The following is a 143,283-nucleotide window of genomic DNA, read 5'->3' on the forward strand; positions in this document are numbered from 1 at the left end:
TCTTGAAGTCTTTATTTCCTGAGACTCCAAAAAAAAAAAAAAAAAAAAAAAAAAAAAGACTTGTTTTTATTTAATTTTAGTAGAGGGGAAGGAGTGCAGTGCCCTCAGAGGCCAGAAGAGGACACAAGATCTCCTAGGCAGGCATTTGTGAGCCACATGATGATAAAACCTGGGATCCAAACTCTGATAAAGCAATAAGCCCCTTCTGCTAAGCCGTCTCTTCAGCCCCCTGAAGCAATTTCTATGGATAGATTTTCTTTTTTATTTTAACTCTAGCTTAGATTGGCCTGGAATTTACTCTGTAGCCCATGCCAGCATCAAACTTGTGGTGCTCCTCCTGCCTCAGCTTCCCCAAGGCTGTGATTATAGGCATGTATTATGATGTCTGGTCTATAGAACAAAGGTGCTGGTATTTTGTGTGTGTGTGTGTGTGTGTGTGTGTGTGTGGATAAAAACCCTCATGTATAGGAAATTAACTGAGAAACAATCAGAACTAATGAAATGAGGTTGACATAGTTGCAGAACACAAAATCAAGATATAAAAGTCAGTCAGGCATAGTGGAACACATCTTTAATCCTAGCACTCAGGAGGCAGAGGCAGGAGAATCTCTGTGAGTTCCAGGCCAGCCTGGTCTACAAGGTGATTTCCAGGACAGCTAAGATTTTTACACAGAGGTATCCTGTCTCAAACGGAAGGGTTTAAACTTTCCCAATTTTACAACTCAGTTCTCCCAGAGGGACAAACAGGTATCTCTCCCAACAAAGGGTCATTTATCAAATTACATTCAAGGATGAGGAGAGGGCAGGAACAAGGCCTGAGTGTTAGCCCTACAGTGTCTCAAGGACAGTTCCTGCAACCCCCTTGAAACTTACCCAAGTATGTTCAGACATAAAACCTCAGCCAATTAAAAGTATACTAATGTAACTGCTGCTTGCTTATCCAGTTACGTTTGAGATGACCTAACCGTCCCTGAAATTCCCCAGTTGTGCATAAAAGAAACCTGCACACTCCTCTTGGGGTCGTTGACATTTTATACAGGTGAACAACTGCATGGATGTTGGTATAATAAACATACTATCTGAGTCTGGGGTCTTCCTCCAGCATTTCCTTGAACCACTACAGCACACACACACACACACACACACACACACGAGGTTATTTCCTTATTAACACACTGAAAAATGATATTAAGAAAACTGTATTTAAAGTAACATCCAAAAGAAAAATGAAAAAAAAAAAACCAAAAAGTGCAAAAATTATAATCTCCAAACCACCAAATTTTGTTTTTAAAAGTTAAGAAAGGCTGGATAGGGTGCACACACATCAATCTCAGCTCTTAGGAGGCAGAGGCAGGAGGCTCAATGTAAGATGGAGACCTAGTCTATATGGTGAGTTCTGAGCCAGCAAATGCAACATAGCAAGAGTTCCTGTAAAAATAAAATAAAAAATAAATACAAACAAAAGGAAAACCTAACTAAAAGCTAGGTGTGGTGGTTTATGTGTGTAGTCCCCGTACTTGGGAAGCTAAGGCAGGAGGATTGCTGCAAATTCAAAGCCATCCTGGACAGAGTGAGTTCTATGTCTACCTCCCCAAGAAAAAGGAAAACAAACAAATGGAAAGGTGTGCAAAACTTCAACACTGAATTATCTGTGACTTGATAATTTCACTCTAAGGTACAGATCCAAAAGAAAGCAGGAATTCAGACAGAGAGTTGAACACCTGCATTTTAGAGGCATTTAAAAAATAATAATCAGAAGTAATAACACAAGGAGCCATCAGACAGATGAATGATCAATAAATAGGTAAACTGCTATTCCAAACATTTAAGTCACTGTAGTTCAGTCATGAAAAATGCTGAGCTGGGAAAGGTAGCACACACCTCCATCCCCAGCACTGGAGGCAAGGAGGGCCTGCTCCACTTCAAGGCTGCCTCGAACTAAATAGTGCATTCCAGGCTAGCCTGAGCTATGTAGTAAGATCCTATCGCAAACAGATAGAAATTCTATGTTCCATCATGTGTCTGAACCTTGAACATATGTAAGTGAAGTGAGCCAAGCGAAAATGTTCCCATGCTATGCTTTGGAGCACATTCCCCATGGAGGGATACTCCCTTAACCTAGAGGAAGGAAAGAGGGCCTAGTCCCTACTCCAAATGACTTGACAGATTTAGATGACCCCTCCAGGAAGGCACCACCCTACATGTAGAGTGGGGAGGGGATGGGATGGGAGGGTGGGGAAGGCATGGGAGGGAGGGAGAGAGGGAGGGAGAGGGAACAAGGATCAATATGTAAAATAAGAAAAATAAATAAAAATAAAAAAAGAATAACTTAAAAAGAATATACCAAAAAATTACAGGTTAATTTAAGTTATAAGAATTAGATAGGAACAAGCCTAAGCTAAGGCCAAACTTTTATAATTAATACTGGTCTCCGTGTTGTTATTTGTGGGCAGGTGACCCAAAGAAAAATCCGACTGCATGGGTGTTACCATGCATGTGATTTAATATGTTGGGACATGTATCTATACACATGCAGAGGATGACACCATGTGCCTTTCTCTATCTTTTTCTTTTAATTAAAAACTGTTTGGTCAATGGCTTAGGCTTCTTACTGGCTAGTTCTCTCTCATTAACCCATAACTATTAATCTATGTATTTCTACATGGCCTTATCTTACCGGAGAATGCCCAGAGCTGTCACTCCTTCAGCAGCTACATGGTGTCTCTCTCTCTCTTCCTATTCCTTTAAAACAGGGTACCTCACTAAACCAGAAGCTAGGCTAGCTGGCCAGCAAGCTCTTGGGATCTGCCTATCCCCCACCCCAAAATGCTGGGTTACAAGGATATGCAGCCACACCTGGCTTGATAATGGATGCTGGGATTCAGACTCAGGGCCTCGTCGTCACTGTGCAGCTCCTGAGCCCCCACATCATCCTTCCTAAATCCTCTATGCTAAGCCCATTACACGTCCACCTCACTTCAGTGTGCTCCTTGGAGGGAGAGTACTGAGCCAGCTACTTCACGATGAAAATACAGTCTGCTGTTAAAGCCCCAGTACAATCATGTAGATTAAGAAACAAAAAGCAGCCATTGTGTCATCTTAAAATTCAGAGCTTTTAACATCGAGTAAGGAAGTTCTTCAGAAAACCTTGACACAGCTGTTTCATGATCATGAAGCAAAGGGATGATTTCAGGTCAGAGAGGACAAGGCTGGGCTCTATGTGCTTCCCTGGTCTGCTTTCATTTCTCCCTTCCTTTCTGTCTCCTGTGCATTCTGGGAGCTTTTCCTCATCCACAGGGTGCCAGTGTTCTAGCGGCCTGTCTTTTCATCACTCCAGATAGATAAATCAGCGTGGCGTGTCAGGCGTGTACCACTCTAGGGGAGATCTAGTGTACAAAATCCAGTTTGCTGCAGTTCCCAAGTGCTGGGATCACAGCTTTGTGCTGTCATAACCACTTCAGATCTTGTATTATCTAAGTACACTGGGAGGATTAAGTGATGGTATGTGACACAGTATGGGGTGAAGTCCTAACTTTGAGCTACAATTTGAAGGTTCACAATGCCGCAGAGGAGGAAAGGTAAAGCCTGAAGAGGTTTCCTGCAAGTTATTGACGTGGACTTTCCAGATGGAGACCAAGGAATGGAGGAAGCCACTCTTGACAAGAAGGAGCAAGAATGGCTGGGCAAGGTGGGGCATGGCTACAGCGAAGATGGGGTTTACGGGAAAGTCTGCTCAACATTGAGTAAGATGCTCAAGAATGGGCATTTTGTGGGGGAAGAGCCTTAAAACAGAAAAACATTTGCTACCCAAACATGAAGACCTGAGTTCAAATCATCAGTCATCTCCCTCATGGAAACCCAGGCTGGGAATGTAACCCCAGAACAATCGGCAGAGACAGACCGATTGCTGGGGTTCACTGGCTCTGCCCAGCTCCTGGCTCAGTGAGAGACCCTGTCTTAAAAAAGTAAGGTGGACTTTATGTCCTCCTTTGGCCTCCATAGGCACCACACACACACACACACACACACACCATACACACACACACACACACACACACACACACACACACAAATAGATTTAAGTCATGCATGGTGTATTGTAATCTCAATACTTGAATGGCTGCCACAGGAAGCCCAGGCTGGGCTATAGACAGAATGACACCCTGTCTCCAATAAGTAACAAATAAAAAAAGTTTCCTGCTAGTGCTGGAAAGGGCTTGATGTACAAGTCCTCGGGTCAGAGATTAGAACCCAGTACCCATGTGACGAAGTGGCCGTAAAAGCCCATTCCTTCAGCTCTAAGGGACCCCATGCCTTCTCCAGGCTTTCACACAAGCACAGGTGTGCTCAGCTCGACCCAAAACACATTCAAATAAGGAAAAGAATTTGGTCATGAGGAAAGTATGCTCGAAACACTGTATGAAATTTTTTCCCCAATTTCTTTCTGTTCTTTCATCAGCTTTGTCAGAAGCCTCATGCACCCAAGCTGGTCCTGAACTAACAGCTCAAGACAAAGAATGATCTTGAATTCCTAATCTTCCTGCCTCCACCTTCTAAGAGGTAAAATTATAGATGGGTCTCACCAAACCCTATTTTACATTTTTTTATCTTGGTAATTTCTATTTTGTTTTTTGTTTGTTTGCTTGTTTTGTTTGTTTGTTTGCTTGTTTGAGACAGGGTTTCTCTGTGTAGCCCTGGCTGTCCTGGAACTCACTCTGTAGACCAGGGTGGGCTCAAACTCACAGAGCTCCTCCTGCCCCTGGGATTAAAGGAGTGTGCCACCACCACTCAACAGAAATGATTTTTTAAGCCTTGTCTTGCTTAATATTTTGTCAGCTTGACACAGGCTAGAGTCATTCTGAAAGAGGAAACCTCACTTGAGAAATTCCTCCACCAGATTGACCTGTAGTTCATTTTGTTGATGGATGATTGATGTGGGAGGATATAGCCCACTGTGGGCAGGGTCACCCTGGGCTGGTGGTCCTGAGAACTGTAAGGAGGCAGGCTAAGTAAGCCAGGAGGCAGTATTCCACCATAGCCTTGCATCAGCTCCTGCTTCCTGGCTCCTCCAGGGCTCCTCAGTGATGGCCTGTGCTATGGTACTACTGTAAGTGCAATAAGCCCTCCCCTCCCAAGCTGATTTTGCTCATAGTGTTTTAACAATAGGAACTCTAGGGCAATGCTCATTTCCCACTGAGGAAACTGAGCCATGTATGTTTGGGGGTACAAATACATATAGAGGGAATAAAAGCTAAAGCACCACCACCATAAAAAGGGTGAAGTCAGATATGTAGGGTCAGGTGGTGAGGTGCTTACCTTACAAGCATTAGGAACTGGGATGGATCCACAGAAGCCACGTACAGAGTCCAGGCATGATAGCATGCCCCCAGAAGCCAGGTGCTGGGGACGGAGACAGCAATATTCCAGCCTTATTAGTGTGACAAGCCAATGGGAGACTAACTCAGAGGACAGTGTGTCTATGGATGGCACTGGAGGTTGTCCTTAGGCCTCTATGCACACACTCACACGTGCCCTCCTGCACACGCATGACCACACACACATTAGAGCACAACAATCAGACATATAGCAGAAGAACAGAGAAGGCAGGGATCTGCGGTTACTGTGGATTTCACAACTATTTTCTAATCACACTTCCTGTTTGTAGCCCGAGAGCAGCGATTTCCCAGCCTGCCTCTGATGCCCAGCTGATGTTAACACTCCTGTGGGTATCGTTACTGCATCTAACTATTTGGGTACTACAGTTTCTTTAAAAATTGCAGTATGGGGGCCAGAGAGACGTCTCAGCAATTGAGAGAGCCCTGATTACTCTTCTAGAGAATCCAGGTTTGATTCCCAGTATCCACATGGCAGCTCACAACTGTCTGTTACTCCAGTTCTAGGAGGTCTGGTGTCCTCTTCTGGCCTCTTTGGGCATTGCACACACATGGTTCACATACCTATGTGATTGTGGACAAAATACCCATATGCATAAAATAAAAATAAATAAAGCTTTATTTTTAAAAATTGCAGAAGGCTTCCAGAATCTTTGAGAGTCCAGAGTCAATCAACCATAGAGAATATTATGAACTGTAAACTTGTTATCCAGACCACACAGGGAAAGCTGCTGCTCAAGCCATGATACGGACAAGAACACTAATTTGCACAGTGGGCACAAGGAGTCAACACCAGAACAGTTGCGGATGTGCATGATGTGCGGATGTGCGGATGCTGCAGTCCTCGCCACAGAGGGATTCTGTGGCTCTAGTTTCTCACAGGTTCATTCAGAAAATGAAGTCTTTTTACAGGACAAATCCTACGCCGCACAAATGAGCCTGAACAGCAGTGGAGCCTTAAACATAAGTTCTGACCTCAAAAATGGAAGAGTAAAATTTGTTAACGTGGGAAATTCTCCAGACGGAGGCAGGAGGATCAGGAATTCATGACCACACTGCTGCATGGCAGGGCCAAGAAGAGTCTGGGCTAAGGAGACCTTGTTTTCAAGGGGCAGGAAAGATAGCAGTTACAAGAGCATGCACAGCTCCTTTTCAGGGTCTAGTGTTAGTTTCCAGAACCCATATCAGGGAGATAATAGCCACCTATAACGTCAACTCCAGGGACCTGACACCCCCTTCTGGTCTCCAAGGACACCTGACTCATGTGAACACAACACAAAGATACCCACATATCCAAAAGTAAAATAAGTCTTTAAACAAGAAAAACATATTCACATTTAAATGTGACGGTCAATTCAGATGTCATCATAGGTTGTGCTTGTATTTCTTTAGCATATGTCTTTCAGAAATGTACACATGTCTGCCTGATGGCTTAGCAGGCAAAGGCACTTGTCACCAAGCCTAAATTCAGTCCCTAGGACACACGGTTAAAGGAGAGGATGGTTAAGTTGTCCTCTGACTTCCACATTCACACTAACACACACACACACACACACACACACACACACACACAAAGGTTAAACACTGAATCATTTCATAGTACAAAGGAAAGAAACTATGACATCCCCGAATCATTTCAAAATAATCTGGGTAAAGAGTACAAACGAAACAACTTGGTCAGTTACTGACAATCGTTGAAACAAAATTATAGTTTCAGAGAGACTTTCCTGTTTTACATCTTGTGGACAAGTTTTCATGTAACCCAGGCTGGGCTGAAACTGGCCAAGCAGTAAAGGCTTATCTTCTTGTCTCTGCCTTCAAAATGCTGGAATTATAGGCATGTCACACCATCTATGGCTGCCTCTCTACTTTTACATATTTGCATCTTTTTAGATTAAAGAAATTGTTTGTGTTAGGCTGTCCCAAAATGCACTATACAGCCCAGGCTGCCCTCTGTCAGTCTTGTGACAGCCCTATTGCTGAGGCTCCTGTGAGCCTCCACACACATGGTTTGTTTTCAGATTTCCTTTGTTAAAATCCTATGTGTATGTGTGAGTACCTGAATGAATGTGTGTATACCAGGTACATACCGGAAGAGGGCATTGGATCACCTGGAACTGGAATTACAGATGGTTATAAGTCACCCTGTGGGTGCTTGGAACCAAACCTGGGTCCTCTGTCAAATCAGCCAGTTCTCTTAACCACTGAGCCCTCTCTTCAGCCTGTTTGTTTTGAAACCATCTCTTGTGGCTTGAGTTGGCTTTGAGCTCCCAATCTTCCTGCCTCCAATTCTAGAATTATGGACATAGGCCACTATACCAGGCATGAATAAATATTCTGTTTAAACATTTTAATTTTTCAAATAGAAAAAAAAATATATCAGATAAGCAAAGTTCAAAGACCAGTTAAAGACTGTGAGAATGTGGGATGAGTAGACAGCCCTGTCAGGGATCACTAGCCAGAACCCAGTAAATACAATCCCTGCAGATCACCAAGAAAGGAGCTGAGATTTGAGGAGCCCAACCCGAAAGTCTTTACAATGAAACTGTTCCATTAAGTGGATCCTGAAAATGATGCAGGGTTAAAGGATAACCTTGCCCTACTCTCCACTGAGGTCATCCTATTGATGGTCTCCACCGGGGGTTCCTCTTGGCAGCTCACGTGGTTCTAAGGTGAGAAGGCGTGGGCTGGAGGCAGCTCTTCACGTCAGGGTTTATGTGAAACCGAAATGAAAGTTCACTTCCTCATTGTGGATGCTTCATGTGACAAGCTCCAAGTCCTTTTGAAAGTCAGTTCAACCAGTTTCTGCTGCCTGGGACATCTTCAGAGTGAGGGCCACGATCCAGGGTGACCACTCCTGCCCACACTACCATGTATGTACTGTCTGCTTTTTGATTTGTTTTGTTCATATATTTGGTCTAAACCATTCTTTATCTTTTCATCAGCCAGGTAGCCAGGTTTTTAAATCTTTGCTTTCAGGAAGTAAGCTAAAAACAAAAATCATGTCGCTCAGTTGGCCTCTTGTTTTTCTGATTAAGCAGTGTCTATGTAAGAGGTCCCCGAGACCTGGGTTTCTGTGGAGCATGAACTAAAGGTGCACCCAGTTAAAACCCCAGGTGTTCTGAATTAAAAAGATCCAGTTCCAGGCAAATATTGAATTTCTGTCAAACATAGAAACAGTGGGTGTTGGGTGTGCTGTTGTTTACAGACGGTCTCACCTCTCAGAGCTGGCTGCCGTGGAACTTGATATGATATGGCCTCAACTGTGAGGCGTTCCCTGCCTCCCTCTGCCTCCACAGCACAGGGGATCACAAGTGTAGCCTCTATTCCTACTGAGAAAAGGATGTTTGGGGGTACTTCCTTAGAAACAGATATTTGATTTGTTGAGGAGAAAAGTGAAAAAGTGTACCCAAGGGTGTACAATCTAAAACCTGAGCTGTCTTCTAGCTATCTGTAAAGGTGTCTGAACATTTATTTTATACTGAAAGCTTATCTGTTGGGTTGTTTGTATTTACTTTGATGTTTAGGGTCAGGCTGGTGGGGGGGGGCTCACACCATCACTGGGCAAGTGCAGTAAGATAGTGCAGTAAGATAGTGCTGTAAGTTAGAGCACTGTTGATCGATTTTGGAGATTTGATCTATGTTGACCAAACAGGCCTTGAACACCCTTTTTCAAGCAATCCTCCTGCCTCAGCTTCTTCAGAAGCTGCCTGCCATTGCACCTGGCTTGTTTTCGAAACTAAATATTAGTGAGGTACTAAGTGGTATTGCACACACTAGGTTGTGGTGATTTAAATATTTCAATGGCTAATCAAGATAGAGGCATGTCCTCATAAGGAAGGTTTCTATGTTTTGTTTTTCAAGACAGGGTTTCTCTGTGCAGTCCTGGCTATCCTGGAACTCACTTTGTAGACCAGGTTGGCTTTGAACTCACAGAGATCTGACTCTGCCTCCCGAGTGCTGGGAATAAAGGCAGATGTCTCTGCCTCCCCAGCTAAGGAAGTTTTCTTTAAGAAAGGAGAAAGGAGCCAGGTGGTGGTAGCACACATCTGTAAATCCAACATTCTGAAGGCAGAGGCAGCTGGATCTCTGAGTTCCAGGCCAGCCTAGTCTACAGAGGGAGTTCCAGGACAATCAGGCCCACACAGAGAAACCCTGTGCCAAAAAAACAAACAAAAGAAGGAGAAGGAGGAAAGAAAGGAGGAATTTCCTTGACTAGATTTGTTGGAAAATCCTTCAAAGTCTTTGCTCTTAACTCTCTAAGTATGTTTGGGGGGAGTTATTTTTGTTTGTTTGTTTTTAGTTTTATTTTATTTTACGTGTGTGGGTATTTTGTCTGCATGTATGTTATGTGCACCAAGTGCATGCAGTTCCCTTGGAGACCAGAAGCTTGGAACTAGAGTCACAGAAGGCTGATTGCTGTGGCATGGGTGAAGGGAAGCAAACCCTGGTCCTCTGGAAGAGTGGCCTCTTAACCACACAGCACCTCTCTAGCCCTGCTTGAGAGGTTTCTGAAGATATTTCCTTTTCTTTTTCAGACAGAGTCTATCTACATAGCTCTGGGTGTACGGAAACTCACCATGTGGACCAGGCTGGCCCTTGAACTCCCAGAGATCCTCCTGCCTCTGATTCCTGAGTCCTGGGGTTAAAGTCATATGTCACTTCTGAAAGTATTGGTATAGTATTAAAAGTATTCAGAATAGTATATTGGGCACAATTCCTTCCTCCTCCTGAACATTCCAGGAAGTTCCTTGTAGTATCCTAATTTACAGGAGTGTGTTCCTTTGATAGATGTTGCATTGTTACTTTCTGTTTTGAGACCACATTGCCACATCCATGGTGGTGCATACCTGTACCTGTAATCCCAGCCCTTGGCAGGGAGAGTCAGGCAGATTGTTAACAAGTTCAAGAGTAGCCCAGGCTGTGTGGTGAGCAACCTATCTTGTTTATTTATAAACACACAAACAAAAGGAAATTGTATGATCAAAATACATGCAGCTAACAGCTGTGCTTCCTCTGCTCCTTTTCCTTAAACAGAATGAGGTGGCTGTTCTGGATGCCCATGGTGTGCTGCCTGGCAGGCGCGCAACTGCAGAAAGACCCGACCCTGGACCACCACTGGGACCTCTGGAAGAAATTCCATGGCAAACAGTACCAGGAGAAGGTAGATAGGGTTGCTGCTCGAGCAGTGCCCTTCTGCACTGTTGATTTCTCCATCCCAAATGACCTTTGGACAGGCATTTTTCTAGAAGTGCGGTACGCATATTTCCAGCAAGATGCTACTCGAGCAGAAACACAGCACACTCTTGTTGCTATGCAGATCATGTTACAGTGTGAGAAACAGTCAGTAAGCCGACATGGTGTCGATGGTGACAGACCAGGAGAGGACATGTAAAGAAAGGCAGGGAAAACAGAGGGATGCAGGGGGTACACGGTGACATTTGAGCAGAGGGCTGGTAGAAACAGGGCAACAGACAAAATCGGTGGGAGTCAGGGAAGGTGCTGAGCCAGGGGAACGAGCACAGGATTCTGAGGAAAGCCCACATTTGGCACATTTGAGGAACAGAAAGTCCTGGGTGTGGAGACAGCTCAGTGGGTAAAGTACTTGTCATGCATATGAGGAACTGAGTTCAGACCTCTAGAGTCCAGGAAAGACTGGGCACAGTGTGTCCTCCTAACTTGAGGCAGAGAAATAGCTTATGAGCCGTCAACCTGGCATATGCAGGGTCAAAAAAGAGACCCATCTCATAGAGTAGAAAGGGAAAACCTCTGACCTCTACACGAACACTGCGGCCTATATGCACTCACGTGCACACGCGCGTGCGCGCGCACATACACACACACACCACAGAGATAAAAATAAGCATTTAAAAATGTATGCGAATGAGTGTTTTGCTACATATATGTCTGTGCACCATGTGTGTAGTACCTTCAAAGGACAGAAGAGGGCACCAGATCCCCTGACAGTTGAAATGAAAAGGGTGCTGGGAATCAAACTGGATCCTCTGTAAGAGCAGCCAGCGCTCTTAACTTCTGAGCTATTCCTCCAGCCCCATTTTTTTTTCTGATTTACTAATTTTATTTTATGTGTATGAGTGTTTTGCCTGAATGTATTTATATGCACTACATGCACACCTGGAGGCCAGAAGAGGGCACCAGATCCCCTAGGACTGAGGTCCGGTAGCTGCTGTGTGGCTGTTGGGAACCAGCCCTGGGTTCTCTGCAGGGGCAGCAAGTGCTTTTAGCCACGAAGAGTCAGCTCCCTTCCCCAGCTATTTATTTTTAGGTATCTGTCAGTTTGTCTGTCTGTGCATGTGAGTGTAGGTGCTGGGAGCCCAAGGCATTGGGTCCCCAGGAGCTGGAGTTACAGATGTTTGTGAGCTGACTGATTTGGGAGCTGGGCCCAAACTCGTGACCTCTGGAAGAACAGCAAGTACTCTTAATCACTGATCCATCTCTCCATTTCCATAAAGTAATGTTTTTAAAACTCTTCCTTATAGTAGCTGGCCCACATAAGTGCTTCAAGATAGAATTATTATTATTTTTCTTCTTATTATTATTTTAGACAGGGTCTTAACACAGCCCCACTGTCCTGTAACAGGCTATGTAGATCATCTTGGTCTTGAGCTCAGGGAGAATTGCCTCTGCCTTCCTAGGGCTGGGATTTAAGGCACATACCACCATGCTCCTGAATCTCAATTCTCACTCTGGTATTTTTGTTTTTTGTTTTGCTGTTATTTCAGAGGATACTTATTCACTATCCTTAAAATGTTAACCATAACTTCAAATAAGTAGGTCCTGTAACTACAGAAAGTCTTTTGCAAATCAGCAAACTAAATCAAGATATACAATAGTTTGTTAGTATTCTAACTACCAGCTGTACAATAGGCAGGCCACAACAGCTGACTCCTCCCACCCGAGAGTCCATGCCCTGGGATTGTCATCTATCAATCACCCTTCCTGCAGCAGAGGCTACCCATCATGCTACTCTCTACTCCTATGAGTTTGGCTTTTCATTTTGTTGTTTTATCTAATCATTTATTGGTGCTGTGGGTGGAGTCTAGGTCCTCAAGCATGCAAGGCAAGTGTCCTATCTGTAAGCTACACTCTGGGTGACTTAGGTGTGTGCAAATCCCACGTATCAGTGAGATCTTGTGGTTAAGTGTTCTTCTGTGCCTGGCTTATATAGCATAATGTGCTCATATTCACCCATCTTGTTGTGTACGACAGGGTCCCTCCTTTTAAAAGGTAAAGAGCATTAGATTGTGTATATATATTCTACATTCCCTTCATCTGTGGGAAGGCTTGTAGGTTGATTCTGTATCTCAGCCATTGTGCTGTAGTAAACACAGGAGAGCAGATCTCCCTGATGTTGTCTCCTGTAGATGTATATCCTGAATTGGGTTACTAGGATACCAGTCTCTTTAGTGTTTATTATTTGTGTGTGTTTGTTTCTAGCATTAAGCCATTCCTCCCGCCCTTTATGTTTTAAATTGTTTTCTTCTTATATACTTTCTAAAGTTGTATTTGTGATGTGTGTGTGTGTGTGTGTGTGTTTGTGCACGTGCGCGCGCACAGGTGCATGTCAGTAGCAGAAGAAGCCACGAGAAGGGTGTTGCATCCCCTGCAGCTGGATTATAACTAGCTGTCAGTGCCCGGTGACACTGGGAACTGAACTGGGGTCCTTTGCAAGAGCAGTACGTGTTCTTAACTGCTGAGCCACTCCTTAAGCTCAGCTTGGAAAATTGCTTTCTTCTTCAAAAATTTGTTTTAACTTTGGTTTGTTTGTTTATTTTCTTGGTGTTTGTAACACAGTGTCTGTTTACGTAGCCCTTGATGTCCTGGAACTCTCTATGTAGACCAGACTGGCCTAGAACTCAGAGATCCATCTGCCTTCAAGTGCTGGGATTAAAGGCCTGTGCCATCACACCTGGCTTCCTTTTACATTTTTATTGATTTATTTTCTGTGTGTTCTCACATACAGATGTGTTATAGCTCCTGTGAGACACGCAGAAGACAACCTGGGGGAGTTCTCACCTTCTACCATGTGGGCTCTGGGTCGTCCCGCCTGGCTGCAGGTGGCTTTGCCCACTAAGCCATCTCACCAGTCCTGTTTTTCATTCTTTATCAGTTGTGAATGATTCTTGTGCACCAGGTTAGGGCCCAGTTTCATACTTCTGCCTGTGGATCGAGATTCCCACACGGTTAGAGCAATGAAGTTGTCCTATCCCTTTCTACGCTTTCTGCATCTTTGCTAAAGATCGGCTAGCCATAAATGCATCTGTTTGTTTCTGGGCTCTCTGCGGGGCACACTCTCAGCCTGTGTGTGTTTTGTTCACTGTGGCTTGTGCCTTTTGAGATCAGGAAGCGTGCATAACTCCTCCACTTCCTTTTATTTTGCTCAAGACTTGAATGTGTACAAGTTTTATAATAATCCTGGAGATAGACATAATGAGCACACATGATGAACACATCCCAAACGCTAGAGGAAAAAAATTGGAGTAAGTAAGAATAAATCTAAAAAGTGTAGGAAAGAAAAAAAGAATAAGTTAATTTAGGGATTATATATTAAGGTAAGCTACCCACAAATGTGTCCATGAGATGGGCAGATGGCTCACCAGTAAAATGCTTGTGCTGTATATAAAGCCAGGCCCTCATGATTCAGGATTATTATAAAACTTGTACACAGGAAGAGGGACCGTGTCCAGACTGAAACAGAACAGACATTTCTGAGTGTTTCTCACTGAGGCTGAGAAGAGCTTTGTTGATCTGGAAGGGTTTCAGCTATCAAAGGAGGCGCTGTTGTGGAATATTATTTTAACTACGCAAAGATGTGTTACGTTTGTTTATGCTGCTTTTGTTTAATGAAGTAAGGATGTGAGTTTAATTATATAAAGATGTATTTCTTTACATAAGGCACTTGATTGGTCTAATAAAAAGATGAATGGCTAGGCAGGAGAAAGAATAAATAGAAGGAGAAATCTAGGGTCGAGAGGAGCCAGAGAAGAGAGAATGGGGGGAGAAAGGGGAACATGCCCAGGGCAAGAAGCCAGGCAGCCTCCAGTCAGACATGGAAGGCAGTGAAAGTAAAGTAGGAAGGGAGGGAGGGAGGGAGGGAGGTAGATGAAGAGAAGCAGGTTAATTTAAGCTAAAAGAGCTATCCAGAAGTGAGCCTAAGCAAGGCTGAGCTTTCAAAACTAATAAAGCATGGTACAAGGCCCTCTGCACATTGTGTAAATGTGTCTCTAGGAGGAGAAGAAAAATCAACAGTTAACATCATAATTGACTCTAGATATATTAAAATAGTAGAACCCAAATGACTGTTCTCATCAGGCATTGTAGCACACACTGTAATCCTAGCACTTGGGAGGTAGAGGCAGAGGAACAAGGGGACCAGCCCAGCAATGTGAAACCTTGCCTTAAAAAACAAAAAACAAAAACTATAACAATACAGAAAGAAAAAGCAACCATACTAATGTAAACTAAAACAAATTAGAATTAGCCAAAAAGGTCATTGAATCAATATTTTTAAGTGTGTGTGTGTGTGTGTGTGTGTGTGCATGCACACGTGTGTTTGTGCTGGAGAATGTTGCACTATGTGCATTCAGGAGCTTCAGAAGGTCAGAAGAGGCACTGGACCCCAGAAACTAGAATTACAAATGGCTGTGAGCTACCTTGTGGGCAAGAGAGCCAAACCCAGGTCCTTTACAAGAATAGTAGGTGTTCTTACCACTAAGTTGTCTCTCCAGCCCCAAATCAATAATTTTTTTTTTAAGACAGTTTGGTTTTTTTTTTTAATTTTTAGTTTTTAAAAAAATGATTTAATTTAGAAACAATCTTATTTTATATATCAATCCCAGTTCCCTCTCCCTCCCACAGCTCCCTGTGAGCCACCCATCCACCTACCCACTCCCCAGGGAGGGTGAGGCCTTCCATGAGGGATCATCAAAGTCTGTCACATCATTTGGAGGAGGGCGTAGGCCCTCCTTTGTGTATCTGGGCTGAAAGAGTATCTCTCCATAGGGATAAATACTGGTTCCATTGTCAGAGGTGCCCTCACCTTCCCAGACCTCCTAACTGGCACCCTCATTCGGAGGACTTGATTCAGTCCATTGCTGGTTCCCCAGCTTTATGACTGGGGTCCATGTGCTCTCACTTGTTCAGGTCAGCTGGTTCTGTGTGTTTCTCCAGCATGCTCTTGACTCCTTTGCTCATCCGTCCTCCCTCTCTACAACGGGATTCCAGGAGTATAGCTCAGTGCTTAGCGGTGGATGCCTGCTTCTGCTTCCCCTATGCCAGATTTCTCTTTAAGCCTATACTGGCTCCCTCTATTATGGTATCTCTTTTCTTGCTCTTTTCTATTTCTCCCCTGACTCAGTCCCTCATGTTCTCCTCCCCACGCCTCTTCTCCCTTGATCTTTATCCTGCCTCCCTTGCTTCCTCTTCTTCTTCCCCCCTGGTCTCACTATGCTCAGGAGTTCTTGGCCCTTTTCCCTTCTCCGGGGGACCATGTATGTCTCTCTTAGGGTCCTCCTTGTTTCCTAGTTTCTCTGGTGGTATGGATTGTAGGCTGGTAGTCCTTTGCTCTTTGTCTAATATCCATATATGAGTGAGTACATACCATGTTTGTCTTCCTGTGGTTGGGGTACCTCACTCAGGATGGTTTCTTCCAGTTCTATTCATTTGCCTGTGAATTTCAAGATTCCATTGTTCTTTTTCCCCCTGAGTAATATTCCATTGTGTAAATGTAGCACATTTTTTCCATCCATTCTTCTTCGATTGAGGGGCAACTAGGTTGCTTCTAGGTTCTGGCTATTACAAACAATGCTGATATGAGTACAGTTGAACATGTGTCCTTGATGTATGAATGTGCATCCTTTGGTGTGTGCCCAAGAGTGGAACTGGCTGGGTCTTGAGGTATACTGATTCCCATTTTCCTGAGAAATTGCCATACTGATTTCCAAAGTGACTGCACAAGCTTGCACTTCCACCAGCAATGGAGGAGTGTTCCCCTTTCTCCACATCCTCTTCAGCATAGACTGTCATTTGTTTTTTGTTTGTTTGTTTTATTTTAGCCATTCTGGTAGGTGTAAGATAGTATCTCAAAGTTGTTTTGATTTGCATTTCCCTGATGGTTAAGGATGTTGAACAATATTTCTTAAGTGTCTTTCAGCCATTAGATTCCTCTATTGATAATTCTCTATTTAGTTCTGTACCCCACTTTTTCATTGGATTGTTTAGTGTTTTGTTGACTAGCTTCTTGAGTTCTTTGTATATTTTGGAAATCAGCCCTCTGTCAAATATGGGGTTGGTGAAGATCTTTTCCCAGTTTGTGGGCTGCCGTTCAGTCTTGCCCACTGTGTCTTTTGCCTTACCAAAGCTTCTCAATTTGAGAATAAAAATTAATTGTCAATCTCAGTGTCTGTGCTACTGGAGTTATGTTCAGGAAGCGGTCTCCTGTACCAATTCGTTCAAGGGTACCTCCTACTTTCTCTTCTAAGAGGTTCAGTGTGGCTGGATTTATGTTGAGGTCTTTGATCCATTTAGACTTAAGTTTTGTGCATGGCGATGGATAAGGATCTATCTGTAATCTACATGTCAGCATCTAGTTATGCCAGCACCATTTGTTGAAAATGCTTTTTTTCTATTGTATAACTTTAGCTTCTTTGTCAAAAATTAGGTGTTCATAGGTATGTGAATCAATATCAGGGTTTCCAATTTGATTCCATTGGTCTACCTGTCTGTTTGTTTGGTTTTTTTTTTTCCAATACCAGGCTGTTTTCATTACTATAGATCTATAGTATATCTTGAAGTTAGGGATGGTGATGCCTCCAGAAGTTCCTTTATTGTACAGGGTTGTTTTGACTATACTGGGATTTTTTTCCATATAAAGTTGAATATTGTTCTTTCAAGGTCTGTGAAGAATTGTGCAGGGATTTTGATGGGGATTTCACTGAATATGTAGATTGCTTTTGGTAAGGTTGACATTTTACTATGTATATCCTGCCTATCATGAGCATGGGAGATCTTTCCATTTTCTGTTGTCTTTTTAAATTTCTTTCTTGACAGACTCAAACTTCTTGCTACACAGGTATTTCACCTGTTTGATTAGAGTTACCCCAAGATATTTTCTTTTGTTTATGGCTATTGTGAAGGGTGATGTTTCTCGGATTTCTTGCTCAGCCCATTTATTGACTGTATATAGCAGGGCTACTGATTTTTCTTTTTAGTTAATTTCGTATCCTGCTACTTTGCTGAAAGTATTTATTCCCTGGTAGAATTCTTCAGGTCATTTATGTAAACTATCATATCATCTGCAAATAGTGAAAGTTTAACTTCTTCCTTTCCAATTTATATCCCCTTGATCTCCTTTTGTTGTCTTACTGCTATAGCTAGAACTTCAAGTACGATATTGAAGAGATATGGAGAGAGTGGACAGCCTTATCTTGTTCCTGATTTTAGAGGAAATCACATCGAGTTTCTCTCCTTTTAGTTTGATGTTGAATGTTGGCTTACTAAATATTGCCTTCATCATGTTTAGGTATATTCCTTTTATCCCTGATCTCTCCAAGACCTTTATCATGAAGGGGTGTTGGACTTTGTCAAAGGCTTTTTCAGCATCTAGTGAGATGATCATGTGGTTTTTCTTTTTCAATTTGTTTATATGGTAGATTACATTGATGGATTTTCATATGTTGAACCATCCCTGCATTCCTGGGATGAAGTCTACTTGATCATAATGGATGATTTTTCTGATGTATTCTTGGATTCCATTTGCCAGTATTTTAACATTAATGTTCTTGAGAGAGATTGGTCTGTAGTTCTCTTTCATAGTTGTGTCTTTGTGTGGCTTGGGTACCAACGTAATTGTAGCCTCGTAAAAAGAATTTGGCAATGATCCTCCTGCTTCTATTGTGTGGAACACTTTGAGGAGTATTGGTATTAGCTGTTCTTTGAATTTCTGGTAGAATTCTGCACTGAAGCCATCTGGCCCTGGGCTTTTTTTGGTTGGGAGACTTTTGATGACTGCTTCTATTTCATTAGGGGTTATAAGTCTATTTAAATTACTTATCTGTTCTTGATTTAGTTTTGGTAAGTGATATTTATCCAGAAAATTATTCGTTTTCTTTAAATTTTCAAATTTTGTGAGTACAGTTTTTCTTTTCTTTTTTTTTTATAACCAAGTCCATTTAAATGAAAACAAACATTTATAGACAATATTTGAGTGTCATTCTTTCCAAACTACTTCCTGCTGGTAAGAGGCGCTATCATGGTGGATTCTAAGATGATGCAGAAATCCTGATGAGTACAGTTTTTCAAAGTATGATCTGATGATTCTCTGTATTTCCTGTGTTCATTGTTATGTTCCCCTTTTCATTTCTGAATGATCTCTCTCTGCCTTGTCTATCTTGTTGATTTTTCTCAAAGAACCAACTTTTTGTTTCATTAATTCTTTGTATTGTTTTCTTTGTTTCTACTTCATTAATTTCAGCCCTCAATTTGATGATTTCCTGCAGTTTATTCCTCCTGGGTGAGTTTGCTTCTTTTTGTGTTACAAGTAGTTTCCTGCTAGCCTGGTCCCAGGGCTGTATCAGCCCCAAAATAACACACAGAGACTCTATTAGTTATAAAGCTGTTGGCCATTGGCTAGAGCTTCTTATTGGATAGCTCTGTCTTAAATATTAACCAATTTTTATCAATCTAACTGTTTCCATGTGGTGTTATCTTACTGGAGAGAGGGTTCGGACCTCTTCTCTCAGGACCTGCATCTTAACTCCTCTCTACTACATCTCCCAGAATCCTCCTTGTCACCTAGTCCCACCTATCTTGCTTTCCTATTTGCCAACAGTGCTTTATTCATTAACCAAAAAGAGAAACATATTTACAGAGTGATATCTCCCATCATTTTTGTTCTAGAACTTTCAGGTGTGCTGTTAATTCTCTAGTGTGACTATTCTCCATTTTCTTCATGTGGGCACTTGCAATGAACTTTGCTCTAGCAAAGTTGGTTATGTTTGTCTTCGTTCTCATTGAATTCTAGGAAGTCTTTAATTTCTTTCTTTATTTTTTCTTTGACCCAAGAGTGATGCAATTTCAGAACTGTTCAATTTTCATGAGTTTGTAGATTTTCTGCAATTTGTTAAATTCTAGCTTTAAGACATGGTGATCTGATAAGATACAGGGGGCTATTTCATTTTTTTTTTTTTTTTTTTTTTTTTGTATCTGTCAAGGTTTGCTTTGTTGCTGAATATGTGGTTGATTTTAGAGAATGTTCTGTGTGATGCTGAGAAGAAGGTCTATTCTTTTGTGTTATAGATGTCTGTTAAACCCAATTGGGTCATGACTTCTATTATTTCCTTTGTTTCTTTGCTAAGTTTCTGTCTGGTAGTCCTATCCAGTGGTGAGAGTGGGGTGTTGAAGTCTCCTAGTATAACTGTATGGGGTTTTATGTGTGATTTGAGTTTTAGTAATGTTTCTTTTATGAATGTGCATTTGTGTTAGGCACATAGATGTTCAGGATTGAGACTTCATCTTGATAGACTTTTCCTATGATGAATATGAAATTCCCTTCCTCATCTCTTTTGATTAATTTTAGTTTGAAGTCTAATTTGTTAGATATTAGGATAGCTGTACCAGCTTGTTTCTTAGGTCCATTTGATTAGAATATCTTTTCCCAGCCCTTTACTCTGAGGAAGCATCTGTCTTTGAAGTTGAGGTTTGTTTCTTGTATGCAGCAAAAGGATGGTTTCTGTCTTTGTATTCTTTTTGTTAGCTTATATCCTTTTTATACGTGAGTTAAGACCATTGATATTGAGAGATATTACTGATCATTGTCTGTTAATTCTTGTTTGTTTTGGATTTGCTAGTGGTGATTTTGTGTGTGGGTTTTTCCCCCTTTTTTCCTTATTGGTTTTTCAAGACAGGGTTTGTGTGTGTAGCTTTGTAGACCCAGGTTGGACTCAAACTCACAGAGATCCGCCTGCCTCTGTCTCTGAGTGCTGGGACTAAAGGTGTGGGCCACCACACAGCCCAAATCAATAATCTTGAAAATAGTTCTGAGACATCCACGCATAAAGCACCATACAGAAGTAAAATGGAGCAGAGTCCATTTACAAAAGCAGGAGACATGAGAGTTTATGAGTCTCCTGAGTGCACTTAAGAGTCAAACAGAATGGTGGATAAATGATGCATGAAATATGCTGTTCAGAATTTTCAGCTATAAAAATAATCCAGAGTCATCAAACCAAGCTTAAGAGGAAAACATGTAAAACTCCACAACCGGACACATATAAACAATCACAAAACTTTTAAGAAAAAAAAACTACAGAAGCAAATGAGCCCAGTTAGAACAGTGGTACTGGAGCCAGGTGTGATGACACACTTGCACAACTTCAGAACCCAGTAGGTAGGCATAGCACAGTATTGAGAGTAGCCAGCATGGGCTACACAGGAAGTCTTTGGTCAGCCTAGACAAGAGTAAGTAGAATAGTCAGGGCTACATAACAATAACAAGACCATGTCCTTTTTTTTTTTTTTTTTTTTTTTTTTTTGTAAGAAAGAAAGAAAGAAAGAAAAATGTTTGCCTAAGTCATGAGTGTGGTCCCTCCCCACACCTCACCCCCAGAGACCACCAAGAGTCCAAGTTCATATGCAAAAGCAAAGAGCCTTTATTGCAAGCTCCAGCTTGGACCCTCCATCCATTCCAATGCAGCCTGTGGAACAGAGAGCCCTTAGCTCAGTTGTGGCAGGGTTTTTAAGGAGTAAATGATGTGGGGAGTAGGGGAATTCTGGGTTCAAATGGGGGTTGAATTCCTGGTTGGGCAGGACTAGAGCAACAGGAGGCCTATCAAATAGGGATTGGTGTTGGCATTGCTGCAAGGAAATTGGCAACCTGTATATAAGTTATATCAGTTATCTTTAACGTTCTGGAACATCTGGAACTTGTTTGTCTCTATTCTGATTGGTCCCTTGGAGCCATTGTAAGGGTGAGACCTAGCCCTGTATTGCTAGCCTGCAGCCTATCATGGTTGCACTAATGTTAAGTTAGGCCTCCTCAAATATCTAGAAGGATTAGATAGAGCATGTTACCTGTAAGGGACACATATCAAACAAGTTTATAAGGTTTAGAGTGTTAAGAAGCAACTTCACAATAAGTAAAGGAGGAAATTTATTATGCATATCATATATAAATAAGCACAAAGAAATTAAGAGCAAGAATTTAAATTAAAATGTGATTTTAGCAATTGTTTTGGATGTATTCATTTGTTTATATGCTTCTAGATATGTCTACATTTAGTAGAATACTATCTGGGACACTGTAAAGATGACTCAGCAGTTTAGAGCACTTGATGCTCTTGCAGAGGACCCACGTTTAGTTCCCAGCACCCACTTTGGGGGCTCACAACCACCTGAAACTTTAGTCACAGAATCTGATGCCCTCTTATGGCCTCTGTGGATACCTGAATTTACACACACTTGCGCACTGTACACACACACACACACACACACACACACGAGTGAGACAGAGAGAAACATGTGCACAGAGATAATATTTAAGTTAATAAAAAAATTCCACTTGCATTCATTTTCCTTCTGTTTCAGAATGAAGAAGAAGCACGGCGCCTCATCTGGGAAAAGAATCTGAAATTTGTGATGCTTCACAATCTAGAACATTCTTTGGAAATGCATTCATATAGCCTGGGCATGAACCATATGGGAGACATGGTAGGTAAATCACAAACAGTTCGTACTTTATGACTGGGCGTGTGATCTCTGTATCACCAGGACTAAGGAAGGTACACTGGAATGACAACACCAGAGGAGACTGTATAGCCAGGCCCGCGGTGTGGCTCAGTGGCAGAGTACACTTCTCCCCTGCGTTCAAAGCCCTGGGTTTCATTCCTAGGGCCACCATAAAGAGAGGAGAACAGGAAGTTGGTGGCACATACCTTTAATCCAAGCCCTAGGGGCAGAAGCAGGTGGATCTCTGAGTTAGAGACCAGCCTGGTCTACAGAGCGAGTTCCAGGACAGCCAGAGATGTTACACAGAGAAACCCTGTCTTGAAAAAACCAACCAACCAAACAAACAAACAAACAAAAAAAAAAAAACAGCAACAAAAAGATTCCTTTTAATCAAAAATCTGTAACTTCTAGTTTCTCCTTCTCTCTGTTTACATTGTGTCACTAATGAAAAGAGCAAGATTAAAGAAAAGTACTTACATTGTCATCTTCCATAGACAGTTCTCCCCACAGTTTGTCTCACAACAACTCATTCTCTTAGTTTTAAAATATAATCTTGTTACAATTCTTAGGATTAAAAAAAAAAAGAAAAAGATAGGAGCCAGCATCACCAGGTAGAGGCACTTGTCCCCTGACTTCCCATGTGAGCCATGGCACACATGTCCCAGCCCCCACAAACGCATGCACAAGAAAAGAGGCTCTAAGGGAAATGTACTCTTTCCTCGCTTTGCAGACCAGTGAAGAGGTCCTTTGTCAGATGAACTCCCTGAGACTTCCCAGCCAGCGGCAGAGAAACAGCACCTACAAGTCAACCCCTAATCAGAAGCTGCCTGATTCTATGGACTGGCGAGAGAAGGGGTGTGTCACGGAAGTGAAATACCAGGTGAGTGTCACAGCTGAACCCTGGCCCTGGCACTCCTACCTCTCCCTACACATCCCTGTAGTGATCCCCACTGCCTCTTGGCTACTACTTTCTGCTCATTTTTATTATCCCGTCTTTCCAACTAAATTTTGTTTTGTTTTGTTTTGTTTTTTTGAGACGGGGTTTCTCTGTGTAGCTTTAGAGCCTCTCCTGGTACTCACTCTGCAAGCCAGGCTGGCCTCAAACTCATGACAATCCATGCGCCTCTGCCTCCCAAATGCTGGGATTAAAGGTGTTCACCACCACCACCCTGGTTTCCAACTAAATCTAAGGGGTTTTGTTGTTTGGCTTGGCTTTACTTATGTCTTTATTTTGGCTTATATACACAGCCCAAGCTGGCCTCAAACTCACAACAATGAAACTAAGCTCCCTCCATATTTTGGATCTTAACCCCTTATCAAATATATAATTTGCATGCTAAGCCAGCACAATATTTTTGATAAAAATTTATTTTTATTATTATTATTATTATTATTATTGGTTTTTCAAGACAGGGTTTTTCTGTATAGACCTGGCTGTCCAGGAAATTTCTCTGTAGACCAGGCTGGCCTCAAACTCACAGAGATCCACCTGCCTCTGAGTGTTGCATTAAAAGTGTGAGCCATCACTGCTCAGGTGATCAAAAACTTCTAAGCACAGAAACTAGAAAGTTGGTCCAGCAGTTGAGAACACTGACTGCTCTCCCAGAGGACTTATGTTTGGTTCCAATACCTACAACCAGCAACCCACGTTGTAATATTGGACTCAAGAGATCCAGTGCCCTCTTCTGGCCTCTGAGGGCATCTGCACATACACAAACATATACATACTAAAACAATTTTTTAGACTCTATGATAATAATGTTTGAAAACAGTTACTGTAGAGTTAAATCCCTTTTGTGTGAGGCATCATTTTGTGACAGAACACTGGAGTTCAAGAACGCCTAACATCACAAATATCAATGATCAGAAATAGGGACTGAATCTTTAAACAAACTTTAAATTTATTTAATGTGTGCACATTTTGTCTGTCTGTGTGTGTGTGTGTGTGTGAGAGAGAGAGAGAGAGAGAGAGAGAGTGTGTGTGTGTGTGTGTGTGTGTATGTGTACCACATGCATGCAATGACTGCAGAGATCAGAAGAAGGCATCAGATCCTTTGGAACTGGAGTTACTGAAAGTGGTGAGCTACCATGTGGATACGGGGCACCAAAACCTGGTCCTCTGCAAGAGAAGCCATGCCTCCAGTCCCAGGAGCTGAATCTTTAGGCTGCATTTTATTATGAGAATTAGTGGCCTGAGAAGGTAGCAGGTGAACATTCTGGAAATCTGCCTTACATCACTACTCTGGCAGCTGGCTTTATAGGGAATGGAGGTGAAGGCAGGCAGTCATTCCAAAGCTGAGCCTTAGCCTCTGCTCAAGTGGTCTGTGACACTTTGGTATTAGTGCCCCCTCCCTACCACCTCCTGAACAGGTCTCATTGCCGCCTCTCTGGGTAGCTGGCTTGCCCGCTTCTCAGGCCGCTGAGCCTTGCTGTCCTTGTATGGTGTCACCTGGGTTAGAGCACGGACTGAACAGTCAGCCATTCACTGTATGTCCTAGCCTCAGTTTGCAATGTGCAATGGAGGCTCCTTTCTACTATGTGAGGTGCACAGAATACAAACGTGTGTTGTTTCAACTTCGGCACAGTGGCTGCGCCTTAATCCAGTGCCACCTCAGCCAGCAGTGACAGCTCCACAGTTACCAGCCTGCTTCTCTGGCAGTGTCCTGGCTGCGTGGGCCACAGCCTGGTGGGAATTCTGTTCCATCAAGGCCGAGTCGCAAACAGCTGACCTTCTTTACTTGCTGGAGTCTCCGAAAGACCCGTGCTTCTCCTTCGCTAAACCAGAAAAAGATGTGTTACTCCAAATCCCTCCCTACTGCTTCCTGTGTGTCTCTCCTGCATGCCCCCTCATTCTCTATGATTACTTTCTGTCAACAGTTGCTAATGCAGCCTCCTGATCCAAGGTTAGTCTTATTTAATTAATGCTAATGCAAACTGGGGGTTCACAGTGCGATCAAATATCCCCCAACTGAAGACCTCTCTCCCTGTGTCCCTCCTGTGCTGTTCAGTTGGCCCCGAGTCATGCTGTCTCCTCTCAAAATCACTTTCCCATTGAATGGAAAAAAAGAATTGAAAAAGGAAGAGCGTGGGTGCTCCTAGGTATGGAGGAGGAGAAGGTTTATTGTAGACGTGAGGGAGAACACAGGCAGAGGCAGGGACATCTGGAGAGGCCAGAGTGAACATGACCCTGAGCAGGACCATGGGAGGATGGTGGGGAGGGGAGAGGGGAGTAAAGGGTTAAACTGAAAGGGCCGGGTAACCAAAGTAGCTGAGTTACATAAGAAAAGACAGCTGGGGGAAGGGCAGCCCAACCCCTGAGCTGGAGAAATTTACAGTAGGGGATGGGGTATGCCAGCCATGCTCTGTAACAGGTAGGCGCTGAGGGATGCTGGGAGAACCTGTGACCAGGTCTGCTTTGATGTGTTAAACAGGCACGTCAGCCACTTGTCCTGGGTTTAAGACCTGAAACCCGTTGCATCCCTTTCCTTAGAGGAGAAGATAGTTGGGACTTTGAACATGCTTGGTTGTACTGCCAGTGCATTCCAAGTGCCTGCTGTAATCTAACTCTCTCCACCAGGACAGGGCCTTGCCTGGACAATGCAGGAGGCAGAGCTGGAGCCACCCTTTGCGCTACGGAAACTCTCCTTACTGATTCTGAGACCGACTTCTGTGTTTCAGGGTTCTTGTGGGTCCTGTTGGGCTTTCAGTGCCGTGGGGGCCCTGGAAGCGCAGCTGAAGCTGAAGACAGGGAAGCTGGTGTCTCTCAGCGCACAGAACCTGGTGGACTGTTCAACAGAAGAAAAATACGGGAATAAAGGCTGTGGGGGTGGCTACATGACGCAGGCCTTTCAGTACATCATCGATAATGGCGGCATCGACTCAGATGCTTCCTATCCCTACAAAGCCATGGTACGTGACTTCCTTCCCACCCCTGCCACACCAGCTTGACCCCTTCTAGAAGCCCCTCAGCAGCTCTTCAGTAGCAAGAGTTCTCTTTGACACGCAGTGACCTTCGTCATCTACCCGTGGGGTTTTGATCCTTGGTTGTTACAGGGACTTATGTTGCGGTCCAGTCTGGTCTCCAATTCACTTCCCTTCATAGCTGCAGAGGTTCTGAATCTCTGTACCCTCTGCTTATGCCTCTCAAGTGTTGGGTTATAGGGGTTTGCCGCCAAGCTCTAAGAAGAAACTATTTTCAAACAAGAAGGTAGCATTCATACTTAAATACAGGCTTAAAGAAAAATTTGTGGGGATTTTGGTTTTATTTTATTTATTTATTTTGGTTGTTGTTGTTTTTCAAGACAGGGTTTCTCTGCAGCTTTGGAGCCTGTCCTGGAACTCACTCTGTAGACCAGGCTGGCCTCGAACTCCCAGAGATAATCCTGCCTCTGCCTCTGAGTGCTGTGATTAAAGGTGTGCACTACCAACACTCAGCAAAAAAAAAAAAAAAAAAAAAAAAAAAAAAAACACTTTTAAAAGCCTTCTGTTGTGTATTATCTGATATTTAACTTTTTAGTTCTGCAACCTTCAATGCTTAATGATATTCTCAGGGCATCAGCAAGCTCGGTCTCCCACTTAGAAGGCTTAATAATGTTATCCTCCTTGCTGCAAGATTTTTATTTTGTTTTCTTATAAATTTTGTTGAATAATATAACAAAAAAAAGAAAGAAAGAAAGAAAAGAAAAGAAAAGAAAAATTATCCCTCCAGGGCTGGTAAGATGGCTCATTAGGTGAAGGCACCTAGGCCAAGTCTGACAACCTGAGTGTGATCACTGGTCCCACATGATAGGAGAGAGCCAAGTCCTGTAAGTCATCCTTTGACCTCACACTCGCATAAATAAATGCAATGAAAAAAATCACATTTTAGGGGCTAAAGAGGTTGTTACGATACAATGCAAGGGGAACCTTGGGGGATTCCATGACAGGTAAGTTTGACCGAGGCAGAGGGACACACACATCAAGCAGACAGAGCTTAAGTGAGAAGTTTTATTAGAAAGGGGAGGGAGTGGGGAGGAAAGAGGTAAAGAGACACAGAGAGGGCTGAAGAGAAGATGGAGCCAGGAAAAGTCCTGTTGCCTCAGGGGAACAGCAGGAAAGAGAGAATATAAGGGGGGCTGTCTCTGTCTGTTAAAGGGGTCCTTTGCACCTGCATGTATACTAGTAGTCATGGAACCCTGGGCTGGCCAGGGAACTGCCCTGCCTGAGTGCATTCTGCCAGGTGACTGGGGCAGGCCAACATAATGCCTAGAGCCTTACAGAGGTGGCTCAGGGGTTAAGAGCACTGGCTGCTCTTCCAGAGACCTGGGTTCAATTCCCAGCACCCACATGGCAGCTCACAACCATCTGTAACTCCAGCTCCAGGGCATCTGGCACCATCACACAGATAAAAAATAAAATTAGATTTTTTTTAAAAAATCACATTTTAGCCAAGCAGTGGTGCCTTTAATCCCAGTCCTTGGGAGGCAGAGGTGGGCAGATCTCTGAATTTGAGGCCAGCCTGGTCCACAGAGCTAGTTCTAGGACAGCCAGGACTATACAGAAATACCCTGTCTCAAAAACAAAACAAAACAAAATCACATTTAAAAAAATTATCACTTGAAAACTTTCTACCTTAGGCACTATTACTTTGGTTTGTTTCTTTCAGTCACTTTTTCTGTTAGGATTTTAAGGAGAAACACAATCATATATTTAACCAACATACGTTTGCAGCCTCCTGGTTTTTTGTTTTTTTGCTTTTAAGACAGTCTCACTATATAGCTCTGGCTGTCCTGGAACTCACTCTGTAGACCAGTCTGGCCTTGAACTCATAGAGATCCACCTGCCTCTGCTTCTGAAGTGCTGTCTCTGGGGGTTATAGCTCCAGCTGGCCCAGAACCTGGCTTATAAGCCTGTGCTACCTTATCCAGTTTGACACAGTGTTTAAACAAACAAACAGTAGAAAAACCCAGAGCAAAACAATAAAGAGGGGGTGGAGAGAGGGGGGAAAGAGGGAGGGAGGATCTTAGCCTGTTGAAAGGGGTAAAGTAGGGGGATCGGGAGGAATCATGTTTGAAATCCAGAAAGTTGAAGCAGACTTTATGCTTGTTTATTTCTAGGATGAAAAATGTCACTATGACTCAAAAAGTCGAGCTGCCACATGTTCAAGGTATATGGAGCTCCCCTTTGGTGATGAAGAGGCTCTTAAAGAAGCTGTGGCTAATAAAGGACCTGTGTCTGTGGCCATTGATGCCAGCCATCCTTCCTTCTTCCTCTACAAAAGTGGTAAAAATGAAGGCACTGGCCTCTTGTTTTCCGCTATGTTTGGTGTAGCTGAGCACCACATACCTCCTTCTGACTGATGAATCCCACTGGTGAAAGCTTGTTAGTACCACTTCACTAAGTTCTTCATGTAGCTTATTCCATCCACTCAGTAACCCTAATTTACACACTTGGCAATGCTAATCTGCCTTGGGGCTGAAGAATTGGCTCAGTGGTTAAGAGCACTTCTTGTTGCAAAGGACCCAGAATCAATTCCCACCTCCTCAGGCACCAAGCAGGCATGTGGTGCATATCCAGGCAAAACACTCATACACATAAAATAATAAACAATAAATCTTTAAAGAAAAAAGTGTTGGCCTGACTAAGCCACTCAGCCTGAAAATGGTGGTGCTAGGATTAAAATGTATGCAATCAAAAACCATGAGACATACTATACAATCCATACATGAAAATGAGTTGTGGCTAGGTGTGGTGAGCATGTCTGTCTGTAATCTTAGCATTTGGGAGGCAGAGGTAGAGGGATGACAAGATTGAGGCTTGGGCTACACAGTGAGACTCTATGAAAAAGCAAAAACAAAGCAAACAAATGGTTTTTTTTTTTTTTTAAATCCACCAAGAGTACATTGTATGAACTAAGAAATCAAAAACTGACTTCCACTTACAACGGGTGGTGGGAGGGGGGCTAATAATAATATATGTATCCAGAGAGCAGAAGACGCTATAGTGAGACTCCAAAGGATGCACCCAGAGGCAAAAGCCACATCTCTGTTTATGGAATGGAGTCACATATCAATCAAATTCTTCACAAAATTAAATAGAATAATCCTAAAGAGTGTGTGAAACCATGAAAACCCTCAATAGCCAAAGCCGTTTTAACAAAGGGAACAAAGCAAGAGACTACATTCCCGAGTTGCAGCAACCAAAAGGCATGGTGTCAGCATAAAAACAGACCCCAGACCAACAAAACAGAACAGCAAGACCCTGTCTCAAAAACACAGCCAGGGATGGTGGCACATGCTTGTTATTCTAGCCCTTGGGAGTCAGAGGCAGGAGGATTGCCTCGAGTTTGAAGCCAGCCTGGGCGGCCTTGTTAGGCTTCTATTGTTGTGTTAAAACTCTGACCAAAAACAATTTGGGAAGGAAAGTTTATTTGCCTTACAATTCAAAGTCCATCTTCAAGGGAATCCAAAGCAGGAGCTGACGCTGAGACCCTGGAAGACATTGCTTACTGACTTGCTCCCTCCCATGGCTTCTTCTGTTTTCTCATTCCACCCAGGAGTACCTACCCAGGGTGGCTCCACCCCCAGTAGGCTGGACCCTCCCACACCAATCTTTTTTTTTTTTTTTTTTTTTTTTTTTTCTTTCAAGGAAATGACCTGTAGACTTGCCTTCAAGCCAATCTGAGGGATGCTGGGAGCCATCCTCAGTGGTGGACAGGCCCCAGCAGAGGGTAAAGAGTTGGCGAGGGAAGGAAGTGAGCCAGGCCATGGTGGTTGGGAGAATCTTGCAGTCTGACTGACTAGCAGCCTGAGTGCTTCTTTATTTATACAGAATTCAGTAAGCAGGGACACATTCATGTTGTTCCAAAACATAAGTCATATAATTTTTGTTTTGGAACATGTGTTTAACATTTTCTCTTATTCATCTTTTAGTCATCATTAATAAACCATGACAGAACAGTATTATCATATCCAATCATTTTTCTTCAAGTTTTGACATCATTGATAAAGTTACCTTAAATAACTATTTTTACTCATCAACCCCATAACCCAATTTTTAAGAATCTAAAAGGCAATGGTCGATAGTGGCGCACATCTTTAATCACGGCACTTGGGAGGCAGAGGCAGGCAGATCTCTATAAGTTCAAAACCAGCCTGGAATACAAAGCGAGTTCCAGGACAGGGTCCAAAACTACAGAAAAACCCTGTCTCAGAAAACAAAAACAAACAAAAAAACAAAAACTAGAGGCATAGGACAACCTGTTTTCAGGCTGGTAGCTTTTGTGGGTACAAGGACACTAGACCAAAATAATCTTCAAGCCATCCCAGGCATGCTACCATGTCCCAAGTGTGCACAATTAATTCTTAATGGTCAGAGTGCCCACAAAATATCCTCAGGCCAAAGCTGCTGCAGTTATTATTCAAATTTTGACATATTACAATGCTTACATTTTGTGGAATGTGTTTACCATCTTTCTACATCATTCTTTGCCCATCAGTATAAGTCTATGTAGGACAGAGGTAACTTCAGCTAATCTAATTTCATTGTATATGCCATGTAATCACCTGAATATATAGTGGGAATCTGAACTGTGGCCAACTCCTCTAGCCCACCGAATCTTGCTGTCCTTTTTGAGTTTACTTTGTTTTGGAAATCTTGTTCCTGTGTAAGGACAGGGGCAGATGTCTCAAGAGTGTCTCGTAGCCTCTGGCTTCTTTATGTGTGTCACAGCCTCCAAGGCTTAATAAGGAAGACCTTCAAGTAGATAAGGAGATCTCCCTAAAAGCGGCAGGGGTAGAGTGTTCAGGACTGTCCTGGGAAGCTCAGAAGCAGAATTCCTGGGAGAAGGCATGAATGATCAATAAGAAATTTCCCATCAATCCAATATTTCTAAATTGTACAAATATTAAAAGGCTCAGCCAAGAAGTGGTTTTGCACACCTTTAATCCCAGCATTCAGGAGGCAGAAGTAGGCGGATCTCTGTGAGTTCGAGACCAGCCTGGTCTACAAGAACGAGTTCCAGGACAGCCTCCAAAGCCACAGAGAGACCCTGTCTCAAAAAAACCAAAAAAAAAAAAAACAAAAACAAACAAACAAACAAACAAAAAACCAGTCCCCAAGTCCCAAGTCTGCAATAGGTGGAAACAGACGCCATCATGTGGCTCAGCTTTGTTGGATTTTGTCAAACAGCTATGCTGGCCTTATGACTTTTGCTGTCCCCATCAATATGGCTGTGCCAGATGGAGGCAGATGGAGGCATTTTCTCAACTGAGGTTCCTTTCCCCCAAATAATTTAGTTGACTTGTGTAAAGTCTATAGAGTGAGACTATAGAGTGAGAATTCCCAACCAGCCAGGACTACATATCAAGACATGTCTCAAACAAACATATAAATAAAAGATAACCTAATTTTGGTGACATGAAGAAAAGGGAACCTTTGCACTCTGATCATAAGAATATAAATTCTTATTTAGAATATATAGAAATTACCCCAAGAGATAAAAAACAGAACTATCATTTGACCCAGCAATTCCACTGCCAGGAATACATCCCAAAGAAATTAAATCAGTATAATGAAAAGACATCTCTCAAGTTCAGTGCAGTATAACTTCAGCAACCTAAGTGACCATCAACTGATGAGTGGATAAAGAAATGGTGGCGCACATACAACGTGGAATACTATTTGTTGATTAGAAAAAGAATTTGGGAATGGGAATGTGGCTCAGGTAGTAAAATGTTTGCTCACTATACGTGAAGCCTCAGGTTCAATCCCCAGCACAAATATAGATCGGGAACAGTGCTACAAGCCTGTCATCTCAACTCTTGGGAAATGCAGGCGGGGGGCGGGGGACCAAAAGTTCAAAGTCACTTTGACTACTTATCAAGTTTGAGGCCAGTTAGGGGGCCTATGTGCCACCCTGGCCTCAATCACTACGGAAACTTAAAGGAGGGCACATAACACTTCTCTAAGGTTGACACTTAGAACTATATATGCCATCACACGAAGCTTAATAACACAATCCCTGAGAGTCCACTAAATACAGAACTCTATATTATACACAATAGGAAACTACAATATGCACTGAGGAGAATTTAATTTAGAAAAGGCTCAAAGCGGACAAAACAAGTTGTGGACTTATACAAAAAAATACAACTGATTGCACATAAATTAGGAGAATTAGAAAAATGTGCTTGGGGGATGGAGAGATGGCTCAGAGGTTAAGAGCACTGGCTGTTCTACCAGAGGTCCTGAGTTCAATTCCCAGCAACCACATGGTGGCTCACAACCATCTATAATGAGATCTGGTGCCTTCTTCTGGTGTGCAGCCATCCATGGAGGCAGAATGTTGTATTCATAATAAATAAATGAATATTGAGAAGAAAAATGTGCTGAATGAAATAATACAATAAATTTTCTGAGGGAGCTATGGATCGGTCTCAGACTTGTCAGGGAAATGGATAGTATCAATGTCAAACAACTGTGATGTCTAAATCACTTTGTCATATCTCCAAGATCCTTATAAAAAGCAGTCAAGTGTCCAAGTATGTTGTGTTATCCTGTAGCACTTGCCTCTTTCCTGTCTGTGTTTTATTCACAGGTATCTATGATGACCCCTCCTGTACTGAGAACGTAAATCATGGTGTACTAGTGGTTGGCTATGGGAGCCTTGATGGGAAAGACTACTGGCTTGTGAAAAACAGGTAATACATGTGCACACAAGTGTCAGCTCCATCGTCACTGTCGCGGGGAGGGGATGGGAGGGGGCTCTCGCAGTTAGGATGCTGGTCACCATAGCAACAAGGATGAGCATTCATAGCCTGAGGAATTACTCACTGCCCCACATATAATTAATTAATTAAAATAGGTAAGTGTTTTAGGGGAAGCAAAGAGATAAAAATTATTGATAATACTGTTTTATTATGTGAATTTATAATTTTGTGTTCTTTCTCTTTTTATAGCTGGGGCCTTCACTTTGGTGATCAAGGATATATTCGGATGTCAAGAAATAATAAAAATCATTGTGGGATTGCTAGCTATTGCTCTTACCCAGAAATCTAAACAATGTCTTCTTTTCTAACAAGCCATGAAGATGAAATACACTTTAACTTAATTTCACCTGCTCTGTCCTGAAGAAACCAATGTGTCGTGATCAATGTGTATTTAATGCTCTAACTAGGACTCTCTGAAGTTTGTAAACAAGAGTACCCTATAGATGGAACTGTCAGAGTCCATCCCCAGGATACTCTGGTTTGTTCTTTCTGCACCTTATACCTTGCCATCTTCATGTGTTCTAATAACATTTGTAACATAATATCTCTAAAGTGCTTAATAAATCTGTCGTTTCAAATCTCTATTTTTGTCACATACCATTTTTTTCAGGTTGTCCTTAAGTAACCTTTATACATTATCATAAGCATGGCTATATTAGTGATGAGCTATAGCCACTGTGATAAAGAAAACATTAAAAAAAAAAACTCAAAAATGCCTTTAATCCAAACACATGGGAGGCAGAGGCCAGCCTGGTCTATAGAGTGAGTTCCAGGACTACATAGAGAAACCCTGTGTTGAAACAAAAAAAAAAAAAAACACTACAAAATGATGTTAAGTTATAAAATGTCCAGAAGACTAAGTTGTATTTTGATTCATAAAATTATTCAATAAGTATTTTAAAATTGAAGCACATGAATGATTAAAGGTAAAGCTGGGGTTTTTTCTTGTTGTTATTGTAGTTTGTTTGCTTTTTAAATGGCTCAGTGGTTGAGAGCACTTGCTCCTTTCGTAGGAGACCTGGATTCATTTTCTAGAACCCACATGGTGGCTCTCAGCTATCGCTAATTCAGTTCCAAGGGGGTCCACTACCTTCTTCTGGTCCCAGTGAGCACCACACACATGATGCACATAAACATATATAGGCAAACTCTCATAAAATTAATTCTTCTTTTCCAAAAAGCCAAGCTGTTTTTGAAAACCTTTGAAGAATTAGTTCCTTATTTCTGTGGTGGTGGTGGTCAAACACAGAGTCTTCCATATGCCAAGTAATTTCTTTACCTGTGAGCTATGCTCCTAAACATGGGCCTAGGGAGGAAGGATTGTAAAAAAGCATAAAGATGGGTTCTATTGAATGAGAGAAAATGCTTAGGATTTTTTGGGATTCAGGTGAAGGCTGGCTCCATAGGATAGCAAAAGATCACCAGGTCAGTAGACAACATCCATCCACTCTTGCCTTCCAGTGAAGAGGCATTGTTTCCTTCCTTTGATGAAGAAAGCCTGTTTTTTGTTGTTGTTGTTTTGTTTTGTTTTTGTTGTTGTTTTAATATATTTTTTTCTTATTTTACATATGGATCCCAGTTCTCTCTCCCTCTCATCTTCCCATGCCCCCCATCCACTCCCCAGGGAGGGTGAGGCCTTCCATGAGGGATCATCAAAATCTGTCAAGTCATTTGGGGTAGGACCTAGGCCCTCCCCCATGTCTCTAGGCTAAAGGAGTATCCCTCCATGGGGAATGGGCTCCCAAAGTCTGTTCCTGCACTAGGGATACATCCTGGTTCCATTATCAGAAGTACCATACACTTCCCAGGCCTCCTAACTGAGATCCACATTCAGGGGTCTGGGTCAGTCTTAAGCTGGTTTCCCAGCTATCAGTCTGGGATTCATGAGCTCCCCCTTGTTCAGGTCAGCTGTTTCTGTGGGTTTCTCCAGCCTGGTCCTGACCCCTTTGCTCATCACTTCTCCCTCTCTGCAACTGGATCCCAGGAGTTCAGCTCAGTATTTAGCTGTGGGTGTCTACTTCTGCTTCCAACAGCTACTGGATGAGGGCTCTAGGACAGCATATAAAGTAGTCATCAGTTTCATTATCAGGGAAGGGCATTTAAGGTAGCCTCTCCACTGTTGCTCAGATTGTTAGTTGGGGTCATCCTTCTAGGTCTCTGGACATTTCCCTAGTGCCAGATTTCTCTTTAAACCTATAATGGCTCCTTCTATTATGGTATCTTTTTTCTTGTTCTCTGTTCTTTCCTCGACTCAGTTTTCCTGCTCCCTCATGTTCTCCTCTCCCCTTCTCTTCTCCCCTTCTCTTTCTCCTAACTCCCTCTCCCCTCCCGCCCCCTGCTCCCAATTTACTCAGGAGATCTTGTCCCTTTCCCCTTTTGTGAGAGACCATGTATGTCTCTCTTAGGGTCCTCCTTGTTTCCTAGCTTCTCTGGTGGTGTGGATTGTAGACTGGTAATCCTTTGCTCTATGTCTAAAGTCCATATATGAGTGAGTACACACCATGTTTGTCTTTTTTATGACTGGGTTACCTCACTCAGGATGTTTCCTTCCAGTTCTATCCATTTGCCTGTGAATTTCAAGATTCCTTTTTTTTCCTGCTGAGTAATATTCCATTGTGTAAATGTACCACATTTTCTTTAGCCATTCTTCAGTTGAGGGGCATCTAGGTTGCTTCCAGGTTTTGGCTATTACAAATAATGCTGCTATGAACATAGTTGAACAGATATCTTTGTTACATGAATGTGCATCTTTTGGGTATATGCCTAAGAGTGGAATTTCTAGATCTTGTGGTAGACTGATTTCCATTTTCCTGAGGAACCGCCATACTGATTTGCAAAGTGGCTGCACAAGTTTGCACCAGCAATGGAGGAGTGTTCCCCTTTCTACATATCCTCTCCAGCATAGACTGTCATTGGTGTTTTTGATTTTAGCCATTCTGACAGGAGTAAGATGGTATCTCAAAGTTGTTTTGATTTGCATTTCCCTGATGGCTAAGGATGTTGAACAATATTTCTTAAGTGTCTTTCAGCCATTTTAGATTCCTCTATTGGGAATTCTCTATTTAGTTCTGTACCCCACTTTTTCATTGGATTGTTTGGTGGTTTTGGTGACTAGCTTCTTGACTTCTTTGTATATTTTGGAAAACAGCCCTATCAGATGTGGGGTTGGTGGAGATCTTTTCCCATTCTGTGGGCTGCAATTTTGTCTTGTTAACTGTGTCCTTTGCCTTACAGGAGCTTCTTAGTTTCAGGAGGTCTCATTTATTGTTGATCTCAGTGTCTGTGCTACTGGTGTTATGTTACGAAATGATCTCCTGTACCAGTTCGTTCAAGGGTACCTCCCACTTTCTATTCTAAGAGGTTCCATAGCTGGATTTATGTTGAGATCTTTGATCCATTTAGACTTAAGTTTTGTGCATGGCAATGGATAAGGATCTATCTGTAATCTTCTACATCTCAGTATCCAGTTATGCCAGCACCATTTGTTGAAAATGCTTTCTGTTATGAGTAGTTTTCCCGCCAGTGGTTCCACAGCTGCACCAGCCCCAAATAACACACTGAGACACTGAATTAGATATAAAGCTGTTGGCCTATTACTAGTGTTTCTTATTGGCTAGCTCTGTCTTAAATATTAGTTCATTTCTATTAATCTAAGTATTTCCACTTGATCTTATTTTATCGGAGAGAGGATCCAGAGTTGTGCTCTACTAGTCCTACATGTTGAATCTCCCTCCTACCTCTTCCTGAATTCTCCTTGTCTCCTAGCCCTGCCTATCTTGCTTTCCTATTTGCCAATAGGGCTTTATTCATTAACCAATAAGAATAACATATTTACAGAATGACATTTCCCATCATATCCTCTTTTCTGTCTAAAATAAAAAGAAGGGTTTGAACTTTAACATAGTAAAATATATAGGGTTTTGATGGGGATTGCATTGAATCTGTAGATTGCTTTGGCAAGATTGTCATTTTTACAATGTTGATCCTGCCTATCCATGAACATGAGAGATTGTTCCATTTTCTGGTATCTTCTTTAATTTCTTTTTTGAAAGACTCAAAGTTCTTGCTATGCAGGTCTTTCTTTTGTTTGGTTAGCATTACCACAAGATATTTCATGTCGTTTGTGGCTACTTTAAAGGGTGATGTTTTTCTGATTACTTTCTCAGCCCATTTATCGTCTGTATATAGTAAGGCTACTGATTTCTTTGAGTTAATCTTGTGTCCTGCCACTTTGCTGAAGGTGTTTATCAGCTGTAGGAATTCCTTGGTAGAGGTTTTCAGGTCACTTATGTAAACAATCATATCATCTACAAATAGTGAAAGTTTGACTTCTTCCTTTCCAGTTTGTATCCCCTTGATCTCCTTTTGTTGTCTTATTGCTATAGCTAGAACTTCAAATACAATATTAAAGAGATGGAGAGAGTGGACAACCTTATCTTGTTCCTGATTTCAGGGGAAACACATTGAGTTTCCCTCCATTTAGTTTGATGTTGGCTGTTGGTTTACTATATATTGCTTTTTATTTTGTTTAGGTATGTTCCTGTTATCCCTGATCTCTCAAAGACCTTTATCATGAATGGGTGTTGGAGTTTGTCAAACGCATCTAGTGAGATGATCATATGGTTTTACTTTTTCAGATTGTTTATGTTGTGGATTACATTGATAGATTTTCATATGTTGAACCACCCCTGCAACCCAGGGATGAAGCCTATTTGGTCATAGTGGATGATTTCTCGGATTTGATTTGCCAGTTTTTTGTTTTTTGGGTTTTTTTTAGTATTTTTTCGTCAGTGTTCATGAGGCATATTGGTCTGTAGTTCTCTTTCTTAGTTGTGTCTTTAGGTGGCTTGGGTACCAAGGTAATTATAGCCTCATAAAAAGAGTTTGGCAATGAACCTTCTGCTTCTATTGTGTGGAACAATTTGTGGAGTATTGGTATTAGATCTTCTTTGAATTTCTGGTAGAATTCTGCACTGAAGCCATCTGGCCCTGGGCTTTTTTGGTTGGAAGACTTTTGATGACTGCTTCTATTTCATTAGGGGTTTTATGTCTATTAAAAATTGCTTATCTGTTGTTGATTTAATTTTGGTAAGTCATATCTATCCAGAAATTTGTCCATTTCCTTAGAATTTTTAAATTTTGTGGAGTACAGGTTTTCAAAGTATGACCTGAAGAATCTCTGGATTTCTCAGAGTTTGCTGTTATGTCCCCCTTTTCATTTCTGATTTTGCTAATTTGCATGTTCTCTCTCTGCTTTTTGATTAGTTTGGATAAAGATTTGTCTATCTTGTTGATTTTCTCCAAGAACCAACTCTTTGTTACATTTATTCTGTGAATTGTTTTCTTTGTTTCTACTTTATTCATTTCATCCCTCAATTTTATTATTTCCTGGCGTCTACTCCTCTGAAGTGAGTTTGCTTCTTTTTTTCTAGAGCTTTCAGTTGTACTGTTAATTCTCTAATGTGACTACCTCCATTTTCTTCATGTGGGCACTTAGTGCAATGAACTTTCCACTTAGTACTGCTTTCAAAATATCCCATAAGTTTGGGTATGTTGTGTCTTCATTCTCATTGCATTCTAGGAACTCTTTAATTTCTTTCTTTATTTCTTCCTTGACCCATGAATGATGCAATTGTGCATTGTCCAGTTTCCATGAGTTTGTAGGGTTCCTGCAATTTGTGTTGTTGCTGAGTTCTAACTTTAAAGCATGGTGGTCTGATAAGATACAGGGGACTATTCTAGTTTTTTTGTATCTGTTGAGGTTTGCTATGTTGCCGAAAATGTGGTCGATTTTAGAGAAGGGTTCATATGGAGCTGAGAAGAAGGTATATTCTTTTGTGTTTGGATGGAATGATCTATAGATGTCTGTTAAACCCAGCTGGATCATAACTTCTGTTAGTTCTTTTGTTTCTTTATTAAATTTCTGTCTGGTGGTCCTGTCTAGTGGTGAAGTGGGGTGTTAAAGTCTCTCACTATGAACATGTGAGGTTTTATGTGTGACTTGAATTTTAGTAAAGTTTCTTTTATGAATGTGGGTGCCTTTGTATTTGGGACCTGATGGATTTTTCTTGTGATGAATATGAAATGACCTTCTTCATCTCTTTTGATTGATTTTAGTTTGAAGTCTAATTTGCTAGATATTAGGATAGCTACACCCACTTGTTTCTTGGGTCCATTTGATTGGAAAATCTTTTCCCAACCCTTTACTCTGAGGTAATGTCTGTTTTGAAGGTGAGGTGTGTTTTTTGTATGCAGCAGAAGGATGGGTTCTGTCTTCATATCTATTTTGTTAACCTATGTCATTTTATAGGCAAGGTAAGACCATTAATATTGAGGGAAATTTGGGACCATTGATTGTTAATTCTTATTTATTTTGGATTTGTTATTGGTGGTGGTATAGTGAGTAGATTTACCTGCTTTTTTCTTTTGGCTTCTGGTAAAGGATTGCCTATGTTTCTGTGAGTGTAGTTAACTTCCTTGGGTTTGAGTTTTCCTTCCAGAACTTTCTGTAGGACTGGATTTGTGGACATGTATTGTGCAAATCTGGTTTTGTCATGATAACTTGTTTTTTTCCATCTATAGTGATTGAGAGTTTTGCTGGGTATAGTAGTCTGGGCTGGCATCCGTGGTCTCTTTGTGTTTGTAGAACATCTATCCAGGACCTTCTGGTGTTCAGTATTTCCATGGAGAAATCAGGTGTAATTCTGATAGATCTGCTTTTATATGTTACCTGGTCTTTTCCCTTTGCTGCTCTTAATAGTCTTTCTTTATTCTGTATGTTTGGTGTCTTGATTAGTAGGTAGGAAGGGGACTTGTTTGGTGGCTTGATTACTATGTGGGAAGGGGACTTGATTTTTTTTGTTTGTTTGTTTTGTTTTGTTTTGTTTGTTTTGGCCAGTCTATTTGGTGTTCGGTATGCTTTTTGTACTTTCATAGGCATGTCCCTCTTCAGATTGGGAAAGTTTTCTTCAATGATTTTGTTGAATATGTTTTCTGCACCTTTGAGCTTGACTTCTTTGCCTCCTTCTATACCTATTATTCTTAGGTTTGGTATTTTCATGGTGTCCCACAGTTCCTAGACATTTTGTGTTAAGGATTTGTTGGATTTAAGATGTTCTTTGGTTGATGAATCTATTTTTTTCCTCTAGTGTATCTTCAACTCCTGAGATTCTCTCTTCCATCTCTTGTATTCTGTTGGTTATGCTTGCATCTGTAGTTCCGGATCGTTTACACTGCTTTTCTATTTCCAGCATTCCCTCAGTTTGTGTTTTCTTTATTGTCTCTATTTCAGTTTTCAGGTCTTGAACTGTTTGAATTGTTTCCTTAATCTGTTTGATTGTTTTTTTTTGTTTGTTTGTTTGTTTGTTTTCTTGGCTTTCCTTGCTTTCTTTAAGAGATTTGTTGATTTCTTGCATTTTTTGGTTCGTCTTTTCCTCTATTTCTTCCAATTTTTGTAAGGGATTTTCTCATATCTTCTTTGAGGGCCTGTATCATTTTCATGAAGTTGTTTTTAAGGTCATTCTCTTCTGCTTCGTCTATGTTGGTATGTTCAGGTCTTGTTGGTATAGAGTCCCTATATTCTGGTGGTGTCTTACTGGTTTTTTTTTATTGTTAAATGTGTTCTTGTACTGCTGTCTTCCCTTCCCTTCTTCCAGTGGGTACAGGTGGGGGTCTCTCTACTTTACTTTTCTAGTGGGGGTATGTGGGTCAAGATTTCAATGTCAGTAACTGTGGATGGTCTGAGCTCTCTTGGAGGTCTCAAGCAAAGGGTGTAGGGGGTCCAAGATTGAGGTGACAGCAGGCTCCAGATGGTTGAAGAAAGTCTGTTTAACTCACAATCCTGGTTTCTCTAGTTCTTTCTATAAATGTGCCCTTTACACTCACTAAGCCCTGGGGTTTATTCCCAGTGCTCTATAAACTGTATGACCACATGTGGAGTTCAGAGGATGACTTGCAGGAGTCAGTCCCTTCTTAATATGCTGGGCTATACTGGAAATTTAATATGCCATGTTTCAGTGACATAGTGACCTCCTCTGTCCACACTGATATTCTTTGTGATCTTTGGAAAACCAACTTTATCTAAATCTATTTCCTCATCTCTTAAAACAAAAAAACAAAAAACAAAAAACACCCAATGATTAACACCAGAAAAAAGAAGAATAGGGGCTAGAGATATGGGGGTGGCAGAGGAAGAAGAGAGAATGTAGGAAGGGTTGATATCTGCCTCTCTTATAAGGCTCTTATTGAAGCAATGTAATATTAGAGCAGTGAAATTGAAAATTCTTGGAAATTTTTTAAATGTGAGAAAAAGGTGTGGTAAACATTAGAACAAGATTTCCAACATTTTTTATCATGAAAACAAAATTCTAGTCTTTGTTATTTTTCATACTTCTGAACTGGGGGCCTCTGAGACCACCAAGGTCAGCAGAGTGTTGGTCCATGAGAGGAAAGAAAACAGTTCAGTAGCTGGTATTAGTTTAAACTTTAAGAGTCTGACACCGGGTCGTTTATTTTAGGAATATTTAAATATTCCTAAACAAAAAATATTCCTGCGAACAAAGTTGATAATTAATCTGGTATATACAATAAAGCTAAGACATGACTACATCAAAACTCTTAGTAAAGTACAAATGACATCTTCCATAAAGATAGATTAACTGGGGAAATGAGCTCAAGATAAACAAGTTCCTAATAAGGGTCTGCGGGAGCAAAGGTCACCACATCTGTTCCCAGCCTTCTGGGTGGAAAACAGGTATTCACACCCCTCTCTTTGAAAAGACAGCTCTGTGTGTTTAATATTTCTGTTTTCCCTGGTACTCATCTGTGAGCACAAGGACCTACAGACCTCCTGCACGGAATAACTTCGGGCAGGCCTTTCCCTGCCTGTGGTGTACATTTCCTTTTGATGAATATATATCAACATCTATGAGACAATACACAGTAAGGGAAGAAGTTCCCATTGCCATCCAGTCCCCACCTACCCTTCATGCTAATGTTTTTCCCATGGGGTCTGGAGAGAGAGAGATGGTTGAGTGGTGAAGAGTGTTTGCTGCTCTCATGGGGGATGGGGTTCACCTCCTGACACCCACATGATGACTCACAACCATCTGTAACCCAGGTTCCAAGGGATCCAACGCTCTCTTCTGTCACACCCATGGTGCACATACGTTCATGCAGACACTTATACACACAAAATAAGTAAATAAATAAAAACTTCAGAGTCTGTCTATAGATGGCAGTTAACACTAGTCAACAAACACTGTACCCTGAAGAAAAGCTCAGTGACAGAGATCGCTGATCCACAGAGAATTAAATAAACCTGAACAAAGCCATGACTGTGATGCCTGAAGCCAGCCCTGCTTCCTGCAGAATAAAACCACACTGACACATGGCATATGCTGCCCTACCAACTGTGAAAACCAGAGCCTCCATGTAGAACACCCTACCCACAGACTCACCCAGCTCCGTTAGCCTTCCCAGACAGCTTTTCTCTCATCTAGAACGGTATTGTCTTCTCTAACATTTATTTATTTATTTGTTTGTTTGTTTGTTTGTTTGCCTATATGGACACACACGCTGAGGTGCACATGTAGAGGGCAGGGAACATTTTTTGCAGAATCGGTTCTCTTCTCCCACTTTGTGGGTTCCAGGAATAGGTATCGGTTCATCCTGCTTGGCAGACCCTGCCTTTACCCACTGAGCCATTCTGACAGCCTGGGGACTGTAATAATTGTGTGAAGCAGTGTCGGTGACACACTTGAATGCCAGTACTGAAAATCACCACTCCAAAAACAGAGCTCAATTTTGTTTCTAAATGAGACATCGTTTCCAAAGCTACCCACTGTTCCCAGTTAGACTAGTAGAAATACCTAAGTAAAGCAAGACGGTGACATATGCCTGTGCATCTAGTACGGAAGAGGGGAAAAGCAGGGAGGACGGCCTGTCAAGACCAACTTCAGCTAAACTGGGAGAATACAACTAAAAAGTAAAAGCACTGGGTGAGTGAGCCGACTTAGCGGGTAAAGGTGCCTGACAACCGAGTTAGATTCCTGGGACCACAGGGCAGGAGGAGACAACTGGCTTCAGGTTAGCCTTTGTGTGCTGTGGTATGAACATGCCCACATATTGTCCTCTGGCCTCTGCATGAACGCCACAGGGCACACACACAAATAATACTAAAAACTACAAGCAATTTATTAGCAGAAATAAAAGTCTAAGCAATCAGACTGGCAGAGCAACTGATTTCGTCCCATCATTGACCGGACAGCGCGACCACCCACACGGAAGATGGGATAACAAACTCTAAAGCCAGGAAACAACCAACGCCCAGGAGTGGAGGCGTCTGGAGAACCTGCGGCCGCTGGCGGAGCGGCGTGGGTCGGGCAGGCTTTGCACACTCGGCGATCGAACCCACGCTCGACTGAGCCTCGCCGCGAACAGCGCTCCCGGCAGGCCTTGCGCTGCCTTTGGCGGGAACTGTGGTCTCGCCTCCAGGTCAAAGGGCGCTCCTCGTGCCTGCGACAGTTGGCGCGCGTGCGCACTGCGCACGTGCTGAAGCCCGTCCGCGCCTCGCGCCTCTCTTCCCTGTGGCTGTGGCCCGCATCTCTCAGGCGTTGCGTAATATATGTTTCCTTTGGGCTTGGGTCTCTTAACTCTGTCACTGCTCAGTCTCCTCCCGGTGACCCCTCGCTCACTCTCAGGTTCCTGCGGTCGGAAAGGCTAACGGTTGAGAGGTTGTGTGCGCTCGCTCGTGTCCCGCAGTTTCCTGAGGCGCGGCTGGCGGGCGCCATAGTGCTAACGGCTTCCGGCCGCGTTTGCAGAGGAAATGGCACCCGAGTGCAAGGAAATTTAAATGGGTTTACCGGGATAGTTGGGACTTGAGAATCAGTCGTTAGAATTTCACAGGCGGGCGGGTTTTAGGCCACCGTGCACGGTCTACAGAGCGAGCGAGTTACAGGCTAGACAGAGCTTCGTAAGGAGACCTTGTCTCAGAGTATGAACAAAAGTAAAATTTTAGAATAAATGGTACATGGTGGCGCTGGGGAGGGGGCGGCAGGAGGGCCAGAAGTTCAAGGTCAAGCCAGAGGTGGTGGTGCACTCATTTAGTCCCCACACTCGGGAGGCCGAGGCGGGTAGATCTCTGTGTGTTCGAGGCCAGCCTGGGCTACATAGAGAATTCCAGCCAGAGCTACACACGGGGAGACCCTGATTAAAAAAAAAAAAAAAATCAGTAGCATTCTTGCTTGGAATCCAGCCTGGGCTACAGGAAAGCCTATCTGAAAAAAAATTTTAAAATCTATTTATGAAAAAAATTTTTATTGCCTTTAAAAAAGTTTACGTTACACCTTATGGGGGTGGTGGCATACATTGTACTGTGGCACGTGTAGAATCAGAGGCCTTGTGGGAATCTGTTTTCCCCTTCCACCGTGTTGGTCCTACCAACTCAGATCATCACGATAGAGGCACGCCCCTTTACCAACTGAGCCATCTTATGCCCTCTCCCTGCTTTGCTGTTTTATGGTTCCAGAGTAAACAATGTATACTGAGCCCTGATGAAGGAGTCGTCTGATTTGACTATTTTCGATATAAATATTTTTTTTTAATTATTAGGCCTACCCCTCCCCCCAAAAAAAACAAAAAACAGGGTCTCAGGTAGCCTTGCCTAGTCTGCAACTTGCTAAGTAGCCAATCTGAACTCGTGATCTTTCTGCTTCAGCCTCACAAGTGTTAGAATTAAAGTACTACCTCCTGGGGCTACACATTGTCATTTTTAAAGATTCTATTTTAAGTAAAATCCTGAACTTTATTAAGATAAAAATTCATGTAATAAAGTAGAGTTTTCGAGTTAAAAATTAAATCTGAAATTAAAATTTATATTTGTGTTACATGGTTGAAGAAAACATTTTCTTGGAAGATGGCCACTATGCAGTTGCGGAGGACGGCTTCCATGGTATGATATCTTAAATGATTTAATATATATTAATTTAGCTGAGTTTCTTCCTTTTTTTTTTTTTTTTTTTTTTTCTTTTCTTTTCTTTTTAGAGACAGGGTTTTTTTCTGTAGCTCCAGCTATCATGGGATGGTAGGAATAGCTCTCATGAGCCAGATGTGACAGTTGTAAAATACAAGTAAGCAAGTAAGGTGGAATCCTGATTGCTTCCACTCAGCCATCTGTGTATGAACCTGGTGCTTGTGCTTTGTTTTAGGGGATTTTTTTCTTAATAATGCCGTTTAGCTGCTGTTAATGAGGAGAAGAAATTCCCTCCAAGAGAGTGCATTTCTCTTTGTTATTGCTTATTACTATTATTGTTGATATTATTATTATTTCTATTATTTAAAGGTTTGTTTATTTTATATATATAGTGTTCTGTCTGAAACAGGCCAGAACACCAGATCTCATTATAGATGGCTGTGAGCCACCATGTGGTTGCTGGGAATTGAACTCAAGACTTCTGGAGGAGCAGCTCTGAACCATCTCTCCAGCCCCCACTATTTTATTATCACTTTAGACAACATCTCACTGTATATAGCCCTGGCTGGCTTAGAACTCTCTACATAGACTAGACTATGCTCACAGAGATCCACCTGTCTCTGTTTCTTGAGAACTGGTATTAAAAATGCATATGCTACCATATCTAGCTCAAAGTGCATTTTTTTTCTATTTATAATGTATGGGTTGTTTGTCTGCATATATGTCTTGTACTATGTGAGTATAGTGCTGTCAGATCTCCTGGAACTAATGTTAGAGACAGTTGTTAGCCACCATGTGGATGCAGGGAATCAAACCTGAGTCCTCTAGAAGAGCAGCCAGTGATTTTGACAGCTGAACCATTTTTCCAGTTCCTAAAGTGCATTTCTTTACAGAAGTTTTATCATCCCTTCCTTTGAACCCTTTGCTTGAAAAGTTAAATCAAGTCTCAGATAATGCCTTTTCATTTGTATCCTGAGTACTCTAGCTGTGGGCTCTACTATATAATATTTCTGTGGATGTAAAATAGCTGCACCTGCTATTATATAAACTATTGTAACCATGCTTTGTCAGAACTACTTTTACAGTGTTATTCAATATGTTTCCTTTGCAGATGATTATTGAGAAGCTAATTTTTAAAAATATGGTACAAGGTACCACAGTTAGAGAACTGTTACTTTCTGAATTTTTTTGTTCAGTTTTGTTTTTCGAGACAGTGTTTCTGTGTATTGTTTTGGGACCTGCCCTGGAACTAGTTCTGTGTACCAATCTGACCTCAAACTCACAGAGATCCTCCTTTCTCTGCCTCCTAAGTGCTGGGATTAAAGGTGTGTGCCACCAACACCCAACTTACTTTCTGAAATTTGATTTTTACTTTTTTTTAAATGGACATGCTACAATTTTCTTTGGATGACTATAGAACCTGAAGAAGCTTTTGCTGCATAACATACCACTATTATTTATCTTTTAATATAAATATAAATAGTAGATATATATACACATATATATAATTAGACTTTTTGAAAATTTATCTGTGCTGTCAACCTCAGAGAAAAGCATCCCAGTTTACTTTGTTTTTACTACAGACACTAACAAGCTGGATTGGTCTAGAAACACTGATTTTTTTTTTCATTTGTACAAGTAACATTATTAGATATATAAGGTCTTATTTGTATTGGTTTTATTATAGAAACTAGTAAAGTAGTTGCTAAATTTAAAGTGCTCATTTGGCTAAGCATGGTGGCACATACCTTTAATCCCAGCATTTGGGAGACAGAGACAAGTGGATCTCTATGAGTTTGAGGCCAGGCTAGTCTTCATAGAGAACCAGATAAGCTGACATAGTGAGACCCTGTCTCAAAAAACCAAACCGAACCACCATGTTCACTCACATTTAGTTTACAATTAGCTGTTAATGAATGTTATTGCACTACTTTTATGAAATTGTTTATAACAAGTCCATACTAGAAAATGTCTGTGACTCAGAGACAAAGAAATTATAGTATTTGCATAGAATCTTGCATTATATTTAATCTGTTTTCATCCTAGCCAATGATTAAAGAATAAATATTCTCTGATATTTGCATTTTCAGTTAATATCAAGGATTCTTTTTTTTTTTTTTTTTTTTTTTTTTTTTTTTTTTGGTTTTTGTTTGTTTGTTTTTGTTTTTCAAGACAAGGTATTTCTGCACAACAATCCTGACTGCTCTAAATGCTTAAAAGCATATGCCACTGCACCCTTCAATCTCAAGGATTCTTAAGACTGTTAAACACATTTTGCTTCACTTTTGGACTGTTACCCTGAACACATTTTAAAGGCTGCAGTGACTTTCTGGGTATGATGACCTTGAAGAATTGTTTTGGAAAATGCTGTACTTATCCAAAACTAGACTCTGCTTTTAAGCTCAGGGAAGCTGTGTTCTCAACAAATATCAATTAAGATACTTTAATTTCCCTTGAATTTCAGAGTGCATTGGTATTTCCCAATAAGATATCAACTGAGTATCAGTCTTTGATGTTTGTGAAGAGGCTCCTGGCAGTTTCGGTATCCTGCATCACTTATTTGAGAGGGATATTTCCAGAGCGTGCTTATGGTACAAGATATCTGGATGGTAACTTATAATATTTAAGATCTTTGTTTTTTTTTTTACTTAGAGAATGTGCTTTTGGTAGTAGTTTATTGATGTAAATAAAGTGTATTAGTTCAATTATTAAGTGCTCACAGCAGCATGCAATTACCACCATAATTTTAGAACATTTCCCCACTCCATAAAAGAAATACATCTACAATAAATCATTCTCCTCTCCCATATTCCTAGTTATAGAACTACTTTCTGTTTCAGTGAATGTACCTATTCTGGATATTTTTCATAAATGGAATCATGTAGTATGTTCTTTCTAACTGACTTATTTAATTCACCATAATGCCATAACATGAATTAATAATTGATTTCCTTTTCACTGCTGAATAATATCCCATTGTGTGGCCATACGAGTCAACTTAGATTGTTTCCTTTTTTTGTGCTCTTAATGTGTGAAGCCACATTCATATGCAAGTTGGGGTTTTGCTTTGTTTGTTTTTTGCTAGTCATCAAACCCAGGGCCTTATACATGCTTAGAAAAGTGCTCTTTTACTGTGCTGTGTTTCTAGCCTTCAAAAGTACTTTAGGGATATTAAATACTTTTGAAAAACACGTAATTTTCCCCTCAATTTTGCAAGTATAGCTTCACCTGACATCAGACTTCTAATAATTTAAACATATCTAAATCCCTGTTATGCCAGGCAGTAGTGGTACATGTCTTTAATCCCAGCACTCCAGAGGCAGAAGCAGAATGTATCCACAGTGTAATTCCTATATTGCCTGAAAAAACTTTATCGGGGTATATAAACTGTAGGGAAAAAAAGTGTACAGTAGAAAGTACATGAAAAGAACAGAGAATAAAGAAGGAAGCCATCAAGAGAGCATGTGGGTGTCTTTTCCCTAAACCTCAGATAGGAAAGTCTTAACTTACAACACTGTGGATTCCTTTCAAGGCCCTGTGCTACTGGAGGCTGCCCCCCCCAGACAGCAGTAATTATCCCTGTTTATGAGATGAAGACTCTAAGAGTGATAATCTCAGTCCTTTCTGATATGTTGTGTCTGATATTACATGTTGTGTCTCTGCAGAGTCTTCATCTTTGAGAGTCAACTTTTGGCCCAGTTATAATACATTTTTCAGTAGAATAAAAGTTAATAGCAAACATTCTAAGACTGTTGAAAAATTATTATATGGAAATATAACTAAATTGTATTTAATGCATGTGATTGTTTTGCCTGCATGTATGTATGCATGCCATGTGTATACCTGGTGCTCTTGGAGACCAGAAAGGGTATCAGATCCTGTGGAACTACAATTACCATGAGCTGCCACTTGGGTGCTGGGAATCTAACCTAAGTCCTCTGGAAGAGCAGACAGTACTCTTAATATTGAGCTATTTATTCTGCCTCTCCTTGCCCCATTTTTTTTCAGAGTCTTACTTAGGTAGTCCAGGCTGACCTTGCACTGATTATATAGCTGAGACTGGCCTTGAACTCTGTGTTTCTACTTTGTCTACCTTCTGAGTACTGGACTGTAGGCACGCATCACTACACCCAGTTTAGTTGGTGCTCAGAATTTCTAGGATTTTGCAAGCCACTTACAAACTACTTACCAACTAAGCCACAGAAATAGGAAATTTTTTATCCATCAACTTAAATTCTTACTCATTATTATGACATTTTATAATGGGTACCAATTATTTCAAAGCTGCCACTAATAATATTCATATAATGAGCCAGGTGGGTGGCACACACTAGTGTAATTCCAATACTGGATAGGTTAAGGCAGTGGGACTGTTGAGTTCGAGACCAGCCTAGGCTATATAGTGAGACCCTGTCTCAAAAAATAATATATCTATAATTTATAGTTAAAGAAAGTAAAAATAATTTTAAATTTACTGTTGAGGCTGACAAAATAAATGGTTTAGTTGTTAAAAGGCACTTGCCACCAGATCTGATGATCTGATTTGGATCCCTATAACTGACATGGTACAAGGAGAGAACCAGCTCCTAAAAGTCTCTGGTTGTCACACATACGTGTTTTGATAAATGTGTGCCCATAGACATTCACATGTAATACAAATAAATATAATTAATTAAATAAATCAACTATCTATAAGTACTTCTATATTTATTTCATTTTTCATTTAGACCTTTGTGTCAAAATTCTGAAAGAAGATAAAAATTGTCCAGGTTCTTCACAGTTAGTGAAGTGGTAAGTAAAAGAATACTTAAAGGCAAATAATTCATACTTTTTTTCTTTTGGTACTACTTTTCTAATCATAATATCTTTTGTACATTGGATACTTTTCTATGTATATCCAGATTTAAGTGATTAACCCTTTGGTCCAAGTACCATGTTTTTAGGTCTTTGGATTTATGTTTTTTGTTTGTTTGTTTGTTTGTTTTTTGTTTCATACTCCATGTAAATAGGATTCATTTTCCTATTTATAACTCTACAAATAACTATTAGATGTTTTATAATTTTCCTTCTGTCCTCCATCTCCATATTTCTGCTTCATTGTTTGGTTGGTTGGTTGGTTTGGTTTGGTTTGGTTTGGTTTGGTTTTTTGACACAGGGTTTCTGTTATGTAGCCCTGGCTGTCCTGGAACTCTCTCTTTAAGCCAGGCTGGCCTTGAACTCAGAGAATCACCTGCCTCTGCCTCCCAAGTGCTAGGATTAAAGGCACTGACTGGCTGGATTTCCTTTTTCCAAGATCTTTTTTTAAAATTTTAATGTGTATGTGGGTAAATGCATGTATGTTTACCTTGTGAGTTCTGAAGCCAAAGAAGAACAAAAGAGAGTAAAAGACCCTGCAACTGTAGTTATTGAACTGCCTTGTGGGTGCTGGGATCAAAGCAATAAGCACTGTTAATCACTGGGTCATCTCTCCAGCCCCTGTTTCATGTTTTATTTTGTTGAATTTTAAGCTAGTTAATAAGAAAGATGCTTTAATTTAATTCTTTGATTTTGTAATGGTAAAATAGAGATTTATGAAAAGAACTATTTTCTGAAAATGCATTAAATATAAAAGCAAATCTTTGACTTTTTTAGGATGCTAGGATGCTATGATGCTTTACAGAAGAAATATGTAAGTCTTTTGCCATCTCTTCTTTCCTTCCCTATAGCTAAAACAGGAGTTATCATAAGTAAGACAGTAATTTAAACTAACTTGATATAGATCAGTCTCAATTACTACAAAAATTGAGCATTTGAATAATGTAAAGATGTGTGTGTGTGTGTGCGCGCTCATGTATGCTGGTGCCCATGGAGGACAGAAAAAGATGTTAGATATCATGGAGCTAGATAAATAGATGGCTGTGAGCTATTATGGCTGCTGGGAACCAAACTCTGGTCCTTGAGAACAGTAAGCACTCTTAACTGCTGAGCCATATTTCCAGTCCCACATTTAAAAATTTTTTTTTTGAGACAAGAGCTCACTACAGGCTGGCCTGGAACTTGCTTTGAAGACCACACTGGTCTTGAACTCACAAGAGACCAATCTACCTTTGTCTCCCCACTGCTAGTATTAAAGACATGGATCACCATGCCTGGCTGCATTTGAATATTTTAAAATTCAGTCTTCAGTTCATTTAAGCTAATGCAATTAATACTAGAAAATTTGTGCCAAGCTATATTTTAACAAATTAATACTCACTTATTAGCATTAATAGCACATATTAAGTTACAAAATTGAGTTTAAATGTTTTAAAATATTGTATTAGTTTTACATATATTCTTCAACCATACTTATACTAGTATTTTAGTAATTTGTTCTTTTTTGAGAAATAAAAAACAAAAAAAAGAAATACTTATACACACTGTTAATAATAACACTCTGGAGGCAGAAGTAGGTAGATGTCTGTGAGTTCAAGTCCTGTCAGGGATACACTGTGAGACCCTCTCTCACTTGATAATAATTGTTATTATTTATTGCTAGCTATGATGCTACATGCCTACAAACCTAGAACTTGGGAGATAGAAATGAGAGGATCAGGAAATTCAAAGATGTTTTCTACCATGTAGTTAATGGCAATGTGGGACACAGCAGTATTTACTTTTTTACTAACTGTTAACCATTGCTAGCTTACCAATGCTTCTAAGTGCCAGAATGTTGTTCCATATTTACTATCTTAGTGCAAAAGTTAGAGACTATGGGTAAAATTTCTGCTAGAACTGGTCTTCTCTGTATATATTTCTTAAAATAATAACTATGTTAAAAAAAACTTGTAGTCTATTGTAAAAATCTTAATTAAAATTTCACCATTGCAGGATGATAGTGGTATACACCTTTAATCCCAGCACTAAGAAGGCAGAGGCAGACAGATGTCTTAAGTATGAGGCCAGCCTGGTTTATAGAGTGAGTTCCAGGTCAGCCATAGCTACACAGATAAACCTTGTCTTAGAAAAAAAACAAGAGAGAGAGAGGGAGGAAGGAAGGAAAGAAGGAGTGTTGAATAATGGGTATGCTGGTACAGGCCTTTAATTCCAGCACTCAGGAGATGCCAGTGGATCTCTATAAATTCAGGGCCAGCCTGGTTTATATAGCAAATTCCAAGACAGCCAGGGTTACTTAGTGAGACTGTCTCCAAAAAGTGCCACAACCCCACCACACACACACAAAAAAAAGAAAGAAATGTTGAGATAGAGCAAAAAGTCCTCCTTGGGGATGGGGGAACACTAAAGGTTGAATTTAGGGTCTTACATGTGCTAAACGGGTGCTCTACTGCTGAGCTATGATCCAAGCCCCTGAATGAACATAAAGAAATTTTGTGATTCATCATGAAAATGCACTTAATAGAATGCAATTAAGATTTTGTTCTCTGTTGTATTTCAGCTAAGGATGATCATTCTAGCAGTAAGTACTTTTAAATTGTATCTGTTAACACTGTTAAGTTTTTCCCTTCATTAAATGACACTGAAACTGTCAGATGATTTTATGTCACTTTATTCAACTAGCTGATGTATCTAGTGGGGGGGAGAGAATTAATTTTTTAAAAAGATTTATTTATTTTTATGTGTATTGGGGTTTTACCAGCATATATGTCTGTGTGAGAGTCTTGGATCCCCTGGATTTGGAGTTACAGACAGTTGTGAGCTACCATGTGGGTGCTAGGAATTGAACCCTGAAGAGTAGCCAGCACTCCTAACCCCTGAGTATCTCTTTAACCCCAGAGAAAAAAGAAGTAAATTTCTTATTGGGAGAGTCATTCTGATTTTTTTTGTTTCATTACTCTAATGTAATGTTCAATTTTGTTCTTTTGAATACTACCCTCACTTAATTGTAATTCATTTTTACATAGGTATACACCAATCCAGAAGATCCTCGGGTAAGTGTGCTTGAGTTAGAAGTGTTAGAAATGTAATGCTTCTAATATCAAAGTTCTCTTAAGAGTTAATGCTTCTTGGGTTTTTGTTTGTTTTTCTTTTGTTTTGGTTTTTGGGGTTTTTGTTTGTTTGTTTGTTTGTTTGAAGCAGTTTCTTTGTGTAGCTCTGGCTGTCCTGTAGACCGACCAGGCTGGCCTCGAACTCAGAGATCCATCTGCCTTTGCCTCCCAAGTGCTGAGATTAAAGGTGTGTACCACCACTGCCCAGCATGGTTTTGTATTTTAATCAATATACGTCTACATTTTTTTCATGTTTGAAACTTGTAAAAATTTTAAGGTCAGGCATGATTTGTGTTGTTATATTTTAAAAGATACATACAGTCACTACAAGAGATTTTGTAACTGATTTTAGCCTAGGAGTCTAATAAACTATTAGAAATAACCTATGTTGCTTGACTTATGACTCCACACACTCCTTTACTGTTGAGACAAGTCTCCCTGTGTAACATAGGATGACATCAAACCTTGAACTTCTGATCCTTACACCTTCTGAGTGCTGGAATTTACAAACTTGTGCTATCAAGCCAGATTTCCTTTATCATAGGCAAGCCTTCTACCAGTGAGCTACAACCTCAACACCTACCCCATCTTTTTTAAAGACAGAGACTTCTTTCTTAGCATAGACTAATCTGAAACCCAGTGTGAAGCCCATGCTGCCTGATACTACTGCCTCCACCTGCTGGGGTTACAGGTGTGGGTCAACACACTCAGCTTTTTTGGGTTTGTATTATTTTTATTTTATTGCTTTACTAGGGATGAACCTTGAGCCTTGAACATTCTAGACAAGGTCTCTATCAAAAACCACACACACACACACACACACACACACACACACACACACACACACACACCCTCAGAAGATCTTGTGTGCTTATTCTATAATAAATAGGCTTTATTTTTCAGGTATTTGTGGGCATTGCCCCTTATTTATCCACCATAACCTATTAGAATTATAATCAGCACTTTACAGATAGGAATTGTGGTTTGTGTATCTATGGTGCATATATACACAGGTGGTGTATGTATATTGGGTGTCCTGCTTTATCATTCTCCTTATTCCTTTGAGATAGATTCTTTCTCTGAACCAGGAGCTAGGCTGTTTGCCAGCAAACCCCAGTGAACCTCCAGTTCACTGTGCTTTATCACAGTGTTAGAGTTATTGGTTCATGCAACCACACTCAGCAGTTTTTACATGGGTTCTGGGGATGTGTAATCTATTGCTCATACTAGTGTACCAAGCTCTTTTACCAGCTGAGTGATTTCTCTGGATTCAAGGTTTCTTACCTAAAGTTGTGTGGCAGACAAAACAAAATCAAAATTTGAACTAGGAAAACCAGCTCACCATGTGATGGTTTAAACTATTAATTAAAATGAAACATTTCACTTAGTCCTGGAAGCATATTTAAACCAATGAGGGCTGAGGATGTGGCTCATTTGGCAAAAAGCTTATTGAACTTAATCAAAGCTCTAGGTGAAAAAACAACACTAGTTATGGTGGCATACACCAGTAACCCCAGAACATGGGAATTACAGTTAGGAGGATGAGAAGTTCAAGGTTATCTACTACATAGAGATTGAGGCCAGCCTGAGTTATACAAAACTATTATAAATAAATGTACTGACAGGCAAAGAAAGCAAAAATATTTCCACCCTTAGCTGAGGCACTATTGATAGTTAATGGTTGCTGGAGGAAGAAAAGTAATTTTCTTCAGTGGAATAACCACCGGTAAATTGCCCATGACTCATTAACATAGTATCCATCTGCATACAAGTGACCCTAGTTAAACACAGTGGATTTTATGTGCATTGTTTTTGCCTGCATGTGTGTCTATATAACAGTGCTGGAACTCCTGGAGCTCAATTACAGTGGTGAACTACCATGTGGGTGCTGGGAATTTGAACCCAGGTCCTCTTGCTCTTAACTGCTGAGCCATCTCTCCAGCCTCACAGTGGATTTTTTAAACTAAATATTCCACACTTAAGGAGGGATGAATATGAGTCTTTTCTTTGAAACTCATGCCAACAAATAATGTTTAATATATGTCCATAATTATAAAGCAGACTGCTTGAGGGAAAGGCTATGGTTAATTTTTCAGAAAATATTCATTACTGAGTTGTTTTTTTCTTGAAACTGGGTCTTTTTATATAGTCTTGGCTGTCCTAGAACTCACCATGTAGACTAGGCTGGCCTTGAACTCACTGAGATCCTGCCTCTGCCTTCCAAGTGCTAGGACTAAAGATGTGCCACGATGCTCAGCTTTATTGCCATATTTTTATAGATATGCAGGATCTCAGTGATGGAATGTTTGAAGTTATATAAAAGCAACAACAGCCAGAGCTGTGCATCGGTCATGTAATTGCAATGTTTTCTATTTAAGACAATTTCAGAATGTTACCAGTTTAAGTTCAAGTACACCAAAAATGGACCAATCATGGACTTTATAAGGTATTGTTCTATAGTTTTATTTTTATATTATCAATTGCCACTTACTAATGCTTTTCAGCTAGACTCCAAGGTTATTTCTGAAACTTCTCAATCTTCCAGTTAGCAATCTGGCTTTGCAAAATGGAATGTGAGGTCAGTGGAGCTGTGATACCTGTCACCCGTTGTTGATCCCCAGCATTTATTTATTTGACTGTTCTGGCTGCCTAGGATGGTGCTCCCTTTATCACCTGTCCAAGTGATTCCTTCCCAATGCTTCACACTCAGTGAAAGAGGACAACCTTCTTTGATAGTGGAGGACTGTTTTTCATTCAAGGTTTATGAGTAGCTGTGATTTTTTTCTGCTACAATCCCCAGGCAAGCTCTCAAAATGGAGCAAAACTTAGTATGCCACAAGACAAGATTATGTCATAAGTATATACTGTTTTAATTACATAAAAGAGATTTGAATGGTTAGAAATATAATTATAAGCCATCATTTATTATCTTTAAACACACATATATATAATGTGTATTTATTTTGTTTATGTAAATTTTATATTTAACTTATAATAATGATATTAATAGTGATATTAAATTTTTATAATAGTGAATTATTTTGCGGTAACTTTCAACCTAGTAACAATGTTTTAAAAGAATAATCTCAAATAATGTGGAATAATATTAGAAATCACAAGTCTTATGAAAGAAATTATTTCTGATTCTTTTCTAGCAAAAATCAAAACAATAGATCTAGTGCAACATCTGCTGACACCAAGAAAGCAAGTATTCTCCTCATTCGGAAGATTTATATCCTGATGCAAAATCTAGGACCATTACCCAATGATGTTTGTCTGACCATGAAACTTTTTTACTATGATGAAGGTACCACTTACAGTATGTCTTGGTTTAGTTTTATATTTTAAAAATTGGTTTCCACTTACAATATTTTTGCACCTAAATTGTTAGAGTCTTTGAAATTACAAAAGTTATATTTAATATGAGTATTTGAAAAAGAAACATTGCAGGCTGAGGAGATGATTCAGAGGTTAAGAGCACGTGCTGCTCTTGCAGAGGACTAGTTTGTTCCCAGAATTAGGCTACAGAATTGCCTGTAATTCCATGTCCAGGGCAATCCGGTGCCCTCTTCTGGTGTTCCCAGGCACCTGTGGACAAAGATATGCAGGCAGACAGACAGGCAATCATACACACAAAATGAATTTAAAAAATCAATTAAATATTGAAAAACAAAAATGCTGCTGGATGATGGTAGCACTGGCCTTTAATTCCAGCACCTGGGAGGCAGAGGCAGGTGGATCTCTGTAAGAAGCCAAGCTGATCTAAGAACAAGTTCAAGGAAAGTCAGAACTGTTACAGAGAGAAACCATGTCTTGAAAAAAACAGAGAGAGAAGGAGGAAGGAGGGAGGGAGGAAGGGTGGGAGGAGGAAAGAAAGGAAGGGAGGAAAACTAAAACAAAAAAATGTTTGCAAAAGTAGGATTTAAAATGCATTTCTTGGGGATGGAGGATGACTCAGCAGTTAAGAGCACCGGAGGACCAGAGTTAATTCCCAGCAACCACATGGTGTCATCTGATGCCCTCTTCTGGCCTAAAGTTGATAGAGCACTCATATACATAAAATAAATAATTTTTTTAAATGCATTTCTCTATTGATAGAAAAATCTATAGGAAATGTAACTTACCCATAATTAAAGAAATGAAATAGTGAAATTATCAGATTGGTAAAACTTGTGAATTTCCCATAATTGAGAAAGTATGTGCTCTTAAACCTTCTTGAGAGAATACAAAATTTTCAAAAGACATGTCAGTATCAAAAAAAGTTGGCTGTCAACATTGCATTAAGGATCTGGCCAGGTCATCCAGGTAACATTTAGTGTCACTACATTTAGTGCAACACTCAAGCTACTACATTCTAATCCCAGCCCCTTGTTTTGCTCTCCACTTCATTAGTTATGCTGGAACACAAGAGCTCCTTACCCACAGGGATCCTCCTGCCTTTGCCTCCTGAGTTCTGGATTTAAAGGCATGCACCACCACCATGCTAGCACTACCTATGTTCTTACCAGCTATGTAAAGATTTAATTGTCTGTTGCATTTCTAATACAGTTATGTTTTAATTTAAGACTATTTTACATCATCTTTTTATAATTTCGTTATAGAGAACAGAAAAATAAATATGCAGTGTTTCTTTCAGGTATATATAATGAATAAATACCTCATAACTGGAAAAAAAAAGGGTTTTGTGGCAGCCTTTAATCCTAGCACTTGGGAGGCAGAGGCAGGCAGATCTCTGTGAGTTTGAGCCCAACCTGGTCTACAGAGTGAGTTCCAGGACAGCTAGGGCTGTTACACAGAGGATACCCTGTCAAAAAAGAAAAAAAGAGGTTTTGGTTTTATGGTGCTGGGCCTTGTGCATGCTAGACAAGTGTTCTACCCTGAAGTCATATCTGTCACTCCAAAATTTAGTATTTTAACTTATAAATTATGTACCTAGAAAAATATTTTGAGAATAGCTTGCACAAACATTTAAAATTATATATTTATAAGACTTTTCATTATAGCAGTGGTTAAAACAGGAACAAAGTGCAAACAAATAGAATGCCTTCTTTGGAGACTTGAGTAAGTAAATTATGTTGCATCCATGTTTAAAAAAAAATACTTATGAACTGTTAAAATAACAAAGGGGCTGCAGCAGTGCTCTTGTTACTGACTAGCCCTTTGCATTTTCAGAGCACTGAAAAAAGAAGAGCTAGGCATGATATCCCTGAATTTTTAAAGGATGTTTAAGGATATATTTTATAAAATATACACAAACACATGAAAGATTACTATCATATGTTCAATGTAACCATAAAACATTGTCATTTTATTACATGCATGATATTTTTAGAATATAAGGCAACAATAATAACACCTTTTAAGTTACTAAAAAAAAAACAGTTACTCGCTATGTGCCTGTTCAGTTCTGAACATTTTACACTTTACTATTTTATGTCACAGTGACCTCTTGTGGATAGGTGCTGTTATTTTCTCCTTTTGACAAAGAAACCAAACTAAGATTGATAATTTGCTCACAGTCATGCAGCCAATCAACAAAACGAATGTTACCCTTAAGGAATGAAAACTTTGATATAGGAGGTGCATCTCTACATTTCAGCTTAGAATTTAATCTTGCTGTGTTTTTATATGAATAGTTCAGCTTCTTCAGTTTTATAAATGATACAGCTTTACACTTTCCTTTTTGCAGTTACACCCCCAGATTACCAACCTCCAGGTTTTAAGGATGGTGATTGTGAAGGAGTAATATTTGACGGCAACCCTACATACTTAAATGTGGGAGAAGTCCCAACACCTTTTCACACCTTCAGATTAAAAGTGACTACTGAGAAAGAACGAATGGAAAATATTGATTCAACCATATTAACACCAAAACAATCAAAAATACCATTTCGGAAAATTCTAATGGACAAAGATGATGGAGAAGATGAAAATCATGTAAGTATGAACATACTTAAAGAGTTATAAAATACAATGGTAGCAAATGCTGAGTTTGATAGATCTTAATGTTTCTATAAATACTGTAGTAAAATCATAAGGTTGGGAGAACTTTATTTTGAGGCAGGATCAAATGGCTGGCTATACAGGAGATCAGATTCTGATTGCTAGGTCTGCTCATTGAGCACTTTATCTGCTGTACCTCTCACAGGCTCTTGTTTTTAAAAGACAGGGTTCAGGCTAGGTGCTAAATTGCTGTCTAGCAGAAGCTGTCATTGAACTCTAATCCTCCTGCCTCTGCCTCCTAAATATTGAGATTGCAGTTGTAAACCATCATGCAAGCTAGTATTTTTTGTAGCATTTTTAAAAATATTTGAGTCTCAGGGTGAGAGACATTATTCAGTGGGTAAAATTCTTGATGTACAAGCATAAAGATGTGTGTGATCAGTTTCCCAGGATGCATGTAAAAGCTGCATATGATTGTACAAATCTGTAACCCTTTCACTGGGAGCGTTGGGGCTAGAAACAGGAGGATTCCAGGAACTTGTTGGACAAAACACTCAGCTTCTGGTTCAGTCAGTGATAGACTCTGTCTCAAAAATACAGAAATAAACTTGACATGATGGTGCACACCTACAAATCCCAGCACTCAAGAAGCAGGGGTATACAGATCTCTGTGAGTTCAAGGCCAGCCAGGTCTACAATACAAACTGAGTTCCAGGACAGCCAGGGGAACTCTGTATCAAAAAAAAAAAAAGTTGACTTGTGGTAGTAATTCTAGCATCATTTGTATTTCTAGCAAGCCTAAGGTGTATTTGTCCTTTACATAAAGCAAATGTGTTCATTAATATTCCTACCTGTTTTCATTTATTCCTAAAATAAGTTCAATTTTTCTTCATATTTTAAAGAATAATTTTGACATTAAAACTAAAGTGGATGAACAGAAAGAAAACTTGGGAGTTTCTGAAATTAAAGGTAAGAAGCTAACAAAATTGTTTATTAACTACCAATTCAACTTTATACCATTTTAACTGTCTTTTCTTTTTCTTTTTAAACAGAACCAAATTTAGATTGTAAGGGAGAAGAAATTATGCAGTTCCAAAAAAACCCAAGTCCTTCAATTTCTCATTGTCAGGTACAAACTTGGTAATTCCATCTGGGTTTCAATTTTATTTTTGTCTTGTTTTACTTTGTTTGAGACAGGTTGTTAGCTAGGTGGTAGTGGTGGCACATGTCTTTCAGATGGATCTCTGTGAGTTCAAGGCCAGTCTGGTCTACAGAACAAGTTCCAGGACAGCCAGAATTGTTTCACTGAGAAACCTGTCTCAAGAAACAAGAAAGAGAAAGAGTAAGAGACGGGGGTCTTACAATATAGCTCTAATCAGCCTAGAACTCACTGTATAGACCAGGCTGACCTCAAACTTGCAGCCTTATTCCTACCTCTGCATCTTGAATGCTGGTATTACAGATGTATTTTTACATTTGTTTATTTTATGTGCATGAGTATTTTGCCTATATATATTTTTGTGCACTTTGTGAATGTCTGATGCCCATATAGACTAGGACATCAGATCCCTTAGGACTGGAGTTACAGCCAGTTGTAAGCCACCATGTAGATGCTAGTAGCCCTTGTCTTCTGTAAGATCAGCCAGTGCTGTTTACCATAGAGCCATCTTTCTAGCCCTGCATTAATTTTTTTAAAAGATGGTTGCTTATATGCTTATTTTACTAGTCCTCAGATTTTCTTATGTGTTATAGAATAAAAGTATTTAGATAAATTATTATGGATAAAATTATTATATATTTAAGGTTTTTTTAGTATATCACTGTGAATTTATTTAATAATAAACCTTAAGATGTTTGTAGAGGGCTAGTGAGATAGCTCAGAAGATAAAGGGACTTGCTACCAAACCTGATAACCTCAGTTTGATTTCCAGAACTCACTTCCTTCAAGTTGTCCTCTGACCTTTTACATAAGCACAGTGGTGTACATACTTCTTTCCTCAGTAAATAAGTAAAAAAGTAATGTTCATAGACCCTAAGAATTTCAGAACTAGAAAAAAATCTTACACTTTTTTTTTTCTTGGTTTGAGGGATTGAGAGAGGAAGGGTAGAGGGGAACCTTGCATGGGGAACCTTGGCAGATTCCATGTCTGGCAAGGTTGACCAGAGGGTGAGGGTGGGGGAGACACACAACGAAACAAACACATCAGGCAGAAAGAGCTTAGTGAGAAGTTTTAATAGAAAGGGAAGGGGGAAGAAAAGAGAAAAGAGGCAAAGAGACACAGAGACAGAGAGAGGACAGAAGAGAAGAGACAGGAAAAGTCATGTCTGGCCCAGAGGAACAGCAGGAAAGAGAGGGAGAAATAGAGAGGGAAATAGAGGATGGGAAAGATAGCATAAGTGGGCTGGGTCTTACTTCTAAAGGGGTCCTTTGCACCTGGGCTGACCTGAGTGCATTCTGACAGGTGACAGGGGTAGGCCAGCATAATGCCTGAATCCTTATACTATTATGTTACTTTAGCTAGCCTGAAACTCACTAGACTAGGCTAGTCTCAAATTTATGACAATCCTCCTTCTGCCTCTTGAGTGTTATGACTAGCAGTATGAGCCATGCCAGGTACTGGTGGCACACGCCTTTAATCCCAGCATTCTGGAGGCAGAGGCAGACAGATCTCTGTGAATTCTAAGATAGCCAGGGATACACAGAGAAACCCTGTCTCAAAAAATCAAAAAGAAGTATGAGCTACTATCCAGCACAAGATAGTGAACTTTATATGATTAATATTTTGGGCCCAACTTATTATGGTATGCTATATGGTTTTGTGAAATATCTTTTCTAGGTTGAACAGTTAGTCAGTAAAACATCTGAACTTGATGTGTCTGAAAGCAAAACAAGAAGTGGAAAAATTTTTCAGAGTAAAATGGTAAATATCCTTTGTAATTCCCCCTTCATGTGTGAATTTATTTTTCTGTATTTTTGTTTGTTTGTTTGGTTGGTTGGTTGGTTGGTTGGTTGGTTGGTTTTGAGACGGTCTTTCTCTCATCTGCCTGTGCCTCCAGAGTGTGTGCCACCACCACCTGCCTATTATCTAGACTCAAAGGAAGTATTCTAGAATACCAGAAAGTTCCCATGTTCTAATTTGTAAACTGGTTATTTACAAAATTGACCTTTTGTAGATATCTTGCATAAAATAAATATTATTAAGCAAAAAAAAACAGTTTAAGTTTCCATAACTAACTTTTCTAAATATTTGATTTGGTTTTTCATGACAAGGTCTCAGGTCACCCAAACTGGTGTTGTACTTAATTCTTGCTCCTCCGTTGCCTTCAGTGTACAGTGACTATAACTGTATACTTCATACCTAGCTCATATTTTACTTTAGACATTTATGTTACTCTCAAAGAGTCAGGAGTGGAGAAAAAGCATTCTATAAAATAAATGCAAAGTTAGGGAACAAAGAACTTATTTTGTCAGTGCTATGCTAGATCATGGCTTCCTAACATCTTGTTCAGTGACATTATAATGGCAGTTTGAAATTGGACATTAGGAATATTCACAATATGGAATCAACAAATGCCTCAGGATATCTCCCATAGAGCTGATTGTAAAACATCTCAGAGTCTCAGTGACTATACTACCTTGTTTATATGTCTTTTTCTTCCCCCACATTCTCAGTAGGAAGTTAAAAGTAAATGAAAGCAATATTCAAGCTAGTATGCTGATTAAAGCACGAAACAAAGAAATGTAAGCTGGATGTGGTGGTACACACCCGTTATCCCATTGCTTGAGAAGGGGATGCAAAAGGTAGCTATTTGTTTGAGGCTACGCTGGGCTACATGGTGCATTGCAGGCCAGCATAAGCTACAGGGTAAAACTCTACCGGAGGCAGGGGACTTACAGAAATTAGAAATGTCAAGAATTATTCCAGCAGCAGCAAAACCTTCTTTCTAGCTAGTTTAAATTTAGGATGAATATCTTTCATTAGGATGCAAGAAGAGAGACAGAAGCTGGGCAGTGGTGGTGCTTGTCTTTAATCCCAGCATTCAGGAGGCACAGCCAGGTATATCTATGTGAGTCTGAGGCTAGCCAAATCTACAGAGTGAGTTCCAGGACAGGCTCCAAGAAGAAGGAGAAGGAGGGGGAGGGAGAAGGGGAAGGGAAAGGAAGGAAAGAAAGAAAGAAATGAAGGAAGGAAGAAAGAGAGAGAAAAAAGGATAAAGGATTTTAGCAGTGTTGGGAATCCAGGGCCTCACACATGCAAAAAACTGAGCTATACCTCCAGATACCTGTAATCTCAGCACTCAGGAGGCAGAAACAAGAAGGTTGTCAATTTTCAACCAGCCTTGTCTACATGGCGAATTTGGGTCTACATAGTAAAATACTGTCCAAAATTTTTCTAAAAAAAAATTCTGTTCAATAATCTTAAACAAGAAGTATGCCTTTTTTAGAGAAAAGTAATATTTACAACAGTTTTCCACTTTCTAATATTTATATTAATAATTATGCATCTGACATTAATCACTATTGTCAAGAAGTAGAAGAAAACTAAATGTCCACCAACAGATAATTTAATAAACAAAGTATTATAGCCACACAAAGGAATTATTCAGCCATAAAAGGAATAAAACATCAACATACATGCAATAATCCATTGAAAGTGTTGTGTCCAAGTCTGAAAGATCCCCAAAGACCACCAGGGAGAGACAGACCCACTGATGCAAATGCATAAGGTTTATTGTTCATCCAACCATGACAGGGACCTCCTCTAGTTGGCTGATACAGCAGCCACCAGAGAAAGCAAGTTTCCCATCTACTGTCAGGTTTTCAAAGGCAAAAATCATAGGATTACATTAGTAGGTAAAGGTTGGTTTCTGAATGGTTGACATTTGGGGAAAAATCAGGGGAATTTCTCAAAGTCATATTTTGGCATGAAATACCTGTGCACCAATTATTTTTATTAGTCAGTTCTGAGAGGGAACACTCTGTGGTTTCTATGGCTTTGTCTTATTACTTGCAGGTGGCCTGTTCATAAATACCAATAGTTTTTAGAATTGTATCCTGGAGACTACAGGGAAGGTTTGGGTCTTCCCTGGAGTTTCTTTTGTGGCCAAACAGTTCCCAGGAACCAAGTATTATGGAGGCTTGTGCAGGGTGGGGGAGGGGTCTGGAGTTTCTTTGTGTTCACTTTTGGCCCTAGGCTCAGGGAGGCCAGGAGATCTGGAGTTTCTTTGTGTCATGTGCTGAGTCAGAGGCCTATGTGTAGCCATGGCTGTTAAAGCAGGGGGTGAGTAAGGGTTTGGTCCCTTTTATTAGTCAACCCCTTTCAGAAAGAAGCCAACTGCAGAGGCAACATACCATGATTTTATTTATATGAAAGTCATACATTACAGAGAAACCCTGTCTCAAAAAATCAAGTCAGAATTTGAAGTCAAACATGATGGTGGATGCCTTTAGTCCCAGTACTATGGAGGCAGAGACAGGCAGATCTCTGTAAGTTTCAGAATAGCCAGGATGAGAGAGAGAGAGAGAGAGAGAGAGAGAGAGAGAGAGAGAGAGAGAGAGAGAGAGGGAGAGAGAGAGAGCAAGACCAACTCTCAAAGGCAGAATTTGGAAAGCTATTGAAACAAAGTATTAGGAATAACAGGAGATTAAGGGATAAAGAGACTAATAGCTAAAGATGGGCCTTCTATAAGGCTTGGAGAGTGATGAAGTGTTCTAATACTGACTATACTGGTAAATTCTGCAACTCTGAATACTCTTAAAATTATTGAACTGTATACTTAAAATAGGAAAATCATGTAGCATCTGTATTGTGTATCAGTGCATACCGTTGACAAAAGCTAATTGTTACCTATTCTTTGAGAAATAATTAAATAGTAATTTTTCTGTGTTTGGGAGGTAAATGGAGGTCAACAAGGACAAACTTCTAAAGAAAATCGAAAGAGAAGTCTTCGTCAGCCAGTGAAAACAGTAAGTAATGGTAGTGTATAGATTGAATAAAATGGCAACTATCTAAATAGCATGACTGTAGATTAAATAACAAATCTGATATTCCTAAGCATACTTGAAAGCTCTGACACTCAAAATTTGTTCAGATATCTGAGGCTTCTGGATGTGATAGTCCTAGTTCTTGGGAGACTAAAGCAGAAGGGTAACCAACATTCAAGATCAACCTGGCCTACACAGTAAATTCTAATCCAGTTTGAGCTATAGTGTGAGACACTGTCTCTAAAAATAAAAATGAGTAAAAGATTTTCTAAATGTAAGTAGCTCTTGCCCCTTCCATGAGCAAACCAGTTATTAGAAAAATTTATAAAATAAAAATATATCTGAAAAAATATAAGTACAATGATACAATGACCTAAGAATATTCAGGGCATTTGGGCAATACAATTAAACAGAACTTCCTGAGATCAAAACTAAGAGAAATAACAAAGTTGTCGTTATCCACATTTCTTAAAAATATAATATCTCGCCTGGCATTGGTGGCACACGCCTTTAGAGGCAAGCAGATCTCTATGAGTTTGAGGCCAGCCTGATCAACATAGCTAGTTCTGGGACAGGCTCTAAAGCAATGCAGAAAAACCTTGTCTTGAAAAAAATTAAATATATATATGTGTGTGTGTGCATATACATATCATATATTATATATACACAAATACATATTTTTTTTTTCAGGAGAAAGGAAACTACTTACCTAAACTCTATAGTTCTATTTTTTGGAAACTAAGAACCTGATAATACATTTGCCATTTTTAAAAATACTTACATTTTAACTAGGGTGTAGCCTGAATCCACAAGTCTGTTAAAGGGTCTCCAGAATGTATTTAGATAAAGAATAGAGACAATCACTCACTGATACAGAACCAATTAGACACTACTGCTGATCCAGCTGTCTTGGTCTAGTTCTGCACCAGTAGCAAGCCGCCTGCTCTGCTCCCACCACCCAAGAGAGTACAGAGCAAGAGAGAGCTCTTAAACAGCTTTTAAATTGTCACATAGGCTGCCCCAAATGTCATTGGCTAAACGAACCGAAATCTCACAACACTAGGGTTTGAATATTATTAGTTAAAATAAGATAACTGAAGGACTGGGATATTGGTGGTAGAGTGCTTGCTTAGTACTTATGAGGCTTTGAATGTGATTTCTAAGAACAAAAATATTTAAACAACTGAAGGCTTAAAACTCTTTGAAACAGCCAGGTTTCGCATGCCTTTAATCCCAGCACTGGGGAGGCAGAAGCAGGTGGATATCTGAGTCCGAGGCCAACTTGGTCTACTGAGCGAGTTCCAGGACAGGCTCCAAAGCTATACAGAGAAACTCTGTCTTGAAAAACCAAAACCAAACTAAAACAAAACAAAACCCAGCTGTTTGTTTGAAATGTTTAAAGAGTCTCTAAACTATATAGGTGCTTAATTAATGTCCTTTGGGTTTAGAAACAGGTCAATGTAGCCCAGGTTGTTCTTGAACTCCTAGGAGGCCTAGTATGACATTAAATTTCTAATCCTCCTTCTTCCATCTCCTGAGTTATGGGACTACAGGTATACACCACCACACCCAGTTTATGCAGTGATAATAGAACCCAGAGCTTCTTGCATGTTGAGCAGGCACTGCACTGACTGAACTATATCCCAAACTGGTATTTAAAAACAAAAACAAAGAAGTTTTTATTATATTTACCTATTTTATGCATTCATTCATTCATTCATTCTGCATGTATGTGTATTCACTTGTCACAGTACCCATGTGGACGTCAGAGGACAATTAACTTGCAAAACTTGGTTTCCTTCTTCTACCATGTGGGTTTCAGAGATCAGACTTATTAGGTCATCATGCTTATTGGCAAGTGTCTTTACCTACTGAGTCATTTCAACAGCCCTCAAGCTAGTTTTCTTTCTTTTTTCCTTCTTTTCTTCCTTCCTTCCTTCCTTTTTTCTCTTTCTTTTTTAAATAATTTTACATGTATGGGTGTTTTACCTGGATATATGGCTATACACCACATACATGAAGTACTAGTGGAGGCCTGAAGAGGGCATCAGATCTACTAGACGTGGAGTGATAAACATGGATATTACATATCAAGCCAGGGTCCTCTAGAAGTGCTCTTCACCACTGAACCATTTCTCCACATCCCTTGTGTCTTAGAGTCCTATTGCTGCAATGAAACACCATGACCAAAAAGCAAGTTGGGGAGGAAAGGGTTTATTTGGCTTATACTTCTACAGCATTGTTCACCATAAAAGGAAATCAGGACAGGAACTCAAAACAGGGCAGTAACCTCGAGGGAAGAGCTGATGCAGAGGCCATAGAGGAGTGCTGCTTAGTTTGCTGCCCATGACTTGTTCAGACTGCTTTCTTTTGAGGGGAGGGGACAGGGTTTCTCTGTAGCTTTGGAGCCTGTCTTGGAACTCATCCTGTAGACCAAACTGACCTAAACTCACAGAGATCCACCTGTCTCAGCTTCCCAAGTGCTGGGATTAAAGGCATGCATCAGCACCACCTGGCCAGCTAACAGCCCAGGATGGCACCACACTCAGTGTTCTGTGCCCTCCCTCATTGATCACTAATTGAGAAAATGTGTCAAGTTGTTTGTGTCAAATTGACACACAAAACCAGCCAGTACATCCTGCCAGTAAGTACTTTTAATATACATCATTTCAAAAGAGAATGGAGTAGGATAAAGTGACATATTCCTGAATTTCTCAGCAGATGAGAAGAAAAATCAGAAGGATGACCATGAGTTTGGGGCCAGTATAGATTTCATATTGAGTTCCATGTCCTGGGCTACCCAGTGAAAAAGAAAGAATGAAATAACTTTACATTCCACTAAGACACTAGGTTTCTTTCATTTCTCCATTTTTAAAGAAGATTTATATGACAAAGTGGTGGTACACACCTTTAAGGGAGATATCCTTTCTCCAAAAAACAAAAAGAAAAATATTTATATTGTGGATGTTTTGCCTCCATGTATATATATTCACTGGATGCATGCCTAGTGCTTCTGGAACTTCAGAAGAGGGTGTTGAGTCCCTAGAACAGAGGTTATGGATGGTTATGAACCATGTGGGTGCTGGGAACTAAAGTGCTCTAAACCACTGAACATCTTTCTAGCCTCCCAAAGATTTATTTTTTATAAAACATATGTATGATGTATGTATGTATGTATGTATGTATGTATGTTTGGCCAGGTGTAGTGATTTGATCCCAACACTCAGGAAGCAGAAGAAAAACTCTCGAGTTCAAAGCCCGGACAGTTTATATAGTGAGTCTCAGGCCAACCTGGTCTATATAACAAGTTCCATGCCAGTCAGAATAGCTGTGTAAGGAGTAAGGTTTTTCTGCCTGCCGCTGGTCTTGTCCCGCTGCGCCAGCCCCAAATAATGCACATAGACTATGTATTTGATATAATTCTGTTAGCCAGTTACTTGTTTCTTATCGGCTAGCTCTTTCTTAATTATTAACCCATTTCTGTTAATCTATATATTTCCACGTGGTCTTACTGGAGAGCTGGCTGGCGTCCTGCTCTCTCCAGACTCTCCATCTTGACTCCTTCCTACTTCCTCTTTCCTCCTTGTCTCCTAGTCCCTCCTATCTTCCTTTCCTATTGGCCAACAGTGCTTTATTCATTAACCAGTATGAGAAACATATTTACAGAATGATATCTCCCATCATCCCCTTTTTTCTGTCTAAATAAAAAGAAGGGTTTTAACCTTAACAAAGCAAAATATATCACACAACAATTATCAAATAAGAATCACAACAATATTTAGTCCATTAATATTTAGCAAGATTTAAGAAAATATTCCATCATCTATCCTATCTTTATGTGTCTAAAGTCTGTGTAACTTATCTTTAATCCTAACTAAGGAAAACTATAACCATAACTATTTGTCTTCAACTCCCGCAAAGACCACAGAAGGATAATATATAAACTCTAGAAATGAGAGACAACTCACTGCCTGGTCATTCACCAGAAGTTCTTCTGTAATGTTCCTTCTTCAGCCTATAGGCCATAGTGTGTCTGGCAGACTCCTCAGCAAAGCAGGAAACTTTAAACTGTCCACCTGTATTGGCAGTTTGTCAGTCACTTTTCTCTGTGTCCTGCAGACTATCTGGCAGACTCTTCAATGAAGCAGGAACTCTGTAGCAATGTCCATCTTGAATCAGCAGTCACTTCTGTGGGTCCTGCATGTCCAGTTTATACAGCATAAAGTCAAATAGTCCAGGCAAGAGCATTATCTTGTCCACATGGCTAGTCTTGCCATATTGGAAGTAAACTCAAAAATGCATTTCTTCCATGTCCATCTTCTTTCTGACGCAGGTGGTGTTGCCAAGAGCATTTATGTCTCACTGTCAAGAAAAACCCTAAACCATCTTAAATGCCATATTCTGTAGGTCTTTGAAAAGTTTGAAGAATGCCTATCCATCTCAAATACATCTCTATATATCTAGAAAACCTAACTAACACTATAAGTTTTGACTATTATAGGTAACTATCTATTATATGTACTAGATTATACATTTCTAAATGAACTATACAATCACAATATCTAAACAAGAGGAGAAATATACATATCACAAAATTGGCCTTAAATTTATATCAGTAGGGCTGGAGAGATGGCTCAGCCGTTAAAGGCTAGGCTCACAACCAAAATTTATATCAGTAAATGAAAATCCATTCCAAAACAAGTATTCATATCTATACAATAATCCTCTTTTTACCTTTAAAAAGATTGGGTGTGGTCATTAACCATTTATAACCAAGCCCACTTAAATGAAAACAAACATTTATAAACAATATTTGGGAATTTGGGCGTCATTCTTTCCAAACTACTTCCTGCTGATAGGGGGCGCTGTCATGGGGATCCTAAGAAGACACAAATCCTGGCTGTAGTCTGCAAGGCTGCCTTGTTCAAGCTGTTTTGAATGTTGGATCACCAGCGACTGTTTCAGGGGGTCTTGCTTGATCAAACCATATTAGTCTGGAAGGAATCCACAGCTTTTCATTTTCTATGGAAATAAAAATAGAAATCCTTTCCCCCAGTAACTTGTCCTTAGACTTAAATTTTGGAGTCAAAGCATTTTTAAGATATATAAATTGGATTGATCCAGCAGCATTTGTTTTAACAGTTATTTCCTCAGCAGTCAAAAGATACAAAGACAGTATAATACCGTACAGTATCCAGATTCTCTCCATCTGTGGCTTTTTTTATCATTCTGTTTCTTTTCTATTTTTTGAGACAGGGGTTTCTCTGTGTAACTCTTATCTGTCCTGGAACTCACTCTGCATACCAGGTTTACTTGAAAATCACAGAGATCTGCTGTGCCACCACCCCAGCTGTTCTTTTTATTTTTAAACCATTTTATCCCTTTTCTCTTCCAAGCCTATGTATATTTTAGAACACATTGTAAACCTTTAGTGCTTTTTCTTAATGTGAATCTGTCTTTACTGTAAATCTTTTATCTTTTTCTGGCCACAAGTCTTTATCTGGTAAACAAGAACATTGCTAAAATGAAAGTAATAGCTGTTTCTGACACGGTTTATCAAAGATGGCAGGGGAAACCTTTACTGTGTTCACCGCCTTGGTTTGCACTGCCATCCAGCAGTATGTTGCTGGCTTGGAGATGTGGTCACTGCCATTGCCAGCTCTCGTACACACCAATAAATTGTTAGCAGTGCTTTTTTTTAAAGCCGTGTGGGTTTTTTTGCTGCTTCTGCTGAGTCAGGAAATTAAAGGAGCCATGAAAATCTTTGCCTGTCTCTCGCAAAACGGAGTCCAACCGAGAAAAATGCTGCTACCAAGAAACCTTGCTCGTCTCTGTTTTTTTTTTTTTTTTTTTTTTTTCTTTTTGTTTCTAAAACCCTTTTTTAAGCTTTTGTTAAATTTTAAGTGGAAGTTCTTATTAGCCACGTGGGCGCCATATGTAACAAGTTAGGTTTTTCCTCCCGCTGCTGGTCTTCTACCGCAGCCGTGCCAGCCCCAATTAACACACTGAGACTCTGTATTTGATATAATGTTGTTGGTCAGTTACTTGTTTCTTATCAGCTAGCTCTGTCCCAAGTATTAACCCATTTCTGTTAATCTAACTAAGTATTTCCACGTGGTTTCATCTTACCGGGGAGCTGGCTGGCGTCCTGCTCTCTCCAGACTCTCCATCTTGACTCCTCCCTACTACTTCCTCTTTCCTCCTTGTCTCCTAGTCCCTCCTATCTTTCTTTCCTTTTGGCCAACAGTACTTTATTCATTAACCAGTATGAGAAACATATTTACAGAATGACATCTCCCATCATAGCTGGACTTGGTAGCACATGCCTTTAATTTCAGCGCTCAGGAAACAGAAGCAGGTGGATCTCAGTGAGTTCAAGGTCAGCCTGGTCCACATAGTGAATTCCAGGACAGCCATAACTGTATAGAGAGAACCTGCCTCAAAACAAAACAAAAAGGATACTTATGTGTTTGTGTCTCTGCATGGATAAATGCACCTAAGTTGCAGCTGCCAAAGAAACAAGATGTCCTGGACCTGGATTTACAGACGGTTGTGAGCCACATGACATGGGTTCTGGGAATGGAACTTAGGTCCTGAGGGAGCAGGTCTTCCTCTTAACCACTGAGCCATATTCCCAGAATTAATTTTTTTCAATGTTTTAAACCTTGATACTTTATATTTTCTTAGGAACCACAATCCAATTTGTCATTATACTTTAACTTTTCAAGAAAATGAAAGTTCAATAAAAAAATGTCATTAGAAGTTCTCTAATTCATTCTTCCATTTATTCAAACTTATGTTCTGAAGCTGAGAGTATTGTACTTAGCTTTCATTTGTGAGGGCTTAGGTTTTCATCTTCAGCACTGCAAAAGAAAAAAAGACAAGAAAATGGGTACACTGAATCTCTTAATTTTTATCAAGACATGATGCACATGTTAAGTGAGATCATGTAGCTGAGACTGGTCTTGAACTTATAATCTTCTTGCATATGCCTACCAGTTGCTGCAATTATAGGCTTCAGCTACCCTGTATGCCTTAAAATATGATTGAAACATTACATGATCACCAAGTGAAATGTTTTCCTATTGTGGTTAAAATCTTTATTCCCTTTTCATTTTTTTTAATTATTTCAATGATTCAATCTTATAATTTTTTCCTTTTAACTATCTATAACTCAAATGAATATCTTACCTTTTGTGAGTATACTTTTAGCAGTTATTCATAGGTAACTGTATGTCAATAATGTACTTTAAAAATATCCTGGGTATCCTATTTTAGTAGAAAATGCCTATGTTGAGCTGTAGATGTAGCTCAGTTAATAGAGTGCTTGCTTAACATGCATGGAGACCTATGTTAGACCTTTAGTACGACATGAAACCATACGTAGGAGTATATTCCTATGATCCCAGAACTGAGTAAATGATGAGAGACAAGAAGGTCAAACAATCCTGGGCCACACGAGACTGTCTCAAAAACAAGAAAGAACAAGGTAATGGTGGCACCTATAATCCCAGCACTTGAGAAGCAGAGGCAGGCAGATCTCTGAGTTCAAGGCCAGCCTGGGCTTCAGAGAGTGTTCCAACACAGCAGGGCTACACAAAGAAACCCTGTCTCAAAAAAGGGGGTGGGTTGGAGAGATGGTTCAGCAGTTAAAAGCACTGGATGCTCTTCCAGAGGACCCAGGTTCAATTCCTAGCACCCACGTGGCAGTCCACAGCTGTTCTGTAACTTATGTTCCAGGTGATCTGATGCCTTCATACAGACATACCAGCAGGCAAAATCACACCAATGCACATAAAGTAAAAATAAATTATTTTAAAAAAAAGAAACTGGAAAGTCTCTAAATAGTTGTTTTATTTTTACAGGTCCTTCATTTCTCGGAATCTTCTAGTGAAGAATCAGCGACAAAAAGAAAGAGAGTTAGTGAACCAAAGGAACATATCTAAAAATTATTTTTCTTATGCATATTTACAGTTCTCAACATTCAAACTAAAAGAGGCTGTGTTATTATTTGAAAGTGTGCTTTCTGTACCTCTGAAAATTATTTTGTGATTCACATAGTTACTATGCTAATGAAAGTTTTAACTATTATATTGTGTTTACCTGACCTACCCAAGGGAACTTTTAACTAAACCAAAGTACAAATGTCATCATTGATTCTGCTCATTATTCACTGAATCTGCCTTCCATTTTAAAGAAAGCTTTTTTAAAATATGTACTAACTTTTAAGGCTTTGCCTTTCTGAAATGTTTATTCTGGCATTAAAACTTTGTAAGGATTCACTTTTTACTTATGTTAAAACTGTAGCATTTAATTGGTATTATTAAAATTATGTTTGATATTTTGATATAGTGTTATTAACATGATATATGACATTCAGTGTGTATTTAGGGCAAAAAGATGACTGAAAGTAATGACTAATAAAAAAGACTGGCATTTTACTAGCATGATTAAGATATTCAGTGTGCAGGCTCTTTCATGGCTTCTAATTTTCATTTAATTAGCTATTAATTTTGATAGAATTTAGGTAAGTTTTATCTTGCAAGAGTTGAACACACTTAGAACTTTTGAGTGATAGCATGAGCTATTGTTTTTATGAGAGACCTGGAACCTAGTCCCAGCCTTGCCATTTATTTCCCTTGCTTCAGAAAAGGCAGACCTAAAACTCGATCAGTTTGTGTCTTGTAGTTTCAGCAGCCATATTCCAAAACGTACAGTAGCCACAGGATTATCGAAGTGTTCCATAACATCCCATAACATTAGGATGTGTGTGGTGGTAGGAATGTACCCATCCATCCTGTTCAGTGTAAAACGGGTAACGTCCACAAACTGAGTCAGATCAGGTTTTTCTAGAGTCTAGTTATCAGGTGGGTGTGGGTGTGTTATTTACTCTTAGCTTATTGCTTGAATGCCAACATTTTTACCCATCCGTGCCAATATAAAAAGCTACAAAAACACACCTGCTACACTGAAATTGGCCAACAGAATCCTTTCGTGATTGGCAGCATTTGTTGTCTCACGGGATACTTTGATTGGGTAATTTCATTGGGGTGGGGCGCAGCCCTTTCCTGGCCTCCACCGAGGTTCCTTCATTGGATTGACCAGCTGTCAGGTTGAACCCAAACCTGCCTCCTTTTGGTGATGTTTGTCTGGATCGCAACACAATAGCCGGCAGGGCCTCCCCTCGTAAGCTCCGATTGGCTAGCCTCAACCTTGGGGGGTTCTGATTGGCCCAATGAAGAAACACTAAGGTAGGTTGCCTAGTGATCCTAAGGAAGCTGATGTGTTATTCCCTCTCTGCATCGAAGGATCAGGAAGTTTGTGCTCTCTGCCTGGCTGAGAAGTTTTTCACCTACTAGGGCTGGGGTAAGGGAAACAGGTGCCCTCCAAAAATAGAGTGCGAACTGCAGCCTACGTCCCTCTGCAGCCCCGGAACAACGTCAGGTAAGGAACAGAAAATAACACTTCTTAACGTCCAACAGAACTGCTCATTATTTTAAGAGAGAAAGGGTGTTTTTTACTATTTGTTGTTGGTCATCATGCCTTCAGATAAGGTGTTTTAACTAATAAGGGTCCACGGGGAAATGGTAAATTCCTCAAAGAAATTTGCCCCCATTTTCTCGAGAGTGTAAAGTTTCTTGGATTAGGTTTGGAAATAACCCAGATTCAATGCCAAATAGAATTAGTACCCTAAGGCATTGTAACGTGTTCTGTTCCTTCTTCACCTATCCTACTTCCCACCAAAAATTATATTTGAAATGTACCCTTGTACGAATTATTTGTAAGACACTTGGTGTGTATTTCTATTTTTAATGTTCACATGCCTTCCTGAATATTCATTTTAATGAATATATATTTATTGAGCAGTTACAATGTTAAAGACATTGTGCTAGTTGCTATGGAGAACATAAAAACCCAAGATGAAAATATCCCATCCCTCAATAAGTTTAATATACAGCCATAACAAAAGAGGGACTATATATTTAAAGGGAGTAAGTATAAGGGAATAAGTATAAATAAAATTCTGTTAAAGTATAGCTGAGAGAGAAGCCAGTTCTAGCCATGGGACACATGCATAATGTAGAGATAGAAATCCACTGTAAGGCCTCACAGTCTTTGGTAGGCCTCCAAAGACCGGGCAACACTTAGGGAGGAAAGGAAAAGGGAGAGAACCCTAGAATAACAAAGATCAGAGGCAGAAAGCCATGTTTGAAAAAATTATTACAAGATAGAACTAAATGCAGCCATAGCACCTTTTATATACTACTCTTGATCTAAAAAATATATAATTGCTGATATTAAGCACTTGTTTTTAATGATAGAAATTGATATTTAAATTTGTATAAAATATGCTAACTTTAAGCTTTATCACAGGTAACTTAGAGTATAATGCTGAATAAAAAAGGATGTATGCTCTGATTTTTTTCCCCCTTTGCTGGGGATGGCACTTAGGACCTTGTACATACTAACATATACTGTAACACTGAGCCACATTTCAACCCCATTTTCTTTTGAGAATTTGATAATCTTTTAACAGTCTTGCTGGTTGTTTGGGTTTTTTGTTTGTTTTGTTTTGTTTTTGTTATAGCTGTTTGTGTATTAGAAAGATAGCCAGCTAGAACAAGGATGCTAAGTTACTATACTTGATATTCACTTAAGTGTTATACTCTAATACTTTCCAAAATGAATGCATGAAATGAGTTGTTATGATAGAAAAAAAGACAATATTGGGCTGGAAAATACTGGCTCAGTGGTTACGAGCATATATTCTAATGGGCCCAGGTTTGGTTCCCAGCATCCACCGTGTAGGTTTATCACTTCCTTAGGCACCAGGCATGCCTGCAGTAAACAGACATACATGCAGGCAAAAAACTCCTATACACAAAATAAAAATAAATCTTTTAAAAAAGAAAGAAAATATTAAAACATGGGCATGGAGAGATGGCTGAGTGGGTAAAGGCAATTGCTGCACAAGCCAAGCAACCTGAGTTCAGTCCTCAGGACCCATGTAAAGGTAGGAGAGATGGCTCCAAAAAGTTGTCCTCTGACCTCTACAGGTTCACATGGCACAAGCATCCACAAATATTATACAAGCACAATAATTTTAAAATATTATAATTATTTTGTCATGTATAATTTTTATTTGTTTCATAATGTGCTATTAACTGTTTATAGAAATTATAAATTATGTGTACTCAGGGCCACATGCTCATGAAATTTTGCTATTCCGTCTTATTTAACTTGGGGACCCATTTTAGGAAAGAAGAGAAACAGTGGTAGAAATTCACTCCTGGGTTGTAAGTGAAATAAGCACATTAAAAAGGTGGTCATTTCTAATGAACTTTTAAATTACTGGTGATCGTTTTTTTTTTTTTATTGCTTTCTGGTATTTAAGCTGTTATGTTTTGAAAAAAGACACCATGTTGTCCAGTGTTTCTATTTACTACCTCTTTCTGTATTTGTGCTTATACATTTTCTTGTGTGTAGAGTGTCTGTGTATATGTGTAGGTCTTCTGTGAACTTATATTTACTTAACTAAAATACACACATAGTTTTCACATCTCTCCATAAACAGGTGAGAATGACCACATTAACTCACCGTACACGTAGAACTGAAGTCAGTAAGAGCTCTGAAAAGAAAGTAGAAAGTGAGGAAGATACTAATCAAGAAAGGAGTCCAGATAATGAAGACCCTGGGGACTCTAAGGATATCCGACTCACTCTTATGGAAGAAGTATTGCTCCTGGGACTAAAAGATAAAGAGGTAATGATATTATGTTTGCTAAATTTAGCTCAAAGACACAAATCTTAGAATGTTTTAGGAAGTAAACTCCAACCACATTGGAGTTGGAAGAACATGGGAAAGAGAATGTATGCAAGGTAAAATTCAGAAATATAATTATTTGAAGTATAATTTAATTCCAAAATTGTGGAATGGATTAACATAGTGTTAGTACTTGTATTTCCCAGTTCAGTTTGATGGTGGAGTAATATCTCTTATTAAAGTAAGAAAAAGACCCATTAAGTCAAGTCTTCTTGAGTCTGGAAGAGAAGTATTTTGTTGTTGTTTTGTTTTTTTTGAGGCAGGATTTCTCTGTGTAACCTTAGCTGTCCTGGAACTCTCTCTGTAGACCAAGCCTCCAACTCAGAGATACCTGCCACTGCTTCCCAAGTGCTGGGATTAAAGGTGTGCATTACTATTGCCTGTCTAGAAATCTTAAGAGACAAGAACAACAGCAGGTATGGTGGCACACACTTATGAGCCCACTATTCAGGATATAGGGGCAAGAGCATCTCTGTGAGTTCAAGGCTAACCTGACCTACCTGGTGAATTATAGGCTAATAAGGACTATATAATAGCAAGACCCTATCTCAAAATTAAACAAGCAAATAATAACAAATAACAAGCAATATGTGTAGCTGTTTACTGAAACAAATGATGACTGAGTTTCTTTCAGTAGAAATAATATTTTTAGCGCAGGATTGATGATATACATCTATAATTCCAGCACTGGGGAGATGGAGGCAGAAGGATCAGGAGTTCAAGGTTATCTTACCCATATACTGAGTTCAAGATTAACCTAAAGTACTTGACAGTTTGAAACCCTGTCTCAAAAAAAGCAAAGGAGATCCAGGTATGGTGGTGCACACCTTTAACCTTAGCACTTGAGAGGCAGAGACGAGCAGATGTCTGAGAATCTGGGCCAGCCTAGTGTACATAGTGAGTTCCAGGATAGGCAGAGAGAGCTATGTGGAGAGTACCTGTCCCAAAAAAAAGAAGCAGGGTGAGGGGCAAAGAACAGTGGGTTTTGTTGTGTCTTTTGATTTTTCATTTTCTTCTATGAATCTTTAAAAATAACAATTGATTAAGGGCTTTTTTGTTTCCCATTTGTGTAAACATTTATATGAATATATTCCATTTGTGTGTCAATGTCTTCAGAGACCAGGTTCTCCTGTAGCTGGAGTTACAGACATTTGTGGGCTGCCTAATGTAGTTGCTGGGAATTGAGCTCAGGTTGTCTGGAAGAGCAGGAAGCAGTCGTGTTGTAACCACTGAGTCAATTTGCCAGCCTCAGTAAGATTAATTTTAAAAAATTTCAACAGCAACCTCCATTTTAAAAAAGTAATGCCTAAAACAAAACAAAAGCCCAGCATTAGTGAAGCATACCTTTAATCCCAGCACTTGGGAGGCAGAGACAGGCAGGTGGATCTCTGTGAAATTCAAGGCCAGCCTGGTCTACAAAGCTAGTTCCAGGACAGGCTCCAAAGCAATACAGAGAAGCCCTGTCTTGAAAAACCGAAACCAAAACAAAGCAAACAAAAAAGTAATGCCTATTATCCCAACACTTGGAAGGCTAAGGGTAGTTAGAGAGTCCAAGGCTACCCTGTACTACATAATGAAGCCAAGGCTGCCTGAATAGCATCAAGACTGTCAAAAAAGCAAAACAGAAATGTATTTAATTTCTTTCTTTTTTTTTTTTTTTTTGTTTTTGTTTTTGTTTTTGTTTTTTGTTTGTTTAAGTCAGGGGTTTCTCTGTCTTAGTCCTGGAACTAGCTCTGTAGACCAGGCTGGCCTTGAACTCACTGAGACCCTCCTGCTTTGCCTCCCGAGTGCAGTGTAGCATTCAGGAATCTTAAGGCAGTATAATTAAGTATTCAGTGTCAGCCTGGGCTATATAACAGGTTTGGGGACAGCCTGGATTACATGGTGATCCTGGTGAACAGTTTTTTTTTTTTTTTTTTTTTTTTTTTTTTTTTAATTTTTGAGTCTCATGTAACCCAGGCTGTCCAAAGACATGGTACATAGATAATGGCCTTGATGATCCTCCTGTCTTCACCTCCAGAGTTCTAGGATTAAGGCATGTGCCATTGTGCCTGGTTTATGGGATGCTGGGAATTGAACCCAGGGCTTCATACATGCTAGACAAATACCTTATCAAATGAGTGACATTCCTCAATCCAACAATTTTCTTTCGTTGTTTTTTGTTAGAGACAGAGTTTTGCTATTTATCCTTAACTGACCTGGAACTTACTAGCTAGACCAGATCCTCAAACCTACAGCAATCCTGTTTCTACCTAGAGAGAACACTTATTTTATAGTAGAATTGGTCTTGAGATAGTTTCCTGAGTGCTGTGATTAAAGGCATGTGCCACCACCACCTGGCTAAGAGTTTTGATACCTATAAGAGTCCCAGCACAAAACAAAAAAACAAAAAACACATGAGAAGAGCAAGGCATTGATGGCGCATAGCTTTAGTCCCAGCACCTGAGAGGCAGAGGTAGGCAGATTTCTGTGAGTTCCAGGACAAGCCCCAAAGCAATACAGAGAAATCCTGTCTCAAAAAATAAAAACGAAAAAAGTCCCAGCACTTGGGAGGCAGAAGCAGGCAGATCTCTGTGAATTCAAGGCCAGCCTGACATATAGATCTAGTTCCACGACAGCCAAGGCTACTCAGAGAAACCCTATCTTAAAAAAAGAAAAGAAAAAAACAAAAACATGTAAGAAGAAGTGAACCTATTAATTTTATCTTGGCAATTTTTTAAAAATTTTCAATTATTGTTTGTGTGAGTTGTGTGTATAGTGTGTGTGTGTGTGTGTGTGTGTGTGTGTGTGTGTGTGTGTGTGTAAGCAAGCATGCCACAGTGTACATGTAGAAGTCAGAAAACAATTTTTGAAAGTTGGTTCGCTTATTCTCTGATAATAATTGTTTTTTAAATTTATCTAGAATGCGTGTGGTTGTCTCCTTCCACTATGTGGGTCCCAGCGATGAAATCTAAGTTGTGAGGCTTCATGGCAAGCACCTTTACCTGCTGAGCCATCTCACCACTCCTTTTGGTGACAGGTTTTTAAATTTATCTTTTCAGGGTTAGGTGTGGTTGCTCACACCTATAATTTCAGCACTTGGGAGGCTAAGACAGAAAGATTATCCTAAATTCTTGGCCAGCCTAGGCTACATAGCAATACTCTGTCTCAGCCAAAACTTGGGCTGGGAATGCAGCTCAGTTCATAAAGTGCCTTCTTATTATGCAGGAAGCCCTTGGTTTGACCCTAAGCACCACCAATATCCCAGAGCACTCCAGAAGTGGAGTAAGGAGGGTCAGAAATTTAGGGTTATCCTGGTCTCCAGAGTGAATCTGAGGTCAGCATATGCTACATGAGAACGTATCTCAAAAATGTTTTTAATGAAAATTTTTTAAAAATTGAAAGTCTACTTTAGGTCACTACCTGAATTATCTTTCTAGTTTCTTGATTGTGCAAAATGAACACTGAGTCTTTCAGTCGTTATCACTCATTGTGAATAGTGCTAGTATATTGGAAGGGCTTGTTTGCCTTTGTGTGTCCACTTTACATGGGCTATTAAAAAAAAGAACTTTGTCTTGTTCATTATTATATCCAGCTTTAACGCCCAAAGAAATGAGCCAGAGATCAAAGTTCTGTTTTGACAGTAGGAGAATAAAGCTTAAACTGCTTCCTTAGAGCCTCTCCTGGTTCCTCCCAGTTCTGAAATGCTCTATGTTCTAAAATATATGATACCAAAATTAAGATAAAGCCACCTATTACTTAAAAATGGGCCTTTGGCTGTAACCACTGAACCTATACATTTACTGTGAGCCTTTTGTTTCCTTCATAGTTTGACTAGCTTGAGCATTATTTGTTTGTTTGTTTTTGTTTCTAGTTTTTTGGGTTTTTGTTGTTTCTTTTTTGTTTGTTTTTGTTTTTCCAAGACTGGGTTTTTCTGTATTGTTTTGGAGCCTGTCCTAGAATTAGCTCTGTAGACCAGACTGGCCTCAAACTCACAGAGATCTGCCTGCCGCTGCCTCCCAGGTGCTGGGACTAAAGGTATGTGCCACCACCACCCGGCTGCTTGAGTATTTTTTAAAACTTTATACCTTTCCTTATTTGATCCTGCAAGGCAGGGAGTATTCTCTCTTTATGGGAGTCAAAGCAAAATTGATTATCTGATAGTTTGTTGGTGGAGTTTACATTTAAATTTACCTTAAAGTTAACAATGGAGCTTAAAAACAAATATCACAAAGATTTATTTTTATGTGTATGAATGTTTGTCTGCATTTATGTGTACAACGTGTGCAGTACCTGCAGAGGCCAGAAGAAGGCACTGGATTCCCTGGAACTGGAATTCCAGATGAGTAGCTGCCACATGGGTGCTGGGAATCAAACCCAGTTCTGGAAAAACAGCCAGTGCTCTTGACTGATGAACCAGACAGGAGAGAACTGAGCTACATAGTTGACCTTTTGCCTCCATACATGCACGTATGAGTGCCTACACATGTACATCATGCACACTCACAATAATAAATTGTTAAAACTTTTTAAAGAAAATACAATTACTATGCAAAGCAATTGTAATGTTGACTCTTCAGAATAGAAAGGAGGACAGTGGTTCTGCCCTGGAATTATTGCTGTTAGTTTCCTGTTCTGTGGCTGTGATAAAATACCCTGACCAAATCAGCTTAAAGGAGACAAGATTTATTTGGTTCACAATTCCAGTTTACATTCTTTTCTGTCAAGGATATAGGAATGTGAAGCAACTTGTCACATCACATCCAGTCAAGAGCATTCATTCTGGTGTTTAGCTCCCTTTCTCGGAGTTCAGAATTTCCTTCCTAAATAATAGTACCACTAGAGGTGGGTTTGCAACAGGTGCTTCTAGATTATGTCAAATTGACAATTAAAACTAATCATCAGGGAGCATATAACTGCTTTTCCAAGTGATTTGAGCTCTGTTCCTAGCATCCTCATTGGGGAGCTCACAGAGTTTGGCATCACAGGCCTGTAGCCCCAGCTTTCTCCATGTTAAAGGCCAGCCTGTTTTACATAGTGAGTTCAGGCCACATGGGAATTACATAGCCAAAGCCTGTGTGGGGATTAAAAAAAAAAAAAAAAAAAAAAAGAATCCTGGTTTAAAGTAGAGAGTATTGAATTACATTACATTCCCAGCATTTTTTTTTTAATTCATCTTTATCATAAGCATTTTCTAAGATATGGGGTGAGGAGTTAAAAAATATTTTCCTTTATTTTCAATTAATGTATATGGGTGTTTTGCCTGCATATTATGTCTGTGTGCCAAGTGTGTGCAGTGCCTGGGGAGGCCAGAAGACAGTGTTGGGTCCCGGGAGACTGGAATTACAGACTGTTGTGAACTGACATGTGGGTGGTGGGAATTGAACTCATATCCTCTTAACTCCATCCCCAGTTGTTTTTGTTTTTGTTTTCGAGACAGAGTTTCTCTATGTCAGCCCTAGCTGTCCTAGAACTCACTCTGTAGACCAGGCTGGCCTCAAACTCACAGAGATGTTTCTGCCTCTGCCTCCCAAGTGCTGAGATTAAAGATGAGCGCCATTGCCACCACCTGGTGGTTTTGGGTTTTTAATGGTCTCACTGTCTTGGAAATGATCATGTAGTTCAGGGTGGCCTCTTATCGTAGGCTGGTCTTTATCTCTGTAGCCATGTATGACGGTGAGTTCCTGATCATTCCGCCTCCACTTCTGCAGTGCTGCTGGGGTTACAGATAAACACCACCACCATCCTCAGCTGTATGCCTGGTTTTTAATGATGCTTTACTTTTTTTTCTTTCCTTCCTTGTTTCCATTTGCCACCCTCAGCTGCCAACTCTAAGATATTTAACATTTGTGGTTATTTTAAGGTGTGTCTTCCAGGATATTTGACTAAGGAAGGGCTCTTTGAATACTTGACTAATTGGAAATTCCACATAAAAGTGACTCTGTATGTAATGAATGCCTATTGCTCAGGCTCTTTACAATAGCAAAATTGTCATAAATATGTATAATCTTTAACTAAAATGTTTCTCTTAAGGGTTTTTTTTTTTTTTAGAAATACACTGACAAAAGAATATTGCCTTTCTTTTCATCTTTCTTTTAAAGACAGTTTTTCATTTATACCAGGCTGGCCTCAAAATCATAATGTAGATGACCTTAACTTTCTAGCCATCCTGCTTCTATTTCCCCAGTGCTAGACTCAAACCCATGCTAGATAAGCACACTACCAAGTAAGCTACATGCCTAACCCTCCTTTTTCCTTTTTTGTTATAAATAAATATGATAAATTATAAAAATTACCCACTAAACTTATAATAGTGACCTGAAGGAGAATTTTTATTTTTTCAATACAGGGTTTTTCATTGTAGCCCCAACTGTCTGGCTAGCCTGGAACTCACTTTGTAGAGCAGGCTGGCCGCTAACATATTGATCTGTCTGTCTCTACCTCCCAAGTACTAGGATTAAAGTTGTGGGCCACCATACTGGCTTTAGACTTTTACTTTTAAAATCTTATGTTTTTATGTGGGCTTTTTCTTTTCCTTCCTTCCTTCCTTTCTTTTTTCTTTTCTTTTTTTTTTGGGGGGGGGTTTCAAGACAAGGTTTCTCTATAGCTTTGGAGCCTATCCTGGAACTTGCTCTTGTAGACCAGACTGGCTTTGAACTAAGAGATCTGCCTGCCTCTGCCTCCTGAGTGCTGGGATTGAAGGCATGAACCACCACACTGCTGCCTGGCCTGAGAGGTTTTTTTGGGGGGGAGACGGGGCTTTTTCTTTTTAAAAATTACCTATCTTTGTAATCAGTACAAAACAAAATTACTATCCAAAGATCTCATTCTGACCATATATTGTGTTACATGCCTGTAATTACAATACTCAGGAGGCACAGGTAGCAAGAGCTGTCCATTGCAACCTGGTCTGCACAATAAATTCAAAGCTAGCCTGGGCTATAAAGTAAGACCCTGTCTCAACTGTATCAACCCATCACCCAAAACAGGATTTAAAAAAAAAAAAAAAAAAAAAAAAAAAAAGGTGTCAGCTGGGAGGCAGAGGCAGGTTGATCTATGTGAGTTTAAGGCCAGCCTGGTCTACAGAACAAGTTCCGGGACAGATTCCAAAGTAATACAGAGAAACCCTGTCTCAAAAAGCAAAAATAAAAGGCTGAAGAGATGAGTCAGAGGTTAAGAGCACTGGCTATTCTTCCAGAGGTCCTGAGTTCAACTCCCAGCAACCACATGATGGCTCACAACCATCTATCATAAGATCTGGTACTTGCTTCTGGCCTACAGACATACATGGAGGTGGAACACTATATACGTAATAAATATTTTTTTAAAAAAAAATAAAAACCAAAACAAAAAACTGTCATCTTTCCAGGTGTCCTGGGATAATCCCCAACTGGTACTGAGATAATGTGCAATTCTGTCTCTTTCTCACAAGTCCCAAAATGTTTTATTTTTTTCTTCCTCATATATGTAGCTTCTGGTAATATATGTTAGTGATTCAATGGTGACCTTTGTGTGTGGCAGTTCTTCCTGCTTGGGTATACCAAGGCATTGGCTCTTTAACACAGTCTTTAGTATGAGTAGTTTGAGATTTAACCAAACTATATATATGAAGAGAAAAGAACCTTGGATGCGGGTTCAAGACCAGCCTGGTTTACAAGATCTACAAGAGCTAGTTCCAGGACAGCCTCCAAAACTACAGAGAAACCCTGTCTCAAGAAACAAACAAACAAAACAAAACAAACAAAAAAAAAGAACCTTGGAAATGTAAGGAGCAATATTTTCCTCCCCCCCCCCCAGGTTACTCTACATCTGATTATGTCCCAGATGTACTCTCTTTCAGGATTCTACCCTAGTAAATGATATGATGGTCTGTGTTGTTATCTGTGGTCTCCCTAGGTGGGATATATGCCTACCCCTTTACTCTTCCTCAGGCATTATCTTTTCTAAATTAGTTACAGTTCCGCAGGTGCTTTTAATTTTTAAGCCAAGTATGTTTTTACACTTTTTTCTATTACATATTAATACGTTTAATGACTCATTTGCAGAGTTTTTACATGTCTTGAGATGCTGTGATGGGAAAGAGTACTATTTAAAGGGTTCCTATAAGCCTATAAGCTCAGTTGGTAAGAGTCCTTGCTGAGTATTCACAAAGCCATGAGTCCAGTCACCAATAAATAACAGTGCACACCTATAATCCAACATTCCAGAGGTAGAAGTATTAATTAGTAGGTTCCATTCAGAGTTACCCTCAACTATAGTGAGTTCAAGGCTAATCTGGACTTTATGAGACCCTGTCTCAAAACAAAAAATAAATCTACATCCTGGTTACCATAGTGTCCATATTTACAGTGCTTCTCTTATGTAATTCTTTTGGCAGTATGAATTGTCCTTGAAACAGAAGCTTCATATAGCAAGGAAGAAATGGAAAAGAAAACTTCCCTTCATTTAATTCTAGCCGTGATGTTTGAACACCTGTTGGGGTTATATATGCTGTGCCTGAATCAACTGTCTGTTCTGAAGTAAATTATAACTTAACAATCTAATTGAACAACTAAATTGTATAAAAACTAAGTATTGAGCTAAAAAGCTACTCTATACCCTCCTTAAAGAGGAATCAAGAGTGTCCCTGGAGTGGGCATGGCTTTGGCAGGAGAGGAAAGTATCCCTGCCTTAGATCAAAGATCTCAGGCCCTCTGGAAATACAGAAATGTCTCATGAATGTTTATGACCTTAGCTGGAGTTTTGCAAGCTAACATACTTGCTTACATGCTTTTTCCTACTTCAGATTTTTGAGACAGAATCTCATGTAGCCCAGGCTGGCCTTCAAGTCCTATTCTTTCCACCTTCCAAGTGCCTTGTGCTACTTACCATGCCCAACAACCATTTCTTGAATCCATAAATTTTCAGCTGAAAGTTTGTTTCACCCCCATCACTACAGGAAAAATAATTTATTGAGTAGATAATATACGTTTGCCATTCTCTTTCTTTTTTGAGTTGGGGCTGGCTTTGTACTCACAGAGATCCACTTAAGTGGTAGAATTAAAGGCGTACATCACCAAACCCAGCAAAGTTATTCTATTCTTAAGATTTAGTGAGAAGGAACAAGCTAGTCATGATATAACAGAGGTTAGAAAAGAAGTGTGTAATTCCCCATGGAGGGATACTCCCTTAGCCCAGAGACAGGAGAGAGGGCCTAGACCCTACTCCAAATGACTAACAGATTTTGATGATTCCTCCTGGAAGGCATCACCCTCCCTGTGGAGTAGGGGGGGTGGGATGGGATGGGGGATGGGAGGCATGGGAGAGAGGGAAAGGGAACTGGGATCGATATGTAAAAAAAGAAAAATTTTATATGTGTGTGTGTGTGTGTGTGTATAGGCATACTCATAACACAGATAATGGAGTAGAGAGAGAAATAGTGTTAGAAAATGTTACACAGAAGATGTGATCTCTGCACTCAATCTTGAAGTGCAAAGAGAAATTGGAGAAGGAACAGTATTGGCTCCATGTGTACAAAGGCATTTAGACCACTTAACAAGAAGGGGTAGGGGCTGGGATATGATATAGTTCAGTTTCCAATCCCCAGCCACACAGACACCAAGCATGGTGATGTATGCTTGTAATCTCAGTACTCTTGGATAGAGACAGGAAGATGATAAGTTCAAGGTTATTCTCAGCTACATAATGAATCCAGGGCAACATAGGCTACCTGAGACCCTGTCTTAAGGAAGGAAGGAAGGAAGGAAGGAAGGAAGGAAGGAAAGGAGGGAGGAAGGAAGGAAGGAAGAAAGGAAGAAAGGAATCCTAAGCACTCAGTAAAAAGTGGGGTGGGCTTGGGTAGGTAGCTTAAGTGCTAGAGTGCTTGCATACATGAAGCTCTGGGTTTGATTCCCAGCACTACATATATCAGCTATTATGCTGAATGCCTGTAATCCCAGTACTTGTGAGGCAGGAGAATTGCTTCAAGGCTAATCTGAGCTACCTAGTGAGTTCAAGGCTAGTCTTGTCTATATAGCTCAACCTTTGGGGGGGGGGAGTCAATTGATAAATATAAATAAAATCGTTTTAAAAATGTATAACAAAAACATGGGGTTAGAGAGATGGCTCAGCAATTAAGAGCACTGCCTGCTCTTCCAGAGGTCCTGGGTTCAATTCTAAGCAACCATATGGTGGCTCACAACCATCTAGTTCCAGGAGATCCACTGATGGAAGATGTCAGTCTGTAAATATGTTTCTCATACTGGTTAATGAATAAAGTACTGTTGGCCAATAGGAAAGGAAGATAGGAGGGACTAGGAGACAAGGAGGAAAGAGGAAGAGGTAAGGAGGAGTCAAGATGGAGAGTCAGGAGAGAGCTGGACGCCAGCTGGCTCTCCGAGGGTAAGAGGAGACCACGTGGAAATACATAGATTAGCAGAAATGGGTTAATACTTAAGACAGAGCTAGCCGATAAGAAACTAGTACCTGGCCAACAGCTTTATATCAAATACAGAGTCTCGGTGTATTAATTGGGCCTGGTGTGGTGGTGGGACAAGACCAGCGGCGGGAGGAAAAAACCTTACTCCTTACAATCCACCACCCTTTCCTGGCCTCTGTGGGCAGCAGGCATGCCCATGGTACCCAGACATACATGTAGGCAAACCACTAACATACACACATATAAAAAACACTTAAGGGTTGGAGGGATAGCTCAGCTGTTAAAGGCTAGGCTTACAACCAAAAATAAAAACACTTAAAATAATTGGTGATAGCTAAAATATAATGATCCAGAAGAAAGAGACCTGAGAGCAGCTGGTCTCTTTCTATAGCTCTGTTGGTAAGAATGAAGCCCTGACTGGACCCTCAGGACTGCATAAACTGCATAAAGCCAGTATGGTGGCACATGCCTCTGGACCTGGAAGCAGGAAGAAACTTTTTTGTTTTAAGACAGGATTTCTCTGTGTAGATGAAATTAAAGGTGTGTTAAGCTACATAGTTTGAGGCCAACCTAAGCTGCATTAACCCTATTTTAAATATAAGTAAGTATGGTTCAGTCTTTAAGAGCATTTGTTGCTCTTTCAGAGGACTCAGTCCCTACCTCCCAGTCATCCATAACTCCAGTTCCAGGAGGTCTGACACCCTCTTCTAACTTCAGTAGGCACCAGGCATGCACATAGTATCCATGCATGCAAATAAGCAAAACACTAAGAGGTATAAATAAAATCTTTGGGTTTGGAGGGGGGGATTTTGTTTGCTATGTGGGTGCTAGAATTCAAACCTGGGTCCTCTGGGAGAGCTGCCAGTGCTATTAACTGCTGAACCATCTTCCTGATCTCATTTTTGGTTGTTTTGTTTTGTGTTTTAGTTTGGTTTTTTTTTTTTTGTGTGTGTGTGTGTGTGTGTTTGTTTTTGGTGTGTGTGTGTGGGGGGGGGGTGAAACCGGGTTTCTCTATGTAGCCCTGGCTGTCCTGCAACTCACTAAGTAGACCAGGCTGTCCTTGAACTCAGAGATCCACCTGCCTCTGCCTCCTAAGTGCTGGGATTAAAGGAATGACCACCACTGCCTGGCTTTTCACATAAATGATCCTTTTTTCGTTTGCTTTTTGAGATAGGGTTTCTCTGTGTAACAGCCCTTAGCTGTCCTGAATCTCGCTCTGCTGCTGCCTCCCTAGTGCTGGGATTAAAGGTGGGGACCACCACCGCCCAATATACATAAATTTTTCTTTTTTTAAGTAAATAGAGGCTAGAGAAGAGACTAGCAAGAAGCTCCTTGGTTTGAATGTTATGATAAACCACTTAGACTCAGTCCTGAAAGCTAAGTAGAGCAACTGAAACATATTGAGACATAGGGACAGGTTGTTGGGTAGCCCGTGCTAGCCTCAAACTTGCTATATAGATAAGAGACAACCTTGAAAACCTGATCTTCCTGCTTTCAATTCCTAAATTCTGGGATTACAGTCATAGGTTATTATGCCTAGCTTTAAACATTTTAAAATGAGGACCAGCAAGAAAGCTTAATAGATAAAAGCACTTGCAACCAAGCCTGATGGTCTTAGTTTGATCCCAAGTCCCCACAGGGAGGACAGGTGATTGTGAGAGTTGTCCTCTTCCTAGGCATTATTGTATGTGCATGTATGAATATGTACACACACACAAATATAGTCAAGATTTTTTACATTTATTTTGGTGTAAGAGGTACAGCAATCAGAAGACAACCTTTAGGAGTTGTTTCTCCTTCTACCACCATGGGTTGTGGGCTGGAATTTCAATCATCTGGCTTGGCAGCATATACTCCAACCTGCTGTGAGCCTCTTGCCAGAGCACTGAGCAGTTCACAACAGTTAGGTTCTCCGATGATTAAATGTTTTATGATTACTTGCCTTTTGTTTGGAAATTCAAAGCCTGACCCCACCCAGATTGAATATCAGGATTTTTCTTTAAAACTTTAAGTTAAATAATCCCAGGAGATGGAAACAAGATTATGAGTTCAAAGCCAGTACATAAAAGCAATCTTAATAAACAGCAGCAAAAACAAAAACAAAGCCCTTGAGCTTTATCTGTGATATCTGATATTTATAGCTAAGAATAGAAGTTGGATGATTTTATTCTCCTGGAAAATCCTCTGTGCAAATTAAACCTATCCTTCAGTCCATCAGCTCAGGCTTATAATTTAGAGGACTGTCTTACAAACTAAACTTATCAGCCATTTAAGTCTATCTGTTCTACTTTTTCAGTTCAGCTTTTATTTTAAGTTTCCAAGTAGATTCATGGCTCCTTTAGGTAGTAGCTGTCTTACATCTTTGTGTAACCCTGCATCTCCTAGAAAAGATGAACTAACGTGTATTTTTGTAGTCCTTGCCCTATGCTCAGCCCTACCTCATATAGAGCATTATATTGAGACATCACAACAAATTATAAAAATAAATATTAGACATTGGACTTAGGAAGGTTAAGTAACATACCCAGGGCCCTTAACTAATCAGTGGCCTTGTCCAGTGCATCAGAATAATTTGTTTAGGTGGAGATGTAACTTAGCTTGTACATAGCCCCAAGTTCAGTCACAGTACACACACAAAGAGAGTTTTCAAAAAAAAATATATACCTAGACATTGTGAGATATTTGTATACTGTGTGAAAATGTATTTGTTGTGATTGGTATAACAAAAAGCTAACAGCTAGGCAGGAGATACAGGCAAGATTTCCAGGGAGAGAAAGAAGGAGGAGAATCTAGGTGCACAGGATGCCAGGAGACATGGAGAGGAAACAGGAGGTGCGAGATTGAAGAGAGGTAATGCCACATGATAAAACATAGATTAACATAAATGGTTTAATGACTTGTTATACTTAGATATCTAGGAAGAACAACAACAACAAAACAATAGACATAGCTTATGCTTTCATTTCTACCTTTGCTGCACTGCTCTGCAATTCAGAACATTTTGCAAACCTTTCCAAATGAAAGCTCCTGCCATGGAGATGGCTGAGTGTAGACAGGCAACTTAGTACCAGGCCACATGATCCTCAGGACCCATGTCCTGAAAGTTGTCCTCAGAGCTCTGCATGTCCCTACCTTACTCCATAAATAGATAAATAAATGTAAGAAAAGTGTTTGTTTCAAACCAGATCTCTTCTCAATTGAAATCAAAATCTGACATGCCAATTGTCAAGTATTATCAAAGTAACGAGGCAATGGTGGCACACACCTTTAATTCCAGCACTCAGGAGGCATAGGCAGGCGGATCTCTGTGAGTTTGAGGCCAGCCTGATCTACAGAGTGAGTTCTAGGACACAATCCAAAGCTATACAGAGATACCCTGTCTCAAAAAACAAGCAAAAATAAAAACAAAAAAACCTCAAAAGTTTGGGTACTTAGATTAAGGCAATTAAAGCTGGTTAAATGGTTCAACAGGGAAAGTCACTTGCTGCCCAACCTAATGACCTGAGTACAGTCTCTAGAACCCACATGGTGGAAGGAAAGAACTGACTCCCAAATTGTCCTCTGACCTCTGTAGGCTCACCATGGCACTAATGCAAAATAAATTGTGTGTGTGTGTGTGTGTGTGTGTGTGTGTGTGTGTAAAATAAAAATCAGAATTTCAGTGAGTAATGAAACATTTTAGTGGTCAAGGGATGGGACTCAGTGTAGAGCACTTCTTAGTATGTAAAAGGTCCTGTGTACAGTCCTAAACATGCCCTCATCTTAACTCTGCACCTTGCTTTGAGTTCATGCACTGTGATGTGAAAGTAATCACAAAAATATCACACCTTATTCTTAAAGTACTGTCTAGAAGTCAGTATTACTTTCAGAATATCCTTTGTCTTCTTTTCCTTCTTTTAGGGCTATACATCTTTCTGGAATGATTGTATATCCTCTGGGCTTCGAGGAGGCATCCTGATAGAGCTGGCCATGCGGGGTCGAATCTATCTGGAACCTCCCACCATGCGTAAGAAGCGACTCCTAGACAGAAAGGTACAATATTCTCTGAATGATGGAGAGTCAAAAGCCAACAGTATATTTTGGAAGAATAAGAATATTCAACAGTTAAAAGCACTTGTTCTTGCAGAAGGCCTGGATTTATTTCCCAACACCCACATGGTGTCCAACAACTGTCTCTAACTCTAATTCCAGGAATCCAAGTTTCTTCTAGATGCCACATGCTTTGATCACCTGTGGTGTACTGCTGTGGAATAATCCTTCTGTGGGCCATGAATGTGCATTACTCTCATTGGTTAATAATAAAGCTGATTTGGCCTATAACAAGGCAGAATAAGGCTAGGCAGAAAAGCCAAACTGAAAATACAAAGAAGGGTAGAGCTGGGAGATTGGAGCCAGCCTCCAAGGAACACGATGTGCTAGAGGACAAGTAAAGATGTGAGCCATGCTGTAAAATGTAGATGAATAGAAATGGGTTAATTTAAGTTGTAAGAGATAGTTAGTAATAAACCTGAGCTATAGGCTGAACAATTTTTAATTAGTATAAACTATTGTGTGATTATTTGAAACCATGTGGTTGAAACAAAAGAAAAACTCCACCTCCAATTACAGTGCACAGAGTACAATCATATAGGCAAAAAACTCATATACATAAAAGAGAAAGAAAATTTGAATAATATATACTGGCTCAGCTGACCCATTGTCTAGTTGGTTTAGTTATAGGGGAAAAAAAAATTAGATATCCTTAAAGAGTCATAGAAGCACAGTTTTATATTTTTCCAACACAGAAAGTCTCATTTAGGATGCTATTATCCTTCCCTCTCCATGTATAAAATAAAATATAATGTAGACTAAGGAAATCATGAGTCAGGTCTGTCTTAATCATTTCAAGATATTCTCTGATAACCATTCAGATCTGTTACATTTACTGAAAATCCCCTTCCCCAGGTAGTGGTGGCTCAGGCCTTTAATTCCAGTACTCAAGGGGCAAAGGCAGGCGGATTTCTGAGTTTGAGGCCATCCTGATCTACAAAGTGAGTTCCAGGACAGGCAGGACTACACAGAGATACCCTGTCTCAAAAAAGAAAACAGAAAATCCCCTGCAACAGATGAACTGACTCTACACATCTTAGTCATTTCTTTGCCACTCACAATACCTGCCTCCCAAGTACTCTACTGAAATTATATTCTTAGATAGAACCATCTTTTTTCCAGTCATATTTTTTTCTTTTAAAATACATGTCATATTTTTGTTTTGTTAAAATACACATATTTTTGTTTGAGACAGGATCTCACTATGTAGTCCAGGCTGGCCCTGAATTCTCACAGATCTTTCTGCCCCTGCCTCCTGAGTGCTGTGATCAAAGGCATGTGTCACTAAGACTAGTGCATTTGCCACTTTTCGCTACTCCCCTAATGACATTCTTGACCTTTTTCATTATATATATATATTTCCTTTACTTCTGTATTTCCTTATAGCCAAGTATCAGTTTGTATCCTGTTAGGTGATTTTTCTGGCCCTTTGGAAATGCCACTTAACTTTTCCAGCTGTATCTATTACCTCCAGGAAATACACTTCCAAATCTGTAGACATTTCTTTAGCTTTAGCTTCCAGGGACATATTAACTATTGACTAGACATTTAAACTTGGCTATCCCAAAGCAGTCAAAGCCAGGCTTGACAAGTTCCTCCAAATTAACTATTCTGATTTTTCTGCCTTTATTTGTGGTTTCACCAGGTGGTTTTCCAAACTCAGAAAGATACTATGAAATATTTTGTTGGCTTTATTTGTAGCATTTTCTACTAGGTCCCATTTCAAATGTAATTTTATCTTCCTACTGTGAAGTCATATTACATATTAAACTCTTCCATGACATGGGCCATATATTCTGCTTCCTTGAATTCCTAACCATCAGTGTGCCTATTGTACACTGAAGGATTTTCATCTGAGTAAAGCAGGGTCCTCTGTTTCTTTCTTTAAGGTCCTGCTAAAGTCAGACAGCCCAACAGGTGATGTTTTGCTGGATGAAACTCTCAAACACATCAAAGCAACTGAGCCAACAGAAACTGTCCAGACATGGATAGAGCTACTCACTGGTGAGATGACTGAAAATAACACCCAAATTCCACCCTTAGTTATCTTACCTACTCGTAAGGTTAGAGAGAAAGTAGAGAAGTGCAGCATGCTAGGTATGGTAAGTAGTTAAACAGCACCTAAAGCTTTCCAAGCAAGTCAGCTTATCATTCCTACTCTGAAAGTTTTTTTGTTTTCTGACAGGATCTCATTTAGCCAAGGCTTGCCTAACTTGCTATGCAGCTAAGAATGACCCAGAATTCCTGATCCTCCATAAGAGCTCTTCACAGTTTTACTTTGTTGGGCTTTTTGACAGGTCTCACTATGTAAACTGAGGTGGCCTAGAACTCTCAATCCTTGTGCCTCGGTCTCCCTACTACTGAAATTACAGGTATATAGCATCCAGCTTAACATCATTATTCACTAGGACTTGATTTGATTGTTTTTTTTGTTTGTTTGAGACAGGGTCTCACCATGTAGAAGTGGGTGGCTGAGAACTTGTGGCCCCCAAGTGCTGGGACTAAAGGTGTGCACCACTTTATCCAGGCAAGGAACTTTTTTTGTTTTTTGTTTTTGTTTTGTTTTGTTTTGTTTTTTGAGACAGCATCTCATATCCCAGATTGACCTCAAACTTGCTTTGTAGCCAAGGATGACATTGAAGTTCTAATCCTATTGCCTTGGCCTCCTAAGTGCAGGGATTATAGGCATAAACCTTCAACCTAGACATGTGGTGCTAAAGATCAAAGCCAGGACTTCAAGGATGATAGGGAAGCACTGGGCCAACTGAGCTTTATCCCCAGACCTCCCCAAGAAACTCTGTGTGTGTGTGTGTGTGTGTGTGTGTGTGTGTGTGTGTGTGTGTGTGTGTGTTCCAGTAGTGACTCAGATTGTTAGACTTTATGATCAGTGTTTCCACCTGCCAAACTATCTCACCAGCCCCTTTTTTAAAAGAAACATGTATTAAGCTTATTAAACTTAAAAAAAAAAAAACAAAAAGAAAGAAAACTTTATTAGCCAGGAATGATGGTATACACCTGTAATCCTAGCACCTGTGAAGCTGAGGCAGAATTACTGATAGTTCAAGGCCAGTCTGGGCTACATTTGGAAACACTATCTCACACACACACACACACACACACACACACACACACACACACACACACACACACGGGTTCAATCCCCAATTCCCTCCCTAAAAAAGCATGTGCATAAAAAACTAGAGAGAGGGTTCAATAGTTCATAGTCTAGAGAGAGGGTTAAATGGTTACAATGAGTACTACTCTCAAAGAGGATGTAAATTAAGTTCCTGAACCCATGTCTAACATCTTGCAACCCCTGTAACTCTAGCTCCAAAGAATCTGATACCTTCTCTGGCTCCTTTGAAAATGCACATGCTCATGAGAGAATGTGTGTGTGTGTGCACAAGTACACACACACACACAAACACATGATAATTTTTTTTAATTTAAAAAAAGTTAAACTAGCTGTAATAGCAAAGGCTCATAATCATACCATTTGAGAGACTAAAACACAAAGGTTCAAGATCAGCCTGGTATTCATAGTAAAACCCTATCTCAAAATAATAATATTTATAGAGATGACAACCAGGACATTGACATAAATAAAATCTTTCTATCTTGAATCTCCCAGAATTAGCTATTTTTACAGCTAATATTTCATGAATTTATTTGGCTAATGGATATTTGAGTTACTTTACTTTTTGGCTATTGGGACCAAAGCTACTGTAAATAGTTGTGAACAATTTAAGAAATTTTTTTCAGCACTCAGGAGGCAGAGGCAGACAGATCTTTGTGAATTTGAGGACAGCTTGGTCAAAGTGAGTTCCAGGGCAGCCAAGGGCTATTACACAGAGAAACCCTGTCTCAAAAAAAAATTTTTTTTCTTGCTATGTTTTTTATGCATGTACATGCCCCTCCACCAACCCCACCACCACCACAGTGCATATATGAAGGTTAGGGGACTACTCCGAGGAGTTGGTTCTCTCCTTTTGCCATCTGGGTCCTTGGGATTGAACTGAGGTAGTCAGGTGTGGTTGGCAAGTGCCTTTGCCTATGGCCCCATTTGTGGACAACCTTCTGAAACCTTGTCTTAAAAAAAAAAAATTAAGTAATTTCTGGCGTGGTGACATACTTTTAATCCTAGTACTTGGGAGATGGAGGCAGGCAGATCTCTGTGAGTTTCAGGACATTCAGAGCTACATAGAGACCCTGTGTAAAGAAAAGAAAAGGGCTGGGTGGTGGTGATGCATGCCTTTGATCCCAGCACTCAGGTTGCAGAGGCAGGCCTGCAGGTCTCTGTGAGTTCGAGGCCAGCCTGGTCTATAGAGTTCCAGGCCTACACAAAGAAACACTGTATCAAAAAAAGAAAGAAAGAAAGAAAGAAAGAAAGAAAGAAAGAAAGAAAGAAAGAAAGAAAGAAGAAAAGAAGGCTCTTGTTGGACAATTTTGTCAGTCAGTGCTTTGAACTAATCATTTTACTTTTGTAGACTCCATTTCTTCTTTCTCTAAGTCAGCTGTTAATCTCACTGCAGCTCTGATGTGACAAGTCATTTTCTCAGGCCGCCTTCCAAGACTGCCTCTTAGTACCTGGTGTTGATTACATATTTTTCCTTTCTCTCTATGTGTATCCTATGTGGAGTTCATTGAACTCAAAATGTTGAGATGGTTTTATCAACTAAAGATGCTTGCTGCCAAGCCTCACAACCTGAGTTTGATCCCTAGAAACTGCAAGGTGGGAGGAGAGAAACTAGTTCTGACCTCTACACAAGTACCATAGCACATGCTTTTGTACATGCTAAACAATAAATCAGTGTGTGGTCAGTGCAACAGGTATGGATGGGGTGGATATCTCACTATACACTAGCATGAAAACCCATGATGATATGTGTACACATGTCAGTACACATGTGTGTGCACACAGATATATGTATGTGTGCATATGTATATATGTATGTGTGTGTGCCTGTGTGCATTTGTGTGTATGAGGACAATTTTTGAGGGCTGTTTAATGTAAAATATAGTTAGAGTCAAAACCAACATATAAAGCACAAAGACTGGTTTAAAAAAGAATTGACATTGCTCCCCCATGGATGGAGACCGGTGCTTTTACATTTTTAAACAAGCTTCAAATAACAAACTGACCTTTTCTATTTGTTTTCCTGTGTCTGTTTCCCAAAGGTGAGACATGGAACCCCTTCAAATTACAGTACCAGCTGAGAAATGTGCGAGAGCGAATTGCCAAAAATCTAGTAGAGAAGGGTATTCTAACCACAGAGAAGCAGAATTTCCTTCTGTTTGATATGACCACGCACCCAGTGACCAATACAACAGAGAAACAGCGGCTAGTGAAAAAGCTTCAAGACAGTGTGCTAGAACGGTGGGTAAACGACCCTCAGCGCATGGACAAGCGAACACTGGCACTCTTGGTGCTGGCCCACTCCTCCGATGTGCTAGAGAATGTCTTCTCCTGTCTGACAGATGACAAGTATGATGTGGCAATGAATCGAACCAAGGACCTAGTAGAACTGGACCCTGAAGTAGAAGGGACAAAGCACAATGCCACAGAGATGATCTGGGCTGTGCTGGCAGCCTTCAACAAATCCTAAAGCCAGGAGGCGGGTTTCTCCTTTCCCCTGCTGGCTGGTGACTGTCAGAGACCCCATCACTGAGTTTTGTCTAATGAGATATTGTCATCATTTTTTCCTCTTTTTTTTTTTTTTTTTTTTTTTTTTTTGAATCAGACTCATAACTTGGGAAGAACAACCTCAGGGCCTCTTCATGGGCCATGACCGTTTTAAGCAGACTATTTCTCCTCGTACTTCCATTCCATACCCAAATGAAAGGGGTGAACCCCTGCACATTCAGTAAGTATCTCCTGTTCTGGGTTTAGTTTTAACTAGCGTGCTCTTGGATCAACAGGAATATCTATGAGAAGGTTAGAGTTTTATAGAACAAAATGTGAAAATGTAGAGCAAACCATATTCATTTATTTTTCTCCCTGACTCTCTCTGACTCTGCTAAACAGTGATGTTTACCGCCATCACTGTCTCTTTGAATGAGGAGCCCTGAGATTGTACCTCCTGCCTATGATTTTTTTTTTCACTCTTATCTAATGAAAACACTCCAAGTTTAATGACATGAATCCCATAGTTGTAGAAGCAGAAATATAGTCACACTCCATTTTAGCACTGTCCTGCTTTCACAATCATTAAGACCAAGTCTGATTTAAAGAGCAATGTGCCTCTGTCACCTCCTTCATGCAGCCAGCGTTAGAACTTGTAAGGGAGACACCAGAATTCACATCTTTGAAGCCAGGTGTTGGGGGACACACCCGGTCATCCTAGCACTTGGGAGATAGTGGCAGAAGGATCTGGAGCTGAAGGTCAACCCAGCTAGATTAGTAAATTCAAGGGTAGCCAGGGCTATATGAGACCATCTCTCACTCAAAAATTAGAGTTTTCACCCTTTAGCATGTGACTGTCTTGTTTGCTCCAGACTACTTCAAATGTCTCTACTCTGATTAAATTAAGGGAATTGTAAATTTCACTTTCCAAATAACAGCACTGAGTCCAGACAATGTAGCCAAACTCCATATCTTCATAATCTCTGTTTTTATTTCCTCTATAAATTGATAAATTCTCCCCATATGTAAGGGCTTTGACAGTAATTCTGTCTATATTTAATCTACAGATACCCTCCAAATTGTGTCTTCTTTCAACACAACCATCATTCTGGCCAAATCTTTTTATAAATGTTTTTGCTTTAGTAGTGAGGGTGAAGAGAGACTTTGGTAGAAGAGATCCTAGTTAGATGGGTAGTTGAGTGTCAATGGCAGCTGATAAAAGCCTACGTTTAGGGGCTCTGAAGAGACCAGCACTGCTTGTGCTGATTTCAAGCACCCTATTGACTGCTGGGGAGAAACAGGCTGCCACACAGCCAATAGAGATGACTTAAGCTCATGCCAAATCCTGCTCATCTGAAGTAAACTGCTCTAACTTCATCTACTCCCCTGAACCTTCCTAGATCCATGGACATTCTCCAATTCATCATTATTGTTTTCATTTCATATGTCTCTTAAATAAGTTGAGATATAAGTTGTAATTTGAGAAGCAAGTAGAGCCTTAGCCTGGCTCTCTAGAAGTACAACAGCCAGCCCATGTGCTATCTAGTGGCTTAGCTTGTCTTCCCATTGGAACAATTCGGCATGAATTGAAACCAGGTTTTCCTGTGGAAAGCTTCAGTTCGATTGGGGGAATAGAAGTTGAGTTCTTTCTTGCAACTCTCAGTGTTTATTTTTATATGTCCATAAAATGAGGATGTCTTCACTTCAAATCTGTGTAATGTTCACTGCCAAACACTCATGTAGTGTATAATTGCTGTCACATTTCTGTACAATAAAGATCAATAGTTATGCCTCTGGTCTCTCTGTACCTGGTTTATAACTTCTTTAACTGTGGCATGTATTGACAGGGTACAGCAGTGCTTACCTGTGCTCCAGCTAACATCCCAGTAGGGTCTCCATCTCAATCCAAATAAGTTACTCAGTGATACCATATTACCATTGAAGAGAATGAGAGTGACTTCTGTGAAAACATTGCAAATGACAGGAGTATAGAGATGAACATAACAATTCACATGATAGGTAATATACCAACCAGCTCTAACAGTTAGTTTATAAAAATGTAACTGCTGATTGGCTTATTGTTCTTCCCTCACTTAGAATGTCTACACTTAGAATAGGAAGAATATATTTGGATTGGCTGTACTTTGCTATATAAAATGAAGCATGTAGGCCAGGCAGTGGTGGCGCCCGCCTTTAATCCAGCACTCGGGAGACAGAGGCAGATGAATCTCAGAGTTTGAGGCCAGCCTGATCTACAAAATGAGTTCCAGGACAGCCAGAGAAACCCTGTCTTGAGAAAAAAAGGAAAAAGAAAAAAAAAAAAAAAGCAGCAGCAGCATATGGGCACCAATTCTCCCCTAATAACTTATGAGTCCCTGGCATTGAAGTCCTGTCATCAGGTTTGGCAGCAAGTGCCTTTATCTGCTGAACCATTTCTCTGGTCCTGGTTCCTTGTTTTTTTAACTTACTGCTTCTACAAATAGTCAACTGGAGAAACATAGCTTTCTCATCCCTGTATTCAATCTACTGCTAAACTAATAAATCACTCACACATGTGGCTCTTGATTCCTAGACCCTCTGCATTATCTTAAAATCTTTTATTTTGGCTAGGCAGTGGTGGCATAAGCCTTTAATCCCAACAGGCTGATTTCTGTGAGTACAAGGCCAGCCTGTTCTACAAAGTGAGTTCCAGGACATCAAGGGGTACCCAGAGAAACCCTGTCTCAAAAATAAATATGTGTATGAATGTTTTGTGTACATGTGTACCACATTGGTGTACCAGTGGAGACCAGAAGAGGGCCTCCTATGCCCAGGAACTGGAGTTCCAGATGGTTGTATGTCTTGTAGGTGTGGAGAACCAAACCTGTGTCTTCTAAGAGCTACCAGCACTCTTAACTCCAGGCCTCTCCCCATTATTATTTTTCTTTTTAAAATGTTTTTGACGATAGAGTCTAAGTTTCCCAGGATGGCCTTGGATGTGTAATTCTCCTGTTTGAGCCTCCTTACCAGGCCCAACTTCTCACATACTGTTGATTTGGTTTCGTTTTGTATTTTTTTATTTATTTTGTTTTCCTTAATTCCTATTCTTCTCTGTACCCAGTCCCATGCAATACTGAAATCGGGGCTTCATGCATGCTAGGCAAGTGCTCCACCACTGGGCTGTATATGTGCAGCTCTGTTTTGCTCTTACCACCACATTTCTAGGTCTCACCTAATGATGGCAGTAGGGTTGGGCTAGACTGCCTGCTCTAGTGCCTTTCAGCATAAACTCTAGAACATTTGTATTCATCACCTGAAGATCATCAGTTCTGCTCCTCATTCGATTAAGAAAGCCTTTCACTAGCCCGCCGGTGGTGGTACACACTTTTAATCCCAGCACTCGGGAGGCAGAGACAGGTGGATCTCTGTGAGTTCTAGGCCAGCCTGGTCTACAGATCAAGTTCCAGGACAGGTTCCAAAGCTACAGAGAAGTCCTGTGGTGGGGGGGGGGGGGGATTCCATTGATTTGTCCTGGTATTTCTAAGTGATCTTGTCAGAAATACTTTTTTTTTTTTTTTTTTTTTTTTGGTAACCTTACACTATATATGGGTCTTTAAAATTCCTACAGAGCTTTATAAATATTTCTATTATGCTTACCAGACTTTGCCTTGTATAGTGATAATCTGTGTGTTGCAGGGTTTCTCAGAAATAAACCTAAGCTCTGACAAATGAACAGGTGGCTCCCAAGCCTATCTGTCACAAGAAGTTACCAAAAAACAATTTGTTGTGGCAAGCCTTTAATCCCAGCACTCGGGAGTCAGAGGCAGGTAGATCACTGTGAGTTCCAGGACAGCCAGAGCTACAAAGTGAGATCCTGTTTTGGCAGGTCTTTAATCCCAGCATTCAGGAGGCAGAGGCAGGTGGATCTCTAGAGGTTCAAAACCAGTCTAGTCAGTCTACATAGTGAGTTAAAGGCACCCTGTCTGGGGGCAAGAGGAGAAGAAAGGAGAAAAAGTGAAGCTGGCAGTGTTGTTATTGGATAGACTTTGTCTTTGAAAATATATCATGCAAGAAGAGAGCAGTGGGTTTTTATTATCAAGACAGTGCCTATAGTCATTATTCCTTGTTTTTTCTTTTTGTTTTGTGGCAGGGTCTGCCTTTGAATTCACTATGTAGCCAAAGATGGCCTTGAACTGATTGATCTCTCTGTATATGCCTGGCAAGTGCTCGAATCACAGGTTTGGTCTAATGCTCAGCTGTTAGTGTAAGCATTGGAACTCTGGTGAAAAGTATCCTGTTAGTCAGGAGCCAAGGAATACCACAAAGTCATCTTAAGAGTAGCAGCCCTGCTCCAGGGAACAGTTTACCCAATGTAACAACTGTGGTCTGACAGGGGAGCACTTTCCCAGTGAAGCTAATACAGCTCTGCTCCACTTGGACTCCAGGGAAAGTTGTTACTTTTCTGCTTCGCTCCACTCCTGAGCTTCATTCTACTCATACAAAAGGAGGTCATTACACAAGCCTCATTCAATAGATTTATTGGGAGGTAATAACCCAGGAGGGTAGCTGCCTACAGGATGATACAGCAGCAAGCTAAACTGGGCACAGAGCTTATTTATATAGGGTTCCTTGGGCAGCAATGGAGCTTTCTAGGGTAGTTTGGAACTGCTGGGTTTTTGTGCTCAGGGATTGGTGGGGTTTTGTGCTCAGGGATTGGGATTTCAATCCTTGTTCCCAAGTCAGGGTCAGGGTGTTTTTCCTTGGCCCTTTTCACCCTACAGTTAGACCAATTATTCAAACTATAAATATGTAATACTTTTTGACTAATATTCTTCGAGGACTTAATCTTGAGAAAAAAATGCTTTGAAGGGCAAAAGCTGCCTTATGTATGTATTCCTATAAAATAATACAGATCTACTGACAGATACTCAAGAACTATTATTTCTTTGGTTGCTTCTGGTTTTTAAAACAAGATCGATTTGTGTAGCCTGAGTTAGCCTCAAACTCAAGAGATCTCCTGCTTCAGCATCCTTAACCACCACACAGGTTAAGAACTATTGTTGAGCTATGATTCTGTTTACTTTAACAGGTATGGGGGAAGGGCCAGCCAAAAAAAACAAAACAAAACAAAACAAAAACACACACCCTGAGCAGAGCTAAAGAAATGCACTTTGTCCCTGCAATCAGAGCCAAAGAAACACACCCTGACCCTGAAACTACTGCCAAAGAAACACACTTTGGCCCTATAATTGGAGCTGGTAAAAGAAATACAATCCGGCCCTAAAATTAGAGTCAAAAGGCTAAAAAGGACCAGTGAAAGAAACACACTTTGGCCCTGAAACCAGAGCCAAATCTGACCCTAAACCTGTGCAGAAAACCAACCAATCCCTGAGCAAGAAATCTAGCCAATCTGAGCTCAGGGATTGAAATCTACCCAATCCCCATCCTGGACATCTCCTCCCTGGAAAAACTCCACCCCCAAGAATCCCTATATAAACCCTATGCCTGTTCAGCTTGTGGCTGCCTGGCCTCCTTCACTCATGTAGAGGCAGCCAATCTCCTAGACTCTTGGTAATAAGTTTTTGCAGGAGACAGGAGCGGAACAGGGTTGTACAACTTTTGCTGGGAGAAACCTTCTCTTAGCAAAGTGGAGCTGTTCCACTACACTCTGGGGGACTGGAGCCAAACAACTTCGCTGCTGAAGCCCTCCCTGGCCTGAACAGAGCTGTTACACATGGGAAGCCTTTCCGTGGAGCAGGGCTATAACTGCAACACATATTGTGACCTGTGGTATTCTTTGGCTCCTGAGTGCTGTAATGCCAGAATACCTTTCCAACCGAGCCACTATAATGCTTACAACAGATATTTAACGTGCCAAATGTTTACCATATAACTAGGACTGCACTCCTCTAATTTCAAGGATTTACATCTCCACAGAATGACTTTTTGTTGTTGTTTGCTTGGTTGATTTTATTATTTCAAGACCGGATTTTTCTATGTAACAGTCCTTGCTGTCCTGGAACTTGCTTTGTAGACCAGGCTAGCCTGGAACTCACCTGCCTCTGCCTCCCAAGTGCTGGGATTAAAGGCATGTGCCACCACCGGGCCACAGAATGACAGCAATTATAATGCCTACAAAATAAAGTGTAGAACGAAAGCCATACAAGCCAGTCTGGTACGAGCTAGTCCTGGGAAACTCCAATTTTTATTTCTGGATGTCTAAAACTTTCTTCATAACACCGCTCAAAGCCTAATCCTTTGCACCAGGGTTTTCATGACGTTCGGAGCCCATGTCCTGACCTGGCGAAGAAACAGAAGGAAGCTTCTGCTTCACTAAAGCAAAAATACTAAACCTAGCGGTCCTGCCCCTAAGCTCCCTGCAGGCTTCTAATTGGCTCTTGTGGCTTGCTCTCTCCCAAGTGGCGTTCTAGCTCGCCAGTCTGCCCTGATTCCCCCGCCCACCTCCAGCCAACGCTTATTGGTGTGGCGTTACGTCATTGTCCCATCAAGCCCACTCTCATTGGCTCCCATAGGAGGGGGCGGTCTCAACGTCACGGACTCGGGCCGCCATTTTGACTGAGCAACCATAGTGACAGGAGCCGAAGCAGCAGCTCAGGTTGTCCCCGTTTCCCCTCCCCCTTCCCTTTTCCGGCTGACTTCCAGGGCCCTGCATTGCACAGCCCCGGTCCTGCCATGTCCCAGAAACAAGAAGAAGAGAACCCTGCGGAGGAGACCGGCGAGGAGAAGCAGGTGAGAGGAAGGGGGGGCGGGGGTGGCCGCGCGGGCGGGACCCGCCCCCGCCGCCGCTGATTGGTCATCTCCGCCTCGGGCTCCATAGGGGTTGGCCACTGCTTATGTCGCGCAGGCTGCATTTCGGCGCGGCCTGGTGCTCTGATGTCGATTAGTCAAGCTGATTGTCACTCTGAAGGATCCCCTTCGCTATTGGCCAGTAAACCTTGTAGTCAGTCTGTGGAAGCTGCTCTATAATTGGCAGAGCTCTGGCGTGGGCGGGCGTTTGGAAAGATGAAGCTAATGAAAGGGGGCTAGCTGGTGGTCCTGGGGTACAAATGGGCTGTTTGATTAGTAGAGATAAGTGACCCAACCATCAGACTGGAATTCGTCCTTCACTCACAGAAAGATACAGGTCAGGGTGAGGACATTTAAAATAAACCAGAATTGGGGGAGGGGAGAAGAGTAAGTATTACCTTGGATGAGTTCAGGTGGCAACCTTCCTCAATCCTAATTTGATAGGGATGGTTAGCTGTTCATCATCAGTGACTTGAAGATCCCCTTGAATTCCTCCTCAGTGGGATATAGTCTACTCACCATCGCATGATGAAAACACTAATGCCTACTAAATCTCCAGCTCTATATTTGAGTTCTTAACACTGAACTCAAGGATTCATTAAATTCACTTTATGTTATATTAGTACCTGATTGTCAAGAGAAAATCCACTAGCCGGGCGATGATGGTGCATGCCTTTAACTCGGAAGGCAGGGTCAGGTGGATCTCTGAGTTCGAGGCTAGCTTGACCTACAGAGCAAGTTCCAGGACAGCCAGGGATACACACAGAAACCTGTCTAGAAAAGCAAAACCAAAACAAACATCATTAAAGAGCAGCAGGGGAAGCTAGAACTGTAAGTAAGGGTAGACTGTTTTGTTAGCATAGGGAGGCTTCTGGGCCCAGTACGAAAAAGAAAGCATCTAAGTGTGGCACACTCAAAAACTTGTGATTCCAGCGTTCCAGGTGCCTTGGGCATCATAGTGAGACTGTATCTCCCAAAATAATAAATAAATAAACAAACAGATGTACTCACAAGAAGCAAGAGACAAACCAGGGATAGTAGCACACATTTTAAATCCAGCACTAGGGAGGCAAAGACAGGAAAATCTTAAGTAAAGCCAACTTGGTCTACATAAAGAATTCCAGACTAACCAGGGCTACATAGGGAGACTCTGTGGTGAGAAACTCTGTAAACAGTTTGAGCTTTGGTTTTCCCTAGACTTCATTGCCTACCCTAGTGGGTAGGCATTAATCTTTTTATTTATTTCTTTTTATGAGGCTTATATATGAATACCACAGTGAAACTAGTTCTTATTTTCTTGAGGTTAAAACTAATGTCACGTTAACTGTTTACTGCTTGCCTGCCTACATTTATGGAAGTGGATTACTCAGATGGATATCTTTGGACTAGACCACATGCCTAGCATCCTCCACAGTGAGACCAGATGGCTCACTGTGAGTCTGAATGAGGAGGGAACCTCTCAGAAGACTCAGCTCCTTTGACCTGTAGGACAGCTAGAACCTCTCCTACTTACATGCTATTGCTAAAAGACCTGACCAGTTCCTTTTGTGTCTTGCCTACTATCAGTGCTGAGTAAGCTGTCAATGCTGAGTCAGCTCTATGATTCAGGTATCATGTTTAGATAATACCTTTTGCCTAGTTCTCGCAGGTAACTGGGGTGACTTCCTGGGTGTAATATAAGAACTAACTTGTCTTTTTCTTCACTAGATGATAGAGTTATCTTGAACCTTAGGGAATTGAACAAAGGTCTAACTTTAAGATCTGAAGAGCTGGAAAGATGGCTCAGTAGCTAAGAGCACTTGTTGCTCTTTGTTTGTTTGAGACAGGGTTTCTCTGTGTATCCCTGATTGTTCTGGAACTTGCTCTGTTTACCAGGCTGGCCTTGAACTTAAAAGATCCACCTGCCTCTCCCTCTGCCTCTCAAATGCTGGTATTAAAGGTGTTCACCACCACTGCCTGGCTGTACTTGTTGCTCTACAGAGGACCTGGGTTTGGTTCCCACCACCCACATGGTGGCTCACAACCATCTGTAGCTCCAGTTCTAGGAGATTTGATGTCCTCTTCCAAACCCTGAGGCCACCAGGCATACATGTGGTACACATACTTGTATGCAAAACATCTACACATAAAAGAAGTAAATCTTCAAAACATACACACATTCTGAAAAGAGCAGAGTGGAGATGGCATGTTTTCAAGCTGATAGAATATCCAGGAACTGTTGCTAATATAAAAGTTGTCAGGTATTAGAAGTCATTGTTTTTCAGGCTTTAATTTCAGTTGGCTTGTTTTCTTCAGGACACACAGGAGAAAGAAGGTATTCTCCCTGAGAGAGCTGAGGAGGCAAAGCTAAAGGCCAAATATCCCAGCCTAGGACAAAAGCCTGGAGGCTCCGACTTCCTCATGAAGAGGCTCCAGAAAGGGGTATGGGGCACCTTTACTGTGGCACCTTGGGTGAAGTCTGTAGGGGCTCTGCTGCATGTCTTCCTGTAAGGTTGGTTATTGGGTGGTAGTAGAGATGAATTAGAACCTTGAAAAGAGGAAAGCAGATAATGTGAGTCTGCTTACAGGAAATGAAGGCCTAATGTTGGGCATTTAGGTAGGTGGTAGACAGGAACTGCAGGAAGAATGCTAAAGACTGAAAGTGAATTTTGTGCCTATGTGTGCCTGGTTGAGTGGTGGTGAGGTTAAGGGCTGTGTCCTTACTAAGTCTTAGAGACAAATTTAGAGCGAATCATTTCAAAAGATCCAAAAATCTTCAACTTGAGCAATAGGTTTCTTCAGATATTAATCCTAGCACTAGACAGCAAACTCCCTCAAGAAACTTATATTAGCTGGGTGTGATCTCAGCACCTAAGCTGAAGCAGGAAGATTACCACAAATTCAAGAGCAACATGGTCTACATATTAAGTTTCAGGACAACCTAAGCTAAAATGAGACCCGGCCTTTAAAAAGAAGAAAAAAAGTGGGCTGGCCAGGAGGTGGTTACGCACACCTTTAATTCCTGCACTCAGGAGGCAGAGGCACATGGATCTCTGAGCCTGAGGCCAGCCTGGTCTTAGAGTGGGTTCCAAGACAGACTCCAAAGCTACAGAGAAATCCTGTCTCGAAAAACCAAACAAAAAAAACTGGGCTGGATGAGCAGTTAGAGAACAGGCTGCTGCTCTTCAGAGAGCTAAAGCTTTGTTCCCAGCACTGGTATCAGGCAGCTGACAGTTACCTGAGACTTCAGCTCCAGGACGATCTGATCCCCTCGCTGGCTTCCATGTACAAGTGTACATGCATAAATAATTTTTTTTAATTTTTAAAAAAGTACATGCCTTTAATCCCAACACTGGGGGAGTAGAGACAGGGAGATCTCTGTGAGATTGAGGCCAGCCTCTCTAATAGTAAGTTCTGAGGTTACATAGTGAGACCCTGCCTTCAAAACCAAAAGAGAAAAGAAAGAAAGGAAATAACAAAACATATATAGTTCTTTTTCACGTACAGAATGATAAGGGATATACTATGGTTTCAACCTATAAGATTATAGCAGTTTAAAAAACAAACCAAACAACCAGAATGCCTTCCCATCTACCTGTTGGTGGGATGTCTCTCTACCATAATGGACAGGCAGACTGTAAGGGTTGAACTGGAGTGCATGGATGGGGTGGAGAATCCCAGGTGCTCAGTCTTAGTCACAGATGGTGGTGTGGGGCTGATTTACAGCTTATCTCGCCTCAGGCAAGCCAGGCGTAGGCAGACTGTCTCACCAGGGAACATGTGTGGGAGTGGTGGGAGTCCGGAAAGCACACTGCCTCATGAGCAAGCCCGGTTCCTATTCCTGGTCTGAGAGAATCATTTCTAACTCAGAGTCCAGTCTAGGTGGCTCTGGTTGCAGGTAGCCCCAGATTGACCCTTCTTTAAATCTTACTCACTTGTTTTCCCAGCCTAAGTAAGGTCCTCATGAAACTGTGGTGAATGAAGTAAGAGGTTCTGATTGAACCACCCAGTAAGGTACAAAAAGTGTAGGAGCCATCAACCCAGTTCAGGGACAGAACTGCCCTTTAAGCTGCAAAGGTGCATGTTTCTTCTAGGACAAGGTCAGAACATGCTAGGAGACGTCAGTCAAGCATGCAGTGTGGACTGTGCATGAGGGGCTGAGACAGCTGCATTGCATGAGAGCTTGTGCTGATGGCAGATCTGAGTCTCTGCTTGTGAAGAACACCAGAGCTGCACCTTCACCTCAACCTCCCTCCTGTCTCTTAGCAAAAGTACTTTGACTCAGGAGACTACAACATGGCCAAAGCCAAGATGAAGAACAAACAGCTGCCGAGTGCAGGACCAGACAAGAACCTGGTGACCGGTGACCACATCCCCACCCCACAGGACCTGCCCCAGAGAAAGTCCTCACTCGTCACCAGCAAGCTTGCGGGGTAACCTGGGTCCCCTCTTCCCCTTCCTCACCCACTGGACTTTTATATATTATAGGCAGGGAATGGGCACCTAGTCAGAGCTCAGCTGGCCATCCAGGGAAGAAGTTCTGCTGGGGGCTTAGGTTGAAGAGGGGGTCTGAGTTCATTTCTTTGGGTAAATTGAAATTTCTACACCCTCACTGTAGCCCAATAGAGACCCAAAAGTAGGAGAGACAAGACTGTGTAGCACTGCAGCTATCCCTGTGCTGAGCAGCGTGGGAAGTGCGAGTTCTCCTATTGCAGGAGCAAGTCCTTGGACAGGCTGAGTCTTGGAGCAGTGTGGCAGGTTCAGTGTCCCAAGGCTGACCTGACACGGTGGGAAAGATGTGTGAAGGAGACGCTCTCTGTGCTTTTAAGTGTGTTGTCCCTTAGGCCTCCGTGCTTTGTGTTCCTATTGTGGGTGTGTAGGGAACCTTCAAGAGGAGAAGGGATTTGCTTGCTCAAACCACAGTGCCCACCTAACCTCTGCTGCGTCCCTCCAGATGTTTTCCTGCTTCTCGAGTTTGATGAAAGTTACTCGTGAAACATTGGTGTCTTTTCTCTTCCAGCATGTTGCTTTGGAAAATATTATGGGATAGTGGAAAGAGTTTAGGAGTCGGAATGCCTGAGCTGCAGTTCTGCCCGTGCACAGTAGCACTGGTCTATGAGCTTGTCTGGGTCATGTGGCCTCTCTGGATTCTGTTCCTCATCTCTAAAGAGAAGGAAATGTGTGTAGGTTAATTCTGACTCTAAAATCCTACACCTGCCGCAACTGCTGCTCATCATAAAACCAAAACTGAGGCAGGCCCATTGCCAGGCCTCAGCTCTGCAAAGCCAGGAATACAGGGGACAGAGGGGTGCTATGTGGGAAGAGAGAAAGTGTGAGATTTAAGGGCCATGCCTTCAGAGTCTCATAGGTATCATAGCCTTCTTGAGAGAACAAACCTGAAGAAGCTAGCCCTGGAAGTTTTTTGACCCTACCTATTTTCCTGGGTCTACAGTTGACCCTAGCTGCTACAGAGCTGCTCTGACAGCAGATTGGATGGTCCTGAGGAAATAGGCACAGTCGTGTGGCATTCTTGCTTGAGACATAATCAGATGCTAGGTGTATGTTAGGCGTGGAGGATGAAGGAATGAACAGAGCTGACCCCCAGGAGTTAGTGTTCCTGCCAGCTGGAGCAGCTGATCCTTAGCAGATGATTCACTGGGGGAGGATGGAGAGAGGGTGTGGGGAGGGAGGCAGCAGTCTGTCTCGCTGTGTCATCACTAGTTTGGCCTGGATCTTACTGAATGCCACCTGCTTGTTATCAGCAGAGAGGACCTGGGTGAGAACTGCTTAAAAGAGCAAGAAGATGCAGTCTGTCTCCCCTGTACAGATTCCGTAGAATGTCTGGCGAGTTTGTTGCTGTGTGTGTCGGGAAAAGGCATGTAAATATGCTCTCCTCCTGACTGGCTGTCATTCAGATTAGATAGGAGTAGGTTGGTGAGGAAGGATGGAGAGAGCAGGATCCCGGGTCTCCCTGGCCCCTAAACTCCTTGACTCTCATTTGTAATTGTATATAATTTCTGTGTTTTTTGCTCCATTTTCTCATGCTGTCATCCTTAATCTAAAGTCCATGTGGGAAGGGGACAATGCTAAACATCACTGTATAGTTTCTTCAATGTCCCAGCCATGTTGTACATAGATATGTCATGTTATTATATATATAAATATATATATAATTTTGTACGTTTTCTTCATCTCCGATCTTCTCGAATTCTGTACCTTTTTCTCTTCTGTCTGAGCTGCCTTCTCTATTGGTCAGTTTTGTGTCTTCAAGGCTGGTGTTCACGGTGAGTCTGGAAGGGACAGGAGGAATAGGGAAATCAAGCTAGCTTGTAATTACAGCTATTCAGAAAGCTGAGGCATGAGAATTTGCTACTTCAAGGCTAGCCTTGACTACAGAGTGAGTTCAGAAGACCCGGTCTCAAAAAAAAGCAAAGAAAGGGCTAGAGAATACAGTTCAGATGTGCAGTGCTTTCCTGTCATGCAGGAGACACTAGTTTCAACCCCAGTAATATACACAGTAGCTACACACACTTGTGAGTGCAGGTGGACACAGGGAAAGGGGAAGGGAATCAAAACCAAACTGGTAATTTCATTCTTCCATATGCTGAGGAAACAAATAAGTCTCGCTTCTCGGGCTTGTTTCTTAGTAAGGAGAGGCCATTGCATTTGGTTAAACCCAAGCTGTTTAGTCCCTTTAGACAAGTGTGTGGCGTGACCCAGGGTCCACACTCACCACCTCACGGCTGGGCTTTCTTCTCCACATTGCCAGAGGCCGTGCTGGTATGGCTCCTGTGGCAGGCGTCCCCCTGCACTGGAAACCTCCAGTTACTTGATGTCTCAAGAATTGATTTTCTGTTTTCCATGTATCAAAAAGACAGAAAACATTCTGTTTGTGGATAGGAAAAGACTTAAGTTTTCCCCCCAACTTCCTTATGATTACCCAGGTATGTGTCGGGTAGCCTAATGAAGTACTTGGAGAAACCATGGGGTCGAGACTGGGATGGAATTGAAGAGGTTTTCCCCTTTTACTTGACAGTGTTTTTTTGTTTGTTTGTTTGTTTTTTGTTTCTTTTTGTGTTCATCCACAGTGGCCAAGTTGAATGATGCTGCCTGGGGCGCCACCAGATCGTGAGACGCTGCCCACTTGGGGTCCTGTGCTGGCTCCTGCCCCTCCCTGCTTTTGCAGCCAGGGGTCAGGGGGTGGCCCAGGTGCAGACTAAAGAGGCAGAGACCCCTGCCCACTGGTGTCCCAGCACATGGAGCCACTTGGGCTGAGCACCAAGACCTTGAACTATTTTTTGTTTTACCTTTTTTCCAAATAACTCTTGAGAGAAATTTCATTGAAATCCCAAGGGTGGGGTTGAGGGTGAGTAGTGGAAGATGTGGAGGAAATGACTAGGGTTTGTAAAAAAGACACTTTCCTATCGTTCTCCTTAGCCACAGGTTTGGGATGGATGCAAGGTGAAGGGATTTTCACAGACCAGTGACAAGGCTGGAGTTCAGCTCTGAAGAGAGATGGAGGTATTTGAATGTGGCTAGAGACCTGGAGTTAGGAAGAAGGAGCTCTGCTCATCACCGTAGACACAGTTGCTCTGGTTCTGCAGAGCAAGCTGAGGATTCAGTGTGAATTGTTCCTTTAAGAAAAGTGCTGTCCTTGAAATAGATTTGCTATGGGGAGAAGGGCAGTGAGTGGATAGTCCCACAGAGCCCTGGGGAATTTTTTCAGTATTTGAAATAAAACAAGAACAACAACAAAAAAACACCCATGGAAAAAACCAAACCCAGAAATACTCTGAAGCAGTTGGTGTGTTTTATTGGGGTTCTGGAGGGTGAAAATGTGATTGAGGGGGGAAATGGGTGTGGTCCCTGAGTTTGCAAGGAACACAGGGCTCTCTTAGGGTAGACAGTCTGACCTCCTGACTGTCACTTGGGAGAGGGAGCCTGAATGTCGGTGCACAGATCAGGCATTTGCTAGCCACTGACCGTCCTCTGTAGCTAATACAGAAGGTGCAGCACCCTATAAAATGAGAGGTCCAGAGTACTTGATTAGATGGGGTACTGTTGCCCAAAGCTGAGTCCAGTCTCAGCAGAAATGGGGCCCGTTCTTCCTTCTCCCCTTTAGTTTCCATTCCTGAGTTCTGCGTCTGTGAGGAAGAAATAGAAGTTCTTAGTATTAAGCAAAAGACACTGGCCTTTCTGTTCCTGGCGGAAGACAAGTGACTTATCTCCACATGATATCCCAACCTGCCTTCCTCAAATCCTGCCACTGAGAGCTGTTAAAGGGAAGTGCAGGGGACAGCTGAGTGAAATCACCAGTTTTCTGGAGTGGGGGTGGGTCCACTAGAAAGGACCTTGCTCTCAATATCCATGACATTGCTTTTTTTTTTTTTCAAGATTTCTTTATTATGTATGCAATGTTCTGCCTGCCAGAAGAGGGCACCAGATCTCACTACGTATGGTTGTGAGCCACCACGTGGTTGCTGGGAATTGAACTCAGGACCTCTGGAAGAGCAGCCAGTGCTCTTAACCCCTAAGCCATCTCTCCAGCCCAACATTGCTTTTCTTAGTTAAGCTTTCCAGGTAAATTTGTAACTGTTTGAGATGTTTCTGCCTTTCTCTTCTGACTCAGCCAGGATATTAGGATGCATCCTAAAAGTTTGTCCTGCTGAACAGTGAGCCCGGTTGAATGAAAGAGCATTAAAAAGAAGTGTGCTGAGCTGGCACACTGTCACAATGCCTGGAATCTCAGCCCTTGGGAGATGGAGACAGGAGGATCAGGAGTCCAAGGTCATCGTCAGCTGCATAAACATAAACCCCTGTTTTGAAAAAAACACCTGGACATGGTGGTGCTTACTTGTAAACCTAGTACTCCATAAGTAGAGGCAAAGGATCACATGTTCAAGGCCAGCCTGCTCTGTATAATGAGTTACATGTCAAGACTATGTGGTAGTATTCTCAAAACAAAAACCAGTTGGTTAAGGGTACTTGCAGCCAAACCTGAGTTTGATTCCTGGAACCCATAACAGGGAAGAGAATGTATTCCCAACATCCAGTAGAGGGCACTGTCACATGCAGGATGACACATGTACATCCAACAACAAAAACACAAGCCAAAAATAGTTCATTATGTAGCTGAAACAGTGAAAAACTTGAGTGCTTTGACAGGAATGAACCAAAAGCTATGTATTCCTGATGTAAGCAACGGCACTATGAAATCTCTTAATTCCAAGCCTCTTCCCAACGTCCACCAAATGTCTGTGCCTGAAGAGTGGGAAAGCTGTGTCACAGCATCCAGACAGTGCAGGTTCATTTCCATACAAGTGAGGAAGTTGAGGTATGGAAATAAGTTGCTTGGAAAGGAGCAGGCCAAGGAAGAGCTGGTGTTAGCATCTAACCTGTGGTGGTATAACCTCCCTGCTGCTCAGGAGTCCCTGGACCTTAGTTAGAAGCTGTAGCCTTGAAAATCCCTGGGTACCAAGAAATGATTTTGGATACTTACATGCCAGTTTTAACATTTGCTATTTGAAGCAGGGCAATGATAGGACACACCTTTAATCCCAGCAGTCTGGAGGCAGAGGCAGGCGCATCTCAGCCATCTCAGCCAGTCTGGTCTACATAGTGATTTCCAGAACATCCAGGACTACACAGTGAAATCCTGTCTACAAAAAAAAAAAAAAAAAAAAAAAAAAAAAAAAAAATTGCTATTTGAGGCTGGGGGCTGGGGAGATGGCTCTGTAGGTAATGAACTTGCCACACAAGCCTGACAACCTGGTGAACTCCCAGAACCCACAGAAAAGAGGAGGCAAATACCTGACTCCTCAGAATACAGGCACACACATATAATAAAATTGTTTTATAATAGGGCTGGACTTTGGCATGGTGGTGGTGCACGCCTTTAATCTCAGCACTTGGAAAACAGGAAGATGGATCTCTTTATGAGTTTAAGAGGGCTATATAATGACACCTGTCTCTAAATAGATGAATGAATGGATCAATAGAGGGTCCGAAGTAGTACCTTTTTAACCTATCACTTGGGAGGTAGAAGCAGGTAGGCCTCTTAGTTCAAGGTCAACATGGTCCACATAGTTCCAAGACAGCCAGTGAGACTATCTTAATTATTACCATTTATTCTTTATTCGTGCAAGGAGTCAAGCAAACAAGGTAAACAAATTCTGTAACCAACATTTTTCTCAAATACTTCTCTTGTGTAACCTAGCTGACCCCAAACTAGACTCCTGCCCCCTCCTGTGTGCTGAGGTTGAAGGCATGAAGCCACAGTTACATCTGGCTCTACTAATGGTTTCCGCCAGGCATTTTCTGAAGTCTATCTCACAAGAACTGGTGAAGGCTCTTCCACTGCTCTAACACACCTGGGGGGGTGGGGTGACAACAGACCTGTCACTTGAACCTTTGTATGTACAGAGTGGCAGGAATCAAGTCACTAGTCCACCACTGTTGACTTTAATTAGTATACCTACACATAGAAAAAATAGATGCCAGGCAAGATGGCACACACCTGTAATCCTAGTATTCAAGAGACTGAGGCAAGAGGATTGTCACAAGTTCAAGGCTAGCCTGGGCTACATAGACCGCCCCCCCCCAAAAAAAAATAGTGCTACACACCTAATCTTAGAGGTAGAGATAGAAAAATGAGAAAATCAAGGTCAGCCACATGCCAGTAATCCCCTTGTCAAAGGCCTGTGGCTACATAGCTAGTTCTAGGCCAGCCAGGACTACATAGCAAGCTGCACCTGCTCAAGCAGCTTTTATGACTGCCCTGGAGGAAACCAGAAAGTGAAGAGAAGGTCTCTACAATAGCATGCTGTGTGCCATGCTTATGATTCAACAATGGGAAGTAAAACTTGAGAAGGCAGCATAAGCTTCCCTGGAGCCCCTACGTATAAAGCCAGGCAGGGGGACTAGGCATGCAGCCCCAAGAAGAGGACATCCAACTGAATGTGTGTGCTGGCATACAAGCCTGAGCCTTGAGAAGGAGGGAGGGTTTCAATGGTCCAGCTCAATGGCCATTTACTAGGTGTTCAGAATATGCCAGGTACCATGCTAAAACCTAAGATGGATGGCCCATGCCACTGCTCTCAATGAGATGACATTGGTGGGGAAATTAGGGAATAAATGCCATGGTAGCATTACATTCTAGCAGTGGTGGTCCATCTTTGTGGGGATAGAACAAAACAATTATTTCCTGTAGCAGGCTTTCTTGAACCACCAGCTCCCAAATTGTTACATGGAAACTTAATTATTAATTATGAATGCTCAACCTTAGCTTAGGTGTGTTTCTAGCTAGCTTTTTTTTTTTTTTTAACTTAACCAATTTTTATTCCTCTGTGCTGCCCCAAGGCGCATTTACCTCTTCTGAGTACAGTCCATTCTGCTTCCCTTTCCTACTTCCTGCCTGGCTGGTCCCTAGCCGGCTGCTGCTGCCCCTACCAACTGGCTGGCTGGCTCTCCTTTTCTCTCTGCCCTCTAGCCTTGCCTATCCCTCCTCTGCCTAGCTATTGGCCATTCAGCTTTTTATTAGACCAATCATATGCCTTAGGCAGGCAAGGTAAAACAGCAACACATCTAAACATAGTTAAGCAAATGCAGCATAAACAAATGCAACACATCTTTACACAGTTTAAAAAAAACAAAAAACCAAAACTCTTATACAACAGTTTCCCAGATAGCTTGAGCAGTATTGTCAAGCACCATGCTAAACAGATAATTAGGATCAATTTATTTAATCCTCAACTCTATAACATAGGTTCTTTTGTTTTGCCTTGTTTGCAAGCATCTCCTGTCCCAGTCTGTAATTCCAGTTCAAGGGACTCCTACACCATTTTAGTTTTAAGGAGAGAGAGTGGCCCTTGTCTTGTCTAGGTGGGAAACTGGCTGAGGAAGAAATTAGTTTTAAGGAGAGAGTGTGGCCCTTGTCTTGTCTGGACTGACAGCAAATTATGATTGGAGGCAGGCAATAATGGCTGTCCTTCCCTGGCCACCACAATTCTCTTTTTTATAAAGAAGGCTGTAGATGGAACTTGTCCAGGCAGGTACTTTGCTACTGAGACTACATGTGGAGACTGTCTCAAATGAACAACTAAGGGCTAAGGAACAGACTGGAAAAGAGGAATGTGTCAGAGTCACAGTTCTCTTCAGGGGTACTCAGTTGCCTGGGTATAGGAGTGAGGAAGGAAGCCATGATTGTGTAGGGCCTGGGTCATGATTGGCTAAGGAGAAAAGGGGCAAAGGGTGGTTTGAAAACTCCACCTGTCCTAGACAGATAAGCCTAGGAAGTCATGATAGACAGCAGCTCAACAGAAACCTTTACAGGTTAAAGGACAAATGATTCAGTGCCAGTGTCACCGCCGGTGTTGGAGTCTGAGACTTGGGAGTCTGATGGGCTGGGTGCAGGTCCTGAGGTGCAGGACAGACGCAGCTACTCTGAGACTTCCCACACAAGGTAAAGTGGAGGATTTGTGTATCTGCCTGCCGTTGTTCTGTCATTTTTGGAAGATTGGATCTTCGTTGTTTATTTTGAGGAGGGGTGTCCTGAAGCTGAGGCTGACCTGGACCTTAAATAGCTATTTGACCTTGAATGGTTCGCTTCCCCTCCCCTACTCCACTGCTAAGACACAGGCTTCCAGCCACAGCAGTTTTGTTGGTGGAAGTTCCCCAAGAAGAACAATAAAATGCTTATTCAGGCTGGAGAGATGGCTTAGCAGTTGAGAACACTGACTGTTCTTCCAAATAATTGATTTCAATTCCCAGCACCCATATGGCAGCTCACAACTGTCTGTAATTCAACTTCTAGGGGATCTGACACCCTCACACAGACATTCATGTGGGCAAAACACCAACTAGTACATAAATCATTAAAAAATGTTTAGCAGGGCACTGGTGGTGCACGCCTTTAATCCCAGCACTCGGGAGGCAGAGGCAGACAGATCTCTTAGTTCAAGACCAGCCTGGTCTACTGAGCAAGTTCCAGGACAGCCTCCAAAGCCACAGAGAAACCCTGTCTCAAAAAACAAAAACAAAAACAAAAAAAAATTTAAAAACTAAAAAAAAGTACAGACACTAATTAGTACAGACACTTTTTTTGTTTGTTTGTTTGTTTTTGTTTTTCCAGACAGGGTTTCTCTGTGTAGTCCTGGCTGGCCTGAAACTCACTCTGTAGACCAGGCTGGCCTCAAACTCACAGAGATCCACCTGCCTCTGCCTCCTAAATGCTGAGATTAAAGGTATAGAACACCACCTCCCCATGCTTTTAAAACGAATTAATGGACTGGAGAGATGATTCTTGCAGAGAACCCAGGTTCAATTCCCACCACCCGCATGGCAGCTCACAACCATCCAGTTCTAAGGCACCAGGCACATGTGTACAGACAGACGTGCAAACACTCACACACATAAACTAATATTTTTTAAAGTTAAATATTCATAGATACTATGTCTAAAAAGGAGAAAAAAACCTACCTCAGCCTGCTAATCATTGACCTCGGGTGGAGTCATCTGGGTCACAGAGTAGTTTTCAAGTTTCAAGTCTTAATCTCATTACATTGTTATTATTAATACATATTAATGAAACATAATCGTTTTGTTATGACACTTTATACATATATGTTAATCCTGAAATTTGAGAGAAACCAGTTCTACAATTTTGAGCCAGATTTGAAGCAAACTTTAATTAAATGCTGGCCAGGTTGATGGACTCTGGCCAGGACTCTCCCTGGATTCCCAGGGAATGGCCAAGAGTCACGTTTTGCAGGGGCTGAAAAAGGCAAAACCCACAATTCACCATATTTCCCACCTGGTCCAATGGGGAGGTGGGGGCAAGCATACATCCTGACGTATTTCCTGCCTGTGTGTCTCCCACCTACCTGTGACCAATCACATCTGGTGGCATGGTTGGCTCAAACAAATGTGTTTAGGGGAGTAGAACATGGCACTCCAGGAAGTTATCTTGTCCTTGGACAAGTGGGGCTCACAGGTTAACTGTGGCTGTCATGTATACATTTGGTTATATTCACCCCATGGTTTTCCGATTACCTCCTCTGCTCATCCTGACCATTATCTCACTGCTCCCGAAGAGCTTAATTGGAGACGCTTTTTTAACTTTTTGTTTTACTTCGCTGTGTCGAGACATGGTGTCTATGGCCCACGCTAGGCTGTATAGCTGAAGATGATCTTAATCCCCCGCCTCTACCTTCTGAGTGCTCTGATGATAGATGTTCATGTGATGCTAGGGGTTGAACCTGGAGCTGCATGCTTGCACTCTTAACTGAGTCTGCCTCCAAACACAAATGTGCTTTTTGCAAAAGGATAATTAAAGTATCTAACTTAGAAAAAAATGAAGGGACTTGGAGAATTGATTCAATGAAATATTTAAATGAATCCAGAATTGTGGGAGTCTAATGAGGAATGGATGAAGGCCATCGTGGGTCCTGGTGTAGGAACAGGACTAAACATGAAGAGGAATTATTTCAATGGAAGCAATCCTGAAGCAGGAGGGATTGTCTGCCCTGTCATCAGGAGCACCTTTACCCAGGAAGGTCCTGAGTTCAGGACCCAGGGCATCAATAAATAAAAGTATGTTGGAAGAGCCATGGGGTGGCACACTTCTGTAGTCCAACACAGTCCAACACATGGATAGTTAAGGTAGAAAGGTCAGACATTATATAAATATGAAAATGTCACAATAAAAATCCATTTGTGTATGGTTTACATACACTATAAAATCCAACACAAAAGATGAAAACTTGGCATCTCAGCCTCCACTTTGCACCTGTCTCCTTTGCTCCAGAAGCAGCAGGTCTCCTAGACAAGAATGTGACAAGAGTCAGCCCAGTCTTTAGCTACATGGCAGGTTCCAGTCAGCCTGCGGTTGCATGAAACCCACCTTTAAAAAAAAAAAAAAAAAAAAAAAAAAAAAAAAAACAGAATGGAAATCCAAGTGACTAGGAAACTCTATTTACCGAGGCAGGGCTTACAGGGACGGGGACACATTGAGCTGAATTTGTGAGACTATTTCAAGCAAAAGAGAGGCCAGGGGCAGTGCAGGATGGGGAAAGGCCTCTACCAAGTGGAACTGAGAAACCGGATGGAGTAAAGTTACAACTTCCTCCAGCGAATCCACTGATGACCTCGGCCCCGCCCACTGATGACCTCAGTCTCGGCAACATGAAAACTCTAGACCTTGCTAACAGCATTTGCCACCCTGAGCTACATGCAGTAATAAGCGCACAGTTGGGTGCTGTGGTCTGTGTGTGTGACTAATCCCAGCTACTACAACAGTTAAAGCAGGAGAGCTGCAGAGAGGCACACTCATAAAAGCTGTTTTAGTATTAGCCATGGAGCCCCTTGGTGCTCGCCACCTCTGAGAAGATGTTGGAAAAAAAGCAAAACAGACCAGAAGTTTGAAAAAATAAAGTAAAAGGAGGTACAAAGACCTTGTTAACCAGGCCAAAACAAACTAAAAAAAACACTAATTTTTTAAATTTTATTTTGGATTTACTTGTTTTATGTGTATAAGTGCTTTGTCTGCAGGTGTATGTACTGTATGTACATGTGCCTAAGGTGCCTAAGGAATCAGATTGTGAGCCACCATGTGAGTTCTGGGAACCAAAACTGGGTCCTCTACAAGAACAATAAGCCATCTCTCCAGCTCCAAACACTAAATTCTTTTTTAGTTTGTTTATTTGGTTGGTTGGTTGTTGTGTTTTTGTTTGGGTTTCTCTGTGTAACGGCCTAGCTATCCTGGAACTTGCTCTGTAGACCAAGCTGGCTTTGAACGCAGAGATCCACTTGCCTTTGCCTCCCAAGTGCTAGGTATTTAGTTGATTTTTTTTTATTTATTTTTATTTTATGTACACATTATTTTAATGTGGCATTATGTAGCTCATTTATTTTTATTTTGCCTGCATGTATGTCTGTGTAAGGGTGTATTGGAACTGGAGTTACAGACAGGTGTGAGCTGGGTCCTCTAGAAGAGCAACCAGTGTTAACCATTGAACCATCTCTCCAGCCCCCAAACACTAAATTCTTATTGCCAAACATTAAACTACTTTGTGTGGTTTCAAAAGTCTTTATAATTTTTGGCTCTTCTATCCTAGGTTTTAGTATCTGTCTTAATACTAACATGCAATTTTGCGTCACAAATGACTGTGTTTTATATTCTTGGTGGCTTTTGGTTTTTTAGATAGGCTCTCATGTAGCCTATCTACAAGTCCCAAGTCCTCAAGTAGCTAACAATGACCTTGAACTCCTGGAGTTAGTACAGGAGGCTGTACCTTTAGGCCAGTCCCCCAGCCCGAACCAGTGCTTGCATCACACAGCTGGGACAGGGAACTAAAGAGCAGTCTCGTGATGAGCCAGCTCTTGCCTTAGGACACCTGGCTCCTCCATGCCTTTTGTCATCATATCTGCTGTGCTGAAGCAGAACTTTCCACCACTCCTGGCTCAGATCTCACCTTTGTTCAGGGGATTTTGGTTGGGAGACACTTAGGGGGATTTTGCTTAGGGAGGTACTCTGGAAGCCCCTCTCTGAAGAGATCCATCCCCATGCTACCCTTCATGGCGGTGCCCCTCCCCCGGCTCTCAGTCTCACTTTTTTTTTTTTTTTTTTTTTTTTTTTTTTTTGAGACAGAACCCTAACTGTCCTAGAACTTGCTGTGTAGACCAGACTGGCCTATGTAGACCCACCAACCTCTGCATCCTCAGTGCTTGAATTAAAATCATGGACCGCTCTGCCAAGCCTTTATTCTCACCCTTTCTTTTTAATTAATTCATTGAGAATTTCATACAGTATACTCCAGTCATGTTCGCTCCTTCCCCTAACTCCCCCAGGTCCATGTCCCTTAACCCCTTACTTTGTGTCCTCTTTATTTCATTTTATATTATTGTATTGTACGGGTTTGACGGGTTTGTCTGCATGTTTGTGCACCCTCTGTGTGCCTGGAACCCATAGAAGCCAGAGGAAGATGCCACATCTCCTAAAACTGGAGTTGCGTGTGGGTGCTGGGTCTTCAGGAAGAGCAGCACAGGGTTTCTCTGTGTAACAGTCCTGGCTATCCTGGAACTCATTCTGTAGACCAGGCTGGCCTCAAATTCACAGCTGTCTACCTGCCTCTGCCTCCCAAGTGCTGGGATTAAAGGTGTGAGCCACCAATACCCAGTTCTTGCTTTGTTTTTTAACAGCCCCTCAACTCTACTTTGTGCTACCCAGTTATGCCTGGGTGTGGGGCTGTCCACGAGAGAATGGTCAGCCTACCAGGCGCCACTTAAAGAAAACTGCTCCTCAGCATACACTCCAGGGAATCCACACTGGCATACAGACACCTGCACAGCCATGTGCTGCACTAACCACACCCACCAGTGATGGAAACAGTCCAGATGAATGCAGAAAGAATGGAGTGTATATACATAGAGTGGAAATGCTCCAGCCATAAACAAGAATGAAATCATGCTGCGAAAGACAAATATTACATTTTTCTCTCCTAAGCAAAATCTAAACCACACACACATATCTGACATGAAAGTAGAAAGGGACTGTTTGAGGAGAGAATGCAGGAGAGGGGAGGGGGAAATGTGCACAAAGTACCTGTATAATACATGTATGAAAATTCCATGATGAACCCCATTGTTTTGTGCAATGAATCTATGCTAATCATTTTATTTGTCTGTATTTACTTATTTATTTTGAAACAGAGTTTCTCTTTGCTAATCAATTTAAAAAAAGAAAAAACTGGATTTTTTTTTTTTTTTCTTAAGGGCAGGGTCTCATGTATTCTTGTCTGGCCTAGAACTCATTATGTAGCCAAGGATAACCTTAGACTTCTGACCCACCTGCCTCTGCTTCTCAAGAGCTAGGATTACATGTGTACTACCATACTCAACCCCTTGAGCCAGAGCCACAACAGCCTCTGTGAACGCTTGTTAAATCTATTAGAAGATTTAGCTGGGAAAGACTGAGATGAATAGAATTTACATAATACATCAAATTTTCTCACCTCACTCTTGGACTCCCTCCTAGGTTCACATACTCAGCATCCTTTTGTATATTTGAAACAGAATTTCAATATTGGCTTAGGCTGGCCTGGAACTTCCTGTCCTTCAGCCTCTGCCTCCTGAATGCTAGGAGGGGTCATGTCTGTGCATCACTAGACATTATTTCTATTTTCAAAATGACATTTATTTTTGAAATTATTTTTCATCTTCATGCATTCATTTGTGGCTGGGGCAGGGAGCACATTTCAACATGTGTGTGGTTGTGTGTCTGTGGAGGTCCAGTTCACTCCCTTCACCAGCTCAGTCCCGGAGAGGGAACTCCAGCCTTCAGGCTGAAGGCAGGTGACCTTACCCTGAGCTGTTTTGACCTATGCTAAAACTCAGATAACAGAACTTCAAACATCAAAGTGGGGCGTGGTACCACACACCTGTGATCCCAGCACTTGAAAGGTGAAAGCAGGAAGCTCAACAATTCAGAGCCATCATTGGCTACAGAATCTGAGGGCAGTCTGGGCTACATGAAATGCTGGAGGGAAGAGAATTCAAACATCAGCAGGCTTGTGTGGGAGTGTTTTTGTTTTGTTTTGTTGGCAGAGACAAATTGTGACTAAAGTCACCCCATGTGAATACTACATCAGCTTCGTAAAGGAAAGTTCTGGCAAAATTCAATTGTCATGAGTCTTTGACATTAAGGGTCAAGTCAAAATGCTTTTTATGATTAGGAAAATCTGAGTCATTCTCCAGCTTCCTCTATTGGATTTCTGAGTCACTTCCTCTTCTATTGACCCAAACTTACAAGAAATACCCACCGTGGGTGTGGTGGAACATGCCTGTAGGGCAGCTACTTAGAAGCCAGGGCCAGGGGAATGGCTTGAACCCAGTTTGAGGTCTGCCTGGGTAACAGTGAGATCTGAGAAGGGGTGGGGGAAGAAGGCAGAAGGGGAGCCCTGGTGGCTCCTGTCACAGTGCTTGCCTGGCGAGAATGAGTCCCGTGGTCACTGCCGCAGCTGGGGCATGCTGGAGATGTGTCTCAGTTGGTGGAGTGCTTTCCTAGCATACAGAAAGCCCTAGTTTAACCTCCTTTACCGTGTGCCATACTCTGGAGGGGGTGGCACACCACTACAGTCTCAGCACTCAGAAGGTGGGTGCGGCTGAACTCAGAAGTTCAGCTACATTGTGAGTTCTAGGCCTGCCTGAATTATTGAGACTCTGCCTAATAAAATAAAAGATAGAGAAAGGAATATCCGAAAGAACAGGTTTTTGAGAATTTGGGAACTAGTAGGGCGTCAGAGTTCTGTGTAGTCACTAGAGATGACGTACACAAGGTTGAGAAATCACTCGTCTTCATGGCTGCATGGCCTCTGTCACGCAGCTGCTGCCCAGACCCTCTCCCTAGAACAGCTGACCTTTTAAAAAGATTTTTATTATTTCAATTATGTGTATGTATGTGTGTCTGTGCTGAGGTATGCACATGAGTGCAGGTGCCCTTGGAAACCAGAAGAGGGCATTGGATCCCGTAAGCTTGAGTTGCTGGTGGTTGGGAGACACCAGACATCATGCTTCAAACCAAACTCAGGTTCTCTGAATGAAGCAGGAGGTACCCTTAACCACTGACTTCTCTCTCCAGCCCCTGATTGGCTGATTTTTTGTTTTTTGAGAAAGGATCTTGCCCTGACCTTGCGCAGTCTTCTGCCTCAGTCTCCAGGTGCTGGAATCACAGGTGTCCGCCATTGTACCCTGGCTCTGAGTGAGTGGACCCCGATTACACCACACACTGCACCCCGCACTCCAGTGTAGAGTACTGTTATTAAAAGTAAACTACACACTACTCTCTAAATGCAGAGGCAGGAGGGAGAGAAAGAAGAGAAACCTCACAGGGCAGCATTTCTAACTGAGCCCAACTGGGATTGGACAGGCTTCTGAGCAATGCAACTTTTATTCTGAGGGCCCTGGGCCTTTCAAGATGTTTACTAACATTACTAGCCAAGTGTGACAACTCACACCTGTAACCTCAGTAGTCTGGAGGCAGAAGCAAAAGGATTGCTGAGTTTGAGGTTAGCCTGAACTACCACAGTACCAAGACAACCAGGGCTACAGGACAAGAGCCCATCTCAAGAAAGGAGAGAACCGTAAAAGCTGTCAGACATGTCACATGTCCCGTGCAGTCCCTAGTGAAAATTCCCGGGCTGTCCCTTGTCCCTTCTCGTCTCTCTTCCCACTTCCTCAGGGGCTACCACACCATCAGATGTGAACTGACTGCTCTCCTAGAGGGTGAGGGGTAAATCCCCAGTGCCCACATGACAGCTCATGTCTATGACTGTAGTCCCGGGGGACACCATGCGCTTTTCTGGCTGCGGAAGCACACAGTTCCAGACATACAATCAGATAAAACACCCTTACAGAGGGAAAGAAAGACGCAAGCCTCCCTTCTTTCTCCCCCCAGTGGGTGGCCTCGAAAGTGGCACCTGGGGTGAAAATGGGAAGCCACAGCTCTGCCCTTCCTCTTGCTCACAAAGGGGATCCCCCAGTTGGATACAAGTTTACATAATTGGTAAAAATAACACAAAATATTTGCAAAACTTAGCTTTACCCATGAGTGCTATAAATCTAGGTCAAGGCCTTGAGCCCTTCTGGGTCAGGGTACTTAGGTCATTTGTCAGCAAACAGTGCTCCCCTAAACCAGCAGCTGAGCTATGATCCCAGCACTCAGGACTGAGGAAGGATGACCAGGGGTTCAAGGCTGCTTAGACTTCATAACATGCCATCTCCCCACCCCCACCTTCAAAAACAAACCAAGAATACAAGAGTGTCTTCCTGAAACCCTGGGTTTGATCCTCAGAGCCTGCAAATTAAAAACAAAGCCCTTTTCTTGTTGTGGCTGTGGTGGTGAACCTCTTTAATCCCAGCACTCAGGCAGAGGCAGATGCAGAGGCAGGGGGATCTCTGTTAATTTGAGGCCAGCCTGGCTTTGTAGGGAGACCCTGTTTCAAACAAAACAAACAAAAAAGTCCCTTTGTTATCATGAGAGGTAGTAAATATAGACGAGAAAGCTGCCTTGGACTGGGAGGTTATATGGATATATATATAATTTGTTTGCTTTGTTTTTTGTTTTTCTTTTTGAGATGAGAGGTCACCATGCCAAGCAAGATTTGTGTTTTTGTGTTGTTTTGTTTTGTTGTTGTTGAGATAGGATCTCACTGTGAAGCCCTGGCTAGCCTCAAATCCACAAAGTCCCAGGACTAAAGGTGAGCAGCACCGAGCAGAGCTCCTGAGGCATGTTAATAAAGGACTGAGCCCGGGTCGGGTGGAGAGAGGAGAAAAGAGGAGCATGGGAGCAGGGATGCAGGCTCCCAGGTGCAAAGGCTTTCTCCTGCATGACACCCTTGACTCAGTGGGAACACTTCCTCTCCCTAGCCCATCCTTGGCGCACCTCAACAATTCAAACTGTGTGGGAAGACAGGAAACAGACAGAGGCTTGTCTAAACACACACTAAAACATGCACCAGGCTGATGAGCAGGTTTTGTTGTTTGCGCACTTTTCTCCCCTCTTAACTTGTTGTTTTCCTGTTTCTTCTCACTTTTTTGTGTTGTTTTATTTTGGTTTTTTTTGTGGTTTTTGTTTTTTGAGATGGTTTCTCTGTGTAGTCCAGGCTATCCTGGAACTTGCTCTATAGACGAGGTTGGCCTCAGACCCTGAGATCCGCCTGCCTCTGCCTCCTGAGGCTGATGCCCTCCCACTTGCCTGTGCTGGTTCCCAAGTGAGTAGCACTGATCTGCACCACCTCTTTTCCTTTGGGAATTCTCAGTTTAAACAGAATCACAGGAGGTCTGACAGAGGGAGGTGAATAACGGCAAAGTATAATGGAATAAATATATGGAAACAATGAAATCCATTACTTTGCATGCTAATTAAAAAACAACATTTGGAAACTGGGGGTCATGGCACTTGCCTTTAATCCTAGCACTTAGGAGGCAGAAGCAGGTGGATCTCTGAGAGTTCCAGGTCAGCTTGGTTTACAGAGCAAGTTCTAGGACAGTCAGAGCCATGTAGAGAGACCCTGTCTCAAAAAAACAGGCTAGCTGTGGCAGCACCTTTAATCCTAGCACCACAGAGTTATTCTGTATAGCAAGCTTCAGGCCAGCCAAGCCTATATAATGAACCCTGTTTTGTTTTGTTTCATTAAAAAAAAGAAGAAGTTAATTAGCCAATAATTGTGGTGCACACTTTTAATTCCAGCACTTCAGAGGCAGAGGCAGGAGAATCTCTGAGTTGGAGGCCACAAAGGGAGTTCCAGGACAGCCAGGGCTACATAGTGAGGCCCTGAACATTAGGGAAATATGTAGCCTTCCCTAATGGTGGTTTTGACTTTATAAGCCTCTGACTAATGTAGTTCACAGCATTTGCTGGGAATCCTGGATGGACCAGTGTCCATCATCCTGACCAGTATTTAATAAAGTTTGCTCCAAATCTGGCTTTTTTCCACAGTCCTGACCCTTATCGGTATAGGCAGAGGGACCATAAATTCAGGGTCGAGGCAGCAGGGTCTCTCAGCACGCATAGGCAGTTGCTGTTGCTGAGCCTGAGGATGTGAGTTTAATCCCCAGGACCCACGGGGTGGAATGAGAGCTCCCAGAATGTGTCCTCTGAGCACACTCACTCCAGCACACACAAATAAATAAAACACATTGCGAAAAAGACATCCTTAGCTACATAGTGAATTTGCAGCTAGTTTGGGCCTTGTCTGGAAGAACAAGTCATAAATATTATACTTTCCTGCCTATGGAAGAGAACGAGGGAGCTTAATTCTTCTGGGTTTGGCTTTTGCGCTGTACAAACTCTATTCAAGAGGCTGGCTGAATGCATAGCATGCTGTGACTGCTACTACTGCATGGTTTGTGTGACTTCTCTGGGAGTTCTTAGGAAATCACACACACACACACACACACACACACACACACACACACTGTATTTTCTCCCTTTGGGGGGTGAGGTGGACAGAGATGTTTGTTCCTGCTTGACAGGGTCCCACGTAGGCCAAGTCACAGACTCAATGACCTGGAGGCCCTGAACCTTATGCTTCTATCTCACTAGTCCTGGGATTACAGACATATGCTTCCAAATGTCATCTATAGAATTCTACAGGTCTAACCCAGGGCTTTCTGGATGCTAAGTGAGCACTCTACCCCATGAACTGCAACTGTAGCCCAGCACTTGTATTTCATAATCCCAGAAGTCATGTAATTCCACCCCAAAAGTAGGTAAGATCGGCTCTTCTTCAGTTAGATGACCATTCTATGTCTTGGTCTGTAAAGTATATGGACACCAGACGAAGGACCAAGGAAGGACAGGAGGTAGATTTGGTAAGGGAGACTTCTACATGTAAAGTGTTCGCCTGGAGCCAGTGGGGCCCTTAGCATGCAGTAAAAGTGCTTGCTGCCAAGCTCAACAATGTGGCTTTGAACCCTGGGACTCACATGGTGGAAATCAAGAGCCACACCCACAAGCTGGCCCCTGTGCACACCCCCATAATTCATACATAGTGTAATAAGCTTTAAAAAATTAAGCTGGCCGTTTCAGCCAAGACATACACAAACATGAATTCTAGTGGGAAACACCAACAACAATGAAGGTTTTTAAGAACTAGCCCTATAACTGCTGAGCCCTCTCATCCATTTTGAGTAGAAAAAGTAGCTTGCTTCCTTCCTTCCTTCCTTCCTTCCTTCCCTTTTTTTTTTTTTTTTTTTTTTTTTTTTTTTTTTTTTTTTTCTCTTGAGACAGCATCTCACTCTGTGCTCAGACTGGCATTGTAGCCCTGGGCAGTGTAGCCCAGGCTAGCCTTGAATGCTCCATGATACCAATAATGCCATTGCTCTAGCCTCTGAGTGCCGAGATTGAGAAGAGCGAGCCACCACACTTGGGTCTTGTGCTACAAGTGTAACCCTAGCACTTGGGAGACTAAGCCAAAGGATTCAGGGTCAGCCTGTGCTACACAGCAACCAGATCCTAATTGAAAACAAAACAAAAAGTTCAAGGGTTGAGGGTAGCCTCGAATGTTTAAATCTCTGTGGTCAGCCTCCATCATGCACACCCATGCACACACACAAGCTCCCTTCAGAGACAACAAAAACTACAAGCATGCACGTAGTCCCATCTAATCCCTAGAAGAAGCACAGACTTTCTAAAAGACTAAGAGTATGGGAAATCCAAAACAAAAGCTGGATAGGAACAGAGCCTTAGCTAACAAATTAGAGTCTGGGAATGTACCTCAGTTGACAGAGTGCTTGCTATAAGCATGAGGCCTAAGGGAATCAGGAAGCTGAAAGCCATCCTTGGCTGCAGAGGAAGTGCAGTGCCAGGCCCACCACAAGATTGTGCCAAAAGTTAGAGGGCCTATGCCAGAGCATACATCTGTCTGAGAGAGTCCTGGGCCATGGGGATGAAGTTCACAGAGCCAGGGGAAGACAAGCCTAGAACCTGATTCCTGAGGTGCCACTGAGTCAACACTTAAGCATCCTTTGTTAGTCAGAGCCTTGAAAGACATCTGCTGGCAGCCCCTCCTCAGTCTCTTTTCCCTGGAGGAAGACAGTTTTATGAGATTTCTAGCTGGCCAGCATCCCCACATGAGGTGGAGATGATGAGCTCTCTTCACCTCATTATACCTTCAGGAGGTGGGGTATATTTATCTTCTTTGCATTTGATCCCCAGAAAATTGAGATTATTCCTTTTACTTGACAGTATGCCAAAGCACCTTTTGGTTACATCTGCCTCCTAAATAAAACAGCTTAAAAGTCAGATGCTTTAGGGAGTTAGGACTTGTCAAATATGGCTAAGGCCTAGGGAACTGAAAACAGACTTCTACAGTTAGGTGGGGCCCTGAATTAATAGTGACATTATTTACATGAGGAAGGCCACTTCATCTGTAGGCTTGTGCCTAGAACAGCACATCCAGAGTGTTTGCATGATGTTCTGTGTGACCTCGGTGGAGGAAACATCGAAGTAATGTGCCTTCTTCAAGGATATCAGCAAGCTTGCTGAAGGTCTCCTCAGAAAGGCTCTTGAACGTTCTAGCTCTTTAAAAATTCCATTTACTATGTATGCTTGAGTCCTGCCATCATCATTATTGCTTGAATAGCCTCGATCAGTGGCCCTGAACTTCCCATTTCCAGCATAGTTGGAGGATGCAGTTCACGGCAGTCCGGAGGGGGCAGTCTGGAGGGCCAGGAATGTTGTGTATCTCAGCGAATCTTTCCACAGCATCCATGGCAGGTGATCATTTCCTCTCAACACCACCAGCATCCTAAGCTCTCTTCACCTCATTATACCTTCAGGAGTTGAGGGACCACTTCTCTTACCCTGTCATCTTGATAAAGCCCTCCCTTCAGCTACTCCAGACCAAGTGGACGCCTGGTGTTGCTCTCACTATCTCTAGACACTAAAGGGTGGTCCAGCTGTGACCTAAGCAGCGCTTAGGTCAAGTAGCTTGGGTCAAGTGGCCAAGTAGTGCTAAACCATCACTACCTTGTACCTCCATTCAGACTTTTAGACCAGGCTAGGCTTGAACTCACTGATTTCTACCTCCCCTGTCTCCCAAGTGCTGGGGTTATAGGTGTGATCTTTATTTAAAAAAACAAAAACAAAAATCAGAAGCTGACCTTAAATTTGCTATGTTGCTGAAGATGACCTTAAACTTCTGATCCTCCTGCCTCTACCTCTCAAGAATTGGGATTACAGGTGTGTGCTACTATGCCTGGCTATACACTTAAAATTTTAAAACATTTAAAATTGTTCTAATGTGATTTATACTCGCATCCATCTAGTTTGAGTTCTGTAGGAGCTAGGCCTGGTGCTGCAGGCCTGTGAGCCCAATACTGTAGTAGCTGAGACAAGATGATGGAAAGTTCAGTATCCTTGATCTATATATAATGTGAAATGACCAGCCTAGACAGTTTATAAGACCTTGTCTCAAAAACAAACAAACAACAAACAAAAAAACCCAAACAAGAAAGTTGGATGAGACTATGTGGAGTCAGGTAAAGGGGACCAGCAAAAGTGGGATAGAAGGAAAGGGGCAGGCTACATAGAATGATGGGCTGGAGAGATGGCTCAGTGGTTAAGAGCACTGGCTGTTCTTCCAGAAGATCCGGGTTCAATTCCCAGCACCCAGATGGCAGCTCATAACTGTCTAAACTCCAGTTCCAGGAGACTTGATATCCTCTTCTGGCCCCCATGGGCACCACACACGTGGTACACAGACAGGCATGTAGACAGAACATCCATACAATAAAACAATAAAATGTTTTAAAAAGAAGAAATATAATACATATATGTATAGAAATGTTGAAATGGAAACCATTTCTTTGTATGTTGTCCAAAAAATTAGTTTTTCTTTTTTCTTTTCTTTTCTTTTTTTTTTTTTTTTTTTCCAAGACAGGGTTTCTCTAGTCCTGGCTGTCTTGGAACTCACTCTGTAAACTAGGCTGGCCTCAAACTCAGAGATCCACCTGGTTCTGCCTCCCTAGTGCTGGGATTAAAGGTGTTCCCACTACTGCCTGCCTCAAAAAGTTAATTTTAAAAAAGTTAGAAACCCTAAAAAATTAAATAAAGCCAGGTATGATGGCACAGCTCTTTATTCCTGGCACTCAGGAGGCAGAGGTAGGTGGATCTTTGTGAATTTGAGACCAACCTGTACTACAAAGCAAGTTCCAGGACAGCAAGGACAGTTGCACAGAAAAACCCTGTCTTGGAAAAAAATAAGCCAGGCACAGAAGCCCACGTGTGTAATCCACAGTGTTTCTTTTCTGTGGGGGCTGTATGACATGGCCCGCCGTGAAGGTTAAAGAACAGCTCGAGGAAGCCAGTTCTCTCCTTGTCTGGGTGGTCCTGGGATCAAATGCAGACCCTCAAGCTTGCTGGCAGGCAAGTGCTTGCCCATTGAAACATTGTCCCGTGTTTCTAAATGATCTTTTCCACCTCTACCTCTCATTATAGGTCCCTGCCGTTTCTCTTTCTTTCTGATTTTGTTTTGTTTTTAACTTGTTTGGTCATTTTGGTGTTTGAGATAGGATCTCATGGAGCCCAGGCTGGCCTTGGAGTCATTATATAACAAGATGGCCTTTGACTCCTGATCTTCCTGCCTCTGCCCTGATGTGCTGGGATTACAGGCGTAAACTACCACTCCTACCACAAGCATTTGTTTTGGTTTTGTTGTTTTTGTTTCTGGGAGACAGGCCTTTCTGTGTAGCTTAGGCTAGATTTAGATTTAGAAGCCTGTCTGCAGGATTCTGCTTACAGGTGTGCTCCACTCCAGCCATCCAGAACGTTATTACTTGACTACTGCATTGCAGTGGGACCATTTATTCCTTTGCCTCCAGTCCCTTCTGCCCCTCTGTCAATTCATCCTAACCCCACAATTAAAGAAACTGAATCAGAGAATATACTGTGATATTTAGTGTCATGTTTCCCAACTGCTTATAAGAGTCCAAAATCCACAGTAGGCCTGTGGCACAACCTTGGTGGCAGAAGCAAAGTTAAGCAGCTCAAAGCTATCCTGAGCTACACAGCAAATTTGAGGCTAGCCTAGGCTACATGTGAACATCTCAAAAAACTTTAAAAGGGAGGCTGTTGAGATGGCTCAAGGGTTAAGCCAGCATACTGCTTTTCCAGAGGACCCAAGCTCAGTTCCCAGCACCTAAGTTTAAGTTTGGTGGCTCACAAACCCCTGTAATGCCCCTGATTTACACATACACATACACATCATGAAAAATAAAAATGTTTTTAAGTTCAGGCTGAGTGTGGCAGCTCATATCGTGACTGTACTCCCAGAATGTAGCAGACTAAGATAGGAAGATGGCCTCCAGTTGGAGACCAGCCTGGGCAAGACTCTCTTCCCTAAAGCTTTCCTTCACCTAGACCAAAGGAATTTCTCTAGACCCATCATGTAGCTTGTTGATGCCTCCTGTATACCTCACTTCACACTGTGCATGATTAGAAATATTCCTTAGTCACTACAAGTACAAAATAGTTATCTCCACACTATTGCTGTTAAATAAGTGCAGCGGCAGGAGGAAAAACCTTACTCCTTACACCACACTCCATGCCATATCCTATAAAACTGGAACTCTAAGCTGGGCGATGGTGGTGCAGGTGGTGGTGGTGCACACCTTTGATCCCAGCAATCGGGAGGCAGAGGCAGGTGGATCTCTGGGAGTTTGAGGCCAGCCTGGTCTACTACAAGCTAGTTCCAGGACAGCTAGGGGTATGCAGAGGAAACCCTGTTTCGAAAAAACAAACAAACAAACAAACACTGGGACTCTAGATCGTGCCTTCAATCTTATGGTTCCCTGTCTCCTTATTAAACTGCGATTTAATATTTATATATTTAATGCATGTGTGGAGGTCAGAGGACAACTCTCTGTCAGTTCTGTCTTTTCACAATGACCCTCAGGCTTGGCAGCAACTGCCTTTACTCACTGGGCCATCTCCCCAGTCCTAATTTTTGTGCCTCCAAAGTTCTGGAATTAAAGGTGTACAGTCACTTTACAGGGTTTTGAACCCAGGGTTTTATGAAGGCAAGCACTCTACCAATTAAGCCATATTCCCAGCCTGCAATTTTTGTTTTGTTTTGTTTTGTTTTGTTTTGTTTTGTTTGTTTGAGATAGGGTCTCACTATGTAACTCTGGCTGGCTTGGAACTTGCTATGTAGATAGGTGTCGTTGTTGGGGTTTCTATTGCTGTGATGAAACACCATGACCAAAAAGCAGCTTGGGAAGGAAAGGGATTTATCTGGCTTATGCTTTTTTGCTTGCCTCCCCTGGCTTGCTCAGTTTGATTTCTTATAGAACCCAGGATTGTCAGCCCAGGGAATGGCATCACCCCATCAATCACTAGTTAAGAAAATGCCTCACAGCTGGATTTATGCCTATATAACTCTAGCTTGTGTCGAGTTGACATGAAGACTAGCCAGCACACTGGTCTAGCCTCAAACGGAGATCCTTACCTTTTTATGAGGTGCTGGGGATCAACCCAGGACTTCCATAGGGGTAGGCAAACTTTCTACCATGAGTATACCCTTAGCCATTATAGTTTTTATTCAGCAGGCTCATTACTTAGGTAAGGACGATCTTCTAAGTTTCCTGCCTAACCCCACCTCCCCAGGGCTAAGTAAGCACTCTACCAACTGAGCTACATGCCCAGCCAACATAAATGATTCATTCTTAGACTGTATTATTTGTGTGTGTGTGGGGGGGTGAGGAACTGGGCTCTTATGGCAGCCATTGGACAGCTCTGTGACATTGGCTCCCTCCTTCCACCTTTAGGTGGGTTCCGGGTATCAAACTCAGGTCTTCGGGTGTGGGTTTCAGTGGCAGAAGCCTTTTACCAGTTGAACCTTTTCACAGGCTCCACTCTTTAAAAGCGGTCCATGGAGCGTCCTCATTTTGAAACATTGTAGAAAAATGACACCAGTCTCCAGCAACATGGTCCTATTTACTCAAATCTTCTACCACCACCCTCCTTTTTCCCTCAATTTCTAAGCGAATCGATGGTTATGAGTGGTATGGTACAGGGGGCTGGAGAGAATGCCTGGGCGGTAAGAGCCCTGGCCGCTCTTCCAGGGGACTCGGGTTCGACCCCCAGCACCCACATGGAGGCTCACGACCTCAAATAACAAAGATAAATTTAAAACGCGGTATGGTTTAAAAACGCGGCAGTAGAGCATCCAGCACGAGAAAGGCCAAGGCAGGACTGACTACCTAATGTTAGGGCCAGCCTGGGCTACAAAGGGAGGTCCAGCCTGGAACTCAAAAATCGGCACAACCAGGCGCTCCCGAGATGGGAAGCAAGCGTTCGGCGGGCCAGCTGGGCCGGAGGCGCACAGCAGGAAGGAGCGCGCGCGCCGCCGGCCGCGTCGTTATGTAACGGCGGCGGGCACAGTCGGAAGAGCCGGCGCTCCACGTCCGGCCAGCTCTCCGGAAATCACGCCCCTTTCCCTTTTACGGGCAGGGCTCGCTTGCGTCACAGCGGCCCTTAGGCGGCGGCCGGTTACAGCCTGCCCCACTCCTGACTTCCGCCCGCCTCGAGTCTGGAGTCGCGGCCTCCCCAGCTCTCGCCCCTCAGCCTGCGGCGTCCGACCATGTTTGGCCTGCGGAGAAACGCGGTGATCGGCCTGAACCTGTACTGCGGCGGCGCCAGCCTGGGCGCCGGCGGCGGTTCTCCGGCCGGGGCGCGCCTCACGGCCGAGGAGGCCAAGACGCGGCGCGAGGGGGGAGGGGAGGCCGGCCTGCTGCCCGGCGCGCGGGTGGTCGCGCGGCCGCCGCCCGTGGGCGCGGAGGACCCCGACGTCACCGCGTCGGCAGAGAGGCGGCTGCTCCGCTCGCCCGGCCTCCTCGCCGTGCCGCCCGAGGAGAAGGCCGCGCCGGCCGCCGCCATGTCTCCCGAGGACGAGCTGGACGGCTGCGAGCCGGAGGCGCTCAGCAAGCGGCCGGCCGTGCTGCCCCTGCTGGAGCGCGTGAGCGAGGCGGCTAAGAGCTCGGGCGCCGACGGCTCGCTGCCGTCCACGCCGCCGCCGGCCGAGGAGGAGGACGACGAGCTGTACCGCCAGTCGCTCGAGATCATCTCGCGCTACCTACGGGAGCAGGCGGCCGGCGTCAAGGACGCGAAGCCGCTGGGCGAGGCGGGCCCTGCGGGCCGGAGGGCGCTGGAGACCCTGCGGCGCGTGGGCGACGGTGTGCAGCGCAACCACGAGACGGCCTTCCAGGGTAAGCGGCGCCCGGGGCGGGGCGGGCCGGCCGGCCGGCCGTGCGGGAAGAGCCCGAGCCAGGCTCGCTCTGCAACCAGAATGCTCTGGCCGTGAGTCATTGTTTCCGCCCATCTGGCAGTTGGGTTCAAAAGCCGGAAAGGGTGGGATGTCAGTGTCGGCGTGGGGTCCGCCTGAGCTCCAGAGCCGGCAGAGCCGAGTCCCCTCGCCGTGGGTGGGCAGGGGGTCGTGCCCCGCAGCAGACAAAGGAGGCCATGAGCTTGCATGCTTTTCTTCTTTTCAGGCATGCTTCGGAAAATGGACATTAAAAACGAAGACGATGTCAAATCTTTTTCTCGAGTGATGGTCCATGTTTTCAAAGATGGCGTAACAAACTGGGGCAGGATTGTGACTCTTATTTCTTTTGGTGCCTATGTGGCCAAACACTTGAAGAGCATAAACCAGGAAAACTGCATCGAACCATTAGCAGAAAGTATCACAGATGTTCTTGTAAGGACAAAGCGGGACTGGCTTGTCAAGCAAAGAGGCTGGGTAAGTTTGCCTTACGGTTTAAAGTGGCTGTGGAGTGAAAATGGGGTGCAGGATTTTGTGAAGGTGGAGGCAACTGAAGATTTTTACAAAACTCTTCCTCGGTCCCAGATCTAATTTATGTATCTCTGGTTGCTTGATGTTGGACGTTGTAAGTGGTAGGTCCAGAGAAAAAGTGCTATGGCGGTCTTGAATTGTACCAAAAGGTCTTGTATTCTGTAGGTTCTTCTAATTCAGTTGGATAACCTTCAGAGCAGTGGATTCAAACCTTGAAGAAGTAAGAGTCACCGGTGATGACTAAATTACATTCCCAGTGGGCCCCTTATTTTAATCCAATGGAAACAGGCTAGAGCCTGAATTTGGTTTTAATATCCAAAGAGCTCGTGTGAGGTGTACCCAGCCTCATTAGGAAACACTGACCCCCGGGAGAAATGAATGCTAGTGGTTAGGTTTTCTTCTACCATGTCATGGGGGCCCTCAAAATTCTTCTGTTCAGATTGTGCAGTACTACTGCTGTGAGCTAGTATAACTTGTGAGTGGTTACTCACTGAAAAGAAATGTTTTGCATCCCAGGAGTATATAGTAATTGGTTCCCCATTCGTTGTTTTGGGGGACAGTTTAAATTCACCCTTTCTCTGTATTTAGTGATACAACGGCAGAAACCCATACTTGAAAAATGTGCTTTTCTTTTTTGTTTTCTAGGATGGGTTTGTGGAGTTCTTCCATGTACAGGACCTAGAAGGCGGCATCAGAAATGTGCTGCTGGCTTTTGCAGGTGTTGCTGGAGTAGGGGCTGGTCTGGCATATCTAATAAGATAGCCTTGTGAGTGCAATAGGGGACTCTTAACTCCAGCCGCCAAACCACATGCTTCTGTGAAAAACATGTATTTATGAAGTTGGACTTGAAGTTGCCCGGGCTTTAACAATCCAGGAGTTCTACTCCAGCAACATAGCCAGAAAGAAAGCAAGTGGCTACAGGATTGTGGCTAACAAGAATAAATACATGGGAAACGTGCTCCCTCTTGAAGAGTTACTGTCTGAAAGAAGCCAGTTTTCACTCAGCAAACTTTGGGAGGCCATGGAGGATGACTTGTAGATTGAATGGATGGAAGGGGGTAGGTGGACAGACTGATTCCCTTTCAAAAGAGTGGCCAGTCCTCAGGCTAGTCATAGAGCTCAATAAATGTGCAGAGTCCATCACTCCTGTAGTGTTGAAAGAGAAGTGCTAACAATGGCTGTGATCCGTGTAAGATGGACTTAAGATACAAGTAACCAGACCATGACTAGAAGCCGCAGTACTGTATGAGAATGTGAAAGGAGGCTCTTGGTGAGCTTTCCCAGCTGTACTTCTTGACAAAGTCCAAGTGCTCAGGACATGTAGACCTGTCTACTTTGGCTTGGTTTTGATGATAATCTTAAGTTTATTAGCCTAGTAATGGCCGAAAGTACTTAAGGTTCACTAATTAGTTACAAAACTTAAAAGCCTCATTTTTAAGGAAAACAACATATATAAAATGTATTTGTCTGTAAAAATTGTATATATTTTTACAGAAAGTCTATTTCTTTGGATATAAAAGGAGGGACGACTCTTTCCATGCCCTTTTGAAATTCGCAACTTCTAGTTAGAAACCTATTTCTTACAGCTTTTTAAAACTTTGTCATGATCAGCTCTAGAGTATATACAGAACCAGTTGTATGTGTGGACTGGTTGTAGTGGAACAAATCGGATTCATAACTATGCAGGCTTAATTTTTCAGTCTGATTTTGTATGTAAGGATCACAGGTAGCTGTTGAAGCATTTGACCCCCTGTTGACTTTAAATTGTAAAGTGGTTTGGTAACACAGGCTAGACTCATAACCATGGTGCTATTCACAAGGTTGACTTGTTTGACACAAGTTTAAGCCTGGTGGTGTCAATAAAGCAAATATGTATTTCTTTTCTACTAATGATTGCCAAGCTTTGTTTTGAATTTCTGTATTGGTCTCTAAATGTCCCATCTGTTGTTTAACCTTTACTGTCCTCTCTTTTCTTTACATACTGGCTTGTTAAGATCCTTCTGGTCCCTCTACAGTTATAATCAAAGTCTACATTTCCTCCCTGGAACCCCCCCCACCCCACCTCACCCTCCAACTAAGAACCTAAGTGATCTCCCTCCCATCCTATCAGTCAGCAGAACTTTGTCTCCTTAGAGGTTAGTGATACTTCCTCTTTGAGCCCTATGACCAACAGTAACGGGTATGGGGGTGAAACTCCCTTTTCTTGGATTGCCATCTTTTTCACTGTTTATCCTATTGGTCAAAAGTCCCCTTGGGAATTTCAGAAGTTTGAGTGAGCTGCATCATAAGCTTTTTCTACAGTTTGCTCCTAGTGTGAATATGTTCACTTAAATTTAGAGAAAGGTTTGTTTTGTTGAGCCTCAGTTATATAATAGCCACTGGTGAGCTGAGGTGTTTGTTTGAGCTAGGGTCATTTGAAAGCTTCAGTCTCAGAATGTGACCTTTAGTCAGGACTGCAGATAAAAATAGTCGTGAATCAGATGACTAAGAATGTAATGGGGAAGAAGTGCCCTGCCTCCCATCTCAGCCACAGGTCATCTTGCTGGAGCTATTTGTACCTATGTATTTATCCTTGGTTATGAATTGCTTATTTATGTTTATCTCTTGGACTTACAAGCACTTTATGTAGTTCGATTAACCCTACAGGTTAAGGTGACTAAAAGGCTAGCGCCCCATATCCAGTTGTGCAAGTTTGTATTTATACAGACAGGTATTTTAGTTCCAGGGCCATGAAGACTTGCAGAGCCCAAGTGGCTGAGAATAGGTTTTAGTTAGAGAAGAGGCACATGGCCTGAGTGCTGACTAGCTGACTAGTTGAGACACCCTCCAAAGTGAAGAGGGAGGGACAGCTTGGAACGATGGCTCTCAGCAAATTCTGTTTGTCTTACACTTCTCTCAGGGAAAAAACCATAGTCTTCAAGCATCCATGTACATTCTACCTGGGGTGGTGAATACCTTCATTCTGGTAGAACCAGCGTTTTTAACATCTGTTCCCGAAAGGGTTAGGACCAACTGCAAGTTAATGTGGGTTGTAAAAAAAAAAAAAAAAAAAAAATGTGTTTCCCTAACTTCTGTTTCTTCTAAGGAAAAAAATAAAACCCTTTTTTTTTTCCTCCAAAGTAAGGTGTGGTATGGGTCTTTTCTTATCGCCTTCCTCCACCCCCACCTCCCCTTATGCAAGTCTCTTTAGGGAAGTCAGCTGAGTAAATAACATGTAAGCGAAGTAAAAGTTGATTTGCCTTATAGCAAAGTAATAAGAATATAGCAAAGTAATAAGAATGTGCAATGTAAATTTGAAGTGTTTAATGTATTACTGCTTAAACTTCCGTACTTTTTTGGGTGGTAGAAGAGAATGCTTTTTGGTTTTCCTTTGAGACAGTCTCAAAATAGCCCAGGCTGGACAATCTTAAACTCTGGTCTCAGTGCCTCACCTGACTTTCTTGCTGACAGGTTTCTTATGTCTAAGTTCACTAGCCAAGTTGACCTTGAATTTTTCTTGTCCTGCCTCCACCTTTGGTGGTTCTCTGCTTTAACTGAGATGGATGTATGCCTTCCTTGGGGTGTGTTATCCCAACCTGTCCCTGTAAGGACTGTACTTGGAAAAGGAGTTTTCCTTTCCCCAACCCCTCCCCCCCAAGTGCTTGCAGTCAAACCCAGGACCTTGTGTGTAGTGGACAGGCACTTCACAGCCACACACATCTTAGTTATGATGTACCCAGGGTTTGGTGCATGCCCCATGGGCACTGTCCACCAGTCCTTGTGTTTGTGAAAACAATTTTATCACCTGAGTTGTATGTGGAGGTCAGTTCTACTTGGAAGTCTGGGTTCTCTCCTTCCACTGTGGGACCTGGGGATCAAACTCAGGCTTGGTGGCAGGTGCCCTTACCCACTGAGCCATCTCGTTAGCCCTATTTGATAGGGTGTTGTGTTGTTCTTTTGTATTTTAATGTAAAAGGGTTCACAAAATGTCTCCACCACACACACCCCTTCTGAGATGAAAAAGATTAACCACTTGAGGCTTTACTGGTTCTTGGTATTTGTCAGTGCCTCTCCTTCCAAGGAGGTGAGAGTAAGCCAGTTTGAAGAACTATCCTGCCCTTGTCAAATACCTTGAAAGGGAGCCGAGTCACCATGGAAATGTGCAAATTTGAGGTTTGCATAACTGATTTTCAGCCACAAACACCAATCGTGCAAAGAGCATCCTGCACCTTCCACTCCGTTTTGTCTATTTTGACATCTGTCCCATCTTCCATGAGTTTCATTGCCGGGTGACAGTAAATTTTTATTGGTTTGTCTTGTCTCTATACACACACACACACACACACACACACACTTTTCACTGTGTAGCCCTGGCTGTCCTAGAACTCTAGACTTGGCTTCAAACTCAGAGAACACCTGTCTCTGCCCCCTTGAGTGGTAGGATTAAAAGGCATGTGCCACCACTGACAGGCAGTAACTTGTAAAACCACTTTGCTGGGCTAGTGGCTCATGCCTGTAACCCCATCTCCTGTAACCATGTCCACAGCCCCATTAGATTGAGGCAGAAGTACTGCATGGAGTTAAACCAACATGAGCTGCATAGTGAGATATTCTTAAAGGGGTGGGAGAGGGTTGGGGACTTGGCTCTGAGATTTGGGAGCACTAACTGGGCTTCCAGAGGGCCTAGGTTCAGTTCCCAGGTTCCATGTAAGGCAACTCAAAAGTCACTTAATTAACTTGAGTGCCAGGAGATCTGATTCCCTCCTCTATCTTGAGCCCTGTTCACACAGAAATGGTATCTATTTGTTGAGAATGTGGTTCCATGGCTTTACAGAGGCATGTTGGGACAATGGCACCCAAGGAAGGGTAAGACTTAACATGCTAAATCTTGCTTGGCACATGCTTGGCACACACCTGAGATCCCAACAGGATTACATCAAGTCCAAAGCAAGCCTATTCTATGTAATGGAAAGAGACAGGCCCCCAATTCTTGACCTGGGTTGAATTTCTTTTAATACTGTTCCTGTTGATACTTTAGGAGTTTTGTTTATTTTTAGTTATTTTTGATATAGGGCCTAAGCTTGTGTTGAACTTTGGATACTCCTGCCTTGGCTTTTTATGCCCCCATGAAGGGCCCCTTTTGATGCTTTAGGACATGAAGCTATTCATGCACGGGCTCTTGCTTTACCTTTAAAAATCTGAATTAAGCCAGTTTGTCTACAGCAGCACACTTAACAATCCCAGCCTAGGGGAGTCTGAGGCAATGCTGTGATTTAGAGGCCAGTCAAGGTCATCACAAAGTTCTGTTTTCAAGAAAATACCTTAAAAGTAGATGTTAAGGCTGGGGGGGAGGGTGATGGTGGCTTAAGGATTAGGTGTTAGAGGTCAGCCTCTGCTACAAGATTTTGAAGCTGGTTTAGGCTGAGAACTTGTTTGGGGGAAATAGAAAAAAGTGGGTGTTAATTTCACCTACACTTAGGAGGAGTTAAGGCCAACTGGGACTCTAATGCAAAGAGTAACCTGAGTCCCTGAAGGAGACAACCCACCTCTCCCTGTGTGTGACACAATAATGTTCAGTTCTTTTTTTCCCTGCTGCGGAAGCCCAAGTTCTGACCTCCTTCCTGCCTCTGCCCCTCAAGCGCCAGGTAGATGTTTGCCTATGCCAGCTGCAGACAGAGCCCAGGCCCTTCTGAAAGGGAGGAAGCTGTCAGACAGCCACCCGCCCTTTCATCTTCAATTCTTGTTTTGTGATTTTCCGTTTTTTTTCCCACTTGTGCTGATAAGGGGTGCTGGAGTTTAGACCAAAGTCTCCTGTGTTGGACCTCTGCTGAGCTACACCTGCTGGCTCATTCTTCTCCCTAAGTAATTCTTTCCAAGGTGGGGGCTGTTACTCATTTGTTAGGGCATATGTGTAACCTCAGTCTCCTGCGCTCCACTGACACCCTGCTCCCCCTTTTCTTGAAACACAGTGGTCCTCCAGCCTGGGGTCAGATTTGGGATGATAGTTTGGACTTAGCTGTGAAAAGTCCTGGCATGAGGTGGCCACAAGTCCAGCCTAAAGTTTTTCTCTCAAACAAGTTTTGGTAACTAAAGAATTTTACAAAATTTGAGAAAAGTGCCAGTAGTGTGTAGCATGGCTACAGCCAGGTAGATCCTGAAGCTGAAGAGTGTGCAGAATGCCCTAGTGCTTCTGGGCTTCAGTTGTTCAGACTTCAAATGTCTGCCTCTGTGGACCCCGGCTCCCCACCCCCATCCTCACCCACATGTCAAAGGCTTCTCTGGAGACTTGAAAACTTGGTTCTGTCTTAGTTCATAGTAGTTACCGTGTTAGTTTAGCTTATCTCAGTTATGTGAAGCATCTGGGGGGAGGAGGGGCACCCGCCAGGAGGCTGATGACTCATACAATGCTTGCCAATTGAGCGGGGCTTTTTTCCGTTGGGGGTGGGAGCTGGGGTTGGGAGACCAGTTTCTCTGTGTAAGAGCTCTTGCTGTCCTGGAATTCCCTCTGTAGACCAGGCTGGCCTGAACTCAGAGATTTGCCTGCCTGCCTCTGACTCTGGAGGGGAGAGCTGGGACTAAAGGCTTGTCCCATCACACCCAGATATTTTGTTTTGTTTTGAGACCAAGAGTCACTGTGTTGTCCAGGTGAAACCTGGACTCCAGTAACTTCCTTACCTTCGACTGGAGAAAGGACTGACTTCCTGGTTTTACCTCTCAGGTGCTGAGATTAAAGTCCTGTGCTATCGCACCGGGCCATGCACTAATAGTTCTAACAAGGTAGAACTATTTTGGATTTTTCTGAAATGATTTCTATAGCCCTCACTAGCTTGCAAATCTATGTGTAGGCCTTGAACTTGCAACCATACTCCCACCTCTGCCTCTCAGTGTAGTAACTTTGTGTTTCTACAAAATAATAATAGTTCTGACAGCTGGGAAATGTGTTAGAGCCCGTTCTAAGTACCATTGATCCTTAAGTAACCACAAGCAGCTTTACAGTGTTTTGAAAACCATGGAGATTTTTTGGTTTGGTTTGCTTGTTCATTTGTTTGGGAGGAATATTTTCTGTTTGTTTTATTCTTAAGATTCTGTTTTATTTATTTTAGTTTTTGAGACAGGGCTTCACCATGTAGCTCTGGCTAGCCTGGAACTTGCTAGACCAGGCTGGACCCAAACACAGAGTCCTGTCCTGCAGGTTCATCGCCCAACCTGATTTTATGTATTTTTAATTACCTGTATATGGGAGGGATTGTGTACATATAAGTGGGTTGGATCACTTGGAGCTGGAATTATAGGCATGTGCAAGCCACCTGCTATAAATTCTGAACCAAACTCTGGATTTCTACAAGAACTCTTTTGTTTTTGAAGACAGGGTTTCTCTGTATTGCTTTGGAGCTGTCCTGGAACTAGCTCTGTAGACCAGGCTGGCCTCAAACAGAAATCCCCCTGCCTCTGCCTCCCAGGTGCTGGGACTAAAGGCGTGCTCCACCACTGCCTGGCCTACAAGGAATCTAAAAGGAGTCTGTCTAGTCTGCAGTTTTTCTTTTTCTTTTTTGGGTAGCCATACATTGTGCTACATATCCTGGCGATTGGGGAACATGAGCTCTGCACTTCAAGAGGGGAACAACTGATGTGAACCGCATGGTCTATACAGTGGATTGTGGGCGTGCAATATTACATAGACTAAGTATATTAAGTGCCTTGTCTTACTCGAGACATCCTTATTCCATGGGCTCAGTCTTCCAAATGTTGCGATTATTGTCCTGTCCTTGCCTAAATGTACTCATGAATAGCCTATTACACTAGAACTTGACTGGTTCTTCACCTTCCAGACTCTCACAGCCAGGGAAAGCAAACATGGGTTTGAACATATGACTGAGAGCTACACTCTGCAGAACAAAATTTAGTAAGAACAACCTTTGAAAGTTATTAAATGTGTGGTGTCTCTTCTCTAATCTTGTTCCCGTGGGAGACTCAATTGCTGCTCTTCCCATCCCGATTCAGAAAACCAGTTTGCTCTGGCTGCCCAGACTTCCCTAGACTGCATTTTTCTTGCCCATGAGCTCATTGTTTTGGCTCCTTTACTGGTATAAGTCCACCCAGACTGTTGGGGAGAGGAGCTCAGCCTCTGGTCCCCTAACTGGCTGGGGCTACATTCCATTCAGAATTTCACCACCCCCACTTGATGTGGTCACGTGTGTATGTTTGTTTATTCAAGTTAGCCTGGGACAAGGTGTGCTGGGAAAGAGACCAAGAAAATAGTCACAGGAAAAGCTTAACTCCTAGTATTATCCTGGGAGAGGTTTGCAGCTTTTCTGAAGAGTATGGTTTGCTGCGTATACTAGGTGGGACTCAAAATTGTAGCAGTCTCCTGCCTTAACCACCACTGCAGGCTAGAATTATAACATGAACCACCACCATGCCTGGCGTTCCTATGCATATGTTATTCCTGAACCTCCTCTACCTAGATCTGTCATGAATTTTTTGCTCAGCTCACATCTCCATTCCTTATATTT

General features: G+C 41.8%; 5 protein-coding genes across 5 annotated transcripts; all 5 read left to right on the forward strand.

Moving 5' to 3' along the window:
* The first annotated feature begins 8,204 nt into the window (after nucleotides 1–8,204).
* Nucleotides 8,205–33,466, forward strand: Ctss (cathepsin S). Its single transcript, XM_051198917.1, has 8 exons — nucleotides 8,205–8,266; nucleotides 10,431–10,557; nucleotides 21,996–22,118; nucleotides 22,867–23,016; nucleotides 25,815–26,045; nucleotides 28,232–28,397; nucleotides 32,713–32,815; nucleotides 33,074–33,466. Exons 2-8 carry the CDS (start codon nucleotides 10,432–10,434, stop codon nucleotides 33,171–33,173), a joined length of 999 nt encoding a protein of 332 aa, XP_051054874.1. The 5' UTR covers nucleotides 8,205–8,266; nucleotide 10,431; the 3' UTR covers nucleotides 33,174–33,466.
* A 9,952-nt stretch (nucleotides 33,467–43,418) lies between these two features.
* On the forward strand, nucleotides 43,419–72,805 carry Hormad1 (HORMA domain containing 1). The gene is made up of 15 exons (XM_051199256.1): nucleotides 43,419–43,501; nucleotides 44,781–44,834; nucleotides 47,320–47,464; nucleotides 49,583–49,646; nucleotides 50,487–50,523; nucleotides 52,270–52,290; nucleotides 52,736–52,762; nucleotides 55,198–55,265; nucleotides 55,975–56,126; nucleotides 58,509–58,756; nucleotides 59,665–59,731; nucleotides 59,815–59,891; nucleotides 61,600–61,683; nucleotides 64,659–64,730; nucleotides 72,614–72,805. Exons 2-15 carry the CDS (start codon nucleotides 44,799–44,801, stop codon nucleotides 72,692–72,694), a joined length of 1,179 nt encoding a protein of 392 aa, XP_051055213.1. The 5' UTR covers nucleotides 43,419–43,501; nucleotides 44,781–44,798; the 3' UTR covers nucleotides 72,695–72,805.
* Nucleotides 72,806–74,005: 1,200 nt separating this feature from the next.
* Golph3l (golgi phosphoprotein 3 like) lies at nucleotides 74,006–98,478 on the forward strand. Its single transcript, XM_051198799.1, has 5 exons — nucleotides 74,006–74,192; nucleotides 76,324–76,512; nucleotides 90,869–91,000; nucleotides 92,947–93,061; nucleotides 96,236–98,478. Exons 2-5 carry the CDS (start codon nucleotides 76,330–76,332, stop codon nucleotides 96,661–96,663), a joined length of 858 nt encoding a protein of 285 aa, XP_051054756.1. The 5' UTR covers nucleotides 74,006–74,192; nucleotides 76,324–76,329; the 3' UTR covers nucleotides 96,664–98,478.
* A 4,734-nt stretch (nucleotides 98,479–103,212) lies between these two features.
* On the forward strand, nucleotides 103,213–111,233 carry Ensa (endosulfine alpha). The gene is made up of 4 exons (XM_051198738.1): nucleotides 103,213–103,409; nucleotides 105,762–105,887; nucleotides 107,712–107,878; nucleotides 110,534–111,233. Exons 1-4 carry the CDS (start codon nucleotides 103,353–103,355, stop codon nucleotides 110,547–110,549), a joined length of 366 nt encoding a protein of 121 aa, XP_051054695.1. The 5' UTR covers nucleotides 103,213–103,352; the 3' UTR covers nucleotides 110,550–111,233.
* Nucleotides 111,234–133,474: 22,241 nt separating this feature from the next.
* On the forward strand, nucleotides 133,475–136,681 carry Mcl1 (MCL1 apoptosis regulator, BCL2 family member). Its single transcript, XM_051199436.1, has 3 exons — nucleotides 133,475–134,207; nucleotides 134,490–134,737; nucleotides 135,437–136,681. Exons 1-3 carry the CDS (start codon nucleotides 133,583–133,585, stop codon nucleotides 135,551–135,553), a joined length of 990 nt encoding a protein of 329 aa, XP_051055393.1. The 5' UTR covers nucleotides 133,475–133,582; the 3' UTR covers nucleotides 135,554–136,681.
* Nucleotides 136,682–143,283: the final 6,602 nt, after the last annotated feature.

This window comes from Phodopus roborovskii, unplaced genomic scaffold (assembly GCF_943737965.1).
Source record: "Phodopus roborovskii unplaced genomic scaffold, PHOROB, whole genome shotgun sequence".
NCBI lineage: Eukaryota > Metazoa > Chordata > Mammalia > Rodentia > Cricetidae > Phodopus > Phodopus roborovskii.

Coding starts and splice junctions, on each gene's coding strand:
- Mcl1 (XM_051199436.1), top strand. CDS start 133,583: ATGTTTGGCCTGCGGAGAAACGCGGTGATCGGCCTGAACCTGTACTGC. Junction 134,208..134,489: donor CCACGAGACGGCCTTCCAGG/GTAAGCGGCGCC, acceptor TCTTCTTTTCAG/GCATGCTTCGGAAAATGGAC. Junction 134,738..135,436: donor TTGTCAAGCAAAGAGGCTGG/GTAAGTTTGCCT, acceptor TTTGTTTTCTAG/GATGGGTTTGTGGAGTTCTT.
- Hormad1 (XM_051199256.1), top strand. CDS start 44,799: ATGGCCACTATGCAGTTGCGGAGGACGGCTTCCATG. Junction 44,835..47,319: donor TGCGGAGGACGGCTTCCATG/GTATGATATCTT, acceptor CTTGAATTTCAG/AGTGCATTGGTATTTCCCAA. Junction 50,524..52,269: donor ATGCTTTACAGAAGAAATAT/GTAAGTCTTTTG, acceptor GTTGTATTTCAG/CTAAGGATGATCATTCTAGC.
- Golph3l (XM_051198799.1), top strand. CDS start 76,330: ATGACCACATTAACTCACCGTACACGTAGAACTGAAGTCAGTAAGAGC. Junction 91,001..92,946: donor AGCGACTCCTAGACAGAAAG/GTACAATATTCT, acceptor TCTTTCTTTAAG/GTCCTGCTAAAGTCAGACAG. Junction 93,062..96,235: donor ATGGATAGAGCTACTCACTG/GTGAGATGACTG, acceptor TGTTTCCCAAAG/GTGAGACATGGAACCCCTTC.
- Ctss (XM_051198917.1), top strand. CDS start 10,432: ATGAGGTGGCTGTTCTGGATGCCCATGGTGTGCTGCCTGGCAGGCGCG. Junction 26,046..28,231: donor CCTATCCCTACAAAGCCATG/GTACGTGACTTC, acceptor GTTTATTTCTAG/GATGAAAAATGTCACTATGA. Junction 28,398..32,712: donor CTTCTTCCTCTACAAAAGTG/GTAAAAATGAAG, acceptor TTTTATTCACAG/GTATCTATGATGACCCCTCC.
- Ensa (XM_051198738.1), top strand. CDS start 103,353: ATGTCCCAGAAACAAGAAGAAGAGAACCCTGCGGAGGAGACCGGCGAG. Junction 103,410..105,761: donor AGACCGGCGAGGAGAAGCAG/GTGAGAGGAAGG, acceptor TGTTTTCTTCAG/GACACACAGGAGAAAGAAGG. Junction 105,888..107,711: donor TGAAGAGGCTCCAGAAAGGG/GTATGGGGCACC, acceptor CCTGTCTCTTAG/CAAAAGTACTTTGACTCAGG.